The sequence below is a fragment of the Oncorhynchus mykiss genome, chromosome 10 (assembly GCF_057628025.1).
Source record: "Oncorhynchus mykiss isolate SJ-2025 chromosome 10, ASM5762802v1, whole genome shotgun sequence".
Classification (NCBI taxonomy): Eukaryota; Metazoa; Chordata; class Actinopteri; order Salmoniformes; family Salmonidae; genus Oncorhynchus; species Oncorhynchus mykiss.
In genome coordinates, this window is record NC_143031.1 from 64,748,252 (window position 1) to 64,865,157 (window position 116,906).

A 116,906-nucleotide genomic window follows, 5' to 3' on the forward strand; every position below is an offset into this window, starting at 1 on the left:
TTACAATAGATGTTTCAAAATATGCATTATTCTGAAGTAAAGATTTTATCCCACTATGTATAGCTTTTATAACAGTGTCATATTCCTTGCTTGAAACCTTGAAGTTGTATCTTCCCATAAATTCTCTCCACGTAAATAGACTGCCACTAATTCTTACTAATTGGCTGGACAAAGGACAGTTTTTCGAGAACCAGTTACTGTAAAATAACATTTTGTTTCTATGTAATATTGAACCATTATTCCATATATAACATTTATGAGGTGAAAAGTTGTGTTTATACAGCAAAGACCAGCACATTAAAACCTGCTTGTGAAAAGCCGGCAATTTCATTGGAAGTTTACCCACAATATAGGGACTTTGTAGTAAAAAATTAAGCCATCCGAGCTTCTGAAAAACAAAATGAGGTATAATATTCCAGAAACGATGAGGATTTTTGAAGTACCTTTTAACCCAGTTGACTTTTTATATATGATTAAAGAGAATGATGTCAAAGACATTTAGACCGCCATTACAAACCCAGTTGGCGCCTTTCCAAATCATGTCCAATCAATTGAATTTACTACAGGTGGACTCCAATCAAGTTATAGAAAACATCTCAAGGATGATGAATGGAAACAGGATGCACCTGAGCACAATTTCGAGTCTCATAGCAAAAGGTCTGAATACTTATTTAAATAAGGTATGTTTTTTTTGCAAACATTTCTAAAAACCTGTTTTCGCTTTGTCATTATGGGGTATTGCCTGTAGATTGATGAGGATTTTTTTTTTTTTAATCAATTTTAGTATAAGGTTGAAACGTAACAAAATGAGGAAAAAAGAATGGGGTCTGAATACTGCCCGAATGCACTGTAGATATTGCACCATACACAATTTCCTATGCATGGTGTCCGAGTAAAAGGGCGGTCCTTTCTACTCAGGAGCACTTGTACTTTTCAAATCCCCAGAGTTTATAGCCCCAGCAGCGTCACTGCTCATTTTTGCTGCCCTAAAACAGTGGCTAATCAGCTTAAATCCAATAGTTTTTTCATAATGGGCACATATATTGTGCATAAAATAATTTACTGTACATTGTGTTGCAGTAAAAGGGGGGGGGGGGGGGGGGGGGGGGGGGGGGGGTCCATTATACCCAGGAGCACTTCTAGTTTCTAAATCCTTTATTAGGATAACACAATAGCTTGACCTGTAACCAGGATCCATATAATTGTCACTGAGGCGGATGCAGGCTCATGCACAGATAGAGACGATAGCTTCAAATCATTCCAAGCAAACAGTTTGAATATTCAATCTTCCAGAATCTAAGTGATGCCAAGTCTTTCATTTCATTTTTGCGCCTTATAAAAAACGACTTTGATATCACAGGTAGAGAGAGGCTGCAGTAGCATAATGGTGGTGCTGTTGAGCAAATGTTCAATTATTAAACAAAGATGTGTTTACAGTCATGACAGAAAAACACAGTACACACACAGCTTCACAGCAAGATCTTAGTGAGTTTGATGTGTTTTTTCTATTTCATTAAAGAGAGATTATAAATAGTGTTTAACTAAATGTTCTTGCTCTATCCCCACATTTTTTTAAAGTAGTTATATTACAGTGAACTTTGATGACCCCTATGTAACAAAAAAAAATGAACCTGTAAAAATAGCTGGTAGATTTTTTTGGGGGGGATGTGTGTCATTAGTAGAGCAATAATCCATTGTTATTAACAAGGCAAAGCATAACATGCCCATACTGTGCCAGCTCCAAGATTGGAAAAACTCTTGTTTACTGTATATTAGGTAACCTAATACAATTTTAACAGTAAATATTGATTTTAAACATTTTGTCACATGTGCTAGATCAATAATAGATTGTCATTAACAATGCAAATCATAACATACCCATATAATGACAGCTACAAGGTCGGAAAAACACTATAGTTTATTGTATATTATAAACTGGGTGGTTCGAGCCCTAAATGCTTATTGGCTGACAGCCGTGCTATATCAGACCGTCACTATATCACGGGTATGACAAAACATTTATTTTGACTGCTCTAATTATGTTGGTAACCAGTTTATAATAGCAATAAGTCACATCTGGGGTTTGTGGTATATGGCTAATATACCACGGCTAAGGGCTGTATCCAGGCACTCCACATTGCGCCGTACATTAGAACAGCCCTTAACCTTGGTATATTGGCCATATACCGCCTTATTGCTTAATTACAGTAAACTTTGAGGGATTATAATTACATTTCAACACAATTTAAACATTTTGTCACATGACACCAGTAGATCAATAATAGAGTGATTAACATGACACACACCATTGCTTCCTTGTGTTATTGAGGAAGAAGATGAGAGGCCAACAAACAGAAGAGGAGCAGAAAAGACTGCAACCTGACTGCTGGAAGAGGGAACCAACTCAGTGAGGAAAGGACACACCAATTCTATGTAGCCTCTTGCATGGTGTTCATTTAAATTCTTGCCCCTTGGAACTGTCCCTCAGATTAGCCTCTCCTGTCTGTCCATTTCCCTCTCCCTTACAGGTTTCCCAGGGGAACTATGAGGTGCAGACACAGGAGAGGACCTGGGAGGTTTTCCAATGCCTCACAAAGAAGGGCAACTATTGGTAGATGGGAAGATAAAAAAAAAACAGACATTTAACATCCCTTTGAGCATGGTGAAGTTGTTACAATTTGGATGGTGTATCAATACACTCAGTATGCACACATCACTGAGTACTACTCTAAATATTTTCAAGCATGGTGGTGGCTGCATTATGTTATGGGTATGCTTGTCATTGGCAAGGGATCATTTTAGATTTTTTTTTTGGGGGGGGGGGGATAAAGCACAGACAAAAGCTAAGCACAGGCAAAACCTGGTTAAGTCTGCTTGTGAGGCATCTGTTTCTCAAACTAGACACTTTAATGTACTTGTCCACTTGCTCAGTTGTGCACCGGGGCCTCCCACTCCTCTTTCTATTCTGTTCTCTGAAGGGCGTAGTATACAGCGTTGTACGTGATCTTCAGTTTCTTGGCAATTTCTCGCATGGAATAGCCTTCATTTCTCAGAAGAAAGTTATTTGTTTCTGGCCATTTTGAGCCTGTAATCAAACCCACAAATGCTTATTCAATCGGCACAACAGTTTTCAGCTGTACTAACATAATTGCAAAAGGGTTTTCTAATGATCAATTCGTGCCATTGGAACACAGGACTGATGGCTGCTGATAATGGGCCTATGTAGATAATCCATTTTAAAAAATCAGCCATTTCCAGCAACAAAAGTAATTAACAACATTAACACTGTCTACACTGTATTTCTGATCAATGTAGTGTTAAATGGACAAAAAATGTGCTTTTCTTTCAAAAATAGACATTTCAAACTTTTGAACTGTTGTGTATGTACATTTTATATTTCTGTATTTCATTTTCAACACATTTGCAAAAAAAATCTAAAAACATGTTTTCCCTTTGTCATTATGGGATATTATGTGTAGATGGGTGAGAGTAAAAAAACGATTTAATCAATTTTGAATTCAGGCTGTAACACAATAAAATGTGGAACAAATCAAGGGGTATGAAAACTTTGTGAAGGCACTGTAAGTGTCGAGACGGTGCGTTAAATCCCCAATACAGTTTTAGCGTTCTTATAGGTTAAATGGAGAGCCAAAGTATCCCACTGAGCCCATTCCAGCCATTACCGGGGTGTGTTTGACAGGTAATAAAAAAAAAAAATCAGCAGTCGTAACGTTAACGGAAAAAACGACAGGCAAGAGTATGAAAGAGTCACAAGGGTAAAAGCAATCAATCCAGCGATATTTAAGTGACAAGTGGATTTTGCATTTCAAACACAGGAAATGGATGGCTGAAAAAGACAGATTCTCAGGTGGGCTGGGCATGCGCATTGCTTTGTTTTAGGCTGCAAAATAAGCAGCGACGCTCCTCTGGGTGTAAACTGTGGATTTTGAATCTAAAATTCTCCTGCATAGAATGGACCCCGCTTTTACTGCGACACAACGTAAAGCCAATTCTGCAATAAATGACAGGAGTATATACACACACAAAATGGTTGACCATTTAGGCTTGAAAAAATAACCAAATCACATCTTAAAGAAAGACTTTTAATGATTATTTGTATGATAAGTATAAAACATTAACAATTGTGCACATTTATAAAATGTACAAAACGGGACTCTTATTCTGAAGAATTCCAAAAATCTGTGCCCAGAAGTATTTAGTTATACTAGCCTGCTTGAAAGTGGTTTCTGTGTTTATAAATCGTCCTTTACAATGTTCTTGCTGTAAAATATTTGGACATGTAAGAAGTGTCTGTAGAGGTGAGAAGCCGAATGAGATTTCACATGTAAGGTAGAAGTGAATGGACAAGGAGCAAAGAACATTTCCCAGGACATAGACATATCTGATATTAGCAGAAAGCTTACACTCTTGTTAATCTAACTGCACTGTTCAATTCACAGTTGCTATTATAGTGAAAGAATACCATGCTATTGTTTAAGAAGAGTGCACAATTTTGAACATGAAAAGTTATTAATAAACAAATGAGGCACATTTGGGGAGTCATGATACTAAATTTTGAACAGAAATGCAATGATCAGTCTAAAACTTTTCACATACACTGCTGCCATCTAGTGGCCAAAATCTAAATTGAAACTGGGCTGGAATAATACATTATGGCCTTTCTCTTGTATTTCAAAGATGATGGTACAAAAAAATTGAAAAGGACGGTTGGTTTTTTCTTTGTATTATCTTTTTCCTTTCAAATGGTACTAAGAATATGCATATCCTTGCTTCAGGGCCTGAGTTACAGGCAGTTAGATTTGGGTATGTCATTTTTGGCGAAAATCGAAAAAAAGGGTTGGATCCTTATGTTTAAGAGTCTCCAATGCAGAGGCTGTCAGAAGGGGAGAAAGGTTGAGTATCTGTGAAGGTCCGATGGTGGTGAATACCGGTAGGCCTACACTGCAGCCTGAGAAGGCCCTATCACCAGCTGCAGAACCCAGGAATGATTAATGTGAAGAAAGTGGATTTTGTGTCTTTTATAGCGATGGGAGTAAACAGCACTGCACAAGTTGAAAAGAAGTTAAGAAAGATCAACATCATTTCTGCAACTGAACGCTTTCCGGGATTAAAATATTTTTGTGAGGATCTACATGTCTCATGCGGTCCCACCCTCTCAGGCCCCAGAGCCTTTATTTTTTCATGACTGAATAATAGGAATGTTGTTTTTGGAAATGTTTTACATAATGTTATTTTCTAAGCCAGCAGCATACCACCCTACATACCACTGCTGGCTTGCTTCTGAAGCTAAACAGGGTTGGTCCTGGTCGGTCCCTGGATGGGAGACCAGATGCTGCTGGAAGTGGTGTTGGAGGGCCAGTAGGAGGCACTCTTTCCTCTGGTTTAAAAAATATCCCAATACCCCAGGGCAGTGATTTGGGGACACTGTGTAGGCTGCCGTCTTTCGGATGGGACATAAAACGGGTGTCCTGACTCCCTGAGGTCGTTAAAGATCCCATGGCACTTATTGTACGAGTAGGAGTGTTAACCCCGGTGTCCTGGCCAAATTCCCAATCTGGCCCTCAAACCATCACGGTCGCCTAATAATCCCCAGTTTACAACTAGCTCATTCATCTCCACTCCTCTCCCCTGTAATTATTCCCCAGGTCGTTGCTGTAAATGAGAACGTGTTCTCAGTCAACTTACCTGGTAAAATAACAGATAAAAACATTTCCTTTCACCAAAATTGAATTCACATTTATTTGATTTTTTTCCCACCTCCGTCCAGTTGGTGGCGGCAACACACCATTTGCTCGTCGTTCGCCATAAAACCTCACGGAAGAAAAAGTAAACGGAAGTAAGCTTTGAACAAGAACAATCTTCACGTTAGCGTTTTTGTGAGATTCATTAACACAATGAAACTCAAACTGTGACTCATTTAACTGCACAGTATCACATACTTGTCCCAGGTAGTCTTTCATTTGCGTTGGAGACAGGACTTGGCTTATAGATGTTATCTAGGTAACGCAACCTAGCTTGTAACGTTAGCTGTTAACAATGGCTAACTGTATGGTTTTTCACACTCAAATAGCCTCCATCATGGAGGTACTAGCGAATGCAGCCGTGGCAGAGATCTGTAAACTCGTAGACGACGACTATGCAGTGTTTCGTTTAGAAATTTCTCAAAGCCAGAAAGAAAACAGGGGATTGCGGAGGAAACTACAGTTAATAGAACTGAAGGTGGCACGGGAGCGCGCAGAGAGGACAACGCGAGATCGCGTCCTCGCCAGTCGTCCCAGTAGTGTCAAGATCCTCGACCGATACAGAGGAATGGCAAAAGGTACATTTAGCAGAAGGCCGAGCTGCGCGACCTGTCTCCGCACTGCACATGTGTGACTTTAGATGTGATAACCAGAATTGGGTCTTGGTCAGTTTTTGAATAGTATGCAATAATTCCCCTGATTACTTGGCTATCTTGTACAAAAACACAGTTATATATTCTAACCAGCATCTCCTATTATTTACTCAATAAAAACAAGCAATATGGAACATAACAATCTATAAATAGTATATCAATACATTATGAAAATTGCTACCTGCGAGTACCTGCTACCTCCGTGCCAATAGTCTATAATATACCGTTGAGCATTGACAGTAGCTAACCTAACCACTTTAATTTTATTTTTATTTAACTTGGCAAGTCAGTTAAGAACAAATTCTTATTTTCAATGACAGCCTAGGAACTACCTGTTCAGGGGCAGAAAGACAGATTTGTCAGCTCGGGGATTTGAACTTGCAACCTTTCGGTTACTAGTCCAACACCCTAACCACTAGGCTACCCTAAGGTGATGTGGTAATATACCATGGCTCTAAGGGCTGTACTTATGCACAACGCAACACGGAGTGCCTGGATACAACCCTTAGCCGTGGTATATTGGCCATATACCACAAACCCCAGAGGTTCCATATTGCTATTATAAACTGGTTACCAATGTAATTAGAGCAGTAAAAATACATGTTTTGCCATACCTGTGGTATACGGTCTGATATGCCATGGCTGTCAGCCAATCAGCATTCAGGGCTCGAACCACCCAGTTTATAACCCCCAATAACTCTCTCAGGTGAAGGACATCTCACTGGAGGTCACAGGAACTTTGTGAAGCCAGCAGGACACAATACATGGAGAGATGACCAACCAATCATTGTTGATGAGGGGAGTGGAACCTCAACCCAGCATGTTATTGTGATAGAGGTTAGTGTAATAGTGTTGCATAAAAAATTACAGTTACTTACAGTTAGTAAATCAAGTGTGGTTTGTTTATTTCAGAAAGGCTCCCCTCAGCTCATTCACTTGCCATAGGGGAGCTTGTGAGATTTCTCTACGACATTGTTATCCAATTCAACTCATGTACTGGTAATTAACTACTTTCTCTTGTGTCAGTCTGCAGATGCAGAGGCTGTAGGTCCTGGAGTCAAGCAGGAGAGATCTGAAGGAGAAGAGGACCCACGGCACAGCAGAGACATTCAGACTGGAGCGGCTGAATCGCCCCCTGTAGCTACAGAGAACCCCACCACCGCCCCAGCGCAGCCCAGGAACCAACGCAGCATCACGGCGATCAGTGGAACGCCGGAGGTTAGTGGAACGCCGAACGTCGTCCTCAAGTCAGAAACAGACATCGAGACTTTAACGGGACTGGGTCGACTGGGCTGTCCTCCTGCTCCCCGCTCAGAGCATTTACTTTATGGTAACTCGAGCCCGAGGCCGGTTCTGTCCCATCAGGACCCAAGTGGCTCGTTATATACTGTCAATGATCCATCCTGTTCATACGCTACAGGGACAGAGATGATACCTAGTGACATGCCTGTGGGCTTAGAGTTACACACTGATCTGTCTAGAGGGGACTGGAACCGGTACAGTAGTAGTGTATACTCTGAAGGGTCCCTAGATAAGAAAGGGGAGGGTCTGGTTGTAGATGAGGTGACTGTGAAAGTGGAGGGCGACGTTCCTCTGACATGGAATGCAGACGAGACTCAGTTAGGAGAAGGACACTCGCAGGGCAACACTAGTGACTTCTTAGACTACAGGGAAAGCTTAGAGACCAATCTAAATTTCGCAACCCACTCCCCTTTACATGTGTTCAGGGATCGTGATCCAGTGTCTACGTCAATGGCACCCTCCGATTCACATGGCCGTGTCCTTTTCGATCAGGTATTGAACTCAAATGACAGGGCTAGAGCCCAGACTCAGGGAGGGGGAGCCACATCAGGCAATAGTAAAGAGAAACGGTTTCTCTGCATGTTCTGTAACAAAGGCTTCAGCTGCCTCCAGAAAGTGGAGGTTCACCAGAGGATCCACACAGGGGTAAAACCCTTCAGCTGTACCCAGTGTCACATGCGCTTCGCCCAAGCTGGCACACTGAAGAGGCACCAGAGGGTCCACACAGGGGAGAAACCCTTCAGCTGTACCCAGTGTCACATGCGCTTCGCCCAGGCTGGTGACCTGAAGAGGCATCAGAGGGTCCACACGGGAGAGAGGCCCTTCGCCTGTACGCACTGCAGGAAGAGGTTCTCAGAGAGGAGCTACCTCAGGATGCACCAGCAGAAAAAACATTCCACTCTATAACATAGGAAGTAAAAATTCCACTCGATAGCTTCTGATGTTTAGATCAAACCCTGCATTAAAGACAAAGATGAATTGTCATTGTTGTCAGCAGAAAAGATCCACAGATGAATTTGGAATAATGAGAGTAACAGATTTCAGTGTTGAATATTCCTGGGTAGAATATTTCATTCATACATTGTGTGATATATAAGCCTAAAAAGTTGGTTACATATTGTGTTTGTACTATGTGGGCAATATGATGTTCATAAATGCCTATTTCATTGCTTCCGTTCAATAATTCAATAACCCCCCCCAAGACACTTGAATGAATGCAGTTTATCAAGTTAATGCAGATTTTTTTGTTGATGTTTGTGTGGTTTTCATGTGGTGTATTTAACACTTGTTTCTGTTTATTAAACACAAAATGTGACTTTTCATTCTAAGACTGTCATTGAGACTATCTTTAGTTAGCTTAGTCTTTATATACACTTACTAAATATAGCTACACATACCCACACTAACAAACACCTACTGCACACATCAAAATAGTTTAGTCGGGTTTGTCTGACTTTTGACTTATCATAGCGGACTTGTTTTCTTTACCTACAACATCATATTTATGTGCACCATAATGGGTTTAACAACAATGAAATCATTATCCATGTTGAAAGTGTGTTTTATCGTGTGCGTATATGTACCTGAGGGAGTATATGTCTGTGTAATCTGCATCACCTCTCTCTTCCAGGAGGAGGGTCCAGATGTGGTGCTGGTGAAGGAGGAGGGATATGAGGAGGGTCTGGGGAACCCCGAGGGGACCATGGTCATGGAGGACAACCAGACTTCACCTCTTGAACCCACAGAGGAACCATCTGAGCAGCACAGGACCACACACAGTCTCACTGAGGTGAGCATACGGAAACTACTGTCTGAATGGTATTAGGTCAGGACCCATATCCACAAAATGTGTCAGAGTAGGTTTGCTGATCTAGGAGCAGTTTTGCCTTTTCTATTTGGAAAGGTCCTAGATTAGCACTCGTACTCTGAGACTCGGGGCACCAGGTCTTGATTAATTTTGTTGTAATTGTAGGACGATGCCTTTGAATTATTAGTTTAATTTGATTACTTCACACTCTTTAAAGTTACATGCTAGCTGTACCTGAAGACTTCCAGTCTTTGCGCTAAGCTGGTTTGCGCTGGCTCGCAAAATTGCCTCTAACTTCCTGCACACTGGACCCAGAGACGAAAAAATTGTATCCACAATTTAATCTGACTCTGGGGAAGTAGATAATTGCCCGTATCATTAACTATCCCTTTAAAGAGTGTCACGTAATCAAATTAATTAACATGTTTGCATAGTACTCATAGCAGTCCCTCATTGCCCAATCAGAAGATGCTCCATAGCAGGGTGCTCATATCAGATTTCTTGATCCAACATCCTCTCACTCTGTATCTCTTACAGTCAGTAGACATGGAGGATGGGAAGCCTGATCTGCTGCTGGTCAAAGAGGAGGCAATAGAAGATGGATCAGAGAGCATTGATTTGATGAGTGGACTAAAGATGGGGGAGCAAAGTAAGAGAGAAATACATATAGCCTACATACTGTAATAATCTTCAATGGGAATAGGGATGCACCTGGCTATTATTTTTGTAATTAACACATATGAAACAATATGAATACTTCATTTATTAAACAATATCAATACAATTTGTATAAAATACACACAAAAAAAGATGTACACTGACTGTACAAAACATTAGGAACACCTGTCTACCACCCACAGGACATCTAGCCAACTTAACACAACTGTGGAAAGCATTGGCGTCAACATGGGCCTGTGGAACGCTTTCAACACTTTGTAGAGTCCATTCCCCAACGAATTGTGGCTGATCTGAAGGGAAATGGGGGTGCCACTCAATATTAGGAAGGTGTTCCTAATGTTTTGTACGCTCAGTGTATATCAACATAAGTCAGACATCACCAGGCAAATAACACATTAAAAATCCATCCATGTGTCATGTTTGTTAAGTCTGGACAGTAACCTCTTCCTGCAGGTGGTTGGCTGGAAGCTAACAGAGGAGACTGGGAAGCCATCTTGGATTCCCAGACCCAGACGTGTGCAGGCAAGAGCCCGGGGGACAACATCACTGAGCAGGCCAGGACGAGAGGTGACATAATGGAGGTCAGTGGATGGGACTGTGTCCTCAACTCTGGGCTGGGGAACAACACTGTTAACCACAACCAGAAACAAAAATTTGAATACAAATCAACATTCAAACTTAGTCTCCATGACGACAGACTGGCTGAGACCAGGGCTAGGAATAGATTTTGTCTGCGAGGGTGGGGAGGTGTCCGTATGCAGCTGGAGAGAACAGACACAGACTCGGCTATCGATGCTCCGTCCTGCTACTATAGTTGTGATTCAGAGAGACTGATGACGCCTCAGGTTAACCACCTAACAGGTGCTGCCTTCAGCCTGCCTTCTATAGGATCTATCAACTGGAACATGGACCCTGTGACAACACACACACTCCCTGGCCTCCGTCCTCCTCACACTCTCCTTATGTTAATCCAGACCTCAGACAGTGCCAATGCCTCAACACTAAATGGCTACACAAGCCCATTGACAAATGACAGTAGTAGAGATGGAATAAGTAAAAGTGATGGCGCCAAAGAGAAGCGCTTCGCGTTTTCATTTTGTGGGAAAGCTTTCAGTTTCCCCAAACAGGTGGAGATCCACCAGAGGATGCACACGGGGGATTAATTGTTCAGCTGCCACCTGTGCCGGGCCAGTTTCTCTGACTATTCCAACCTGAAGAGGGTCCACCTAGGGGATAAATTAAATTGCCCCCAGTGTGAGAAGAGGTTCTCCCACCAGCACCAGCTGAAGGTGCACCTGAAGATCTACGCAGGAGAGAAGCCGTTTCCCTGTGTTCTCAGAGAGGAGCTACCTCAGGATACACCAGCAGAAAATGCACATGGCCCATGTATAGTGAAATGTAATGTAGTAGTAGTTATAGTAGTAGTTATACTGAACAAAAATATAAATGCATCATGCAACAATTGGGTGAGTTCCAGTTTATATAAGGAAATCAGTCAATCGAAATGAATTCATCAGGCCCTAATCTATGGATTTCACATGACTGGGCAGGGGTGCAGCCATGGGTGGGCCTGGGAGGGCATAGCCCCCCCCCCCCTACTGGTGAGCCAGGCCCAGCCAATCAGAATGAGTTTATCCCCTCAAAAGGGCTTTATTACAGACAGAAATACTCAGTTTCATCAGCTGTCCGGGTGGCTGGTCTCAGATGATCCTGCAGGTGAAGGGTTACACGTGGTCTGTGGTTAAGGCCAGTTGGATACAGCCAAATTCTGTAAAACAACATTGGAAGCGGATTATGGTAGAGAAATGAACATTCAGTTCTCTGGTAACAGCTCTGGTGTACATTCCTGCACTCAGCATGCCAATTGTACGCTCTTCCTCAAAACTTGAGATATCTGTGGCTTTGTGTTGAGACAAAACTGCACATTTTAGAGTGGCCTTTATTGTCCCCAGCAAAAGGTGCACCTGTGTAATGATCATGCTGTTTAATCAGCTTCTTGATATGCTACACCTGTCAGGTGGATTATGTTGGCAAATGAGGAATGCTCACTGACAGGGATTTAGACAAATTTGTGCACAACATTTAAGAAAAATAAGCTTTTTGTGCGTATGGAACATTTCCGGGATATTTTATTTCAGCACATGAAACACGGGACCAACACTTTACATTTTTTAAAAATATTTTTGGTCAGTATAGTTTGTTGGTAGTTAATTCTGTTGGTTTTGAATGTTGTAGGGAACTGGATGAGGTGAACTGAGGAAAGAATTAGAATGATAAGGTGATGGTTGGTGTGATTGTGTCTGTAAAAATGCTTCACTGATGAAGTGACAACTATGTCCCTTTAGGTTGATGCTGGTGCTTTATAGTGAGATAAAGATAGTGCCTTAGTTCATGTTTACTTGACATGAAGGTGTATGTAATGTTGAACTTTTCCAAAGTATTCTAAAAAATTATTTATGAAGTAGTGAAGCTGTGTGTAAGTCCCGTATGTAAGTGTATGACCGTTTTGTTGAAATTAAAGACTAAATCGACTGTGTGCTGACTGATTTGTATTTTTTTTTTAAATTTTAGTTTCTCTCATCTCAGTCGAACCAAAACATTATACTTCTTTCTTGAATCAACACATACAGTGCATTCAGAAAGTATTCAGACTTTTTCCACATTTTGTTACGTTACAGCCTTATTCTAAAATTGATTAAGTCTTTTTTTTCCTTTATCAATCTACACACAATACCCCTAGTCATATTTGCACATTTACAAAAAAATATATTCCAAAAATGACCTTATTTACATAAGTATTCAGACCCTTTGCTATTAGTCTCGAAATTGAGCTCAGGTGCATCCTGTTTCCATTGATCATCCTTGAGCTGTTTCTACAACTTGACTGGAGTCCACATGTGGTAAATTCAATTGACTGGACATGATTTGGAAAGGCACATGCCTGTCTATATAAGGTCCCACAGTTGACAGTGCATGTCAGTGCAAGAACCAAGCCATGAGGTCGAAGGAATTGTCCCCAAGAACACAGTGGCCTCTATCATTCTTAAATGGAAGAAGTTTGGAACCACCAAGACTCTTCCTAGAGCTAGCCGCCTGGCCAAACTGAGAAATCGGGGGAGAAGGGCCTTGGTCAGGGAGGTGACCAAGAACCCAATGGTCACTCAGAGAGTTCCAGAGTTCATCTGTGGAGATGGGAGAACCTTCCAGAAGGACAGCTATCTCTGCAGCACTCCACCAATCATAGTAGAGTGGCCAAACGGAAGCCGCTCCTCAGTAAAAGGCACATGACAGCCCGCTTGGCGTTTGCCAAAAGGCACCTAAAGGACTCTCAGACAATGAGAAACAAGATTCTCTGGTCTGATGAAACCAAGATTGAACTCTTTGGCCTGAATGCCAAGTGTCATGTCTTGCGGAAATCTGACACCATCCCTACGGTGAAGCATGGTGGTGGCAACATCATGCGGTGGGAATGTTTTTCAGTGGCAGGGAATGGGAGAGTAGTCAGGATCGAGGGAAAGATGAACGGAGCAAAGTACACAGAGATCCTTGATGAAATCCTGCTCCAGGGCGCTCAGGACCTTAGACTGGGGCGAAGGTTCACCTTCCAACATGACAATGACACTAAGCACACAGCCAAGACAACGCAGGAGTTGCTTCGTTCACATGTACGCCTGCCCCACCTGTCAGAAACGCTTTGCTGAAGCGTACTATGTGAAGAGGCACCAGGCCGTTCACACCAAGGAGATGCCCTTCAAGTGCAAATTATGTTACAAGAGCTTCTCCTTCCTGATTAGTCTCTGAATGTCCTTGAGTGACCCAGCCAGAGCCCGTACTTGATCCCGATTGAACATCTCTGGAGAGACCTGAGAATATCTGTGCAACGACGCTCCCCATCCAGTCTGACAGAGTGTGAGAGGATCTGCAGAGAAGAATGGGAGAAACTCCCAAATATAGGTGTGCCAAGCTTGAAGCATCATATCCAAGAAGACTCGAGGCTGTAATCACTGCCAAAGGTGCTTCAACTAAGTACTGAGTAAAGGGTGATATTTCAGTTATGTTTTTTTATAACTGTTTTTGCTTTGTCATTATGGGGTTTGAATTATGGGGTCTGAATACTTTCCAAATGCACTGTATAGAGCATTGTTTTTTATATAATAAATTGCAGTGCCGCCATATAGTTAGGTACTTGAATCACAATGTTATAGATTGGCTTGACTGTGGTTAACATTTTATAATATGTTTCTGTTTGTACAGCAAAGAGTTTCTTATATAAACCTTGATGTTTTCTGTACAATCTTTATTTGCAGTCTGCAGTCCATGAAGACCAACTGATACACGGTGTTGCTGGCGGGAGAGACTGGACCTCTGAAGCTGCTGGTCACAAATCCTGGTCCCGGATCAGGACCCTGGATCAAGAGCCGTCACTCTTCCTTTCCGAGTCGGAACCAGGACCCAACCGCGGGGGACAGAGACTCCACCACAACCACTACATAGAACACAACCAGTGGACAGGTGGACTGAACAACAACAGTCCTGGTGGTCATCAGAGAGACAGAGGCTCCAGTCAGGGATCCAGTCTGCAGCCCAGACCCTTCTCTTCACAGTCTCAGTGCAGGGATGAAGCAGGGCCTGGGGCTGATAGAGATAGACCCTCCTGTTCCTATGATACAAACACCACAGTATCCATGATGGACAGAGTAGGTCACCCAGGGCTTCAGCCTTCACAGAGAGTAGTGGGAGATGCCCCTGGTGGGAGTCTAACAGGAAGTCTGTCTTCCTCTTCAGGATCTCGCCTAATGCCTGGTGACTGGGTTCATAGGAAGCCTGGCTCTAGCCTTCCTCAGTTACCTCATGGTTACCCCACGAATATAGATAGGGTCAAGATGGGCGTTCACCACGAGCGGTACCTAGCCTGTAGCACAGCACACAATCCCAACAACACTCAAACAATGGCTAGAGGTCAAGGTGGGAGCTCAAAGACTAACCACCTGAGGGTGGTGTCTCCTGCTTCTACCTCTGGTGTCATTGGGTCACAACGTGTGAGGCCAAGCGTTAGGACAGACGCCGGCAAAACGTACGCCTGCCCCACCTGTCAGAAGCGCTTCGCTCATGCGAACTATGTGAAGAGGCACCAGGCCGTTCACACCAAGGACAAGCCCTTCAAGTGCAAACTATGTTACAAGAGCTTCTCCTTCCTGACTAGCCTGATCAGACATAGGAGTGTCCACAACGGGGAGAAATTGTAGCAGTGTGGCTTGAGATGTACGCAGGGGATGTCTGTGAACTATTCTTTAGTTTAATTATTATAGTTATCATGTCTAGTGTCATGGGGTAAGAGGGTAATTAACCACATACCCCTCATTAACCTTTTGTTAACTTGCTATTTGAAATTGGATTGTAAATACCTGTTTTTATGAGAGTTGCTAACACACTGCGCTTTCTAAACAAGTCTTCTCTCAGCTTTAAAGACAGTGATCATAGGAGATTTGAATTGTATTATAATAAGCAGTATCTTATTTCCAAGAACAGCGCGAGTACCTTTTTCATTGAACCACACCCATGGAAGTGAACAGTGACAAAGAACTATTTCCACGTTAGTGTTTTTATTGTTATTTAGACTTTTATTAACACCCTGGAACTCAAAATATGACTAATTTAACTGAACAACATCACACACTTCCCCCAGTTAGTGTTTAATGCGTTCTGGTAACTCCGAGCTCCCCAGGTCATCCACCTCTCGTGCATATCTTTTGTTCTGGCACCTCCCGATTTACAAATTAAGCGCTGATTACATGATTAAACAACCAAAGTTATTCTACAACATTGCCTGATTTTTTGCGTCTTGTTTTCGTTCTATTGTAAGGCCTACATGAAATGTACCAAACGTGTTTGTATGTAATAATTCTTGAAAACACATATTGCTGTTTTTTATAATAAACTCCAATGGCTTCATATTGTTAGGTACTTGAATCACACTGTCAGACATGGGCATGACTGTGATTAACATGTAATGTTTCTGTGTGTACAGCGAATAGTTTTTGTCAGGTATCCTAGTGGTTAAGAGCGTTGGGCCATTAACCGAAAGGTCGCTGGTTTGAATACCCGAGCATGACTAGGTGGAAAAACCTGTTGATGTGCCCATGAGCAAGGCACTTAACCCTAGTCGCTTCTGTATGTTGTTCTGAAGCAGAACATCTGCTAAATGACTAAAACGCAAATGTAATAAACCCTTATGCTTTTCTGCAAAATCTTTGTTTTCAGTCTGCAGTCCATGAAGACCTGCTGATATCCAGTGTTACTGGTGAGAGAGTGGACCTCCTGAGATCGCTGGTCAAAAAGACTTGCTCCGGATCACGACCATGGATCAGAAGCCATCACTCTTCCTTCCCGAGTCAGAACCGGGACCGAACCACACAGAGCACATCTGGCGGGGAGTGAGCCGGCAACCGGAGGGTTGCTGGTATCAATATCTCAAGTACCACCTACCACTGATGTTCCCTTGAACAAGGAACTTAACCCCCTAAACTGCTCATTGGACGGTGCACTGCAGCTGCTCTCTGCTCCAGCCTCTACAACCTAATGTGTGTTTGTATGTATGTGTGTAAATCAGGGGGTTGGATAAAAGCAGAAGAAAAATTCCCATCACACAATCCCAATAACAATGGCTAGAGTTCGAGGGAGCTCAAAGACTGGCTCCTGCTTCTACCACATCATAACGTGGGAGGCCAAGTATTAGGACAGACAAGCCATACGTGTGGGAAGCGCTTCTCTGAGGAGAAGTATGTGAAGAGGCCTTTCACACCAAGGAAAGGCCCTTCAAGTGCAAACTAAAAAAGAAACGTCCCTTTTTCAGGACCCTGTCTTTCAAAGATAATTCGTAAAAATCCAAATAACTTCACAGATATTCATTGTAAAAGGTTTAAACACTTTCCCATGCTTGTTCAATGAACCATAAATAATTAATGAACATCCAACTTTCCCATGCTTGTTCAATGAACCATAAATAATTAATGAACATCCATCTGTGGAACGGTCGTAAAGACAATAACAGCTTACAGACGGTAGGTAATTGAGGTCACAGTTATGAAAACGTAGGACACTAAAGAGGCCTTTCTACTGACTCTGAAAAACACCAAAAGAAAGATGCCCAGGGTCCCTGCTCATCTGCGTGAACGTGTCTTAGGCATGCTGCAAGGAGGCATGAGGACTGCAGATGCGGCCAGGGCAATACATTGCAATGTTCGTACTGTGAGATGCCCAAGACAGTGCTACAGGGAGACAGGACGGACAGTTGATCGTCCTCGCAGTTGCAGACCACTTGTAACACACCTGTACAGGATCGGTACATCCGAACATCACACCTGTGGGACAGGTACAGGATAGCAGTAACAACTGCCCGAGTTACACCAGGAATGCACAATCCCTCCATCAGTGCTCAGACTGACCGCAATAGGCTGAGAGAGGCTGGACTGAGGGCTTGTAGGCCTATTGTAAGGCAGGACCTCAACAGACATCACCGGCAACAACGTCGCCTATGGGCACAAACCCACCGTCGCTGGACCAGACAGGACTGGCAAAAAGTGCTCTTCACTGTCGAGTCGCGGTTTTGTCTCACCAGGGGGGTGGTCCCCCCGTGTGGTTCTGGGATTTTTGCTCACCGTTCTTGTGATCATTTTGACCCCACGGGGTGAGATATTGCGTGGAGCCCCAGATCGAGGGAGATTATCAGTGGTCTTGTATGTCTTCCATTTCCTAATATTTGCTCCCACAGTTGATTTATTCAAACCAAGCTGCTTACCTATTGCATATTCAGTCTTCCCAGCCTGGTGCAGGTCTACAATTTTGTTTCTGGTGTCCTTTGACAGCTCTTTGGTCTTGGCCATAGTGGAGTTTGGAGTGTGACTGTTTGAGGTTGTGGACAGGTGTCTTTTATACTGATAACAAGTCCAAACAGGTGCCATTAATACAGGTATCGAGTGGAGGACAGAGGAGCCTCTTAAAGAAGTTACAGGTCTGTGAGAGCCAGAAATCTTGCTTATTTGTAGGTGACCAAATACTTATTTTCCACCATAATTTGCTAATAAATTCATAAAAAATCCTACAATGTGATTTTCTGGATTTTTTAACTCATTTTGTCTGTCATAGTTGAAGTGTACCTATGAGGAAAATTACAGGCCTCATCTTTTTAAGTGGGAGAACTTGCACAATTGGTGGCTGACTAAATACTTTTTTGCCCCACTGTATATGTAACATCGGAGATTAAGTAATGTAAACCAAACCCCACAGAAATATGTTATTTGGTGTTTCCTTGAACATTCCTATCACTCATGATTTTTTTTTGCAAGAAAAACTGGGTCTGGGTATCTAAGGGTTAAGCTGTCCCAGTTTATATGATGTCCCAGTTTTTTTTCAAGTAACATTGTATGAATTTAATCGTGTGAGGGTGGGTTGATGAACACTGTCAGCATGGCCACTGCCAGCATGGCCACTGCCATTTCAATACCGTACCTCTCTTATTGCTTCAAGGCACACCTTGATACAACCACCAAACGGGAGCAAAAAAAAAGTGTGTTCAAGAACATACAATAAAGTTTTGGGGAAACGTGTTGTTCAGTACAAACCCTTCCGCAACGTAGAAAACGTGCAAGCGAACTGGTTTCATGAGCGTCACCAGCGCATACCCTTTGAACTATGACGCCGCCCATCCATGTAAACGGAAGTAAACGACCAAGAACAATTTCCACGTTCACGGTTTTATTTAGACGTTTATTAACACCATGGAACTCAAAATATGACTAATTTAACTGCACAGCATCACATACTTACCCCACGTAGTATTTAATTCGCGTTGGAGAGAGGACTTGGTTGATATATGTTTTCTAGGTAATGCTAGTTAGCTGCTAACAATGGCTAACTGTATGGTTTTTCACACTCAAATTGCCTCCATCATGGAGGTGCTAGCGAACGCCGCCGTGGCAGAGATCTGTAAACTCGTAGACGACGACTATGCAGTGTTTCGTTTGGAAATTTCTCAAGGCCAAAAAGAAAACAGGGGATTGCGAAGGAAACTACAACTACTGGAACTGAAGGTGGCACGAGAGCGCGTCCTCGCCAGTCGTCCCAGTAGTGTCAAGATCCTCGACCGTTACAGAGGATTGGCAAGAGGTACATTTTGCTTAAGGCCGAGGTGCGCGGCCTGTTGCCTTTCATATATAGCTCAGTGTCTGTCGCCCCGTTCCCATTCTACACATGTGGCTAACTAGAATTGGATCATGGTCAGTTTTTGGATAGTATGCAATAAATCCCCTGATTACTTAGCTATCTTGCACAAAGACACTATCATATTCTAACCAGATTCATGTTTAATGCATTTCCTATGATTTACTAATTGAATACAATATGAGGCATGGATTATAATAAATAAATCTATCAATAGTATATGAAGAAGATATGTTAAATGTTACTTTACATCCTTGCCAATTCTAGATGTGTCAATAGTGTACAGTATATAGTTGAGCATTGACAGTCCATAACCTAAACACCTCTTTTTCCCCCCTATTTACTCTCGCAGGTGAAGGACATCTCACTCGAGGCCACAAGAGCTTTGTGAAGCCAGCAGGACACACTACATGGAGTGATGACCAACCAATCACTGTTGATGAGGGGAGTGGAACCTCAACCCAGCACGTTATCGTGATAGAGGTTAGTGTAATAGTATTAGATCAAAATTACATCAAATGTGACCCGTTTATTTCAGAATGGCAACCCCTCAGCTATTCATGAACACCCTTATTTATATGCCACATGGGAGCTTGTGAGACTTCCCGACAACGTTGTTATCTAGTTAAACTCATGTACCAGTAATAACCTCCTCTCTTCTTGTGTCAGTCTGCAGATGCAGAGTCTGCAGGTCCTGGGGTTAAGCAGGAGAGGTCTGATGGAAAGGATGACCTATGGCGCAGCAGAGACATCCAGACCGGAGTGCCCCCTGTAATCACGGAGGTCCCCACCACTGCCCCAGCGCAGCCCAGAACCCAGCGCAGTATCACGGAGGTCAGTGGAACGCCGAACGTCGTCCTCAAGTCACAGACAGACACCAAGACATTAACTGTAACACACAGACTCTTACACACAGGATCTGACCCAGAGAGGCTGGGGAAACTGGGCTGTCCTGCTCCCGGTTCAGAGTACTTACCAGTATTTCTCCAGAGCCAGAGGACGGTTAATTCCTATGGTGATGGTGACGTGTTAGACACTGGCGGTGATGATCCGTCTTGTTCTTACGCTACAGAGATGGACTCTAGCAACATGCCCTTGGGTTTAGAGACACAGACTGATCTGTCTAGAGGGGACTGGAACCAGTACAGTAGTAGTGTATACTCTGAAGGGTGCCTAGATGAGAAAGGTGAGGTTATAGTGATAGATGAGGTGACTGTGAAAGTGGAGGGTGACGCTCCTCCCACATGGAATGCAGATAGTCACCTAGGAGATGGACACTCACAGGGCACATCTTTCTTAGATTACAGGGGAAGCTTAGAGACAAATCCAAATGTCCCTACCCTCTCCACTTTACACACGCTCAGGGATCGCGACCCAGTGTCCATGTCGATGGGGCCTTCCGATTCACACGGCCACGTCCTTTTCAATCAGGTATTGAACTCAAACGACACAGCTAGAGCCCAGGCTCAGGAAGGAGGAGCCACATCAGGCAATAGTAAAGAGAAACGGTTTCTCTGCATGTTCTGTAACAAAGGCTTCAGCTGCCCCAAAAAAGTGGAGATCCACCAGAGGGTCCACACAGGGGTGAAACCCTTTAATTGTACCCAGTGTCATATGCGCTTTGCCCAGGCTGGCGACCTGAAAAAGCACCAGAGGGTCCACACAGGGGAGAAACCCTACAGCTGTACGCAGTGTGAGAAGAGGTTCTCCCGCCAGGACCACCTGAAGATGCACCTGAAAGTCCACACGGGAGAGAGGCCATTCGCCTGTACACACTGCGGGAAGAGGTTCTCAGAGAGGAGATACCTCAGGATACACCAGCAGAAAAATCATTCCACTCTATAACATAGAAAGTAACTATTCCACTCGATAGATTCTGACGTTTAGATCAAACCCTGTATTAAAGACAGAGTTGAATTTTCATTGTCAGTAGAGAAGATCTGCAGATGCATTTGGAATAACGAGAGTAACAGATTTCAGTGTAGAAAATTCCTGGGTAGAATATTGCATCCAGACATTGTGTGATATATAAGCCTAAGAAGTCTGTCACATATTGTGTTTGTACTGTGTAGGCTATATGATGTTTTCATATGGTTTATTTAACACTTGTTTATGTTTAATAAACATAAAATGAGACTTTTCATTCTAAGACTGTATTTAACCAGTTTTCCATCCAACCTTTTTATGTGAGAAAAATACATATCGGATAGAAAATGTAATGACTGGCCTGATGGAAACAGAAACATTTCCGGTAAACATTCCAAATGTTGACGAAACGAAGTACACTAGACAAGGTGGGATATTTTTGTGTCTGCTAAAATGAGTTATGTGAGAAATGTTGGTGGAAACACTTTTATGTTTTGTGGTTCTCCCACTACGAAAAAACAGGAAAACAGTTTATTAGGCTAAATATGAAATGAATAATGATGAATTTCACAGGGTGGTAAAAGCGCATGGTGACGAGCTAGATGGTCCTTTCCGATAAATATCGAGGGTCTTATTCTGGTGACATGATGATCGATGCTTGGCTGCCGTTTGATAAATACAAACAATCTCGCTCTTATGTCCATAATAATAATCTCATAATGTAGGCTATACGTGCGCTCTAGCCAACAGTGTGCAGATAGCGCTATTGGCTAGAGCGCACTGCCAATACCAGAGTGGGGACACCCGCTACATTCTTTTTTTTGAGAAAAACATCAATAGAGTTAAAAATGTGATGGAAACCCATTTAACCCACATTTATTCGGTACATGGAATTTAACTGTAGAATGTATTATGTGCACTACGTCATCACACAGCCTTTCATCCACAAGTAAATTTGATGGAAACGCATCTCTGGTGGGAAAATGTGCATATTGTTTTTGATTTTAGAATATTCGCATTGAAAATGTGTCACCAATTGGATGGAAACATAGCTACAGAGACTCTTTTAATATCACATCTGATCTCACCCTATTCTGCATATACCCGACAAGGATTTATAACCAATATACACTTAATAAATATACCCACACACTAACAAACACCTACTGTACAAGTCAAAATATTGTAGTCTGATGACTTTTGACTTATCATAGCTAACTTGTTTTTACCACCAACATCATATTTATGTTCACCATGGTGGGTTTAACAAATGTGAATTCATTATGTGACTACAGTATAGGACTCAAACATAGTGGGGATGGGTAAACACTCCATGTTGAAAGTGTGTTTATTATCTGTTTGTACATACCTGATGGAGTGTCTCTTCCAGGAGGAGGGTCCAGAGGTGCTGCTGGGGAAGGAGGAGGGGTGTGAGGAGGGTCTGGGGAACCCTGAGGGGACCATGGTCATGGAGGAAAACCAGACTACACCTCCTCCACAACCCACAGAGGAACCAGCTGAGCAGCACAAGACCACACACAGTCTCACTGAGGTGAGCTGACAATGAACTACTGTCTGAATGGTATTAGGTCAGGGCCCGTATCCACAAAGTCTCTCAGAGTAGGATTGCTGATCTAGGATCAGTTTTCCCATTTAGATAATAATGAATAAGACTATATAGACAGGTGGGGATCTGAAACTCGATCAGCACTCTTACTATTTGACGCTTTGTAGATACGGGCCCAGGTCTTGACCATGCATTTTAATTATACAATTATTAAAGCGTGTAAGTAATCATATCAACTAACATGTTTGCATAGTACTCATAGCAATCCCTCATTACCCAATCAGAATATGCTCTATAGCAGGGTACTCAGATTTCTTTATCCAACATCCTCTCACCCTGTATCTCTTACAGTCAGTAGACATGGAGGATGGGAAGCCTGATCTGCTGCTGGTCAAAGAGGAGACAATAGAAGATGGACCAGAGAACATTGACCTGCTGAATGGACTAAAGATGGGGGAGCAAGGTAAGGGATACATACACATTTTTATAAATAATGGGGCCAATGTGTAATATTAGGATCAACATTTTTAAATGGTTTGAATCAAAATAAAACAAATATTTTAACGCAGTTCCACATGTGTACTTAGAGGAATATATGTAAATTGGCCCATAACTCCACTTATACAACAAAATAGGCCAAGGATTATACATAATTTAAGCAGGGTTCATACAGACATTGGGAAGTCAAATTCAAGGACGTTCAGGGATATTTTCAAGGACTTAATTGTAATTTTCAAGGACCTCAATGTTATACAATTGTCTAATTTATACAACTGTACATATAGGGCTTAATAATATTGCAGGCGTAACATGGAAACTACAATGTATTTGTCATTAGATCATATCATGTTGAAGCCCACTAGGCTATGTAATTTGTTGTCATTATATCCAGAATAATTCATTGGAATAGCTTGGGTGTTGCGCAATAGTCTATCAATTGCGCACAGTAGACTCGGTGTCGAATCCGAGGCACAAACACATATGAAAACATGAACTCATTACCTTGATGCTTTCTCTGTTAAATCTAACAAGAACCTTCTGTAAATCGAGCAGAAAATAACTTATGATCAACATCAATCTGGTAAGGATAGTGGATCCAAACTGGATCCAGGCACAACTGTCTTCACAGGTGTAAGAAATGAGACATTCTTCGCGAACACCTTTTTTACTGCACTTTACAACCGCTCTTCCTCACTTGACTGTCATTCATCTGATCCAGGAAGAAATGTTCTGATGATAATGTGTGAAAATATCACAGCGTAATTAAACTCGACACAATGCGCATCCAACAAGTATTATGTATTATTATTATTGAAGAATGACAGTATTGATTTAGGTTTTATGTATCAAGTTAAGGTGACTCATTTCGGTTGGAAGCATTCGATTTTGCGATCGCATATATTTTGTGGAATTTGTGTGCCCTTAAACGGTTTTCACCCCGTAACATACACTGAGTGTATAAAACTTTGTTCCTGGAGAGCTACTGTCCTGTAGGTTTTCATTCCAACCCCAGTTTTAACTAATCTGTTTATCAACCAGCTAATTATTAGAATCAGGTGTGGTAGATTGGATTGGAGTGAAAACCCACAGGACGGTAGCTCTCCAGGAACAGGGTTGGAGTGAAAACCCACAGGACGGTAGCTCTCCAGGAACAAGGTTGGAGTGAAAACCCACAGGACAGTAGCTCTCCAGGAACAGGGTTGGATAGCCCTGCTCTAATCACTCTGACATCAATGTAAATGCAATCAAAAATCAAGGGTTTTGATGGCCTCTTTGAAAAAGAGGATCTCATCAGCTTTCTAGGCCTACTACATTTATTTGTCAAACATGCTCTCGATGGTGCAGCTGTAGAACGTTTTGAGGATCTGGGGACCAATGCCAAATCTTTTGTCTCCTGAAGGTGAAAAGGGGTTGTCGTGCCCTCTTCACGACTGTCTTGGTGTGTTTGGACCATGATAGTTCGTTGGTGATGTGGACACCAAGGAACTTGAAACTCTCGACCCACTCCATTACAGCCCCGTCTATGTGAATGGGGGTGAGTTCGGCCCTCCTTTTCCTGTAGTCCACGATCAACTCCTTTGTCTTGCTCACGTTGAAGGAGAGGTTGTTGTCCTAGCACCATACTGCCAGGTCTCTGACCTCCTCCTTATAGGCTGTCTCATCGTTGTCGGTGATCAGGCCTACCACTGTTGTGTCATCAGCAAACTTAATGATGGTGTTGGAGTCGTGCTTGGCCACGCAGTCATGGGTGAACAGGGAGTACAGGACGGAACTAAGCATGCGCCGCTTAGGGGCCCCCGTGTTGAGGATCAGTGTGGCAGATGTGTTGTTGCCTACCTACCCTTACCACCTGGGGGCTGCCTGTCAAAGTCCAGGGAGGTGTTTAGTCCCAGGGTCCTGTGCTTTGTGGGCACTATGTTTTGAACTCTGAGCTGTAGTGAATGAACAGCATTCTCACATAGGTGTTCCTTTTTTCCAGGTGGGAAAGGGCAGTGTGGAGTGCAATTGAGATTGCGTCATCTGTTGGAGCGGTATGCGAATTAGAGTGGGTCTAGGGTTTCCCAGGATGATGTTGTTTATGTGAGCCATGACCAGCCTTTCAAAGCACTTCATGGCTACCGATGTGAGTCATTTAGGCAGGTTACCTTCACTTTCTTGGGCACAGGGACTATGGTGGTCTCTTTGAAACGTAGGTATTACAGACTCGGTCAGGGAGAGGTTGAAAATGTCAGTGAAGACACTTGCCAGTAGGTCCACGGATGCTTCGAGTACATGTCCTGGTAATCCGTCTGGCCTTGTGAATGTTGACCTGTTTAAAGGTCTTACTCACAACGGCTACAGAGAGAGCATGATTACACAGTCGTCCGGAACAGCTGGTGCTTTCATGCATGCTTCAGTGCTGCTAGCCTGGAAGCAAGCATAAAATGCATTAACCTCTAGCACTTAGCCATCCCGGATCCGGGATCGTGAATACAGCCTCAAGCTTATTACCATAACGCAAAATTAACTATTCATGAACATCGCAAATGAAATGAAATAAATATGCTAGCTCTCAAGCTTAGCCTTTTGTTAACAACACTGTCATCTCAGATTTTCAAAATATGCTTCTCAACCATAGGAAAACAATCATTTGTGTAACAGTAGCTAGCTAGCGTAGCATTTAGCGTTAGCATTCAGCAGGCAACATTTTCACAAAAACCAGAAAAGCATTCAAATCAAATAATTTACCTTTGAAGAACTTCAGATGTTTTCAATGAGGAGACTCTGTTAGATAGCAAATGTTCAGTTTTTCCTGAAAGATTATTTGTTTAGGAGAAATCGCTCCGTTTGGTGCGTCACGTTTGGCTACCAAAAAAAACAGAAAATCCAGTCATCAAAACGCTGAACTTTTTTCCAAATTAACTCCATAATATCGACTGAAACATGGCAAACGTTGTTTAGAACCAATCCTCAAGGTGTTTTTCACATATCTCTTCGATGATATATCGTCCGTGGAAGTGTGCTTTCTCTCCTGAATCACAGGAGAAAATGCCCGCACCTAAAGATTACGCACCAATTTAGACAAAGGACACCGGGCGGACCCCTGGAAAATGTAGTCTCTTAAGGCCAATCTTCCAATGATATGCCTACAAATACGTCACAATGCTGCAGACATCTTGAAGAAACGACAGAAAGGGCAGGCTCGTTCGTGGTGCATTCACAGCCATATAAGGAGACAATGGAAAACAGAGCTTCAGAAATTCTGCTAATTTCCTGTTTGAAGTTTCATCTTGGTTTCGCCTGTAGCATGAGTTCTGTGGCACTCACAGATAATATCTTTGCAGTTTTGGAAACGTCAGACTGTTTTCTTTCCAAAGCTGTCAATTATATGCATAGTCGAGCATCTTTTCATGACAAAATATTGCGCTTAAAACAGGCACGTTTTTTTTATCCAATAATGAAATAGCGCCCCCATAGACTCAACTGGTTAAGCCCGTCTGGTAGGCTTGCGTCACTGGGCAGCTGGCGGCTGGGTTTACCTTTGTTGCCCATAATAGTTTTTAAGCCCTTTAAGCCCTTACCATAACGCAAAATTAACTATTCATGAACATCGCAAATGAAATGAAATAAATATGCTAGCTCTCAAGCTTAGCCTTTTGTTAACAACACTGTCATCTCAGATTTTCAAAATATGCTTCTCAACCATAGGAAAACAATCATTTGTGTAACAGTAGCTAGCTAGCGTAGCATTTAGCGTTAGCATTCAGCAGGCAACATTTTCACAAAAACCAGAAAAGCATTCAAATCAAATAATTTACCTTTGAAGAACTTCAGATGTTTTCAATGAGGAGACTCTGTTAGATAGCAAATGTTCAGTTTTTCCTGAAAGATTATTTGTTTAGGAGAAATCGCTCCGTTTGGTGCGTCACGTTTGGCTACCAAAAAAAACAGAAAATCCAGTCATCAAAACGCTGAACTTTTTTCCAAATTAACTCCATAATATCGACTGAAACATGGCAAACGTTGTTTAGAACCAATCCTCAAGGTGTTTTTCACATATCTCTTCGATGATATATCGTCCGTGGAAGTGTGCTTTCTCTCCTGAATCACAGGAGAAAATGCCCGCACCTAAAGATTACGCACCAATTTAGACAAAGGACACCGGGCGGACCCCTGGAAAATGTAGTCTCTTAAGGCCAATCTTCCAATGATATGCCTACAAATACGTCACAATGCTGCAGACATCTTGAAGAAACGACAGAAAGGGCAGGCTCGTTCGTGGTGCATTCACAGCCATATAAGGAGACAATGGAAAACAGAGCTTCAGAAATTCTGCTAATTTCCTGTTTGAAGTTTCATCTTGGTTTCGCCTGTAGCATGAGTTCTGTGGCACTCACAGATAATATCTTTGCAGTTTTGGAAACGTCAGACTGTTTTCTTTCCAAAGCTGTCAATTATATGCATAGTCGAGCATCTTTTCATGACAAAATATTGCGCTTAAAACAGGCACGTTTTTTTTATCCAATAATGAAATAGCGCCCCCATAGACTCAACTGGTTAAGCCCGTCTGGTAGGCTTGCGTCACTGGGCAGCTGGCGGCTGGGTTTACCTTTGTTGCCCATAATAGTTTTTAAGCCCTGCCACATCCGACGAGCGTCAGAGCCGGTGTAGTAGGATTCAATCTTAGTCCTGTATTGACGCTTTGCCTGTTTGATGGTTCCTCTGAGGGCATAGCGGAATTTCTTCTAAGAAAATCATCCGTATTAGTGTCCAACTCTTTGAAAGCGGCAGCTCTAGCCTTTAGCTCAGTGTGGATGTTGCCTGTAATCCATGGCTTCTGGTTGGGATATGTACGTACAGTCACTGTGGGGGCGACGTCGTTGACGCACTTATTGATGAAGCGGGTGACTGAGGTGGTATACTCCTCAATGCCATTGGATAAATCCCGGAACATGTTCCAGTCCGTGCTAGCAAAACTGTCCTGTAGCGTCTTCTGCGTCATCTGACCACTTTCTTTTGAGCAAGTCACTGGTACTTAATGCTTTAGTTTTTGCTTGAGGATAGAATTATGGTAAAGTTTGTCAAATGGAGGGCGAGGGAGAGTTTTGTATGCATCTCTGTGTCCTCTGGTTGCACATGCTGGTTGAAATGAGGTAAATCGGATGTAAGTTTCCCTGCAATAAAGTCCCCGGCCACTAGGAGCGCCACTTCTGGATGAGCATTTTATTGTTTGCATTGAGAGTATGTCATAATCGGTTTGTGGTTGTAAATAGACGGCTACAAAAAATATAGATGAAAACTCTTGGTAGATAGTGTGGTCTACAGTTTATAATGAGGTACTCTACCTCAGGTGAGCAATACTTTGAGACTTCCTTAATATTAGACGTTGTGCACCAGATGTTATTGAAAAATAGACACACACCATCAACCCTCGTCTTACCGGGTGTAACTGTTCTGTCCTGCCGATGCACAGAAAACCCAGCCAACTGTATATTATCCGTGTCGTCATTCAGCCACGACTCAGTGAAACATATTACAGTTTTTAATGTCCCATTGGTAGGATAGTCTCAAACGGAGTTCATCGAGTTTATTCTCCAGTGATTGCACATTGGCCAATAGAGCGGATGGTAGAGGCGGTTAACCACTCCCGGCCGAATTCTCACAAGGCACCTGGATCTGCGCCCCCCTGTATCTCAGTCTTTTCTTCATGTGAATGACGTGGATTTGGTCCTGGTCCGGTAGGTCCAGTCATTGCGCAATCGCGTGTGAAAACAGAGTTTTGACTGTCCACTATTCAAAAGAGGATCCCAGCTTTCTTGTGCTGCTAGATTTATTGCTAAATTCTTAAAGTTAAGCACATTAATCCTCTTTACAACCAGTGTAGCCTACCTGGCATACATAGGCGGTGTGTGTGTCAAGTTTGGGGAATCAAATTTTCACCATAAAAATGCAATCCATGCATCATCGCATTTGCAGACTTATGTGAGAGAGCCTAGTCTTCGTTATGTGGTGAGTAGATTGGATAGTCATAATTTAGGCGAACAATATAACTCAATCACTGTTTGAAAAAAAAAGACTGCTCAATGCATGACTGAGCTGGTATAGTGTAGAGTAGGTCTAGACTATAGGCTATATCAGATACGTTTCTTTCTTTGCACAGGAAAGTGGCCTTTTATAAACATATTTTATGCAATTCTACTACACTTTATATGACTGGACATTAACATAATCTTTTTAATTCGACAAATTACAAGGTACGCTATTCTGCTGATACTGACAAACAGATCAAAAATTAAATAATTGTTCATATAATATGCCTACGGGAAGGGGAGACACAAAGGAGGAAGTTATTGTCCAAAAACAAACTTTTAAGTAGCACTGACCCAACAATGATGGTGAATATGCGCAGTGCTCACTCCCTGGGGATAATGCTAATGCTATCCGTTGGTGCCAATAAGATATACTGGCTATACTGTTGTTTGTTCAATTAAGTTGATAATTTTGATAACTAAAAGACAGATTTAGTATTTTCATTGTCTTCTCTTTACAGCAATAAGCATTTGCTTTCCAAACTATATTGTCCCGCAATTGTATTTTGAAATATTGAGATATGCCTCAACATTAATCTGCCCAAATTGCACTCGCTGCCTTTCCTTCCGACTGTAGGCAAACCGATTTTAAAACAATCCAAAAGTTAAGCAAATGATGCTCTGTGGCCAAATCATGCTTTAGTAGCCTATTTTGAATTATTTAATTTATTTCTGTATAGACAGGAGTAGGCTCATTAGGCATTCTAAATCCAAAATAATTCCACACATACAGTACCAGTCAAGTTTGGACACACCTACTCATTCCAGGGTTTTTCTTTATTTTTACTATTTTCTGCATTGTAGAATAATAGTGAAGACATCAAAACTTTGAAATAACACATATGGTATCATGTAGTAACCAAAAAAGTGTTAAACAAATCAAAATATATTTTATATTTGAGATTCTTCAAAGTAGCCACCCTTTGCCTTGATGACAGCTTTGCATTCTCTCAACCAGCTTCATGAGGTAGTCACCTGGAATACATTTCAATTAACAGGTGTTCCTTTTTAAAAGTTAATTTGTGTAATTTCTTTCCTTCTTAATGCATTTGTGCCAATCAGTTGTGTTGTGACAAGGTAAGGGTGGTATACAGAAGATAGCCCTATTTGTTAAAATTCCATATTATGGCAAGAACAGCTCAAATTAGCAAAGAGAAACGACAGTCCATCATTACTTTAAAACATGAAGGTCAGTCAATCCGGAAAATTTCAAGATCTTTTAAAGTTTCTTCTAGTGCAGTCACAAAAACCGTTAAGCGCTATAATGAAACTGGCTCTCATGAGGACCGTCACAGGAAAGGAAGATCCAGAATTACCTCTGCTGCAGATGATAAGTTCATTCGAGTTACCAGCACAAATAAATGCTTCACAGAGTTCAAGTAACAGACACATCTCAACATCAGCTGTTCAGAGGAGACTGCGTGAATCAGGCCTTCATGGTCGAATTGCTGCAAAGAAACCACTACTTAAGGACACCAATAATAAGAAGAGACTTGCTTGGGCCAAGAAACACGAGCAATGGACATTAGACCAGTGGAAATCTGTCCTTTGGTCTAATGTGTCCAAATTTACGGTTTTTGGTTCCAACCACCGTGTCTTTGTGAGATGCACAGTAGGTGAATGGATGATCTCTGCATGTGTAGTTCCCACCGTGGAGGATGTGTGGGGGTGCATTGCTGGTGACACTGTCTATGATTTATTTAGAATTCAAGGCACACTTAACCAGCATGGCTACCACAGCAAATTGCAAAGATACGCCGTCACATCTGGTTTGCGCTTAGTGGGACTATCAATTGTTTTTCAACAGGACAATGACTCAACACACCTCCAGGCTGTGTAAGGGCTATTTGACCAAGAAGGAGAGTGATGGAGTGCTGCATCAGATGACCTGGCCTCCACAATCACCCGACTTCAACCCAATTGAGATGGTTTGACATGGGTTGGACCGCAGTGTGAAGGAAAAGCAGCCAACAAGTGTTCAGCATATGCGGTAACTCCTTCAAGACTATTGGCAAAGCATTCCAGGTGAAGCTGGTTGAGAGAATGCCAAGAGTGTGCAAAGCTGTCATCAAGGCAAAGGGTGGCAACTTTGAAGAATCTAAAATATATTTAGATTTGTTTTGACACTTCTTTGGCTATTACATGATTTCATGTGTGTTATTTCATAGTTTTGATGCCTTCACTATTATTCTACAAAGGAAAAACCCTTGAATAAGTAGGTATGTCCAAACTTTTGACTGGTACTGTATATTAGTAGGCTATATGTAAACCATATTAAATTCAGAATAGTCTGATGGGTGATAATATTATCAAGTGCTTGTCAAATAGTGAATGAGAGACGATGAAGTGTGTGCAGCCTGCGCAAGAAACAGAGCAGAGTTTATGTCTTTCATGCAACTTTTTTAAAATTGTCATTAGTCACATCATGCAGCTAGAATGAATAAAACATGTAAACGTATAGCCTCATTTTTGTAAAGTTGCATAAATATCTCTTAACTTTAGCAGATAGGAGGACCTGTTTCTTTGTTAAGCGCTCAACACTGAATAGCCCCTCAAATCGTTTGGGGAAAATATCCTTTATTTTAGTCAGCTATGTTCAATTGTATTCTTCATACTATTAAATTATATGAAATAATGTCATGGAATTCTAAGCAAATCTTCTCTGCTAAATGAACGAGTGTAACCCACAGCCATATGGTATAGCCAGATCAGTGCCTAACGTATGGACAACTCAGAATAGGCTATTCTGTTCTTCTGAAATAGGCTACATTTTCTTAATATCATGTTTCTTTAGACCTGTGTAAAATAAATAATGGATGGATTGTGGTGTAGTCTATATTACATGGATCAGTGGAAGCCAGGAGATGCTAAAGGTGTTTGTTAATTAATGGTCAATTACCGTGACACCGGCAGTTATTTGCATGACAATCACCCGCTGACAATTTCATGACCGCCACAGCCCTACGCCTGGCACCTACTACTATACCCTGTTCAAAGACACTTCAATCTTTGGACTTGCCCATTCACCCTGTGAATGGCACACCAATTGTCTTGGTTTAAAACTAATTGTTTAACCTGTCTCCTCTCCTTCATCTATACTGATTTGAAGTGGATTTAGCAAGTGACATTAATAAGGGATCATAGCTCTTTCAACTGGATTCACCTGGTCAGTCTGTCATGGAAAGAGCAGTGTTCTTAATGTTTTGTATCCTCAGTGTAAGGAGACACGAAATGTTACGTAGTTGCACTGCATTTCCGAGATCTCGGTACAAAAAAACTGTCAGACAGCTAGATCAATGATTCTTACAGGGTTCAAGTTTAAAGTATTATTGAACTGATTAATGCTTAATATATGATACAACAACTTACACAGCCATAAATGCAAGGACAGAAAAGTTATGTTTTATGTCACCTGATTTTGGACAAATCCATTAAGACACCCACCATGAGAATGGTTAAACAAGTTTTAAAGGAAGATGTGAATTGTATTGAATATAGAGCTAAGTTCCCCCTTTTATATCTTAATGTAATGACATGAAAAAGAAATGGGACGATTATTATCAGTGACTTATCAACAGCTGTAACAACTTGTCCAGTGTAGGAAATCCTCACTAGTGGTTAGAAAAACCCACATATAGCCTACATACACTATTAGATCTTCCAACGGGAATAGTGGCTATTGATTTTTCTTCTTTAATGAAATCAATACAACTTATGTATGAATTTGACAGGTAATTTACAAAAAAAACTCCATATGTAGAGTCTTCCCTGCCATGTTTGTAAAGTCTATTTTCTAAACTCTTCATATAGGTGGATGGCTGGAGACTAACAGAGCAGACTGGGCGGCCATCTTGGATTCCCAGACCGGTGCAGCCAAGGGCCCAGCGAACAACATCACCGAGCAGGCCTGGACCAGAGGTGACATAGTGGAGGTCAGGGGATGGGACAGCATCCTCAACTCTGGGCTGGGGAACAACGCTGTTAACCACAACCAGAAACAGATAGTCGAACACACAACGACATCTGAACTTAGTCTCCATGACAACAGACTGGCTGAGACCAGGGCGAGGCATAGATTTGGTCTGCGGGGACAGGAAAGTGAACATATGCGGCGGGAGAGTACAGACTTCGCTTACGATGCTCCATCCTGCTCCTATAATTGTGATTCAGAAAGACTGATGGCGCCTCAGGTTAACCCTCTAACAGGTGCTGCCTTCAGCCTGTCTTCTATAGGATCTGTCAACTGTAACATGGACCCTGCGATAACACAGACACTCCCTGGCCTTCGTCCTCCTCACAGTCTCCTAATGTTAAACCAGACCTCAGACAATGTCAGTGCCTCAACACTAAATGACTACACAAGCCCATTGACAAATGACAGTAGTGAAGACGGAATCAGTAAAGGTGGCAGCGCCAAAGAGAAGCGCTTCCTGTGTTCATTCTGTGGGAAAGCCTTCAGTTTTCCCCAACAGGTGGAGATCCACCAGAGGGTGCACACGGGGGAGAAACAATTTGGCTGCCACCTGTGCCGGGCCAGTTTCTCTCACTCCTTCAGCCTGAAGAGGCACCTGAGAGTCCACACAGGGGTGAAACCCTTCAGCTGTACCCAGTGTCACATGCGCTTCGCCCAGGCTGGTCACCTGAAGAGGCACCAGAGGGTCCACACAGGGGAGAAACCCTACAGCTGCACGCAGTGTGAGAAGAGGTTCTCCCGCCAGGACCAGCTGAAGATGCACTTGAAGGTCCACACGGGAGCGAAGCCATTCGCCAGTACGCACTGCGGGAAGAGGTTATCAGAGAGGAGCTACCTCAGGATGCACCAGCAGAAAAAACATTCCACTCTTTAACATAAAAAGTAACCATTCCCCTGGATAGCTTCTGACATTTAGATCAAACCCGGCATTAAAGACAAATATACATTTTCATCGTTGTCAGCTGAAAAGACCCACAGATGCACAGATGACCCATAGATTTCAGTGTTGAATATTCCTGGATAGAATACACTACCTTTGAAAGGTTTGGGGTCACATAGAAATGTCCTTGTTTTTGATAGAAAAGCAACAAAAAAAGTCCATTAAAATAACATCATATTGGTCAGAAATACAGTGTAGACATTGTTAATGTTGTAAATGACTATTGTAGCTAGAATCGGCAGATTCTTACAGAGGCCCATTATCAGAAACCATCTCTCAGCAGTCTCAACGTCAACAGTGAAGAGGCGACTACGGGATGCTGGCCTTCTAGGCAGAGTTGCAAAGAAAAAGCCATTAAGATGGGCAAAAGAACACAGACGTTAGACAGAGGAACTTTGCATAGAAGGCCAGCATCCCGGAGTCGCCTCTTCACTGTTGACGCTGAGACTGGTGTTTTGCGGGTTCTATTTAATGAAGCTGCCAGTTGAGGACTTGTGAGGCTTCTGTTTCTCAAACTAGACATTAATGTACATGTCCTCTTGCTCAGTTGTGGACTGGGGCCTCCACTACTCTTTCTATTCTGGTTAGGGCCAGTTTGTGCTGTTCTGTGAAGGGAGTAGTACACAGCTTTTGGCAATTTCTTGCATTTCTTATTTCTCAGAACAAGAATAGACTGACGAGTTTCAGAGGAAAGTTCTTTGTTTTTGGCCGTTTTGAACCCACAAATGCTGATGCTCCAGATACTCAACAAGTCTAAAGAAGGCCAGTTGTATTGCTTCTTTAATCAGAACAACAGTTTTCAAAAGGGTTTTCTAATGATCAATTAGACTTTTTAAAAGGATAAACTTGGATTAGCTAACACAATGTGTCATTGGAACACAGGAGTGATGGTTGCTAATAATGGGCCTCTGTACACCTATGTAGATATTCCATTAAAAAGAAATCTGCCGTTTCCTGCTACTATAGTAATTTACAACATTAACAATGTCGACACTGTATTTCTGATCAATTTGATGTTATTTTAATGGACAAAGAATGTGCGATTCTTTCAAAAACAAGGACATTTCTAAGTGACCCCAAACTTTTGAACAGTAGTATAAGTTTAAAAAGTATGTTACATATCGAGATTTTATGACTCCAAGGTTCTATCTTCAAGAAGATGATTCTGAGATAATTGGCTTTACATTTCTGAACCCTCATTGGTTTGAATGGTGTCAGCCATTTTGATCTTGTATTCTTTTTAACTAAACAACATGAATTGGGTTATTTAGAGTACTATATATATGTAGAGAACATTGAACAGAACAAGGCTACATCAATAACACAATTTTGAAATCTGGTGTTCTTAGATGTAATGCAAACTATATTAGATCAAATCCAGACAGGAACCTTTTATTCAGGACAGGTGACCCAAATTACACGTTCGATAACATTGACAGAGGTAGTAATAAAAAAGGCAAATTTAGGGAGCCTCCAGAGGCTGAAATATGTCATCGCTACAAATCATTTACAGGACACCTAGAGACTACTATTCCCAACTACCAAAGACAATTACTTTTTTTTCTCAAAGTAAGAAAATCTATTCAAGAATTGACACATTATTCCTAAAAATGCACTAAACTATTTACTAGATTCAAAAATGAATGATAGTGATATCGGATCGTTGTCTGGTAATCATGCTTAATTACACAAACAGAAAATACACTTAGCGACAGAATCTGTAGAATGAACAGAGCGCATGTTCTGGACCCGAAATGTATTAAATACGTAAACAAAAGAATAAAAACCATTACAAATGTAGAAATGGAGGACAAAGAAAAGCCGACCCTCAATATAATTTGGGATGCCTTTTAAAGTGTATATTAGGGGACTGATACTCGGCAAAAATTAAATCTGATTTAGAAATGATAATTGTAAGAAAAATAAATCACTATCTTACAAAAAGCTGATAAAAGTCATTTACAAGGCAAACAAGAAAATGTATTATCTGAACTTGAGCAGGAATATGATCTTTTACTTTTGAAGAGAGCCTACAACTACAGGTTAAACTCAAATAAAGCATACTACTTAATGGCAAATAAATCTGGTAACTATCTCGCAGCTCTAACAAAACGCTACATTTATATTTTAAAAGATACAAATGTGGTAATTAGAAACAACGTGATTAATTACCATTTTAAAAGCTTATATGAAAATGTATATAAATCAGAATTAAACAACAATTGGATGGCTCCTATAGCCTTAGACTCAAGAACCCTGAAGCAATTATCAGCAGACAAAAAAACAATCACTAAAAACAGATCGCCCGAAAATAAATATTGGATACTGTTAAAACATGACTTTCCCATTACAATTATATTCAACATTTTGGGGCAAAGTAGTGCACCTCTTTACACAAATGACAACACTCGTCACTCAGTTCAGTACGACCTAGTTCCATGTATCAAACTGTTATTTCAGTTATATTAAAACCAGGAAAATCTGGAGAGTCCCATGCTGATTATAGACCCACAAGTTAAATAAATTGTGACAATACAATAATAGCAACGCTTATAAGCATTAGCATGGCAAAAGTCTTACCAGACTTGATACATATCAATCAACAGGGTTTAAAAAAAAATAGACACAAACAAATACAAGGACGTGTTTAATACAATACGCAAAAAAACGAGAAAGATTTATCAATAATGGCTGTTGACGCCGAAAAGGCTTTTGACCGTCTCAAATGGTCTTTTCTATTCAAAACTTTAGAAGCTTTCAAGTTTCCAGGAGAAATAATATATTTAAATAAGTGATATCAATATCATAAATCAAATAATACATTACCTGATGAGATTGCTTTAGAAAGGGGCACAAGACAGGGATGTCCTCTCTCACCCCCCTCCTGTTGACAGAATTAAAAAGCAATTTTGGACTGACCAATGAGGATATATTCAAATACTGTACATGCAACTAAAGTTACATATCAAAAAATGCTGATTTTAAATCTTTTGGACATCAGAGAGACATTGAAGTCAGTAAAGGATGTTCATATGATAGATAAGATATACAAAACCTTACAGAGAGCATATCCACCTGACAATCTCTTACTATTGGAGCCAACACTTAAAAAGAACTGATGTTGGCACATGATGGAGGGAATGTTGGCGCATAACTAATGAAATTACAGTTAACAAATGTACACTTAATCCGGTATAAACCAATGGATAGAATTCATTATACAAGACACAAAATTCACAAATAACTCAATAATCCATGCATTCTGGGAAAGCTATGAAGTCCAAAAGTTATGGGCTGAGTTAGAAAATTGGATGTCAGAAGTATTACAATGTTAATTTTAATCTGTCTATCTGCAAATGTCAAGACATGGAATATGGGGGTGTAGTGAGATACCCAATGGGCTGGACGATTCTCTTCTTATCTTGAAAAAATATACACTAAAATCCTGGAAATCAATCAATCTACCATCATTACACAATGGAACAATCAAATTATGTATTATTGAAATAGCATGGGCGACCTAGAAAAACAAAATAGCAAACAATAATGCAGGCACTAGGGATGGGGGTGTGAGCATGTGGATCTGGGCAGATGAGCTGTAGTTGTTTTTTGTGTGTGTCTGTAAATTGTTGTTCATATGTGTATGTTTGTATTTAGTGTGGGGGGAAAACACAAAACATACAGTGCCCTCACAGTATTCACACCCCTTGACTTTATCCACATTTTGTGGAAGCATGAATTTAAAATGGATTACATTGAGATGTTTTGTCACTGGCCTAGGCACAATACCCCATAATGTTATGTTTTTTAAAATGTTACAAACATTTTTTAAATTGAAAAGCTAAAATGTCGTCAATATGTATTCAACCCCTTCGTTATGGCAAGCCTAAATAAGTAAAGGAGTAAAAAATGTGCTTAACAAGTCACATAATATGTTGCATGGACTCACTCTGTGTGCAATAATACTGTTTAACATGTTTTCTTTCTGACTGCCTCATCTCTGTACCCCACACATGCAGTTATCTGTAAGTTCCCTCAATCGAGCAGTGAATTTCAAACACAGATTCAACCAAATAAAGACCGGGGAGGTTTTCCAATGCCTCGTAAAGGGCACGTATTTTACCCATCTATTGGTAGATAGGTAAAAATATTTTTGAAAGCTGACGTTAAATATCCCTTTGAGCATGATGAAGTTATTAATTATACTTTTGATGGTCTATCAATTCACCCAGTCATTACAAAGATACAGGCATCCTTCCTAACTCAGTTGCCAGAGAAGAAGGAAGCCGCTCAGGGATTTCACCATGTGGCCAATGGTGACTTTGAAACAGTCAAAGAGTTTAATGGCTGTGATAGAAAACTGAGGATGGATCAACACCATTTTTGTAGTTACTCAACAACACCTACCTAATTGACTGAGGAAGCCTGTACAGAATACAAATATTCCAAAACATTCATCTTGTTTGCACTAAAGTAATACTGCAAAAAATGTGGCAAAGCAATACACTTTTTGTCCTGAATACAAAGTGGCATGTTTGGGGCAAATACAATACATATTTTCAGTCATAGTGGTGCCTGCATCATGTTAAATGTATGCTTGTAATCGTCAAGGACGGGGGAGTTTTTCAAGACAAAAAATAAATGGAATGGAGCTAAAAAAATAAAAACCTGGTTCAGTCTGCTTTCCACTAGACACTGGGAGATTAATTCACCTTTCAGCAGGCAAATAACCTGGAACACAAAGCCAGATCTACACTGGAGTTGCTTACCAAGAAGACCGTGAATGTTCCTGAGTGGCCGAGTTACAGTTTTGACTTCATTTTGCTTGAAAATCTATGGCAAGACCTGAAAATGGTTTTCTAGCAATGATCAACAACCAATTTCACATAGTTTGAAGAATTTTGATTAGAATAATGGGCAAATGTTGACCAATCCAGGTGTGGAAAGCTCTTATAGACTTACCCAGAAACACACAGAGATTTAATCACTGCCAAAGGTGATTTGTAATGTTTTGACTCATGGGTTTGAATACTTGTATACAGTGCACTCAGAAAGTTTTCTGACACATTTACTTTTTCCACATTTTGTTACATTAAAGCCTTATTCTAAAATTAATGAAATCGTTTTTTTCCCCTCGTCAATTTACACACTGTCGTAACGTGCCTATCATTAAATGTGAAGACTATTATTATCAAGTCAATTATCTATGTGTATTTATTCATTACGTGATAAAAATAATGTTAACTTTAATTAACTAGGAGGTCGGGGCATCACGGGAAAATGTTTAAATAGTCTCTATTTCCCGAATGAACTCTACACCTAAATCAACCATTTATTGGATCATCAAGAACTTCAAGGAGAGCGGTTCAATTGTTGTGAAGAAGGGCTGTCTCCTAAAGTTGTTTCAGCTGCCGGATCGGGGCACCAGCAGTACAGCGCTTGCTCAGGAATGGCAGCAGGCAGGTGTGAGTGCATCTGCATGCACAGTGAGGCGAAGACTTTTGGAGGATGGCTTGGTGTCAAGAAGGGCAGCAAAGAAGCCACTTCTCTCCAGGAAAAACATCAGGGACAGACTGATAGTCTGCAAAAGGTACAGGGATTGAGGACTGGGGTAAAGTCCTTTTCTCTGATGAATCCCCTTTCCAATTGTTTGGGGCATCCGGAAAAAAATCTTGTTAGGAGAAGACAAGGTGAGCTCTACCATCAGTCCTGTGTCATCTCAACAGTAAAGCGTCCTGAGACCATTCATGTGTGGGGTTGCTTCTCAGCCAAGGGAGTGGGCTCACTCACAATTTTGTCTAAGAACACAGCCATGAATAAAGAATGGCACCAACACGTCCTCTGAGAGCAACTTCTCCCAACCATCCAGGAACAGTTTGGTGACGAACAATGCCTTTTCCAGCATGATGGAGCACCTTGCCATAAGGCAAAAGGAATAACTAAGTGGCTCGGGGAACAAAACATCAATATTTTGGGTCCATGGCCAGGAAACTCCCCAGACCTTAATCCCATTGAGAACTTGTGGTCAATCCTCAAGAGGCGGGTGGACAAACAAAACCCCACAAATTCTGACGAACTCCAAGCATTGATTATGCAAGAATGGCCCAGAAGTTAATTGACAGCATACCAGTGTGGATTGCAGATGTCTTGAAAATGAAGGGTCAACACTGCAAACATTGACTCTTTGCATCAACTTCATGTAATTGTCAATAAAAGCCTTTGACACGTATGAAACGTGTGTAATTATACTTCAGTATTCCATAGTAACATCTAACAAAAATATCTAAAGACACTGAGGCAGCAGATTTGAAAATTAATATTTGTGTCATTCTCAACTTTTGGCCCTGACTGTACACTCATGGAAATGCTAATATTTTGAACATGAACAACCGCTCATTCGAAAATAATTAGCAATTTACATATTTACGAGTGTATGCCTTTGTTGTCCTCTGTGATCGCCAGTGCGTATGCTGGATAGTCAGTTGACAGAAAGTCTCTGGTTTGTACACCAGAGATCAGTCTTTCGTAGTTGAAGCTTGTTTTAATGGATACGTCAGAGTACCATTCGGGAAACGTTCTTGAGAATAGATCTTTCAGAGTACCATTGTTCTTAGATTGGATGCGTTTACCGGACTAAAGTGTTTAAACAGCTGCAGACTGAATAATTGGTATTTTAGTTTGTAGATTTCTTAACCATTTCAGATTGGGGATGATCTCCACATTCTCTGGTCTTGTCCTTTGGTAGAGTTGTAGTTTAAACAATTTTGCACCATCCGGCTCACGCCTTAGTCTTCTTGGTCTAAAGAGTGGTAGCCCTTCCAACATGCGGAGCTCATCCTGCGTTCTTTTGTCAAAATGTAGTGACAGCTCCATGCTTTCTGGTCCAATGTAAATTTTGTCACGAGTCCTTTTATGGAAAGGGGCGTTCCATGACGTTTGGGTATAATGTCTGTGCTCACGGGGACATGGCCACTGACTGATCATAAGTTACTATGAAAAACAATTCTCATTTAGAAGAATAAAATCACATTGTTATCTTTCCAAAAGTATTCTTATGCTTAATCATTTATTTTATACAACATTCAGATGCAAACCCCATAATTGAGAAGTGTATACAAACAAAGGTACAGTGATGTTCTGTCCTTCATGAGGTCGCTAAATGAAACAAACTCGACATGACTGTTCCTTTAGTGTCCATGGACCGGTTGTACATTCTCCAAACTAGAAATATTGTTTAATTCTCCAATTTTGGGGATGTAGGAGTTTTGGCATGTCTCTCTTTGTCCCAAAGTCACACATTCCAATCCCAAAACTGCAGAGCCCAGAGGCGCAGAGTATTTTATGACCGCCATAACGTGGCCCCCGCCACCTCTCCCCTCTGCGGGAGAGAGAGGTCACTGTAGAGCAGACTCATTGTAACCTGATCCTTCAGATCTTCACAGGAGAGTTATGACAACCAAAAATGACAAGGCAAAAACAGGTTCTTTAGACATTTATGATATCACAATTACACAAGTATTCAGACCCTTTGCTCAGTACTTCGTTGAAGCACCTTTGGCAGCGAATACAGCCTCGAGTCTTCTTGGGTATGACGCTACAAGCTTGGCACATGGGAGTTTCTCCCATTCTTCTCTGCAGATCCTCTCAAGCTCTGTCAGGTTGGATGGGGAGCGTTGCTGCACAGCTGTTTTCAGGTCTCCCCATAGATGTTCGATCCGGTTCATGTCCGGGCTCTGGCTGGGCCACTCAAGGACATTTAGAGACTTGTGCCGAAGCCATTCCTGCGTTGTCTTGGCTGTGTGCTTAGGGTCGTTGTCCTGTTGGAAGGTGAACCTTCGCCCCAGTCTGAGGTCCTGAGAGCTCTGGAGAAGGCTTTCATTAAGGATCTCTCTGTACTCTCCCAAAAATATCTCTAAAGCATGATGCTTCCACCACCATGCTTCACCGTAGGGATGGTGCCAGGTTTCCTCCTGACGTGATGCTTGGTATTGTATTGTTTTTTTAATTAATTTGCGGAAATGTGTGTAGATTGCTGAGAAAAAATATATATTTAATCTATTTTAGAAAAAAATAAGGCTAACAAAATGTGGAAAAAGTCAAGGGTTCTGAATACTTCCGTGTTTTATTTTTCATATGTTTTTACAAATGTTTTTGTGCAAAGCTGTCAGCAAGGCAAAGGGTGGCTACTTTGAAGAATCTCAAATATAAAATATATTTTGATTTGTTTAACACTTTTTTTGGTTACTACATGATTCCATATGTGTTATTTCATAGTTTTGATGTCTTCACTATTATTCTACAATATAGAAAATAATACAAATAAAGAGTAGGTGTGTCCAAACTTTTGACTGGTACTGTATATACTATTCTATCCACATACTGCCCATAATGTCTACACATCCCATCACATTTATACTCCAGACTCCGCTCATCCTAATATTTATATATTTCTTATTTCCTATCTTTTACTTTTAGATCTGTGTGTATTGTTGTGAAGTGTTAGATATTACTGCACTGCTGGAGCTAGGGACACAAGCATTTTGCTACACCCGCAATAACATCTGCTAAATATGTGTATGCGACCAATAAAATTTGATTTGATTTGGATTTATACAGGTAAGTGCCAAAATAAAGGAAACACCAACATAAACTGTCTTAATAGGGCATTGAGACACCACGACCCACTAGAACAGCTTCAATGCACCTTGGCATAGATTCAACATGTGTCTGGAAGTCTATTGGAGGGATGCAACACCATTCTTCCACAAGAAATTTGGTGTTTTGTTGATGGTGGTGTATAACGCCTTCTCGGGTACCGCTCCAGAATTGGTTTGAGATATGGTGACTGAGACCCACACACCCTTTAAACCCCCTATGCTCCTTTGAGAGCCCTCTTTCAATGTCACTTTGATCTATTATTTTAGCATTGGTAGCCAATATGAAGGGAAACTTTTGCTCAAGTGTTTCCTTTATTTGGGCAGTTAGCTATACACTTGCTAAATATACCTACACACTAACAAACACTGTCGGGTTTGTCTGAAGATGACTTTTGACTTTTAATAGCTGACTTATTTTAACCCCAACATCATATTTATGTACACCATGAGAGGGGTTTAACACCAATGAAGTCATTCTGTAACTACAGTATAGGACTCAGACGTAGTGGGGATGGGTTAATACTCCATGTTGAAAGTGTGTTTATTGTGTGTGTGTGTACGTATCTGAAGGAGTGTCTGTATAATCTGTATGACCTGTCTCTTCCAGGAAGAGGAGGTGCTGCTGGGGAAAGAGGAGGGGTGTGAGGAGGGTCCGGGGAACCCTGAGGGGACCTTGGTCATGGAGGATAACCAGACTACACCACCTCCTGAACCCACCGTGGAACCAGCTGAGCAGCACAGGACCACATACAGTCTCACTGAGGTGAGCCCACTGTGAACTACTGTCTGAATGGTATTAGGTCAGGGCCCGTATCCACAAAGCCTCTCAGAGTAGGAGTGCTGATCTAGGGTCAGTTTAGCCTTTTAAATTATATTGAATAAGACTATGTAGACAGGTGGGAACCTGTGACTCTTTGTGGATACGGGCCCAGGTCTTGATTCATTTTGTCTTAAGTGTGAAAAAGATTACAGTGGGGTCCAAAATTACTGACACCCTTGATAAAAAATTAGCAAAAATGTCTGTATGAAATAAATCATTCAAATACCATATTGTATGCTCAAAAAAAATTGGGTCACTTTATATGGATAGTCCATATTTTCCATTTGTAGATGTTCTACAGGCTATCTACAACAGGGATCATCAACTAGATTCAGCCCTGGGCTGTTTTTTCTTGCGCGGATGGTCAGGGCCCAGAACATAATTACAAATCATTTGTAGACTGCATATTGACTGCAAGAAGCCCAAACAGATATAATATTTGACTACAACATAATAATTTCTAACCTTGCTTACATATCTCTCTATTAGGCGTGGAATACTGTGGAACAGATTTCCAAAAATTAAAACCACAGCGTTGATTTGCTGGTGTTTTTACAGTCTCTTATGTCCAACAATGTAGACTGTCCTCTTCAATCAATTCAAACCACAGTTACTCAGTGGGTTTCAAGTCCGGAGACAGAGTATGTAGATTTTGTGGGCAATTAACAATTTCTTTGTGGATTTTGATGCGTGCTTGGGGTTATTGTCTTGCTGGAAGATCCACTTGCGACCAGGTTTTTGGCTAAAATGTCCTGGTACTGGTTAAAGTGACCTTAACCAGTGGAAGCAAAATAGCCCCATAACATCAAAGATCCACCACCACATTTTACAGTAGGTATGGAGTCATTTTCTGCTTATGCATTATCATTTTGATGCCAAATGTGCGGGGAAAAGAGCTCTATTTTCATGTCATCTGACCAAAGCACCGGTTCTAATCCAAGTGCTTGTCAGATAAACTTGTGGATACCATTTTTATGTCTCTGTGTCCAGTATGAAGGAAGTTAGAGATATACATAAAAATGGTATCCAGGAGTTAATTTGACTCTGGGAAATAGATAAAGGGCCCCATTGCCAAAATCCCGAAGTATCCCTTTAAGCTATAGCCCTTGGTATCCCTTTAAACTATAGCCCTTGGTATCCCTTTAAGCTATAGCCCTTGGTATCCCTTTAAACTATAGCCCTTGGTATCCCTTTAAGCTATAGCCCTTGGTATCCCTTTAAACTATAGCCCTTGGTATCCCTTTAAACTATAGCCCTTGGTATCCCTTTAAGCTATAGCCCTTGGTATCCCTTTAAGCTATAGGCCTTGGTATCCCTTTAAGCTATAGCCCTTGGTATCCCTTTAAGCTATAGCCCTTGGTATCCCTTTAAGCTAAATAGCACACTGGCCATGACTGAAGGGTAGTACTGTAGATCATCCTACACTGGCAGTATTGGAAGACTGCTGGGAATATGAACAATATAAAAAAAGAGGAGTTCAGATGGGCCTTCCCTTTAAAGCAAACAAAGGAAAGGAGGGGTGCTCACTGTAATCCAATGTACAGGCTGAGAACAGCTGACTGACGTTTCGATGTAAAGCTGACTGATTTGGGTGTCTGTGAAACCGGAGACAATAACTAGGTTTCCAACCAATTGGCAACATATGGAAATCTTCAAAAATTTGTAAAATATGCACATTTTCCCACCAGTGGTGTTTCCACTAGTGTTGAACGGTATACCGGTACCATAACACCAACATTTTAGAATATCAGGAGTCTGTTATAAAATGTTTATAAAGTCAGTGTTCATTTTTTAAGCAACAGCTTAAAATAATAATGTCCACTTCACTTTCATATACCTTTATTTAACTAGGCAAGTCAGTTAAGAACAAATTATTATTTTCAATGACGGCCTAGGAACAGTGGGTTGACTGCCTTGTTCAGGGGAAGAACGCCAGATTTGTACCTTGTCAGCTCGGGGATTTGATCTTGCAACCTTTCGGTTACTAGTCCAACGCTCTAACCACTAGGCTACGCTGCCGCCCAACTTTCATGTGCATATCACATGTGGCAGCTGTGATCAGCCAGCCGCATCCCCTACCAGCCCTCACTCACCTGCTTCTCTCCGTCCTCTCTTCATGCACATCTATTCCTCCATCAGTTTTTAAAATATAATTTAGCCTAGATGGCGAGCGATGATGGAGAGAGACCCTGATCAGTCTTCTGTTGTTACATTTGTACATTTGAGCAAAGTTGATACATTGTATATAATGTATTGTATATATTTCAACCCTGACATAACCAAGAGCACAGGCCAGTCTGAGTATAGGCTTTGCAAGTTCGTGTGTGATTATGAGAGAGCGGGAGACAGAGAGTGTGTGTGAGGGAGGTAGAGATTCTTCAATAAAGTCCTTGTTGTCATTTAAATACTTTGTTGTCATCTAAATACACCTCTGCTGTCTTCAACCAGGATCTCAGCGATCACTGCCTCATTGCCTGTGTACGTAATGGGTCTGTGGTCAAATGACTACCCCTCATCACTGTCAAACGCTTCCTAAAACACTTCAGCGAGCAGGCCTTTCTAATCGACTTGGCCCGGGTATCCTGGTAGGATATTGACCTCGTCCCGTCAGTAGAGGATGCCTGGTTGCTCTTTAAAAGTGCTTTCCTCGCCATCTTAAATAAGCATGCCCCATTCAATAAATGTAGAACTAAGAACAGACATAGCCCTTGGTTCACCCCAGACTTGACTGCCCTTGACCAGCACAAAGACATCCTGTGGCGTTCTGCATTAGCATCGAATATTTCAATAAGCATTTTTCTATGGCTGGCCATGCTTTCCACCTGGCTACCCCTACCCCGGCCAACAGCTCAGCATCCCCTGCATCAACTTGTTCAAGCCCCCTCCCCCCTGCTTCTCCTTCACCCAAATCCAGAAGACTGATGTTCTGAAAGAGCTGCAAAATCTGGAACCCTACAAATCAGCTGGGCTAGACAATCTGGACCCTCTCTTTTTAAAATTATCCGCCAAAATTGTTGTAACCCCTATTACTAGTCTGTTCAACCTCTCTTTCGTATCGTCTGAGATCCCTAAAGATTGGAATGCTGCCGCAGTCATCCCCCTCTTCAAAGGGGGAGACAGTCTAGACCCAAACTGTTACAGACCTATATCTATCCTGCCCTGCCTTTCTAAAGTCTTTGAAAGTCAAGTTAACAAACAGATCACCGACCATTTCGAATCCCACCGTACCTTCTCCACTATGCAATCTGGTTTCCAAGCTGGTCATGGGAGCACCTCAGCCACGCTCAAGGTCCTAAACAATATCATAACCGCCATCGATAAAAGACAGTACTGTGCAGCCATTTTCATCGACCTGGCCAAGGCTTTCGACTCTGTCAATCACCGCATTCTTATCGGCAGACTCAATAGCCTTGGTTTCTCAAATTACTGCCTCACCTGGTTCACCAACTACTTATCAGATAGAGTTCAGTGTGTCAATTCGGAGGGCCTGTTGTCCAGACCTCTGGCAGTCTCTATGGGGGTGCCACAGGTTTCAATTCTCGGGCCGACTCTTTTCTCTGTGTATATCAATGATGTCACTCTTACTGCTGGTGATTCTCTGATCCACCTCTATGCAGATGACACCATTCTGTATACATCTGCCCCTTCTTTGGACACTGTGTTAACAAACCTCCAAACTAACTTCAAAGCTTTACAACACTCCTTCTGTGGCCTCGACTGCTTTTAAATGCTAGTAAATCTAAATGCATGCTCTTCAACCGATTGTTGCTTGCACCCGCCGGCCCGACTAGCATCACTACTCTGGACGGTTCTAACTTAGAATATGTGGACAACTACAAATACCTAGGTGTCTGGTTAGACTGTAAACTCTCCTTCCAGACTCACATTAAGCATCTCCAATCCAAAATTAAATCTAGAATCAGCTTTCTATTTCGCAACAAAGCCTCCTTCACTCATGCTGCCAAACATACCCTCGTAAAACTAACTATCCTACCGTTCTTCGACTTCGGTGATGTCATTTACAAAATAGCCTCCAACACTCAGCAAACGGGATATAGTCTTTTACAGTGCCATCCGTTTTGTCACCAAAGCCTCATACACTACCCAGCACTGTGACCTAAACACTCTCATTGGCTGGCCCTCGCTTCATACTCGTCGCCAAACCCACTGGCTCCAGGTCATCTACAAGTCTTTGCTAGGTAAAGCCCCGCCTTATCTCAGCTCGCTGGTCACCATAGCAACACCCACCCCGTAACACACGCTCCAGCAGGTATATATATCTCACTGGTCACCCCCAAAGCCAATTCTTCCTTTGGTCGCCTTTCCTTCCAGTTCAAATCAAATCTACTTTTTTATAAAGCCCTTCTTACATCAGCTGATATCTCAAAGTACTGTACAGAAACCCAGCCTAAAACCCCAAACAGCAAGCAATGCAGGTGTAGAAGCACGGTGGCTAGGAAAAACTCCCTAGAAAGGCCTGAACCTAGGAAGAAACCTAGAGAGGAAACAGGCTATGAGGGGTGGCCAGTCCTCTTCTGGCTGTGCCGGGTGGAGATTATAAGAGAACATGGCCAAGATATTCAAATGTTCATAGGTGACCAGCAGGGTCAAATAATAATAATCACATTGGATGTCGAGGGTGCAACAGGTCGGCACCTCAGGAGTAAATGTCAGTTTGCTTTTCATAGCCGATCATTCAGAGTATCTCTACCGCTCCTGCTGTCTCTAGAGAGTTGAAAACAGCAGGTCTTGGACAGGTAGCACGTCCGGTGAACAGCCGCAGGCAGAACAGTTGAAACTGGAGCAGCAGCACGGCCAGTTGGACTGGGGACAGCAAGGAGTCATCAGGACAGATAGGAGTGAGGCATGGCCTAGTGCTCAGGTCCTCTGAGAGAGAGAAAGAGAGAGAGAAAAAGAGAAAGAAAAGAGAGAATTAGAGAGCGCATACTTGAATTCACACAGGACACCGGATAAGACAGGAGAAATACTCCAGATATAACAAGCTGGCCCTAGCCCCCCGACACATAAACTACTGCAGCATAAATACTGGAGGCTGAGACAGGGGGGGTCAGGAGACACTGTGGCCCCATCCGACGATACCCCTTGACAATGCCAAACAGGCAGGATATAACCCCACCCACTTTGCCAAAGCACAGCCCCCACACCACTTGAGGGTTATCTTCAACCACCAACTTACCATCCTGAGACGAGGCCGAGTATAGCCCACAAAGATCTCCGCCATGGCACAACCCAAGGGGGGGCGCCAACCCAGACAGGAAGATCACGTCAATGACTCAACCCACTCAAGTGACGCACCCCTCCCAGGGACGGCATGGAAGAGCACCAGTAAGCCAGTGACTCAGCCCCTGTAACAGGGTTAGAGGCAGAGAATCCCAGTGGAGAAAGGGGAACTGGCCAGGCAGAAACAGCAAGGGTGGTTCGTTGCTCCAGTGCCTTTCCGGGCACCTTCACTCCCCTGGGCCAGACTACATTCAATCATAGGACCTACTGAAGAGATGAGTCTTCAATAAAGACTTAAAGGTTGAGACCGAGTATGCGTCTCTCACATGTGTAGGCAGACCATTCCATAAAAATTGAGCTCTATAGGAGAAAGCCCTGCCTCCAGCTGTTTGTTTAGAAATTCTAGGGACAGTAAAGAGACCTGCGTCTTGTGACCGTAGCGTACGTGTAGGTATGTACGGCAGGACCAAATCAGAGAGATAGGTAGGAGCAAGCCCATGTAATGCTTTGTAGGTTAACAGTAAGACCTTGAAATCAGCCCTTGCCCTAACAGGAAGCCAGTGTAGAGAGGCTAGCACTGGAGTAATATGATACATTTTTTGGTTTCTAGTCAAGATTCTAGCAGCTGTGTTTAGCACTAACTGAAGTTTATTTAGTGCTTTATCCGGGTAACCGGAAAGTAGAGCATTGCAGTAGTCTAACCTAGAAGTAACAAAAGCATGGAAACATTTTTCTGCATCATTTTTGGACAGAAAGTTTCTGATTTTTGCAATGTTACGTAGATAGGAAAAAAGCTGTCCTTGAAACAGTCTTGATATGTTCGTCAAAAGAGAGATCAGGGTCCAGAGTAACGCTGAGGTCCTTCACAGTTTTATTTGAGACGACTGTACAACCATCAAGATTAATTGTCAGATTCAACAGAAGTTATCTTTGTTTCTTGGGACCTAGAACAGGCATCTCTGTTTTGTTCGAGTTTAAAAGTAGAACATTTGCAGCCATCCACTTCCTTATGTCTTCCAGCGAGGGCAATTTTGGGGATTCACCATGTTTCATCGAAATGTACAGCTGTGTGTCATCCGCATATCAGTGGAAGTTAACATTATCTTTCCGAATGACATCACCAAGAGGTAAAATATATAGTGAAAACAATAGTGGTCCTAAAACGGAACCTTGAGGAACACCGACATTTACAGTTGATTTGTCAAACCATCCACCGAGACAAACTGATATCTTTCCGACAGATAAGATATAAACCAGGCGAGAACTTGTCCGCGTAGACCAATTTGGGTTTCCAATCTCTCCAAAAGAATGCTGCCAATGACTGGAATGAACTGTAAAAATCACTGAAGCTGGAGACTCATATCTCCCTCACTAGCTTTAAGAACCATCTATCAGAGCAGCTCACAGATCACTGCACCTGTACATAGCCTATCTGTAAATAGCCCATCCAACTACCTCATCCCCTTACTGTATTTATTTATTTATCTTGCTCCTTTGCACCCCAGTATCTCTACTTGCACATTCATCCTCTGCACATCAATCATTCCAATGTTTAATTGGAATATTGTAATTACTTCACCACCATGGCCTATTTATTGCCTTACCTCCCTTACCTCATTTGCACACACTGTATATAGACTTTTTCTACTGTATTATTGACCACATGTTTGTTTATTCCATGTGTAACTGTTGTTGTATGTGTCGAACTGCTGTGCTTTATCTTGGCCAGGTCACAGTTGTAAATGAGAACTTGTTCTCAACTAGCCTACCTGGTTAAATAAAGGTGAAATAAAAAATACAAAAATAAAAAATCAGCAGCACGTCTGGACCCTCCTCCTGGAAATGAGAGGTGATACAGATTACACAGACATACACTCCCTCAGGTATATACACACACAGATAAACACACTTTCAACATAGTGTTTACCCATCCTCACTACATTTGAGTCCTATACTGTCGTTACAGAATGACTTCCACTTGTTGAAATTGGCCTATAACAGAATAACAAAAATAAAACATATGCATTACCATGGTAGAAATTGAAAGAGAACACTTTGGAGATTATGGTAAATTATCAGACCTAAGGTGAGGACACAACAGTTCACCTGACACAAGACTGAATCCAAACGTTACATTGTTAATTTGATGTGCATTTTATATTTACTGTACATTTCTCAGCATTTTGCCATTGAGGAATTGAAGCAAGCACACCTCCATCACACAATTGCTGGTGTTGTTTACGCAATCATTATACATCGCAATCTGGGTGAGGTGGGCATAATTTGAAAGTGTATTCTATTGCCAACATGGCTAGCTAAGTGATACCATATGATCATACAGTGTTAGTTTTGGTGCACATAGAATGGAGTCATGAGTGCATTCAAGTGAGTGTTACGCGGCTAAGTTTCTTCACAATACGACAAACACGGGCTCATTGTGTTCAGGACAACCCAGGATATAACGCATGTCATCTGTGGATCAAACATAGCGATCATAAACGCTGATACTGTAAATTACATGAGTTTTCAGATATGGAAATGAGAAGTGCACATTTGGACTCACAGGTGTAGTTTGCTTGTATGACATCAGTGGTATTTATTATAATCCTCAACGTCTCATCTTTCTGAACACTTCGAGTCCTCAATTTATATTTGCCTCACTCAAACAAATGTGCAAAAGTAGCCCAATTAGCGGGAGGGGTGGGGGTATCTTGTCGCTCACGGTGCTCAAATTTATAACGGCTGTTCGTCAAAACCCATACAGTGATGGGAAGCGGAGAACCTGAACCCTGATGTCATGTACAGCCACTGCGTTCTAATTTAGGCGCTTCTCAATTAAAACATTTGCCATTTTCAATCAGTAGATGGGATGACAGGGCCTGTGAGTGGAAAGGGCTACACCTATCATCATTAAACCCATCCTGGTGGACATAAATATGATGTTGTGGGTAAATATGAGTCATCGATGATGTCAAAAGTCATCATCAGACAAACCTGATTAAACTATTTTGACATGTACAATAAGTGTTTGTTAGTGTGTGGGTATGTGTAGGTATATTTTGTAAGTGTATATTGGTTATAAAACACTGTCGGGTATGTATGCAGAATAGAGTGAGATCAGTGATGTATACTAAAGAGAGTCAATGAAAGTCTTAGAATGAAAAGTCCCATTTTGTGTTTATTAAACAAAAACAAGTGTTAAATACACCATATGAAAACCACACACCTCAACTAAAAATATGGATGAACTTGATAAACTGCATTATTTTTCTCATTCAAAAATGTGGAAGTAATGAAATAGGCATTTGTGAACATCATATATCCTACACAGTACAAACAATATGTAACAGACATTTTAGACTTAAATATGCTTTATTATTTCACACAATGTCTGGATGCAATATTCTACCCAGGAATATTCAACACTGAAATCTGTTACTCGATATTCCAAATGCATCTGTGGATCTTTTCTGCAGACAACAATGACAATGCACCTTTGTCTTTATTGCAGGGTTTGATCTAAACGTCAGAAGACCTTTCTCCCATATGGACCTTCAGGTGCATCTTCAGGTTGCAAGCCTGGGCGAAGCGCATTTGACACTGGGTACAGCTGTAAGGTTTCTCCCCTGTGTGGACCCTCTGGTGTCTCTTCAGGGTGCCGGCCTGAGCAAAGCGCATGTGACACTGGCTACAGCTGAAGGGTTTTTCCCCTGTGTGGATCCTCTGGTGGATCTCCACCTTCTGGGGGTAGCTGAAGCCTTTGTTACAGAACATGCAGAGGAACCGTTTCTCTTTACTACCGCCTGATGTTGCTCCCCCTCCCTGTGCCTGGGCTCTAGCCATGTCGTTTGAGTTCAATACCTGATCGAAAAGGACGTGTCCGTGTGAATCGGAAGGTGCCATCGACGTGGACACTGGGTCGCGATCCCTGAGCGGGTGTAAAGGGTAGTGGGTTGCAACATTTGGATTTGCCTGTAAGCTTTCCCTGTAGTCTAAGAAGTCACTAGTGTTAACCTGCGGCTGGCCTCCTAAGTGAGTCTTGTCTGCATTCCATGTCAGAGGAGCATCGCCCTCCACTTTCACAGTCATCTCATCTATGACCAGACCCTCTCCTTTCTTATCTAGGCGCCCTTCAGAGTATACACTACTACTGTACCGGTTCCAGTCCCCTCTCATTGGATTAGTCTGTGTATCTAAGCCCACAGGCATGTCACCAGGTATCATCTCTGTCTCTGTAACATATGAACAGGATGGATCATTGCCAGTCTGTAATGCGTCACCCGAGTCCTGATGGGACAGAACCGTCCTCGGGCTCAGGTTACCGTGAAGTAAATACTTTGAACGGGGAGCAGGAGGACAGCCCAGTCGCTCCAGCACTGTTAAAGTTTTTGTGTCTGTCTCTGACTTGAGGATGGCGTTTGGCATTCCATTGACCTCCGTTATGCTGCATTGGGTCCTAGGCTGCGCTGGGGTGATGGTGGGGTCCTCCGTAGCTACAGGGGGCACTCCAGCCAATCCAGTCTGGATGTCTCTGCTGTGTTTTGGGTCTTCCTCTCCTTCAGACCTCTCCAGCTTGACCCCAGGACCTGCAGCCTCTGCATCTGCAGACTAACACAAGAAGAGAGGAGGTGATTATCAGTACATGAGTTGAACTAGATAACAATGATGTAGGGAAGTCTTACTTCCGACTTCAAATGTACATGAACCTGTACATGTACGATAGTGAATAGCTGAGGGGAGCCAATCTGAAATAAACTGGCAACATTTGATGTGATGTAATACTATTGCACTAACCTCTATCACAATAACTTGCTGGGTTGAGGTTCCACTCCACTCATCAACAGTGATTGGTTGGTCATCTCTCCATGTATTGTGTCCCGCTGGCTTCACAAAGCTCTTGTAGCCTCCAGTGAGATGCCCTTCACCTGAGAGAGTGATTTGGGCAAAAGAGGTGATTCACGACATCGCAGACAAAAATTCCAAATAGTATCCGTAATGTTCGTAGAAATATTTCCAACGTTTTTTATAATCAATCCTCAGGTTGTTTTTACAATATATAATCGATAATATATCAACCGGGAATGTAGCTTCTTCAATAGGAGAGAGAGAGAGAAAATGGCTGCTCCAAGCTGTTGCGCATACAAAACGCTGCTGGCACCCAGCTATACAATGACGCGATGTGATCTTTCTCGCTCATTTTTCAAAATAATAGCCTGAAACTATGTCTAAAGACTGTTCACACCATGGGGAAGCCATAGGAAAAAGAATCTGGTTGATATCCCTTTAAATGGAGTGAAGGCAGGCTATGGAACATGGAGCTTTCAAAATAGAGGTCACTTCCTTGTTTGATTTTCCTCAGGTTTTCGCCTGCAATATCAGTTATGTTATACTCACAGACAATATTTTGACAGTTTTGGAAACTTTAGAGTGTTTTCTATCCCAATCTGATTATATGCATATTCTAGAGTCTGGGCCTGAGAAATAGGCAGTCTAATTTGGGTACGTTTTTTCATTCAAACATCAAAATACTGCCCCCTTACACTCAAGAGGTTAAGTTAGGTACTGTCATTGCTATATTGTACACTAGTGGCAGTTTTGACACTGACTAGAATTGGCACGGATGTAAACCGGCCAATCAGCCCGCGGCTGGTTTGAGTATTTTTTATTTTTTTACAAACTCAATATACTTTAAAATTACTAAAACCTGTGTAGAAATGTTAATGGTCCCACATTCATACAGTTTCATGATTGTGTCCAACTTACTAATAATAAATTAAATGAAAGATAGTCAGGTAGCATCCAAAAACGATGGATGGAGGGCAATTTTTGTTGTTAATTTTGACAGCAAGGAAACCTTTTAAATTCAGTGCAGTCCTCCAGACCTCAATGGACAACTTATTGATACTGTTTATATATATTTTCCAGTTTTTTAAACACCAAATACAAACATACACATGAACAACAACTTACAGACGCACACAAACAGACTACATCTCCTCTGCCCAGATCCGCATTCTCACACCTCCATCACTAGTGCTTGCCACATGGCCTTAAATAGTTTTTCCTCGGTCGCCTATGCTATTTCAATAATAATCATTCGATTTTTTCCATTTGGTTAATGATGGCGGTTTCAATGATTTCCACGATTTTAATATACAGTACGTTCTTTCAAGATGAATGATGAGAAGAAAAACGTCCAGCCCATTGGGTATCTCACTACACCCCCATTTGTCATGTTTTCATTTAGTAAGTAATACGAAATGCAGTAAATTATCCTCGGCCTTCTGCTAAATGTACCTCTTGCCATTCCTCTGCATCGGACGAGGGTCTTGACACTACAGGGACGACTGGCGAGGACGCGTTCTCGCGTTGTCCTCTCTGCGCGCTCCCGTGCCACCTTCGATTCCAGAAGTTTCCTCCGCAATGCCATGTTTTCTTTCTGGCTTCGAGTTATTTCCAAACGAAACACTGCATAGTCATCGTCTACGAGTTTACAGATCTCTGCCACGGCTGCATTAGCTAGAACCTCCATAATGGAGGCTATTTGAGTGTGAAAAACCATACAGTTAGCCATTGTTTGCTAACGTTAGCAGCTAGCGTTAACTAGATAATGTCCTGACTATAACGCGAATGAAAGACTACCTGTGGTACATATGTGATAGTGTGCTGTTAAATTTGTCATATTTTGAGTTCCATTGTGTGAATAAATGTCTAAATAAAAACCGATAACGTGGAAATGGTTGTTGGTCACTTCACTTGTTTCTTCTTCTTTGGTATAATGGCGTTTGCAACAATTATATGTGCATTCCGCCACCTACTGTACACGTGGATAATAAAGTCACCTCTCCAAAAATGCGGTGTAAAAAAATTATACATGTAAAAAAATTCCATACAAACTATCAAAAACGAAATGTTAAACTAAATCAGCCTGCTTTTCTGTTCTAATCAGGTCGCTACACAAGCTCAGAATGATCCTGTGAGGGCGGGACATTTCCTGGCAACAGTAGTTCTTGCAGTGCTTCTGCCGTTAAGTCTTGGAGGACCAAAATCTTCTTGGCTACAGATATAATGATGTCCAGCTTCTTGGACACTTGTGCAGTTAATAACTGTAGCTATAAATGCTACAAAATACACCTTATTCACAATATTTGTATCCAGATTGATGTATAACATTTGCAACTGGTTGAGGTGCATCCACTGCAATATCTTCTTCAGAACTTGGCCCTTCAACTTTCTTCACTGCCTCCACATAGGAGATTTGCTGTACAGCCCTGATCCTTGACACCTCAACCTCTTTCACCCTAACAGGTCACTCAGGAAATTCGGAAATATGATCCCCACCAGAAGGTGTTTAGCTTGTCTGGGAGCAAGATGTCGGTGACCGCGACGAGGCTGGTTTTCCCTTTGTAATCCGTGATTGTCTGTAGATCCTGCCACATACGTCTCGTACTGCAGACTGTAAACACAAATTGCACAGAAGAGAATATGAAGATTTATATAAGAAATTCTTTGCTGTACACACAGAAACATGATGTTATAACATTTTAACCACAGTCAAGCCAATCTACCACTGTGATTCAAGGGCGTAGGTCGAGAGCTGTGCGTCTTCCGAAACACAACCCAGCCAAGCCGCACTGCTTCTTGACACAATGCCCGCTTAACCCGGAAGTCAGCCGCACCAATGTGTCGGGGAAAACACTGTACACCTGGCGATCTGTCAGTGTGCATTGTGCCCGGCCCGCCACAGGAGTTGCTAGTGCGCGATGGGACAAGAACATCCCTGCCGGCCAAACCCTCCCCTAACCCGGATGACGCTGGGCCAGTTGTGCGCCACCCCATGGGTCTCCCGGTCACGGCCGCATGCGACAGAGCCTGGACTCGAACCAGGATCTCACAGCTAGCACTACACCACTCAGGAGGCCTATTTTTAAAGTTTTGATTCAAGAATTAAGTAAACGTTTTGGTTCGACAGTAATAAATAAAACTCAGTCCCTGTAATGACATAAACAAAAGACTAGTCAGTTAGTACAGAGTCAGTTTTGTATTTAATTTAAACTAAATGGTCATATAGTCAACTGTGAACTACATTACTTTTATTGCACAAAACGATAAATGATAACATTAATTTGAATACTTTGGAAAAGGTTCAACATTACATTACACACAGCTTCACTACTTCACGTCAAGTATACATTAATTAAGGCACTGTAATTATCTCACTATAAAGCAGTATCAACCTAAAGGGACAAAGCATTTTTACAGACACCATCACCATAATCATCTACTCTGCCTCATCATCCTCAGTTCACATCATCCACTTTCCTATACATCTAAATCCAACAGAATTCATTACAATCTAACTAGTTCTATATTTTCAGTGCATACAGGCAAACTGCCTCTCTCCCATGTGGACCTTCAGGTGCCTCTTCAAGTGGTGCTGGTGGGAGAACCTCTTCTCACACTGGGGGCAGCTGTATGGTTTCTCCCCTGTGTGGACCCTCTGGTGCCTTTTCAGCTTGGAGGAGTGGGAGAAACTCGCCCGACACAGGTGGCACCCGAAAGGTTTCTCCCCTGTGTGCATCCTCTGGTGGATTTCCACCTGTTTGGGGAAGCTGAAGGCTTTCCCACAGAATGAACATGGGAAGCGCTTCTCTTTGCCACCAGATCTGCTGATAGCGTTACTACTACTGTCATTTGTCAATAGGCTTGTGTAGCCATTTAGTGTTGAGGCACTGGCATTGTCTGAGGTCTGGTTTAACATAGGGAGAGTGTGTGGAGGATGAAAGCCAGGGAGTGTCTGTGTTGTGGCAGGGTCCATGTTCCAATTGATAGATCCTATAGAAGGCAGGCTGAAGGCAGCACCTGTTAAGGGGTTAACCTGAGGCGCAATCAGTCTTTTTGAATCACAACTATAGGAGCAGGATGGAGCATCGCTAGCAGAGTCTGTATCTGTTCTCTCCAGCTGCATACGGACACCTCCCCATCCCCGCAGACCAAATCTAAGTCTCGCCTTCATCTCAGCCAGTCTGTTGTCATGGAGAATGAGTTCGGATGTTGTTTTGTGTTCGACTGTCTGTTTCTGGTAGTGGTCAACAATGTTGTTCACCAGCCCAGAGTTGAGGACGCTGTCCCATCCACTGACCTCCACTATGTCACCTCTGGTTCTGGCTTGCTCAGTGATGTTGTCCCCTGGGTCCTTGCCTGCACCAGTCTGGGTCTGGGAATCCGAGATGCCTCCCCAGTCTCCTGTGTTAGCCTTCAGCCATCCACCTGCAGGAAGAGGTTAGAAAATATACTTTACAAACATGGCAGAGAAAACTCTACATATGAAGTATTTTGTCAATTACCTGGTGAAGTTAATACATTATAATGTTTGTGTTTTTTGTATGTAAAAATAAGTTGTTTAATTTTATGAATGAAGAGAAAAGTATAGACAGGTGCATCATTATTCCCATTGAAAATATATTACTGTATGTAGGCTATATGCATTTCTCCCTTACTTTTCTCCCCCATCTTTAGTCCACTCAGCAGATTAATGCTCTCTGGTCTGTCTTCTACTGTCTCCTCTTTGACCAACAACAGATCAGGCTTCCCATCCTCCATGTCTACTGACTGTAAGAGATACAGAGTGAGAGGATGTTGGATCAAGAAAGCTGATATGAGCACCTGCTATTGAGCATCTTCTGATTGGGCAATGAAGGGTTGCCATGAGTACTATGCAAATGTTAGTTGATTTGATTACTAGACACTCTTTAATGGTTTGATCATTCAAAGGCATGTTCCCACACTTAAGACAAAATCAATCAAGACCTTTGAATCTAATTTTATTGGTCACGTACACATATTTTGCAGATGGTATCGCAGGTGCAGCGAAATGCTTATGTTTTTAGCTTCAAGAGTACCTAACAATACAAAACAATTCACAGAATAACAATATTTAAGAAGAATCAGAACGCGTAATGTCAGAGTCCGGAAAACAGTGTGATGGTTTGGGGATGCTTTGCTGCCTCAGGACCTGGACGACTTGCCTTAATAGAAAGGAACCATGAGTTCTGCTCTGTATCAGATAATTCTACAGGAGAATGTCAGGCCATCCATCTTTGAGCTGACGCTGAAGCACAGCTTGGTCATGCAGCAAGACAATAATCCAAAACAAACAATCAAGTCTACATGAAAATGGTTAAAAAGCAACAAATGTGAAGTTTTCTAAAGGCCTAGTCAAAGACCAGACCTAATCCCAATTTGGATGTTGTGGCCAGACTTGAAACAAGCATTTAATGTTTGAAAACCAACAAATGTCGCTGAGTTAAAGCCGTTCTGCATGCAAAAGTGGGCGAAAATCCCTCCACAGCGACATGAGAGACTGATCAACAATTACAGGAACCATTTGGTTGCAGTCATTGCAGCTAAAGGTGGCACACCCAGTTATTGAGTATAAGGGGGCAATTACTTTTTAACACAGTGGAATTGGGTGTTGCATAACTTTGTTAATTAAATAAAATATATATTTTGGGGGATTATTTGTAAACTCAGGTTCCCATTATCTGATATTAGGTTTTGGTTGAAGATCTGATGACATTCAGTATCAAAAATATGTGGAAATAGAGAAAATCCTAAAGGAGGCACATACTTTTTCACTTTTTCTAATAAAATGACAACAGATTTTTTTTGTTAATTAAAAATATCACAACGTCCCTTGTTTCATGAGCCGTTATAAAAGTTCTCAGAAATGTTCCATACACACAAAATCCTGCTTCTTCACCTGCGGGATCGTCTGAGCCACCCAGACAGCTGATGAAACTGGGGGTTTGCACAACCGAAGAATTTCTACACAAACTGTCAGAAACCACAAACTGTCAGAAACTGTCTCGTTGCCCTCACCAGGGTCTTGACATGCCTGCAGTTCGTCGTTGTAACCGACTTCAGTGGGCAAATGTTCACCTTAGATGGCCACTGGCCCGCTGGGGAAGTGTGCTCTTCACGGATGAATTCCGGTTTCAACTGCACCGGGCAGGTGGCAGACAGTTTGGCGTCTTGCGGGCGAGCGATTTGCTGACGTCAACGTTGTGAACAGAACGCCCCGTGGTGGTGGAGTTATGGTATGGGGAGGCATAAGCTATAGATAACGAACACAATTGCATTTTGAATGCACAAAGATACTGTAACGACATCCTGAGTCCCATTGTTGTGCCACTCATCCGCCACCATCACCTCATGTTTCAGCATGATAATGCACAGCCCAATGTCACAAAGATCTGTACACAATTCCTGGAAGCTGAAAATGTCCCAGTTCTTCCATGACCTGCATACTCACCAGACACCATTGAGCATGTTTGGGATGCTCTGGATGACGAGTATGACCGCGTGTTCCAGTTCCCGCCGATATCAAGCAACTTTGCACAGCCATTGAAAAGGAGTGGGACATTCCACAGGCCACCATCAACAGCCTGATCAACTCTATGCGAAGGAGATGTGTCGCGCTGCATGAGGCAAATGGTAGTCACCAGATATTGGCTGGGTTTCTGATCCACTCCTCTACCTTTTTTTAAGGTGTCTGTGACCAACAGATGCATATCTGTATTCCTAGTCATGTGAAATCCATAGATTATGACCTAATTAATTAATTTAAATTGACTGATTTCCTTAATATGAACTGTAACTCAGTAAAATCGTTGAAATTGTTGCATTTTGCATTTATATTTTTGTTTAGTATATGATCCGTTATTGATGTCACTTGTTAAATACACTTCAAACAGTGTAGATGAAGGTGAGGAGACAGGCCTGTTCACCCTTCTACCATCCAGACGGTGGAGACAGTACTGGTGCATCAAAGCTGGAACAGAGAGAATGAACAACAGCTTCCATCTCCAGGCCATCAGACTATTAAATAGTCACCACTAGCTGGCTTCCGCCCAGTATCCTGCCCTGAACTTTAGTCACTGTTAATAGCCGGCCACCACCTCGTACTCTACCCTTCACCTTCGACTGCTGCCCTATGTACATAGCCACTGAACACGCGTCACTTTAATAATGTTTACATACTGTTTTACCCACTTCATATGTATATACTGTATTCTAGTCAAGGCTCATCCTATATAACTACTGCTGTACAGACTTTTTCTATTCATATGCTGTCCATAATGTCTATAGACATATTTATAGATGCACAAACACACTAAGTATAGAAAACATTAGGAACACCTTCCTAATATTGAGTTGCAACCCTCCATTTTGCCCTCAGAACAGCCTCAATTTGTCAGGGTATGGAATGTCAGGGTGTCGAAAGCGTTCCACAGGGATGCTAGCCCATGTTGACTACAAGGCTTCCCACAGTTGTGTCAAGTTGGCTGGATTCTTTTTAAGTCTTTATAAATCTATATTTTTTATTTATATATTTTTTTATTAACCCCGCCTACAGCTTACACACGATGTCACCAGTACTGGCATTTCATTGCAAGTTTATCCTTGGTGGGATGACGTATAGGCACTTCCTGTCTTGGGGTGCACCCAGGAAATTATGAAAGTGAAAAAAATGGACGATGATTTCAAGATTTGCTGCTATCGAATACAGATCGCCCCGTGATCAATTTGAACGATTATTAACGTTTATTAATACCTAAAGTTGGTTTACAAAAGTAGTTTCAAGTGATTTGTAAAAGTTTATAGGCAACTTTTTTAATTTTAAAAAGTGACGTTGCGTCTTGTAAAGGTGAATTTTCCTTGGATCAGACGGCCTTCATAAATTGACATTTTGGGTATACAATGACGGATTTAATCGGGAAAAAGACCCAATTGTGATGTTTATGGGACATATAGGAGTGCCAACAAAGAAGCTCGTCAAAGGTAATGAATGTTTTATATTTTATTTCTGCGTTTTGTGTAGCGCCGGCTACCGCTAAATCTTTTGTTTAGGTCTCGTTCAGGTATTTCGGGGGGTGCATGCTATCAGATAATAGCTTCTCATGCTTTCGCCGAAAAGCATTTTACAAATCTGACATGTTGGCTAGATTCACAACGAGTGTAGCTTTAATTTAGTACCTTGTATGTGTGTTTTAATGAAAGTTTGAGTTTTATCGAGTACTACAGGTGGCGCTCTGAAATTTCCGCAGATTTTGGATCCTGTACAGGAACAACAATACGTAAGAGGTTAATAATCTACTGCAGAACCATTTGGGGTTTAAGTATAATTTATGTATGAGTGATGCTTTTAGTGAGAGGTTTAAAGCTTTAATATTTAATAATTTTAGCCCCCCAAACTCATATTCATTATATAAATAGCCACATTTTATTTGGTCTGGCTTAGCCTTCCAAATCAAATGAAATATTTTTTGCTCATGTGATTTAAAAAATGAGTCATCTGGAGTAGGCAGTGCCATTAGTAAGTAAGTAAACTGTGATAGGACCAAAGAGTTAATCAATGTGATTTTTCCATAGAGTATTTACCTCTCCATGGTTGCAGAATCGTATCTATTTTTGCTAACTTTCTATTGAAATGAATTGTGGTAAATTCAACTATATTTTTTAGATGTGAAAACCAAGTATGTCTACTTCACCATCCGCCCATTTTATTGGTAAACTACATGGTAGTGTAAACACTATGTTTTTTTTTACGATCCAATACATAATATGTGCACTTGTCGTAATTAGGTTTTAATCCAGAGAGGCTAGAAAAGTGATCAAGACCTTCAATGAGACTGTGCAGGGATCCAGATTGTGTACTTAAGACAAAACTAGAATCATCGGCATACATTGACACTTTTGTTTTTATCCCCTGGATTTCTAACCCCCTGTTCTTGTTGGGTCTAATTTTAATAGCTAGCATTTCAATGGCCATAATAAATAGATATGGAGACAACGGACAGCCTTGTTTTTAAAAAGCTAAATATTTTCTGAGAAGTAACCATTATTTACTATTTTACATCTGGGGTTGCTGTACATAACTTTAACCCATTGTATAAGAGATTCACCAAAATTAAAGTAATCCAGGCATTTATATATAAATTGTAGTCGTACTTTATAAAACGTCTTTTCAAAATCTGCTATGAAGATCATACCTGGTATCTTCGATGTTTCATAATGTTCAAGTAATTGTCGTATATTATCTCCAATATATCGTCCATGTAAAAAACCTGTCTGATCAGGTTGAATAATATCTGGTAAAATCTTTTTTTTTAAACACAAGGCCAAATCTACACTGGAGTTGCTTACCAAGAAGACAGTGAGTTTTCTTGAGTGACCGAGTTACAGTTTTGACTTAAATCGACTTGAGAATCTATGGCAAGACCTACAAATGATGAACAAGCAATTTGATAGAACTTGATGAAGTTTGAAAATAATATGCAGGTTTAGAAAGCTCTTGGAGACGTACCCAGAAAGATTCACAGCTGTAATTGCCGCCAACAGTGTTTCTACAAAGTATTGACTCGGGTGTGAATACTTACATAAATTATACATTTCTGTACTTAATTTTCAATAAAATTTCAATAAACCTGTTTTCACTTTGTCATTATGGGGTTTTGTGTGTAGATGGGTGATAAAATGTTTTTAATCCATTTTTAATTCAGCTGTAACACAACACCATGTGGAATAAGTCAAGGGGTATGAATACTTTCTGAAGGCACTGTAATCTAATCCAATGAGAAGGGACTGGAACCGGTACAGTAGCAGTGTATACTCTGAAGGGTGCCTAGATAAGGAAAGGGAGGGTCTGGTCATAGATGAGGTGACTGTGAAAGTGGAGGGCGATGCTCTTCTGACATGGAATTCAGATGAGACTCTAGATAACCATTTTCAGGTCTTGCCATAGATTCTCAAGTAGATGTAAGTCAAAACTGTAACTCAGCCACTCAGGAAAATTCACTGTCTTCTTGGTAAGCAACTCCAGTGTATATTTGGCCTTGTGTTTTAGGTTACTGTCCTGCAAAGGTGAATCCTCCCAGTGTCTGGTCGAAAGCAGACTGAACCAGGTTTTCCTCTAGGATTTTGTTTAGCTCCATTCCGTTTCATTTTTATCCTGAAAAACACTGCAATAATTAATTAACGATTACAAGCATACCCATAACCACCTTTATGCTTGAAAATGTGGAGAGTTGTAATCAGTAATGTCTTGTATTGGATTTGCCCCAAACATAACACTTTGTATATAGGACAAAAAATGTATTGCGTTGCCACATTTCTTGCAGTATTACTTTAGTGTATTGATACACCATCCAAAGTGTAATTAATAACTTCACCATGCTCAAAGGGATATACAATGTCTGCTTTTTTCTTTTTACCCATCTACCAATAGATGCCCTTCTTTGCGAGGCATTGGAAAACCTCCTTGGTCTTTGTGGTTGAATCTAATCTGTGTTTGAAATTCATTTCTCGCCTGAAGGACCCTTGCAGATAATTGTAAAACACTGTTATTGCACACAGAGTGAGTCATTGCAACTTATTATGTAACTTGTTAAGCTCATTTTTACTCCTGAATGTATTTACGGGTGGAATACTTATTGACTAAAAATGTTTCAGCTTTTCATTTTTTTAAAATTAATTTGTCAACATTTCTAAAAACATTTTCACTTTGACATTATGGGGCATCGTGTGTAGGCCAGTGACAAACAAATAAAACATGTAAATTCAGGCTCGAACACAATAAAATGTGAAAAAAGTCAAGAGGTGTGGATACTTTCTGAAGGCATTGTATATGCCTTATATATCACAAAATGTCTGGACACAATGTAGACTACCCAGGAATATTCAACACATCTGTTACTCTAGTAATTCCAAATGCATCTGTGTAACACTCACCACTGCATCCTGTATCAAACGGTCGGCTGGTCCTCATTAAAGTCTCTTTTTGTTACAAAGCTTTTACTACACAAGTTTCCAACTTACCTAACTTCGTTGTTGAAGTATAAAAACATGAGATCCCAAACCCATTTACAGGGTTGGTTAACTCTTGAGGTTCCTCGGATCTCCATTTTTAGTTTTAAATGCACCTCATTCATGGAACCAACTACAAAATACATTACAATTGGATGTTCTGGTCCGTTCGGCAATTCTTACAGAGGAATGTAACTGTTTTTCTTGAACATTTGTGTTGTGCTGTATTTCTTTCTTTTACATTGTATCTGATTTGATTTTGTCCTATTCATTGTATATGCAGGGCTCCCTTGTGAAAGAGACTGGTCTGGTCTCAATGTTTACTCCCTGTTAAAATAAAGGTCAAATCAAAAATATATTTTCTGCTGACAATAATGACAATTGATGTTTGTTTTTAATGCATCGCAGTCTCGATTAAGAGGAATAGTTACTTTCTATGTTATAGAGTGGAATGGTTTTTCTGCAGGTGTATCCTGAGGTAACTCCTTTCTAAAAAACCTCCTCCTGCAGTGCGAACCACCTCTCTCCCGTGTGGATCTTCAGGTGCATCTTCAGCTGCTGCTAGCAGGAGAATCTCTTCTCACACTGGGGTCAGCTGTATTGTTTCTCCTCTGTGTGGACCCTCTGGTGTCTCTTCAGGTTGCCAGCATGGGCAAAGCGCATGTTACACTGGTTACAGCTGAAGGGTTTCTCCCCTGTGTGGACTCTTTGGTGCCTATTCAGACTGGACGATTGGGAGAAAGTGGCCCGGCACAGGTGGCAGCCATATGGTTTCTCCCCCGTGTGCATCCTCTGGTGGATCTCCACCTGTTGGGGGAAACTGAAGGCTTTCGCACAGAAGGAACACGTGAAGCGCTTCTCTATGGCGCTGCCACCTTTACTGATTCTGTCTCTACTACTGTCATTTGTCAATGGGCTTGTGTAGCCATTTAGTGTTGAGGAACTGGCATTGTCTGATGTTTGGTTTAACATAAGGAGAGTGTGAGGAGGATGAAGGCCAGGGAGTGTCTGTGTTGTCACAGGGTCCATGTTCCAGTTGATAGATCCTATAGGAGGCAGGCTGAAGGCAGCACCTGTTAGGGGGTTAACCTGAGGAGTCATCAGTCTCTCTGAATCACAACTATAGGAGCAGGACGGAGCATCGCTAGCTGAGTCTGTGTGTGTTCTCTCCCGCCCCATACCGACACCTTCCCGTCCCTGGAGACCAAAGCAATGCCTCGCCCTGGTCTCAGCCAGTCTGTTGTCATGGAGACTAAGTTCGGTTGTTGTTTTGTGTTCGACGGTCTGTTTCTGGTTAACAGTGTTGTTCCCCAGCCCAGAGTTCAAGACGCTGTCCCATCCACTGACCTCCACTATGTCGCCTCTGGTCCTGGCCTGCTCAGTGATGTTGTCCCTTAGGCCCTTGGCTGCACCGGTCTGGGTCTGGTAATCCAAGATGGTCGCCCAGTCTCCTCTGTTAGCCTCCAGCCAACCACCTGCAGGAAGAGTTTAGAAAATAGACTTTACAAACATGACAGAGAACTCTACATATTACATTTTTTTTGTCAATTACCTGGTAAAGTTCATACATTGTGTGTGTTTTTATATGCAAACATAAGTTGTATTGATTTCATTTGATGTATTGAATGAAGGAAAAAAAATTGGCGGATCACTATTCAATGTGCTATATGTATTTCTCCCTTACCTTGCTCCCCCATCTTTAGTCCACTCAGCAGATCAATGCTCTCTGGTCCGTCTTCTATTGTCTCCTCTTTGACCAGCAGCAGATCAGGCTTCCCATCCTCCATGTCTACTGACTGTAAGAGATACAGAGTGAGAGGATGTTGGATCAAGAAATCTGATATGAGCACCCTACTATGGGGATTGCTATGAGTACTATGCAAACATGATAGTTGATTTGATCACTTGATACTATTTAATGATTTGATCATTCAAAAGGCATGGTTCCACACAAAATGAATCAAGACCTGGGCCCGTATCCACAAAGAGTATCGGAGTAGAAGTGCTGATCGAAGATCAGGTCCCCACTTGTCTACATTGTCATTCATTATAATCTAAAAAGAAAAACTGATCCTAGATCAACACTCCTACTCTGAGAGGCTTTGTAGATACGGGCCCAGGTCTTGATTCATTTTGTGTGGAACCATGCCTTAGTAGTAGTTTACAGTGGACTCACCTCAGTGAGACTGTGTGTGGTCCTGTGCTGCTCAGCTGGTTCCTCTGTGGGTTGAGGACGAGGTGTAGTCTGGTTTTCCTCCATGACCATGGTCCCCTCAGGGTTCCTCAGACCCTCCTCACACCCCTCCTCTTTCACCAGCAGCATCTCTGGACCCTCCTCCTCCTGGAAGAGGCAGGTGATACAGACATACACTCCCTCAGGTATGTACACACAGATAATAAACACACTTTCAACATGGAGTGTTTACCCATCCCCACTACGTTTGAGTCCAATACTGTAGTTACAGAATGACTTAATTGTTGTTAAGCCCATCATGGTGGACATGAATATGATGTTGTTGGTAAATATTAGTCGCCTATGATAAGTCAAAAGAAGTCATCAGCCAAACCCAACTAAACTATACAAAAATATAAACGCAACACTCAACATTTTCAAAGATTTTGCCGTTCATATAAGGAAATCAATCAACTGAAATAAATTAACTAGGCCCCAATCTATTGATTTCAAATGACTGGGCAGGGGTGCAGCCATGGGTGGGCCTTGGAGGGCATAGGCCCACCCACTTGGCAGCCAGGCCCAGCCAATCATAATGAGTTTTTCCCAACAAAAGGGTTTTATTACAGACAGAAATACTCCTAGGCTGACGTGGTCTATAGCTGTGAGGCTGATTAGATGTACTACCAAATTCTCTAAAACGAAGTTGGAGGCAGTTTATGGTAGAGAAATTAACTTTAGATTCTCTGGCCTAAGCTCTGGTGGACATTCCTGCAGTCAGCATGCCATTTGCACACTCACTAAAAATTTGAGACATCTGTGGTATTATGTTGTGACAAAACTGCACATTTTAAAGTGGCCTTTTATTGCCCCCAGCACAAGTTGCACCTGTGTAATGATTACACTGTTTAATCAACTTCTTGATTTGCCACACCTGTCAGGTGGATGGATTATCTTGGCTAAATATAAATGCTCACTAATAGGGGTGTAAACAGATTTGTGCATATAGAAATGAAACATAGGACCAACACTTTACATGTAGAGTTTATATTTTTGTTCAGTGTGTTTTGACGTGTACAGTAGGTGTTTGTTCGTGTGTGGGTTTTTGTAGGTATATTTAGTAAGTCTATAATGGTTATAAAGCACTGTTGGGTGTATGCAGAATAGGGTGAGATCGGATGTGATGTGTACTAAAGAAAGTCTCAATGAAAGTCTTAAAATGGGACTTTTTATTCTGTTTTTATTAAACATAAACAAGTTTGAAAGCTGCAATATGTAACTTTTTGGGCAACCTGACAAAATGCACATAGAAATGTGAGTTATAGGTCTGTCTATAAGTCTAAGAAGTAGTAGATATGTTCTATATGAACTTTTTCTATGCTTCCCCTTTTTAAGTTTCATCTTTGCATCTTTTACACCAGCTTTAAAAAGCTGAAAATACAACATTTTTGGTTATGGAAAACATATTTCACAGCGGTTTAGATGGTACAATGATTCTCTACACAATGTCTACTTGCTTTGTCACAAACTATTAGAATTTTAGCAACCAGGAAATGGAAGAGTGATTTCTGCATTTTGCATCTTTAAATACACCATATGAAAACCATACATACAAAAAATCTGCATGAACTTGATCAACTGCATTAATTTTCTTATTAAAAGTGTCTTAGAAAATAATTAAGTAGTTGAATGGAAGTGATGAAAATAGGCACTTGTGAACATCATATAGCTTACACAGTACAAACACAATATGTAAGTGTATTTTCAGGCTTATATATGCCTTATAAAGTGCCTGGTGAAGTCTACCCACCTCTTGCATTGTATACATACAGTATTAAATTGAACGTTTTTCCTACTGATCTACACAATCTACTCCACATTTTCAAAGTGAAAGAAAGATTATAGAACATAGTGTGGCAGCATTATGTTATGGGTATGCTTGTCACCGGCAGGGACTGGAGACTTTGTCAGGATCAAAAGAAATATGAAAGGAGCAAAGCCCAGGTAAAAGGCTAGAGGAAATCCCCCATCAGTCTTCTGAAAACCTAACTCTGGGATAGTGTTTTATTGTTCAGCAGGACAATTATACACATTTAATGCCAAAGACACAGCAGAATAGCTTTCCAAGAGGTGTTGAGTATTCCTGAGTAGTCCAGTCTCAGTCCTGAACTAATTTGCTTGAAATTCAGAGACAAGGTTTGAATATTGCTCACCGTCAATGATTCCCAACCAAATTTACTGACCTTGAGCAATTTTGACCAAGAGTTGTGCAATTTTGGTTCCTAAGAGTTGTGCAAAGTTGGTAGAATCTTATTCAAAATGATTCACAGCTGTACTGGCTGCCAAAAGTGCTTCCACCAAGTATTAACTCTGGGTTGTGAAGACATACGCAATCAAGACATGGTCGTTTATCAATTTTTTATACATTTGGAAAATTATCTATAATTTTTATTTCACTTTGAAAATGTGGAGTAGGTTGTGTAGATGGGTAGGAAAGAAACTCATGTAATCCCTTTTTAGATTTAATTTGAAGACAGCAAAATGGGAAGACAAGGGATGTGCAAGGGATGTGTAGACTTTCACTAGCAACTGTATATCCCACAATGTCTGGATGCAATATTCCACCCAGGAATATTCAACACTGAAATCTGTTATACTCAGTTCAGATACATAAGATGAGACAGTCTTAAGGAGCTAGCTAGCTATTTTGCTACACATAGCTAGCCTATCTGACAAGTTATTATGGCCTCGATTCTGACCCAATTTAAGAGTGCGTAAATGGAACATAATTCACTTTTAATGCGCTTTTCTCTTTATGCGTATTCTGACCTTGAACCTAAACATTAGAACAGCATGCCATTCACCCACTATTTGTTTGAGGTGAAGCTCGAATAAATGAAGGTGTGAAGGAGCTGTATCTAGATACGCAGTATTCTGACCTTGACTTAATTCCCCCAACTTTACGCGCGAGGAAACCATGCACAAGGTCAAGCCAACCTGCCATATTCCAAGTGGAAAAAGTATCTACTTCATTTTTTCTGATAGAAATAACAATTTTCCATGCACTGTAATTTATAAGAGCTATTGGTAAGAGCTAGGTCAATGAGTAATCCGTTTGGAGAAGGGGATTGTAAATACACATGGCAATTGTTTTAGATTATTTTTCCTTATGATCCCCGGAGGAAAATGTGAAACCAGCCATATGGAAGCAAACCAAAAATCATATCAACATGACATGTATTGAGGGCCCTTTCCCACAGTGAAATAAGATGTAAATAGCACCGCCGTTATTCTTAATTTTAATTGTGTGCCCTCATAATTTGCGTTTCTGGTGCATGTATTTCATGACGCTCACTTGCTACAAGTGGCAACTTTGTTGCATCATGTCATTGTCGAGGCACCATTACCGTGGAAACGGTCTCAACTGCACATCTCGTCTTCTTGATTTGAATGCCTCCTCTTTAGTCAGCTGTTGTACAACATAACATTCGGAAACTAGCTAGTTTTATCTTGTCTCATGTCGGCTGTTGCATCTGAACTGGGCTTAACTCTCGTTATTCCAAATGCATCTGTAGATCGTTTGTACTGACAACAATAAAAATTAATCGTAGTCTTTAATGCAGGGTTTGATCTAAGCTATCCAGTGGAATGATTTTTCTGCTGGTGTATATTGAGGTATCTCCTCTCTGAGAACCTCTTCCCGCAGTGTGTACAGGCGAACGGCTTCTCTCCTGTGTGGACCTTCAGGTGCATCTTCAGATGGTCCTGGCGGGAGAACTTCTTCTCACACTGGGGGCAGCTGTAGGGTTTCACCCCTGTGTGGACCCTCTGATGCCTCTTCAGGCCACGAGCCTGGGCGAAGCGCATTTGACACTGGGTACAGCTGAAGGACTTCCCCCCTGTGTGGACCCTCTGGTGGATCTCCACCTTCTGGGGGCAGTTGAAGCCTTTGTTACAGAACATGCAGAAGAACCGTTTCTCTTTACTATTGCCTGATGTGGCTCCCCCTCCCTGAGACTGGGCTATAGCCCTGTGGTTTGAGTTCAATACCTGATCAAAAAGGATGCGGCCATGTGAATTGGAAGGTACCATCGATGTGGACACTGAGTCGCGATCCCTGAACGCGTGCAAGGGGGAGTGGGTCGCAACATTTATTTTTGTCTCCAAAAAGTCCCTGGTGTTGCCCTGAGAGTGTCCTTCTCCTAAGTGAGTCTTGTTTGCATTCCATGTCAGAGGAGCGTCGCCCTCCATTTTCACAGTCACCTCATCTAGGACTATAACCTCCCCTTTCTTATCTAGGCAGCCTTCAGAGTCTAGACTACTACTGTACTGGTTCCAGTCCCCTCTAGACAGATCAGTCTGTGTCTCTAAACCCAAAGGCATGTTGCCAGGGTCCATCTCTGTAGTGTAAGAACAAGATGGATCATCACCGCCAGTGTCTAACATGTGACCATAGCCATCCCCACGGGAATGAACCATCCTCTGGCTCTGGTGAAATACCGGTAAATACTCTGAGCCTGAAGCAGGAGGACAGCCCAGTGGCCCCTGCCCCAGTCTCTCTGTGTCTGATATGTGGTCAGATCCTCTGTGTAAGAGCCTTTGTGTTACAGTTAAAGGCTTGGTGTCTGTCTCTGATTTGAGGACGGCGTCGGGCCTTCCACTGACCTCCGTGATGCTGCGTTGGGTCCTGGGCTGGGGCGCAGAGGTGGTGGGGTCCTCCATGACTTCATAGGGCGCACCAGCCACTCCAGTCTGGATGTCTCCACTTTGCATTGGGCCCTCTCCTTCAGACATGTGCTGCTTGACCCCAGGACCTGCATCCTCTGCATCTGCAGACTGACACAAGCATTGGATAACATTGTTGTAGGGAAGTCTCACAACATCTCCTATGGCAGAACAATTAGGATGTAAGCAAATTAATAGCTGAGGGGAGCCTTTCTGAAATAAACTGGTCACATTTGATATAACACTATTACACTAACCTCTATCACGATAATGTGCTGGGTTGAGGTTCCACTCTCCTCATCAACAGTATCTGGTTGGTCATCTATCCATGTATTGTGTCCTGCTGGCTTCACAAAGCTCCTGTGGCCTCCAGGGAGCTGTCCTTCACCCGAGAGAGTGATTGGGGTAGAAGAGCTGGTTAGGTTAGCTACTGTCAATGCTATACTGTACACTATTGACAGTTGACAAATGTCTAGAATTGACAAGGATATAAGTTAACAATTTGCATAATTTATTGATAAACTATTTATAAACTGATTATGTTCCATGCATCCTATTGTTTTCATTGAGTAAATAATAGGAATGCAGTAAATCAATTATCTGGTTTTAATATGATATTGTGTCTTCGTGCAATATAGTTAAGTAATGAGGGGAATTACTGCATATTATCCAAAAACGGATCATGACCCAATTCTGGGTAACACATCTGAACACATGTACAGAGGGGAAACGGGCGACAGGCCGCTAAGCCTTGGCCTTCTGCTAAATGTACCTCTTGCCATTCCTCTGTATCGGTCGAGGATCTTGACACTACTGGGACGACTGGCGAGGACGCGCTCCCGTGCCACCTTCAGTTCGAGTAGCTGTAGTTTCCTCCGCAATGCCCGGTTTTCTTTTTGGCTTTGAGACATTTCCAAACGAAACACTGCATAGTCGTCGTCTACGAGTTTACAGATGTCAGCCACGGCTGCATTCGCTAGAACCTCCATAATGGAGGCTATTTCAGTGTGAAAAACCATACAGTCAGCCATTGTTAGCAGCTAGGTAGCTAACGTTACCTAGATAACATCTATCAACCAAGTCCTCAACGCGAATTAAACACTACCTAAGTATGTGATGCTGTGCAGTTAAATGAGTCATAGTTTGAGTTCCAGGGTTTTAATAAACGTCTAAATAACAACAATAAAAACGCTAACGTGATAATTGTTCTTGGTCACTTTACATTTCCGTTTACACTGAAGAGAAATTATGTTATTGGGTGGAGTCATCGCTCATAGGGTGTGGCTAAATGAAAAACGGTACTATCGTTATCTTTTGATCTGAGAGCAGACCTGTTTAGAAATAAGTGTGTTAGCAAGAACAGAGTAGAATAAAATACAATACAATATAATTACTTCATTCAATTTACATCACCTCAGTAAGGTAAATAGTCAACTGTCTTAGAAATGTTTGGGGGCATCTGAAGCTAATTTCCTGTATTTCTACACAATCTAATAAGAATATCATATTTTTCTAAATTTATACATGAATGTGGATGCTACCATCATTACAGATAATTCTGAATGAATTATGATGAATGAGAAAGCTATAGAAATTTCATACACCTCTCCTGTTATTGTAATGGTGAGAGGTTAGTATGTCTTGGGGTATGATATTTGTGCGTCTAACTTTCTCACTAATCATTATTCACGATTCATTCACGATTATCCGTAATCAGTGTAGCATCCACATTAACTTAGAAGGGTTTATAAACATTATATTATTATTTACAATAAAAGTGACTCCAAAATGACACAATATATTATGTACAATTAATTTATATTGACAAAAACATTTCTGTACACAACCAAAACAAACAGCAAATTAATCCAAAAAAATGTGTATAGTCATAAACTTGATTTAGTCATTGCGTGCTATGAATGTGGGACCAAATACTTAACTTTAATACACATAAGTACTTTTGCTCCTCTAAAATGGGGGGACTGTGTAAAAGAAAATGGCTGTAATTTCTAAATGGTTCACCCAATATGGATGAAAATACCCTCAAATTAAAGCTGACATTCTGCACTTTGACTTCATCAAGCCTTGTTTGAGTTCAAGTCCACAATTTGAGTATAGAGCCAAAATAATAAAAAATGCTTTACTGTCCAAAGAATTATGGAGGACACTGGAATTCATATCATAGGCATAATAGTACTGTAGAGCTCTTTTTACTTGCACACAATATATCTGGATCTCCCCGTCCTGCCTCTAGGGGTGCACAACCCATAGGATCTTTGTGAAACATTCATTATTGGTTACAAGTGTGTTAGGCCAAGGCCAGAGTGACAACCAACAGTAAGGCAGACCCCCAGAACTGAGCAGCCCAGCATCTAGGGATAGCCTAAATAGGCAGAGGCATCCCCCCTGATTTGGGCATGTTTTCAATACAGACTCCTTTTGTCGTACAGTATTCCATAAAAGGCATCCATAATTTACAAATGTTGCACAGTATGTCTTTAAACTTGTAATAAATCAAGTGATACATAACTTGACATTTCTGCCATTATTGTGACATTGTGGGAGGATTACCAACCTTCCAATTAAGGGCAATGGATGTCTTAGCCGCTATAAATTCTAGGTTACACAGTTTCTTCTGTTAAGTCTCCAGTGTCAATATTTCCAAACAACAACAAAAAAAGAAAGGAGAAAGGAGAATCTGTAGAAATGCCAGCCTTCACAAGAGCATAACATATGCAAATATGTCCCCTTTTGTGTTTTACATCTCCAGCAGTGGAATTACATTTCTCAGTGCATGATATTCAGTTTAACTGGCATATAGGATGTTCTATGGATGGTCTTAAACTGCAGTAGTTTATGTCTGAAATGATATGAACATGACTGGGCATTCAAATATATCTGAATCCATTCATTATCCTCAATAGTCTCCCAGGTCTTCCTCACATTTCTGTTTTACATGTTTTGCGTCATCGGGAAAAGCCTATATCAACCCTTGAAACAGATTGGAAATCAACTAAGCTTTGACAGCCTTCCTTAAAATATAGTGAACAAAAATAAACACAACATGCAACAATTTCAACGGTTTTAAAGAGTTACGGTTCATAAGGAAATCAGTCCATGAAATTCATTAATTAGGCCATAATCTATGGATTTTACATGACTGAGCAGGGGAGCAAGGGAGGGCATAGACACACCCACTTTCTAGTCAGGCCCAACCACTGGGGAGCCAGGCCCAGCCAATCAGAATTTGTTTTTCCCAGACAAAAGGGCTTTATTACTGACAGAATTACTCCTCAGTTTCATCAGCTGTCCGGGTGGCTGGTCTCAGACGATCCCGCAGGAGAAGAAGCCAAATGTGGAGGTCCTGGGCTGGTGTGGTTACACAGGGTCTGCGGTTGTGAGGCCAGTTGGACATACTGCCAAATTCTCTAAAACAATGTTGAGGCGGCTTATGGTAGAGAAATGAACATTAGATTCTCTGGCAATATTGATAGAATAGCGCCGGAGGGGATGGTTGCCGTTTTATGGGCTCCTAACCAACTGTGCTATTTTGTGTTTTTTTGCGTTGTTTGTAACTTATTTTGTCCATAATATTGCTGCTACCGTCGCTTATGACTGAAAAGAGCTTCTGGATATCAGAACAATGATTACTCACCTCCAACTGGACTCAGATTTTTTTCTTTAATGTGTCCGACGCAAAGGATATACTGCTTCTCTGAGACCAATCCTAAATCCCCGTCATTCATGTGAATAAAATACGGAAATACAGGGGCCGGAGATCGGAGTGCCTTGTGAGAATTAGTTGGCGAGTGGGTAACCTGCCTCTACCATCCATTCTATTGGCCAACGTGCAATCACTGGAAAATAAACTGGATGATCTCCGCTCAAGACTATCCTACCAACTGGACATTAAACTGTAATATCTTATGTTTTACAGAGTTGTGTCTGAACGACGACACAGATAATATACAGTTGACTGGGTTTTCCTTTCCTCTGGCGACGCCATCCCACAGTGACCGTATGTACATATCCCAAACAGAAGCCATGGATTACAGGCAACATCCGCACTGACCTAAAGGCTAGAGCTGCCGCTTTCAAGGAGCGGGACACTAATCCGGACGCTTATAAGAAATCCCGCTATGCCCTCAGACGAACCATCAAACAGGCCATGCGTCAATACAGGACTAAGATTGAATCCTACTACACCGGCTCTGACGCTGGTCAGATGTGACAGGGCTTGCAAACTATTACGGATTACAAAGTGAAACCCAGTCGCGAGCTGCCAAGTGACGCGAGCATACCAGACGAGCTCAACGCCTTTTATGCTCGCTTCGAGGCAAGCAACACTAAAGCATGCATGAGAGCACCAGCTGTTCCAGACGACTGTGTGATCACGCTCTCTCCATAGCCAATGTGAGGAAGACCTTTTAAACGGGTCAACATTCAAAAAGCCGCAGGGTCAGACCTGGCAAGTGTATTCATTGACATTTTCAACCTCTCCCTGACTGAGTCTGTAATACCTACATGTTTCAAGCAGACCACCATAGTCCCTGTGCCCAAGAAAGCTAAGGTAACCTGCCCAAATGATTACCGCCCCATTGCACTCACGTCATTAGCCAATAAGTGCTTTGAGAGGCTGGTCATGGCTCACATCAACACCATCCTCCAGGAAACTCTAGACCCACTCCAATTCGCATACCGCCTCAACAGATCCACAGATGACGCAATCGCACTCCATACTGCTTTTTACCACCTGGACAAAAGGAACACCAATGTAAGAATGTTGTTCATTGACCAAAAGGTTAGCGTTCAACACCAGAGCGCCCACAAAGCTCAGCACCTTGGGACTAAACACCTCCCTCTGCAACTGGATCCTGGACTTCCTGACGGGCAGCACCCAGGTGGCAAGGGTAGGCAACAACACATCTGCAATGCTGATCCTCAACACTGGGGCCCCTCAGGGGTGCGTGCTTAGTCCCCCCCCCCCCCCCTGTACTCCCTGTTCACCCATGACTGCGTGGCCAAGCACAACTCCAACACCCTCATTAAGTTTGCTGACGACACAACAGTGGTAGGCCTGATCACCGACAACGATGAGACAGCCAATAGGGAGGAGGTCAGAGACCTGGCATAGTGCCGGTACCGGTATCCCCTGTATATAGCCTCAGTTGCTACTGTTTGTTGACTTGGCTTTCAAAGACCTTAGAAACGCAGGGTAGGATAGATATAGGTCTGTAGCAATTTGGGTCTAGAGTGTCTCCCCCTTTGAAGAGAGGGATGACCGACGCAGCTTTCCAATCTATGGGAATCTCAGACGTTATGAAAGAGAGGTTGAACAGGCTAGTAATAGGGGTCCAAACCGTTTAGGCTACAAACTGATATGACCCAACTGTAGAAAGGGGAGATAAGTTTTGTTCTACGACCCCCACAAGTTTCACTGGACTTGTCTGAAGGTAACCCGGTACCGGTTAAAAACATTTATGGAAGTAGTTTTGTGCCTGCAAAAAAGGGTTAAATATGTGTACAAAAAAATCATATCTCCTAGATTTAGGACAGACACTTTAAACCTTAAGATGAAAGAGAAGGGATCTTGGTTGCCGTCACAGCTCAAAAGGGTATGTTAAATTAAATAGGGATGCGTGGTGTAAAGTACTTAAGGAAAAATACTTTAAAGTACTACTCAAGTAGTTTTTCTGGGCATCTGTACTTTTTATTTAACTAATTTTACTTCACTACATTCCTTAAGAAAATATTGTACTTTTTACTCCATACATTTTCCTTGACATCCAAAAGTACTCGTTACATTTTGAATGCTTAGCATGACAGGAAAATAGTCAAATTTCTGCACTTATCAAGAGAACATACCTGGTCATCCCTACTGTCTCTAATCTGGCGGACTCACTAAACACACTGTGCCCGCGGCTTTCAGTAAATAAATAAAACAAGAAAATCTTGCCATCTGGTTTGCTTAATATAAGGAATTTGAAATTATTTATACTTGTACTTTTGATACTTAATATATTTTAAACAAAATACTTGTATACTTTTACTTAAGTATCATTTTACTGGGTGACGTTTACTTGAGTCATTTTCTATTAAGGTATCTTTACTTTTACTCAAGTAGAATTGTTGGGTACTTTTTCCACCACTGATTACACATCATATCTCCTATGAGTATCTTTCAAACTGAGAACAGACTTGTTTAGAAAGAACAGTGTGATAGTAAGTAGAGGTCGACCGATTAATCGGAATGACCGAATAATTAGGGCCGATTTCAATTTTTCATAATAATCGGAAATCTGTATTTTTGGACACCGATTTGGCCGATTTTTATTTTTTTAACTAGGCAAGTCAGTTAAGAACACATTCTTATTTTCAATGACGGCCTAGGAACGGTGGGTTAACTGCCTTGTTCAGGGGCAGATTGACAGATTTTTACCTTGTCAGCTCGGGGATTCAATCTTGCAACCTTACAGTTAACTTGTCCAACGCTCTAACCACCTGATTACATTGCACTCCACGAGGAGACTGCCTGTTACGCAAATGCAGTAAGAAGCCAAGGTAAGTTGCTAGCTAGCATTAAACTTATCTTATAAAAAAACAATCAATCAATCATAATCACTAGTTAACTACAGATGGTTGATGATATTACTAGTTTATCTAGCATGTCCAGCGTTGCATATAACCGATGCGGTACGAATTTGCAAAAAATGACTGTCTTGCTCCAATGTGTACCTAACCATAAACATCAATGCCTTTCTTAGAATCAATACACAGAAGCATATATTTTTAAACCTGCATATTTAGCTAAAAGAAATCCAGGTTAGCAGGCAATATTAACCAGGTGAAATTGTGTCACTTCTCTTGCGTTCATTGCACGCAGAGTCAGTGTATATGCAAAAGTTTGGGCCGCCTAATTTGCCAGAATTTTACTTAATTATGACATAACATTGAAGGTTGTGCAATGTAACAGGAATATTTAGATTTATGGATGCCACCAGTTAGATAAAATACAGAGCGTTTTGCCAGCAGCTCGTCGCTGTGCTTCAAGCATTGAGCTGTTTATGACTTCAAGCCTATCAACTCCCGAGATTAGGCTGGTGTAACCAATGTGAAATGGCTAGCTAGTTATCGGGGTGCGCGCTAATAGCGTTTCAAACGTCACTCGCTCTGAGACTTGAAGTGGTTGTTCCCCTTGTTGTTGTTCCCCTCTGCAAGGGCCACGGCTTTTGTGGAGCGATGGGTAACGCTGCTTCGAGGGTGGCTGTTGTCGATGTGTTCCTGGTTCGAGACCAGGTAGGGGCGAGGAGAGGGACGGAAGCTATACTGTTACACTGGCAATACTAAAGTGCCTATAAAAACATTCAATAGTCAAAGGTATTTGAAATACAAATCGTATAGATAGAAATTGTCCTATAATTCCTATAATAACTACAACCTAAAACTTCTTACCTGGGAATATTGAAGACTCGTGTTAAAAGGAACCACCAGCTTTCATATGTTCTCATGTTCTGAGCAAGGAACTTAAACGTTAGCTTTCTTACATGGCACATATTGCACTTTTACTTTCTTCTCCAACACTTTGTTTTTGCATTATTTAAACCAAATTGAACATGCTTAATTTTACTTGAGGCAAAATTGATTTTGATGTATTATATTATGTTAAAATAAGTGTTCATTCAGTATTGTTGTAATTGTCATTATTACAAATAAAAAAACTTTTTTTTAAATTTTTTTTTTAAAAATTGTCCGATTAATCGGCATCGGCTTTTTTGGTCCTCCAATAATCGGTATCGGTATCAGCGTTGAAAAATCATAATCGGTCGACCTTTAATAGTAAGAATAGAGTAGAAAATAATAGAATGACTTTATTCCATCTACATCACCTCAGTAAGGTAAATATTAAACTGTCCTTGTTTTAGCCTAGGTTTACTGTCTCTCTGAAAACAGGTATTTACACAAGCCTGTTTCAAATGACAAGTTACCAAAGGGTTAATGAGGGGTATGTGGTTAATTACCCTCTTATCCCAAGACACTTCACACGATAACTATAATATATACAACCAGAATATAACCATTCTAAAGAATGGTTCCCAGAAATCCCCTATGTACATCTCAAGCCACACTGCTACGAATTCTTCCCGTTGTGGACACTCTTATGTCTGGTAAGGTTAGTCAGGAAAGAGAAGCTCTTGTAACAGTTTGCACTTGAAGGGCCTCTCTTTGGTGTGAAATGTCTGATGCGCCTTCAAATAGTTTGCCCTAGTGAAGCACTTCCCACACGTGGGAAAGCAGTAGGACTTGTCGGCGTCTGTCCTAACACTCATGCTGTGACCCAATGACACCAGATGAGGTAGAAGCAGGACCCACCACCCTCAGGTGGTGAGTCTTTGAGATCCATCCTTGATCTCTAGCCATTGTTTGGGTGTTGTTGGGATTGTTATAGGTTAGGTACCTCTTGTGATGAATGCCCATCCTGACCCTGTCTGTATTCGTGGGGTAACCATGATCAGGTAAGCTAGACCCAGGTCCAGGCTGTCTACGAACCCAGTCACCAGGCTTTAGACGAGACCCTGAAGGAGAAGACAGACTTGCTGATATACTACCACCAGGGGCGTCTCCCACCGCTCTCTGTGAAGGCTAAAGCCCAGGGTGACCTGCTCTGTTCATCATGGATAGTGTGGTGTTTGTATCATAGGAACAGGAGGATCTATCTCTATCAGCCCCAGGCCCTGCTTCATCCCTGCACTGAGACTGTGAAGAGAAGGGTCTGGGCTGCGGACTGGATCCCTGACTGGAGCCTCTGTCTCTCTGATGACCACCAGGACTGAGGTTGTTCAGTCCACCTGTCCACTGGTTGTCTTCTGTGTGGTGGTGGAGCCTCTGTCCCTCGGGGTTGGGTCCTGGTTCCGACTCAAGAAGGAACCATGATGGCTCCAGTGTTCTGATCTGGGGCAAGGTTTGGTGACCAGTCACCTCAGAGATCCAGTCTCTCCTACCAGCAACACCGGATATCAGCAGGTTCTCATGGACTGCAGACTGTAAAAACAAATTGAACAGAAGAGCATTTAAAAGTTTATATATATTAAAATAAAACAAACTCTTTGCTGTACACACAGAAACATGACATTATATTATATAATGTGTACCACAGTCAAGCTCATCCCTAACACTGTGATTCAAGTACCTAACAATATTTTCTATTTTTGTTGTTGTAGTTTTACCCCTTTTTCTCCCCAATTTCGTGGTATCCAATTGGTAGTTACAGGGGCGGCAGGGTAGCCTAGTGGTTAGAGCGTTGGACTAGTAACCGAAAGGTTGCAAGTTCGAATCCCCGAGCTGACAAGGTACAAATCTGTCGTTCTGCCCCTGAACAGGCAGCACTGTTCCTAGGCCGTCATTGAAAATAAGAATTTGTTCTTAATTGACTTGCCTAGTAAAATAAAGGTAAAAAAACAGTCTTGTCTCATCGCTGCAAGTCCCGTACGGACTCGGGGGAGACGAAGGTCGAGAGCGTCCTCCGAAAGACAACCCAACCAAGCCGCACTGCTTCTCGACACAATGCCCGCTTAACCCGGAAACTAGCCACACCAATGTGTCGGAGGAAACACTGTACACCTGGCGACTGTGTCATCGTCCATGCGCCCGGCCCGCCACAGGAGTCGCTAGAGAGCGATGGGACAAGGACAATATGGCCGGCCACACCCTCCCCTAACCGGAACTACGCGAGGCCAAATGTCTCGGCCGGCTGCAACACAGCCTGCGCCACTCTGGAGCCCCCCCCAGCCCAGCATTGAGGACACTTTCCCATCCCAAGTCGTTGTGACCTGCTCAGTGATGTTGTCCCCTGGGCCCTTGGCTGCATCCGTTTGAGTCTGGGAATCCAAGATGGTCGCCCAGTCTCCTCTATTAGCCTGCAGGAAGAGGTTACAAAATAGACTTTACAAACATGGTCAAGAGAAAACTCTACATATGGAGTTGTTTCAGTCAATTACCTGGTGAATTGTGTGTTTTGTATTGATTTCATTTTATGACTGAAGACAAAACAACAGTATCACTACTCCCATTGAAGATCTATTACTGTATGTAGGCTATATGTATTTCTCCCTTACCTTGTTCCCCCATCTTTAGTCCACTCAGCAGATCAATGCTCTCTGGTCTGTCTTCTATTGTCTCCTTTGACCAGCAGCAGATCAGGCTTTCCATCCTCCATGTCTACTGACTGTAAGAGATACAGAGTGAGAGGATGTTAGATCAAGAAATCTGATATGAGCACCCTGCTATGGAGCACATTCTGATTGGCTAATGAGGGATTGCTGAGTACTATTCAAACATGTTAGTTGATCTGATTGACACTTGACACTCTTTAATGGTTTGATAATTTAAAAGCATGGTCCCACACTGAAGACAAATTGTATCAAGACCTGGGCCCGTATCCACAAAGAGTCTCAGAGTAAAAGTGCTGATTGAGGTTCAGGTCCTCACCTGTCTATATAGTCTTATTCATTATGATCTAAAATGAAAAACTAATCCAAGATCAGCACTCCTTCTCAGAGAGGCTTTATGGATACGGTCCCTAATACCACAGTAGTTTACATTGGGCTCACCTCAGTGAGACTGTGTGTGGTCCTGTGCTGCTCAGCTGGTTCCTCTGTGGGTTCAGGGGCAGGTGTAGACTGGTTGTCCTCCATGACCATGGTCCCCTCAGGGTTACCCACACCCTCCTGCTTCACCAGCAGCAACTCTGGACCCTCCTCCTCTTGGAAGAGACAGGTGATACAGATCACACAGACATACACTCCCTCAGTGTTTACCCATCCCCACTACATTTGATTCCTATACTGTAGTTACTGATTGACTTAATCGTTGTTAAAGCCATCATGGTGGACATGATTGATTGATTTTATTTACCAGTAATTAAAAAATAATTATATAAACTCAGCAAAAAAAGAAACATCCTCTCACTGTCAACTGTGTTTATTTTCAGGACTTAAAATGGGTAAATATTTGTATGAACATAAAATTCAACAAAATCAAAAGTAACAGTCAATATCTGGTGTGGCCACCAGCTGCATTAAGTACTTGTTAGTTGGATTTATCTGTTAATTGAATGACTAGAATATTCCACCCTGAAACATATAATTGTATGGAATTGATTAGAATGTATAAAATTATAATCAATAAATGTGTGGTTCTAGTCAGAATTAGGGTAAAACAATATAGCTAATGTTTATGTCTTAATGGTATTTTAAACACAGACTATCTGAGCAAAATCCGGCGCCGACCTGACTAGAGATTTGGGAGAGAACGGGGAGTACGTCTCAAGGTCAAGGTCTCCCTAATCTCTGTCGGCTGGGTAGTGAGACAGTATGTGCGTAGGATACCTTCTGTTTGTATGTATGTGCATAGGATATCTACTGTTTGTGTGGAAGTATGTTGTCAGCTATAAAATGGATGTCTTTGTATTCTTGACTTTAGAACGTTCCCGTGAATAAACCTTTTTGACTATTTTAGCTGGGCCTCCGTCTGTTTCATTCGACCTGTACCTTACAAATTCCAGGTCGCAGACTGAGTAGTATAATTGAATTGGGTTATGAATGAACATTGAGAACATAATTATCTTGACAGTACTGCAGTGCATCTCCTCCTCATGGACTGAACCAGATTTGTCCGTTCTTGCTGAGATGTTACCCCACTCTTCCACCAAGGCACTTGCAAGCTCCCGGACATTTCTGGTGGGAATGGCCTTAGCCCTCACCCTCCGATCCAACAGGTCCCAGATGTTCATTAATTGTTTATGGTTCATTGAACAAGCATGGGAAACAGTGTTTAAACCCTTTGCAATGAAGATCTGTGAAGTTATTTGGATTTTTACGCATTATCTTTAAAAGACAGGGTCCTGAAAAGGGGACATTTCTTTTTTTGTTGAGTTTATATATACATACACGCAGTACAAATATGTTTTTTTTACGGAAATATCACATTTACATACAGTAAGTATTCAGTCTTTACTCAGTACTTAGTTGAAGCACCTTTGGCAGCGATTACAGCCTTGAGTCTTCTTGGGTATGACGCTACAAGCTTGGCACACCTGTATTTGGGGAGTTTCTCCCATTCTTCTTTGCAGATCCTCTCAAGCTCTGTCAGGTTGGATGGAGAGTGTCGCTGCACAGCTATTTTTAGGTCTCTCCAGAGATGTTTGTCCGGGCTCTGGCTGGGCCACTCAAGGACATTTAGAGACTTGTCCCGAAGCCACTCCTGCGTTATCTTGGCTGTGTGCTTAGTTGTCCTGTTGGAAGGTGAACCTTCGCCCCAGTCTGAGGCCCTGAGCACTCTGGAACAGGTTTTCATCAAGGATCTATCTGTACTTTGCTCCGTTCATCTTTCCCTCGATCCTGACTAGTCTCCCAGTCCCTGCCGCTGAAAAACATCCCCACAGCATGATGGTGCTACCACCATGCTTCACCGTTGGGATGGTGCCAGGTTTCCTCCAGACGTGACGCTTGGCATTCAGGCCAAAGAGTTAAATCTTGGTTTCATCAGACCAGAGAATCTTGTTTCTCATGGTCTGAGAGTCCTTAGGTGGCTTTTGGCAAACTCCAAGCGGGCTATCATGTGCCTGTTTTACTGAGGAGCGGCTTCCGTCTGGCCACTCTACCATAAAGGTCTGATTGGCAGAGATGGTTGTCCTTCTGAAAGAATCTCATCTCCACAGAGGAACTCTGGAGCTCTGTTAGAGTGACCATCGGGTTCTTGGTCACCTCCCTGACCAAGGCCCTTCTTCCCTGATTGCTCAGTTTGGCCGGGCGGCCAGCTCTAGGGAGAGTCTTGGTGGTTCCAAACTTTATCTATGAAAGAATGATGGAGGCCACTGTGTTTTTGGGGAACTTCAATTGTTGGTTTCCATGGCCCAGTAGCCGCACACAAGCCTAAGATCCCCATTGGCAATGTCAAGTGTCGGCTGGAGTGGTGTAAAGCTTGCCACCATTGGAATCTGGAGCAGCGGGACCATGTTCTCTGGAGTGATGAATCACGCTTCACCATCTGGTAGTCCGAATCTGGGTTTGGTGGATGCCAGGAGAACACTACCTGCCCCAATGTATAGTGCCAACTGTAAAGTTTGGTGGAGGAGGAATAATGATCGGGGGCTGTTTTTCATGGTTTGGCCTAGGCCCCTTAGGTCCAGTGAAGGGAAATATTAATGCTACAGCATTCAATGACATTCTAGACGATTCTGTGCTTCCACCTTTTGTGGCAATTGTTTGGATAGGGCCCTTTCCTGTTTCAGCATGACAATGCCCCAGTGCACAAAGCGAGGCCCATACAGAAATGGTTTGTTGAAATCGGTGTGGAAGAACTTAACTGGCCTGCTCAGAGCCCTGACCTCAACCCCATTGAACACCTGTGGGATGAATTGGAATGCCGACTGCAAGCCAGGCCTAATCGCCCAAAATCGGTGCACGACCTCACTAATGCTCGTGGCTGAATGGAAGCAAGTCCCCGCAGCAATGTTCCAACATCTAGTGGAAAGCCTTCTCAGAATAGGGGAAGCTGTTATAGCTGCAAAGGGAAGACCAACTCCATATTAATGCCCATGATTGTGGAATGAGATGTTTGACGAGCAGGTGTCCACATACCTTTGGTCATGCAGTGTAAGTCTCAACTAAAAATCTGCATGATGAACTACACTGTACAAAAATATAAAAGCAATATATAAAGTGTTGGTCCTCTGTCATGAGCTGAAATTAAGCATCACAGAAATGTTCTATATGTTGTTGTTTATTGTTTACATCCCTGTTAGTGAGCATTTCTCCTTTGACAAGATAATCCATCCACCTGACAGGTATGGCATTTCAAGAAGCTGATTAAACGGCATGCTCATTACATAGGTGCACCTTGTGCTGGTGACAAAAGGATACTAAAATGTGCAGTTGTCACACAACACAATGCCACAGAGGCTGCACATTTTGTAGGAGCATACAATTGGCATGCTGACTGCAGGAATGCTCACCAGAGCTGTTGCCAGATAAATTAATGTTCCTTTCTCTACCATAAGCCGCAGCCAACATTGCTTTAGAGAATTTGGCAGTTCGTCCAACTGTCCTCACAACCGCAGACCACGTGCCCAGGACCTCCAAATCTGGTTTATTCACCTGCGGCATCGTCCAGCCAATGAAACTTTGGGTTTGCACAACCGAAGAATTTCTGCACAAACTGTCTCAGTGAAGCTCATCTGTGTGCTCGTCATCCTCACCAGGGTCTTGACTGCAGTTCGACGTTGTAACCAACTTCAGTGGGCAAATGCTCACCTTCGATGGCCACTGGCACGCTGGAGGTGTGCTCTTCATGGATGAATCCCGGTTTCAACTGTAATGGGCAGATGGCAGACAGCGTGTATGGCATAGTGTGGGTGAGCGGTTTGCTGATGTCAACGTTATGAACAGAGTGCCCCATGGCGGCGGTGGGGTTATGGTATGGGCAGGCAAAGCTACAGACAACAAACACAATTGCATTTTATCAATGGCAATTTGAATGCACAAAGATACCGTGACGAGATCCTGAGGCCCATTGTCATGCCATTCATCCACCGCCATCACCTCATGTTTCATGTCGCAAGGATCTGTACACGATTCCTGGAAGCTGAAAATGTCACAGTTCTTCCATGGCCAGCATACTCACCAGATGTGTCACCCATTGGGCATATATGTTTGGGATGCTCTGGACCGACGTGTACGACAGCGTATTTCAATTCCCGCCAATACCCAGCAACTTCGCACAGCCATTGAAGAGGAGTGGGTCCACAGGCCAGAATCAACAGCCTGATCAACTCTGCGAAGGAGATGTATCGCGCTGCGTGAGGCAAATGGTGGTCACACCCGATACTGGCGGGTTCTGATCCACGCAGCTAACCTTTTTTTTTTTTAAAGGTATCTGATGCATATCTGTATTCCCAGTCATGTGAAATCCATATTTTATCGCCTCATTTATTTATTTAAATTGACAATATTAACTGTAACACGGTAAAAATTTAGAAATTGTTGCACGTTGCATTTATATTTTTATTCAATTGCTATTCTCATTAAAAGTGTCTTGGGGAACAACATTAAGTAGTTAAATGGAAGTAATAAAATAGGCATTTCTGAACATCGTATAGCCTACACAGTACAAACACAATATGTCACAGTCGTTTTATGTCTGGATGCAAAAATATGCATTTACATCGATTTCACCTGCTTTATAACTAAACAAACTGGCATTTAATACATGGGTCCACTCAGTCATCGTGTCTAGAATGCAGGAAAATACAGGTCAGTTCAAGAGGATGCTATGTTAAAATGTAGTTCTCTTTATCTTATGTCATTATAAATCATACAATTATTATATTATCTGAACAATAGTATAGCCTTAATTAATATGCTTGAACTGGACAGTGGTGATGAAATACGAACGCAATAATAGGTGTGTTGGATAAATGACCAGCTCTTGACACGCATCATTAATTCATTCTGAATCAAATTTATTTGACTTAATTCTTCATTAGTGTAACCACAATCTTTCGTTGAAATGACAGATGCACTCACAATTGGACACACCAACAGTAGGGACATCTTATTGATCAAATATATGAAATGTGGATTTGGGCTAATTTACCATCTGATGAAAAGGAAACTCCAAATGCATTAGCTAGAATGCTAATACAATATGCTGCTGGTTAATGTAACAGTTAACCCCTGTAAGTCTATACCGTTGTTGGGGGAGGGTTCAAAGCTGACATGGAATTGTTTTAAGATGGTCATACTATGAATAATTTAGCTATTTGATCCTGAATTTTGACGCTCCTTTAAGTATCAAAAACATATACTCCTACTCTTACGGGTAAAAATAAAAGCTATGCATGAAGCCTCTTTAGTAATAAAATCCCACATACTCAACAGATACTTAGGAGACCTCATGTGCTGTCCTAACCAGTTAACCCCTAGTCAATGTCCACGCCCCCGCGGAAATTTAATTAGCATAATAAAATGGATGAAACATTTCAGATAAAAGCAGAGTCTATTTAAATATAAAAATGTGGAACTTGAAATTGAATGTCATGGTCAATACACCTGCGTTTTCAGGATGCAACACGTTTTTTTGCTGCTATTGTGAACTCCATGGTTTAATTTGAATAATCTGCAAAATCTTTGATGCGATTTTTGATAGCTTTTATGTCAAAGTGATTAGAGGGACACTAGAGCGCTGAGTACCAGGCCATTAGCAACTTGACAGCCATAAGCAAGTTTGATAACCTACTAACACTCATCAGCACCGTTCATTTACAGAGCACAGTTTTGGAGTAGCCTAGATACCGTGACTCAACGGTCATGTGGAATTTGACTGCAATCCGCCAGTGTGGCGTTAATAAGAACACAGTAACAGCCCAATGTACAGGCGTTACAACCTCTCTCCCGTGTGGACATTCAGGTGCATATTCAGATGATGCTGGTGGGAGAACCTCTTCTCACACTGGGGGCAGCTGTAGAATTTCTCTCTTTTTGTGGACCCTCTGGTGCCTCTTCAGGTTGCAAGCCTGGGCGAAGCGCATTTGACACTGGGTACAGCTGTAGGGTTTCTCCCCTGTGTGGACCCTCTGGTGAATCTCAACCTTCTGGGGGCTGCTGAAGCCTTTGTTACAGAACATGCAGAGGAACCGTTTCTCTTTACTATTGCCTGATGTGGCTCTCCCTCTTCGAGACTGGGATCTAGCACTGTCGTTTGAGTTCAATACCTGATCAAAAAGGACATGGACGTGTGAATCAGAAGGTGCCATAGTCGTAGACACTGAGTCGCGATCCCTAAGCGTGTGTAAAGGGGAGTGGGTTGCAAAGTTTGTATTTGTCTCTAAACTTTCCCTGTAATCCCAGAAGTCACTGGTGTTGACCTGCGAGTGTCCTTCTCCTAAATTAGACTCTGCATTCCATGTCAGAGGAACTTCACCCTCCACTTTCACCTCATCTACGACCAGACCCTCCCCTTTCTTATCTAGGCACCCTTCAGAGTATACCCTACTACTGTACTGGTTCCAGTCTCCTCTCATTGGATTAGTCTGTGCATCTAAACCCACAGGCATGACACCAGGTATCATCTCTGTCTCCGTAGCGTATGAACAGGACGGATCATTGCCAGTCAGTAACGAGTCACCTAAATCCCGATGGGACAGAACCGTCCTCGGGCTCGGGTTACTATAAAGTAAATACTCTGAGCGGGGAGCAGGAGGATAGCCCAGTTGCCTCAGCCCCGTTATAGTCTCTGTCTTGAGGATGGCGTTCGGCGTTCCACTGACCTCCATGATGCTTTGTCTGGTCCTGGGCAGTGTTGGGGTGATGGTGGGGTCTTCTGTGGCTACAGGGTGCGCTCCAGCTGCTCCAGTCTGGATGTCTCTGCTGTGCCGTGGGTCCTCTCCTTCAGACCTCTCCTGCTTCACCCCAAGACCTGCAGCCTCTGCATCTGTAGACTGACACAAGAAGAGATGAGGTTATTACCGGCACAAGAGTTGAATTGGACAACAATGTTGTTGGGAAGTCTAACAAGTTCCACTATGGCAGATACAGTGGGGCAAAAAAGTATTTAGTCAGCCACCAATTGTGCAAGTTCTCCCACTTAAAAAGATGAGGCCTGTAATTTTCATCATAGGTACACTTCAACTATGACAGACAAAATGATAAAAAAAATCCAGAAAATCACATTGTAGGATTTTTAATGAATTTATTTGCAAATTATGGTGGAAAATAAGTATTTGGTCACCTACAAACGAGCAAGATTTCTGGCTCTCACAGACCTGTAACTTCTTCTTTAAGAGACTCCTCTGTCCTTCACTCGTTACCTGTATTAATGGCACCTGTTTGAACTTGTTATTAGTATAAAAGACACCTGTCCACAACCTCAAACAGTCACACTCCAAACTCCACTATGGCCAAGACCAAAGAGCTGTCAAAGGACACCAGAAACAAAATTGTAGACCTGCACCAGGCTGGGAAGACTGAATCTGCAATAGGTAAGCAGCTTGGTTTGAAGAAATCAACTGTGGGAGCAATTATTAGGACATGGAAGACATACAAGACCACTGATAATCTCCCTCGATCTGGGGCTCCATGCAAGATCTCACCCCGTGGGGTCAAAATGATCACAAGAACGGTGAGCAAAAATCCCAGAACCACACGGGGGGACCTAGTGAATGACCTGCAGAGAGCTGGGACCAAAGTAACAAAGCCTACCATCAGTAACACACTACGCCGCCAGAGACTCAAATCCTGCAATGCCAGACGTGTCCCCCTGCTTAAGCCAGTACATGTCCAGGCCCGTCTGAAGTTTGCTAGAGAGCATTTGGATGATCCAGAAGAAGATTGGGAGAATGTCATATGGTCAGATGAAACCAAAATATAACTTTTTGGTAAAAACTCAACTCGTCGTGTTTGGAGGACAAAGAATGCTGAGTTGCATCCAAAGACCACCATACCTACTGTGAAGCATGGGGGTGGAAACATCATGCTTTGGGGCTGTTTTTCTGCAAAGGGACCAGGACGACTGATCCGTGTAAAGGAAAGAATGAACGGGGCCATGTATCGTGAGATTTTGAGTGAAAACCTCCTTCCATCAGCAAGGGCATTGAAGATGAAACGTGGCTGGGTCTTTCAGCATGACAATGATCCCAAACACACCGCCCGGGCAACAAAGGAGTTGCTTCGTAAGAAGCATTTCAAGGTCCTGGAGTGGCCTAGCCAGTCTCCAGATCTCAACCCCATAGAAAATCTTTGGAGGGAGTTGAAAGTCCGTGTTGCCCAGCAACAGCCCCAAAACATCACTGCTGTAGAGGAGATCTGCATGGAGGAATGGGCCAAAATACCAGCAACAGTGTGTGAAAACCTTGTTTGACCTCTGTCTGTCATTGCCAACAAAGGGTATATAACAAAGTTATTGAGATAAGTATTTGGTCAATAACAAACGTTTATTTTCCACCATAATTTGCAAATAAATTCATAAAAAATACTACAATGTGATTTTCTGGATTTTTTTCTCTCATTTCGTCTGTCATAGTTGAAGTGTACCTATGATGAAAATTACAGGCCTCTCATCTTTTTAAGTGGGAGAACTTGCACAATTGGTGGCTGACTAAATACTTTTTTGCCCCACTGTACATGAAGATGTACAAGTAAGCAAATAAATAGCTGAGGGGAGACTTCCTGAAATAAAACGGGCCACATTAGATGTACTGTAATTTATATGTTACACTATGACACTAACCTCTATCACCATAACGTGCTGGGTTGAGGTTCCACTCCCCTCATCAACAGTGATTGGTTGGTCATCTCTCCATGTATTGTCTCTCGCTGGCTTCACAAAGCTCCTGTGGCCTCCAGTGAGATGTCCTTCACCTGAGAGAGTGATTGGGGGAAAATATCAATGCTCAACACTATATTGTAAAGTATTTGACACGGTCTACAATTGGCAAGTATATAAGGTAACACGTCACATAACAAGTCACATGTAAGGTAACAAGTCACAAAACTATTCATAGATCGACTGATTATGTTCCATTCATCATTTTGTTTTTAATGAGTAAGTGATCGGAAATGCACTAAGTCAAAAATATGATATTGTGTCTTTGTGCAAGATTGTGAAGTAATCAGTGGAATTATTGAATACAATCCATGTATGGATTGAAGGTAGAAGCAGAAGTGTTTATTAGTTTACTCCAATTGGGGGATCGGCGGAAGGGTTTAATAATAAAGGTATATTCTTTAAAAAAGTATGTATGTCTATATAGGTATGTGTATGTATATATGTGTATATGTATGCATGCATGTATGGATATATATTTACCCAAAAAATATGGGGGATTGGAAATTATGCAGACAATTACAATGGAAGCAACATTCTATCCGCAATATTAAGCTGATCCACCCTAAAAAAATAAATAAATACAAAAATACAATCCAAAAACTGACCAAGACCCAACTCTGCTTAACACATGCGCAGAAGGGAACGGGCCTTCTGCAAAATGTACCTCTTGCCATTCCTCTGTATCGGTCGAGGATCTTGACATTACTGGGACGACTGGCGAGGACGCGCTCTCGTATTGTCCTCTCTGCGCGCTCCCGTGCCACCTTCAGTTCCAGTAGCTGTAGTTTCCTCCGCAATACCCTGTTTTCTTTCTGGCTTTGAGTTATTTCCAAACGAAACACTGCATAGTCGTCGTCTATGAGTTTACAGATCTCTGCCACGGCTGCATTCGCTAGCACCTCCATAACGGAGGCTATTTGAGTGTGAAAAACCATTACGTTACAGTTAGCCATTCTTAGCGGCTAGATAGTTAGCATTACCTAGATAACATCTATCAACCAAGTCCTGTCTTCAACGCGAATTAAACACTACCCTGGGGTAAGTGTATGATATTTTCAGTTCCAGGGTGTTAATAAACGTCTAAATAACAACAAAACGTTAACGTCGAAACTGTTCCTGGGCACGATTCACTTCCGTTTACTACTTCTTTGTGTGAATTTCCGGCAGACAAGACGATGTGTTGCCCATTGCTGCCTTTCACAGGTCGGGAATGCGGATTGCGCATTTTGGTCACAAAAAAGTTCAATAGTAATGGACCAACCCTGTACCTATACACTATCCCCGAAAACCACCACCCATCCCACTACTTTGGCCCCAAGAGATCCTACATCAGTCCTGGGAAGATGGAACTCCTCCTCTCAAAACTCCCTGTAGATCTTCTGCACTAAAATCTCTCACCCTAATATTTCTCTGCTGCTGCAACTATCACGTCTATCTTCTATTATTTCTGCTCCATCAGTGCAGTTGATTACCATGGCTATAAACGCAAGAAATCCATCCTTAGTAAAACTCCTCTCTGGATTTCTCTCTTCAGGCCTATTCACTGGGTGGCTCCCAGTCGAATCCCTCACCCTTGCGCTATTGAAGTGTTATGGGTTCTAGGTGAGCAACGATTAGCAGCCAGAAAGTAGGCAGAGTGCCCATTAAGCTTGAATAACTTGGCCTGCTTGGAGCATATGTGGTCACATTATTATAGGATGACTTGGGAGAATGATGATCCACAATAGAGGCTGGCATTGCAGAGGTGGCACGTTTCAACATCTCTGCTCTCCACATCACTCAAGTGTTGGCAGTCTGCGCTGGCCAAGTGATGGCTGCATTGGTCATGATGCAGACCCACCTCTGGCTCTCCATGACTTCCATCCAGGAGACAGAAAAGACCCCTTTGCTCAATGCACCCATCTCTGAAAAGGGCCTCTTCGGAGAAACCATGAGAAAGACAACGGGGCGTCTCGTGAAGTTAGGGTAGGAAAAGAAGCAGCTGCCTCTTTCCTGTGGTGCGTCGGCTCCCAAACAGCCGACCTCCGCCTTCTTCATGCCCGGGAGCAGCAGCTCGTGGCCAAAAGCTTGGCGAGCGGCTCCAAGAAACTCCTAGCCCCCCTGTGGAAGCCCCAGTTGCCCCAAAAGCGCTGCCGGACCCCCAGCAGCCTTTCTTGAAGCCTAGATGAGTGCCTGCACCAACCTGTCAGAACGCTTTCGGAAGCGCCACCGAACCCGATTGGCGGAAAAGTGACCTGAATAAAAACCTTTTAACAAAAGAGAGAAACAGACAACTTGTCTATTTCCCCGTTGTGGACACTCCCATGTCTGATAAGGCTACTCAGGAAGAAAAAGCTTGGTCAAATAGTTTGCGCAAGCGAATCGGTTCCCACATGTAGGGCAAGAGTACGACTTGTCGCCATGACCGTGGAGGAGGTAGTAGCACGTGCCACCACCCTCAGGTGATTAGTTTTTGAGCTCCCTCAAGCCATTGTTTGGGTGTTGTTGGGATTGTGTGCTGTTTTATAGGCTTGGTAACTCTCGTGGTGAATGCCCATCCTGGCCCATCTGTATGCTAGACCCAGGACACGGCTTTCTATGAATCCAGTCACCAGGCATTAGATGATATCGAGAGGGAGAAGACAGACTTCCTGTTAGACTCCCACCAGGGGGGTCTCCCACCTCACTCTGTGAAGGCTGAAGACCAGGGTGACCTGCTCTCTATCTGCCCCAGGACCGGTTCATCCCTGCACTGAGACTGTGAAGATTAGGGTCTGGGCTGGTGACTCTGTCTGACCACCAGGATTGAGGTTGTTCAGTCCACAGGTTGTGGTGGTGTCTCTGTCCCGCGCAATTGCTACTGATCCATGGTTCTGATCCGGGGCCAGGGTTTGTGACCAGCCAACTCAGAGGTCCTGTCTCTCCCTAGTAACCTAGTAATCTAGTAACACTAGATACCAGCAGGTCTTCATGAACTGCAGACTTCAAACAAATATTGTACAGAAAAGCATACAGGTTTATAGAGGTGACTCCTTGCTGTACACACAGAAACATTACTTTATAAAATGTTAACCAGTCAAGCCCATCTCTAACACTGTGATTCAGGTACCTAACAATGTGGAGCCATTGGAGTTTATTATTTAAAAATATCCATGTGTGTTGATTCAATAAATAAGTCTAATGTTTTGGTTAGACTGAGATAAAGGAAACTCAGTCCCTGCAATGATACAAAAATAACCAAGTCAGTTAGCACAGAGTCAATTTTGTATTTAATTTAATTAAAATGGTCATACATAGTGAAGTACAGAATGTTTACTGCACAAAACGATACGTGACAAGTAGGATAACTTTTCTCACTATGGTAACACACTACCTTTTCTGTAAATCTGCCACCCTTGCTTTGATTTAAAAAAATATTTTAGAATACTTTGGAAAAGGTTCATAACATTAAAAAGGCTTCACTATTTTATGTCAAGTAAACATGAATTAAGGCACTATCTTATCTTACTATAAAACACCAGCATCAACCTAAAGGGAATTAGTCCACTCTTCATCAGTGAAGCATTTTTACAGATACCATCACACCAACCATCACCATATCATCTACTCTGCCTCATCATACTCATTCTTTTCTCAGTTCCCTAAACATTCAAAACCAACATAATTAATTACAAACAAACTAACTAGCACAATGTTACATGTATACTCTATACATGGACCATGTGCATTTTCTGCTGATGTATCCTGAGATAGCTCCTTTCTGAGAACCTCTTCCCACAGTGTGTACAGGCGAACGGCCTCTCTCCCGTGTGCATCTTCAGTTGGTGCTTGTGAGAGAACCTCTTCTCACACTGGGGGCAGTTGTAGGGTTTCTCCCCTGTGTGGACCCTCTGGTGCCTCTTCAGCTTGGACGAGTGGGAGAAACTGGCCCAGCACAGGTGGCAGCCGAACGGTTTCTCCTTCGTGTGCATCCTCTGGTGGATCTCCACCTGTTTGGGGAAACTGAAGGCTTTCCCACAGAATTAACATGGGAAGTGCTACTCTTTGCCACCAGATATACTGATAGCGTTACTACTACTGTCATTTGTCAATGGGCTTGTGTAGCCATTTACTGTTAAGGCACTGGCATTGTCTGAGGTCTGGTTTAACAGGAGACTGTGAGGAGGATGAAGGCCAGTTGATAGATCCTAAAGAAGGCAGGCTGAAGGCAGCACATGTTGGGGGGTTAACATGAGACGTCATCAGTCTCTCTGAATCACAACTATAGGAGCAGGACGGAGCATCGCTAGCCGAGTCTTTCTCTGTTCGTTCCTGCTGCATACGAACCTGGCCTCCCCGTCCCCGCAGACCAAATCTACACCTCGCACTGGTCTCATCCATTCTCTTGTCATGGAGACTAAATTTGGTTGTTGTTTTGTGTTCCACTGTCTGTTTCTGGTTAACAGTGTTCTTCCCCAGGCCAGAGTTGAAGACGCTGTCCCATACACTGACCTCCACTATTTTATCTCTGGTCCAGGCCTGCTCATTGATGTTGTCCCATGGGCCCTTGGCTGCACCGGTCTGGGTTTGGGTATCCAAGATGGCCACCCAGTCTCCTCTGTTAGCCTCCAGCCATCCCCTGCAGGAAGACTTTAGACTTTAAAAGTATTGCAGAGAAAATTCAATTAACTGCTCAAGTCCATACATTGTGTTTTTGTAAGCAAACATAAATTGCTGTATGCTATATGTATTTCTCCCATAACTTTCTCCCTTAACTTGCTCTCCCATCTTTAGTCCACTCAGTAGATCAATACTCTCTTGTCAGGGCCCGTGTCCACAAAGTCTCTCCAAAGTAGGAGTGCTGATCTAGGATCAGTTTTCCCTTTCAGATAACAATAAATAAGACCATGTAAACAGGTGGGGACTTGAGACTCTGTGTGGATATGAGCCCAGGTCTTGGATTAATTTTGTCTTAAGTGTGGGACAATGCCTTTGAATTATCAAACAATTAAATGGTGTATAGTACTCATAGCGATCCCTCATTGCCCAATCAGAAGATGCTCCATAGCAGGGTGCTCATATCAGATTTCGTGATCCAACATCCTCTCACTCTGTATCTCTTACAGTCAGTAGCCATGGAGGATGGGAAGTCTGATCTGTTGCTGGTCAAAGAGGAGACAATAGAAGACGGACAAGAGAGCATTGATCTACTGAGTGGACTAAATATGGGGGAGCAAGTTAAGGGAGAAATACATATAGCCTACAGCAACTTACACTGAGGGGACCATGGTCATGGAGGACAACCAGACTACACCTCCTCCTGAACCCACAGAGAAACCAGCTGAGCAGCACAGGACCACACACAGTCCCACTGAGGTGAGCCCACTGAACTACTGTCTGAATACCATTCAGGAGGTGTAGTCTGGTTGTCCTCCATGACGATGGTCCCCTCAGTGTAAGTTGCTGTAGGCTATATGTATTTCTCCCTTAACTTGCTCCCCCATCTTTAGTCCACTCAGTAGATCAATGCTCTCTTGTCCGTCTTCTATTGTCTCCTCTTTGACAACAGATCAGACTTCCCACAAACCTGACTAACTATTTTGACATGTACAGTAGGTGTTTGTTAGTGTGGGTATGTGTAGTTATATTTATTAGGTGTATATTGGTTATAAAGCGTGAGATCAGATGTGATGTATATTAAAGAGTCAATGAAAGTCTTAAAATTAAAAGTTCAATTGTGTTTATTAAACATGAACAAGTTTTAAATACACCATATGAAAACTACACAAACTAAAAATCTGCATAAACTGCATACATCTTTGTCATTAAAAGTGTCTTGGCAAAAATTCAGTAGTGGAATGAAAGTAATGAAATAAGCATTTGTGAACATCATATAGCCTACACAGTACAAACAAAATATGTAACAGATTTTTTAAGCCTTATAAATCACAGAATGTCTGGATGCAAAATTTTATTCAGGAATATTCAACACTGAAATCTGCTACTCATTATTCCAAATGCATCTGTGGATCTTTTCAACTAACAACCAATGAAAATGAATCTTTGTTTTTAATGCAGGGTTTGTCTAAACGTCAAAAGCGATTGAGTGGAATGTTTACTTTCTATGTTATAGTAGAATGATTTTTCTGCTGGTGTATCCTCAGGTAGCTCCTTTCTGAGAACCTCTTCCTGCAGTGTGTACAGGCGAATGGCCTCTCTCCCGTGTGGACCTTCAGGTGCATCTTCAGGTTTCCAGACTGAGCGAAACGCATGTGACACTGGGGGCAGCTGTAGGGTTTCTCCCCTGTGTGGACCCTCTGATGCCGCTTCAAGTTGCCAGCCTCAGCGAATCGCATGTGACACTGGGTACAGCTGAATGGTTTCTCCCCTGTGTGGACCCTCTGGTGGATCTCCACCTTCTGGAGGCAGCTGAAGCCTTTGTTACAGAACATGCAGAGGAAGCGTTTCACTTTACTACCACCTGATGTTGGTCCCCCTCCCTGAGCCTTGGCCTTTTGTACCTTTGAGTTCAATACCTGATCGGAAGGCCCCATAGACGTGGACACTGGTTCATGATCCCTGAGTACGTGTAAAGGGGAGTGGGTCGTGACATCTGGATTTGTCTCTAAGCTTTCCCTGTAATCTAAGAAATCTCTGCCTTGTGAATGTCCTTCTCCTAAGTGAGTCTCATTCCATATCAGAGGAACATCGCCCTCCACTTTCACAGTCACCTCATCTACGGCAATAACCTCCTCTTTCTTATCTAGGCTCCCTTCAGAGTATAGCCTACTACTGTACTGGTTCCAGTCCCCTCTAGACAGATCAGTCTGTGTCTCTAAACCCAAGGTCATTTTGCCAGGGTCCATCTCTGTAGTGTAAGAACAAGACGGATAATTGACAGTCTCTAACGTGTCAACTGAGTCCTGATGGGTATGAACCGTCCTTGGGCTACCATAAAGAAAATACTCTGAGCCGGGAGCAGGAGGACAGCCCAGTCTCTCTGGGTCTGATCCTGTGTGTAAGAGCCTTCGTGATACAGTTAAAGTCTCGGTGTCTGTCTCTGACTTGAGGACAGCCTTCGGTGTTCCACTGACCTCCGTAATGCTACGTCGGGTCCTGTGCTGGGGGGTGGTGGCGAGGTCGTCCGTAGCTACAGGGGGTGCCACTCCAGCCGCTGCTCCAGTCTGGATGTCTCTGCTGTGTTGTGGGTCGTCTCCTTCAGGCCTCTCCTGCTTGACCAGAGACGATCCTCCAGGACCTGCAGCCTCTGCAGACTGACAAAAGAAGAGATTAGGTTATTATCGGTACATGAGTTCAGGGAAGTTAATAACAATGTTGTCAGGAAGTCACACGAGTTCCCATATGGCAGATAAATAAGGATGACCATGTAAGCAAATTAATGGCTAAGGGGAGCCTTTCTGAAATAAATTAGCCACATTTGATGTACTTTCATTTTGAATGTTACACTATGACACTGACCTCTATCACAATAACATGTTGGGTTGAGGTTTCAGTCCCCTCATCTATAGCTATGGCTTGGTCATCTCTCCACGCATTGTGTCCCGCTGGCTTCACAACGCTCTTGTGGCCTACAGTGAGATGTCCTTCAACTAAGAAAGTGATTAGGGGAAAAGTGGTAGTTAAGTTAGGTACTGTCAATGCTCAATGTATATTTTACAATATTGGCACTCTACAATTGGCAAGGATGTAAGGTAACACTTATTGATCAATGTATTGTGTTCCATGCATCACATTATTTTAATTTAGTAAATAATAGGAAATTCAGTAAATCAATAATCTGGTTAGAATATGATAGTGTCTTTGCACAAGTGCTTGCTATCCAAAAACGGACCAAGACCCAATTTTTGTTAACACATCTGCAGAAGGTAACGGAGCTATTAAATGAACGGCGACAGGTCGTGCAGACTCAGCCTTCTGGAAAATGTACCTCTTGCCATTCCTCTGTATCGGTCGAGGATCTTGACACTACTGGGACGACTGGCGGGGACGCGCTCCCGTGCCACCTTCCAGTCCATTAGTTGTAGTTTCCTCCGCAACCCCCTTTTTTCTTTCTGGCTTTGAGACATTTCCAAACGAAACACTTTATAGTCGTCGTCTACGAGTTTACAGATCTCTGCCACGGCTGCATTCGCTAGCACCTCCATGATGGAGGCTATTTGAGTGTGAAAAACCATACAGTTAGCCATTGTTAGCAGCTAGCTAGCGTTACGTAGCTCTATCAACCAAGTCCTGTTTCCAGCGCGAATTAAAGACCACCTGCGATAATTATGTGATGCTGTGCAGTTAAAATAGTCATATTTTGAGTTCCATGATGTTAATAAACGTCTAAATAACAACAAAAACGCTAACGTGGAAATTGGAAAAAATGCCAAATTACTGTTCACTTCCGTTTTCCACTTCTTTGGTATCATGGTGTTTTTGCATGCCGCCACCTACCGTGTGATCGATCACGTTACATTTTGTGATACAAAAATAAAATCGGGGGAAAAAACACCAACTAACCCTACACCTATATACCACTATTTCATTAAACAAATAAAAATCACCTCACAATTCCCCAACTTTAATGGTTTGGGAGAATGGGACTCTTTTGTTCAACGGACCTTGTAACTCTTCTCCAGTAAAACCTGGTAAATCCAAGTACTTAGCAGCTGCCACCACAACTTCTATATTCTGTGATTTATGTTCCATTTCAGCGGTACAGTTGATAAACATGGCAATGAATGCTAGAAAGCCAACCTTACTGAAGCACAAATTCGTATCACTCTGTATTGGCCAAGGCCCTTGACCCATCATCCTCTGCTCTCCCTGGCAACCTCAGCCTGTCTCTTGCACTGGGCACTTCTGATCCCCAGCAACATGGGCACCCCCACTTTTCAACCTACACTACACATTCCTTTGTCCCTTGCCCTCCTGCACACTTTTCACATTTTGGAATCTCACCCCTAAACACTGCTGCAACATGACCATAAGCTTGGCATCTGAAACACCTTAGTAGGTTCGGCGCAAAAGCTCTCACGGGATAACTGACATATCCCATCATGACTATCAGGAAAAGACTGCTTCAAAACTCGAAAAGGACAGACAGTTTCTTCTCAGTTTCACAACGCTCGCCAGAGGGAATCTTCAATTTTAGTTGCACCACCCCAGTAATCACTCCTTTCAAAGGCAAGTCACATGTCTTGTCCCTAGGCACGTAACACAAAGAAACACAGACAGAACACAGAAAACCATCACAAGTCCATTTCGACTAACATCACCAATTTAACAGTTCCCAACTTATTTTTACCCAGCCTGGGTCAGCCAAAAGGCAGGGATCCACTTTCTCCAAAAATGTCACTCCCACTGGGACAGAACCATCCTTTACATGACCATCGGGGCGAGGCTTGGACTCGGAGGTCTTCACCACACCTGCCACCGCAGGTAATTCCATCCTCACTCTCATCAGGTAAAATTCCTGAGCCATCAGACAGCAGAATACAGTTTGTACTTGGCACAACTCTTCTTCAACACACATCTTCCCATTGCACTTCCTTCTTCTACTTATTCCTTGCGGTCCATAACTACGTCTGTACGTTTACCACGCTCATGCCGCGCCATCATCCGCTGAATTGCTTGCAGCACACACACTGATGGCCTTTGTTCAATACCCACCTTCTGCTCCTTAGACCAATCTATATCTGGCCTCTCCATGCACCCAAAACTTGCCACAGTTGTCAGGTTTCCTCCTCGTCATCCATCTTAACTTCTTCTTCTGTGGTTTTAATGGTGGATTACATCCCAAAAAGGTGTATTGACACCAACAACTGGATGGGGTTAAAAAAAAATATATGTAAATAGTAAATTCATACGTGGTGTAGACAAACTTAATCCACACAACTCAAAATATTATATTTACAATACTCCCAATTATTCTGTCCTTCAAAGCTCCAAATCTCCCTTCTTAGGCTCTGGGGCCTGAGCGGGTGGAACGGTTCGTGACAATACTCCATGCAACTCCTCCGCTGAGAGGTCTTCCAGACCCAGGAACCAAAAAACAAGTCTGTGTCATGTGAGAATACCGCATACCTAGATGCTCAACTGAGGGACTTAGAAATACATTTAAAAAACTCTTATCCCAGGACACTTCAGAGGATGATAAAATAATCAGCTAAAGAATCGTTCCCCTGCATAGATCTCAAGTCACAATTTCTCCCTGTTGTGGACACTCCTATGTCTGATAAGGTAACTCAAAAAGGAGAAGCTCTTGTAACACAGCCTACACTTGAAGGGCCTCTACTTGATGTGAACGGTCTGGTGCTTTGTCACAGTTCACCTTGGAAAAGGGCTTCCCACACGTGGCGCAGGTGTATGGCTTGTCTGCGTCCATCCTAACCAGAGGAGGTAGAAACAGGAGCCACCAGACTAAGGTGGTTAGTCTTTTAGCTCCCTCTTGCCATTGTTTGGGTGTTGTTGGGATTGTGTTCTGTGTTATAGGCTAGGTACCTCTCGTGGTGAACACCCATCCTGACCCACCTGTATTGGTGGGGTAACCCTGAGGTAACTGAGGAAGGCTAGATCCAGGCCCAGGCTTTTTATGAACCCAGTCACCAGGCATTAGACGAGACCCTGAAGGAGAAGACAGACTTGTTGAAAGACTCCCACCAGGGGGGGTCTCCCATCACTCTGTGTGAAGTCTGAAGCCCAGGGTGACCTGCTCTGTTCATCATGGATACTGTGGTGATTGTTTGTTCGTATCATAGGAACAGGAGGGTCTATTTCTAGCAAACTGTTACTGTAGGACCTAAGCCTTCAGAGGGACCAAAAATCTTCCAATAGCCTACATTGTATCTCCTGTAGTCGGACCATTCAAGTTATAGCGAAGGAAGAGCAATGCATTTTGGTGACATTATGAATGAATCAGACAGCCCTGGCCAAGCTTCGGGCTGCGCTTACACAGAGACAGAACCAGCAGACAGAAATGTAACACACAGCAGAAAATAATGCGACCAGCAAAACAAAAACCACTGTTTACACAACCTACGGTAGCCCAACACCACTATCACACCATCACCAACAGCGACAACAATAGTGACACATCAAAGGTGACAGGCTCGTGGTGCTGAAAGGACAGTGACCATAATACATGCACACTCCATGGCTAAAACAGAGCGTCGTTTTGGTCAAACACATAGATATGGCAGATAGACAGCATCAAATAGTGTTAAAGAATAAGCATCCATTCACAAAAACATTAAAATCAATCTATATATTCTCTCTGAAGGCTCCCAAGGTTCCCAGGATGACATGCTGAAATCAAATTGTATTTGTCCCATACACCTGGTTAGCAGATGTTAATGTGAATGTAGCGAAATGCTTGTGCTTCTAGTTCCGACCATACAGTAATATCTAACAAGTAGTCTAACAATTTTCCAACAACTACCTTATACACACAAGTGTAAAGGAATGAATACGAATATGTACATAAAAATATATGAATGAGTGATGGCCGAACGGCATAGGCAAGATGCAGTAGATGGTATAGAGTATATACATATGAGATGAGTAATGTATGGCATGAAAACATTATATAAAGTGAGGGTGGAAAACATTATATAAAGTGGCATTGTTTAAAGTGGCTAGTGATACATTTAATTACATCAAGATGGCAAGATGCAGTAGATGGTATAGCATACAGTATATACATATGAGATGAGTAATGTAGGGTATGTAAACATTATATAAAGTGACATTGTTTAAAGTGGCTAGTGATACATTTATTACATAAATGTATTTATTTATTTATTATTAAAGTGAGCTGGAGTTGAGTCAGTGTGTTGGCAGCAGCCACTCAATGTTAGTGATGGCTGTTTAACAGTCTGATGGCCTTGAGATAGAAGCTGTTTTTCAGTCTCTCGGTCCCCGCTTTGATGCACCTTTACTGACCTAGCCTTCTGGATGGTAGCGGGGTGAACAGGCAGTGGCTCGGGTGGTTGTTGTTCTTGATGAGCTTTTTGGCCTTCCTGTGACATCGGGTGGTGTAGGTGTCCTGGAGGGCAGGTAGTTTGCACCCGGTGATGCGTTGTGCAGACCTCACTACCCTTTGGAGAGCCTTACGGTTATGGGCAGAGCAGCTGCCGTACCAGGCGGTGATACAGCCCGACAAGATGCTCTCGATTGTGCATCTGTAAAAGTTTGTGAGTGTTTTTGGTGACAATTTGAATTTCTTCAGCCTCCTGAGGTTGAAGAGGAGCTGCTGCCCCTTCTTCACCACGCTGTCTGTGTGGGTGGACCATTTCAGTTTGTCTGTGATGTGTACGCCGAGGAATTTAAAACTTTCCACCCTCTCCACTACTGTCCCGTCAATGTAGATAGGGGGCTGCTCCCTCTGCTGTTTCCTGAAGTCCACGATCATCTCCTTTGTTTTGTTGACATTGAGTGTGAGGTTATTTTCCTGACTCCACACTCCGAGGGCCCTCACCTCCTCCCTGTAGGCCGCCTCGTCGTTGTTGGTAATCAAGACTACCACTGTAATGTCGTCTGCAAACTTGATGATTGAGTTGGAGGCGTGCATGGCCACGCAGTCTTGGGTGAACAGGGATTACAGGAGGGGGCTGAGAACGCACCCTTGTGGGGACCCAGTGTTGAAGATCAGCTGGGTGGAGATGTTGTTTCCTACCCTCTCCACCTGGGGGCGGCCCGTCAGGAAGTCCAGGACCCAGTTGCTCAGGGCGAGGTCGAGACCCTGGGTCTCGAGCTTAATGACGAGTTTGGTGGGTACTATGTTGTTAAATGCTGAGCTGTAATCGATGAACAGCATTCTTACATAGGTATTCCTCTTGTCCAGATGGGTTAGGGCAGTGTGCAGTGTGATGGCGATTGCGTCGTCAGTGGACCTATCGGGGCGGCAAGTAAATTAGAGTGGGTCTAGGTTGTCAGGTAGGGTGGAGGTGATATGGACCTTGACTAGTCTCTCAAAGCACTTCATGATGACGGAAGTGAGTGCTACAGGGCGGTAGTCATTTAGCTCAGTTACCTTAGCTTTCTTGAGAACAGGAACAGTGGTGGCCCTCTTGAAGCATGTGGGAACAGCAGACTGGGATAAGCCAGCTGGTCTGCCCATGCTCTGAGTACGCGGCCCCGGATGCTGTCTGGGCAGCCTTGCAAGGGTTAACACGTTTAAATGTTTTACTCACGTTGGCTGCAGTGAAGGAGAGCCCGCAGGTTTTGGTAGCGTTTTGTGTCTGTTGCACTGTATTGTCCTCAAAGCAAGCAAAGAAGTTGTTTAGTTTGTCTGGGAGCAAGACATCGTGGTCTGCGACGGGGCTGGTCTTTCTTTTGTAGTCCGTGATTGACTGTAGACCCTGCCACATACCTCTCGTGTCTGAGCCATTGAATTGCGACTCCACTTTGTCTCTATACTGACGCTTAGCTTGTTTGATTGCCTTGCGGAGGGAATAGCTACACTGTTTGTATTCTGTGAAGTTTCCGGTCACCTTGCCCTGATTAAAAGCTCTGCGCATCATGGATACTGTGGTGTTTGTATCATAGGAACAGCAGGGTCTATCTCTTTCAGCCCCAGGCCCTGCTTCATCCCTGCACTGAGACTGTGAAGAGAAGGGTCTGGGCTGCAGACTGGATCCCTGACTGACTGGATCCCATCTCTGATGACCACCAGGACTGAGTATGTTCAGTGCTCTGTGTGGTGGGGGAGTCTCTGTATTTCGTAGTTCGGTCCTGGTTCCGACACGGGAAGGAACAGCGATGACTCCTGATCCAGGGTTCTGATCCGGGGCCATGTTTTGTGATCAGCCGCTTCAGAGATCCTTTCACTGCCCTAAAAACAAATTGTACAGAAGAGCATATAAAGGTTTTATATGTCTTTTCTGAACATGACATATATAAAATGTTAACCACAGTAAGGCCCATCTCTAACAATGTGATTCAAGTACCTAACAATATGGAGCCATTGGAGTTTATTATAAAAATTGTCCATGTGTGTTGATTCAAGAATTCAGTATGTTTTGGTTTGACTGAGATAAGGGACACTTAGTCCCTGCAATGACACAAAAATAACCAAGTCAGGCAGCACAGTCAATTTTGTATTTAATTTGAACAAAATGGTCACACATTCACGTAACCTGGTGTACAGTACTTTTATTGTACAAAACTTTTCTCAGTATGGTAACACTTGACCTTTTCTGTAAATCTCGCTTTGATCAAAACTTCACTACTTTATGTCAAGTAAACATGAATTAAGGCACAATCATTTCCTCATTATAAAACACCAGCATCAAACAACAGGACAAGGATGTCACTTTCATCAGTGAAGCATTTTTAGACACCATCACACCAACCATCACCATATCATCTACTCTGCCAGGTTTTCTGGGATTTTGCCTGTGCTTAGCTTCATTCCCTTTCTTTTTTATCCTGAAAAACTTCCAGTTCCTTAACAAAGTTCAAGCATACCCATAACATGATGGAGCCAGAACTCTGCTTGAAAATAGTGGTACTCAGTAATGTGTTTTATTGGATTTGCCCCAAACATAACTTTTTTTTCCAGGAAAATTAAGTGTTAATTGCTTTGTCAAGTTTTTTGCAAACAGGATGTATGTTTTGGAATGTTTAGGCTTCCTTCTTTTCACTCTGTCAATTAGGTTAGTATTGTGGAGTAACTACAATGTTTTTGATCCATCCTCAGTTTTATTATATCACATCCATTAAACTCTATAACTATTTTAAAGTCACCATTGGCCCCATGGTGAAATCCCTGAGTGGTTTCCTTCCTATTTGGCAACTAAGTTAGGAAGGACGCCTGTATCTTTGTAGTGACTGGATGTATTGATACATCATCCAAAGTGTAATTAATAACTTAATGCTCAAAGAGATATTCAATGTCTGCTTTATTTATTTATTTGTACCCATTAACCAATAGGTGCCATTCTTTGTGATGCATTTGAAATCCTCCCTGGTCTTTGTGGTTGAATCTGTGTTTGAAATTCATTGCTCGATTGAAGGACCTTAAATATAATTGTATGTGTGGGGTACAGAGATGAGGTACTCATTTAAAAATAACTTTAAACACAATCATTGCACACAGAGTGAGTCCATGCAACTTATTATGAGACTTGTTAAGCACATTTGTACTCTTTCGACTCTGTCAATCAACACATCCTCATCGGCAGACTCGATAGCCTTGGTTTCTCAAATGATTGCCTCGCCTGTTTCACCAACTACTTCTCTGATAGAGTTCAGTGTGTCAAATCCGAGGGCCTGTTGTCCGGGCCTCTTGCAGTCTCTATGGGGGTGCCACAGTGTTCAATTCTTGGGCCGACTCTCTTCTCTGTATACATCAATGATGTCGCTCTTGCTGCTGGTGATTCTCTGATCCACCTCTACGCAGTCGACACCATTCTGTATACTTCTGGCACCTCTTTGGACACTGTGTTAACTAACCTCCAGACGAGCTTCAATGCCATACAACTCTCCTTCCGTGGCCTCCAACTGCTCTTAAATGCAAGTAAAACTAAATGCATGCTATTCAATCAATCACTGCCTGCACCTGCTCGCCCGTCCAGCATCACTACTCTGGACGGCTCTGACTAAGAATATGTGGACAACTACAAATACCTGGGTGTCAGGTTAGACTGTAAACTCTCCTCCCAGACTCACATCAAACATCTCCAATCCAAAATTAAATCTAGAATTGGCTTCCTATTTCGCAACAAAGCATCCTTCACTCATGCTGCCAAACATACCCTCGTAAAACTGACCATCCTACCGATCCTCGACTTCGGCGATGTCATCTACAAAATAGCCTCCAATACCCTACTCAATAAATTGGATGCAGTCTATCACAGTGCCATCCCTTTAGTCACCAAAGCCCCATATACTACCCACCACTGCGACCTGTACACTCTCGTTGGCTGGCCCTCGCTTCATACTCGTCGACAAACCCACTGGCTCCAGGTCATCTACAAGACCCTGCTAGGTAAAGTCCCCCCTTATCTCAGCTCGCTGGTCACCATAGCATCACCCACCTGTAGCACTGCTCCAGAATGTATATCTCTCTGGTCACCCCCAAAACCAATTCCTCCTTTGGCAGCCTCTCCTTTCAGTTTTCTGCTGCCAATGACTGAAACGAACTACAAAAATCTCTGAAACTGGAAACACTTATCTCCCTCACTAGCTTTAAGCACCAGCTGTCAGAGCAGCTCACAGATTACTGCACCTGTACATAGCCCATCTTTAATTTAGCCCAAACGTCTACCCTACTGTATTTATTTATTTTGCTCCTTTGCACCCCGTTATTTCTATTTCTACTTTGCACATTCTTCCACTGCAAAACTACCATTCCAGTGTTTTACTTTCTATATTGTATTTACTTCGCCACCATGGCCTTTTTTTTCCCTTTACCTCCCTTATCTCACCTCATTTGCTCACATTGTATATAGACTTATTTTTCTACTGTATTATTGACTGTGTTTGTTTTACTCCATGTGTAACTCTGTGTTGTATGTGTCGAACTGCTTTGCTTTATCTTGGCCAGGTCGCAATTGTAAATGAGAACTTGTTCTCAACTTGCCTACCTGGTTAAATAAAGGTGAAATAAATAAATAAAATAAAAATGTAGGCTTGCCATAAAGGGGTTGAATGCTTACTCAAGACATTTCAGCTTTTCATGTTTTATTAATTTGTAAACATTTCTAAAAACATAATTATACTTGAAATGATGGGATATTGTCTGTAGGCCAGTGACCAAAACATCAACATTTAATAAATGATAAATTCAGGCTGTAACACAACAAAATTTGGAAATATCAAGGGGTGTGAAAACCTTCTGAAGGCAGTGTACATATGACTATACATGCGCTGTGTACATTTTATGTTGGTATATCCTCAGGTTGCTCCTCTCTGAGAATATCTTATCCTGTGTGGACCTTCAGGTGCATTTTCAGGTTGGAAGAGTCTGAAAAACTGGCCCGGCACAGGTGGCAGCCGAAAGATTTCTCCCCTGTGTGCATCCTCTGGTGGATCTCCACCTGTTCAGGGAAACTGAAGGCTTTCCCACAGATTGAACACGGGAAGCACTTCCCTTAGGCGCGGACACCTTTACAGATTCCATCTCTATTACCATAATTTGTAAATGGGCTTGCGTAGCCATTTAGTGTTTCGGCATTGTCTGAGCTATGGTTTAACATTAGGAGAGTGTGAGAAGGACGAAGGCCAGGGAGGGTCTGTGTTTTCGCAGGGTCCATGTTCCAGTTGATCCTCTATTGTCTCCTCTTTGACTAGCAGCAGATCAGGCTTCCCATCCTCCATGTCTACTGACTGTAAGAGATACAGAGTGAGAGGATGTTGGATCAAGAAATCTGATATGAGCACCCTGCTATGTGGCATCTTCTGATTTTTTAAAAAGCTTTCGGTTACTGGCCCAACGTGCTAACCACTAGGCTACCTGCCGCCCCAATTGGGCAATGAGGGATTGATATGAGTACTATACAAACATGCTAGTTGATATGACACTATGCAAACATGTTAGTTGATTTGATACTATACAAAAATAAACGCAACATGGAACAATTTCAAAGATTTTACGGAGTTACAGTTATAAGGAAATCAGTCAATTGAAATACATTCAGTAGGCCCTAATCTATGGATTTCACATGACTGGGAATACAGATATGCATATGTTGGTCACAGATCATTTAAAAAAAGGTAGGGGCATGGATCAGAAAACCAGTCAGTATCTGGTGTGACCATTTTCCTTGTGCAGCGCGACATCTTCGCATAGACTTGATCAGGCTGTTTACTGTGGCCTGTAGAATGTTGTCCCACTCTTCTTCAATGGCTGTGCAAAGTTGCTGGATATTGGTGGAACTGGAACACTCTGTCAATCCAGAGCATCCCAAACATGCTCAATGTTTGGAATTGTGTACAGATCCTTGCGACATGGGGCCGTGCATTATCATTCTGAAACATGAGGTGATGGAGGCGGATAAATGGCACGACAATGGGCCTCAGGATCTCTTCACGGCATTCTGTGCATTCAAATTGCCATTGATAAAATGCAATTGTGTTTGTTGCTTATGCTTACCCTTAGCATAACCCCATCGCCATCATGAGGCACTCCGTTCAGAACGTTGACATCAGCAAACTGCTCACCCACACATCACCAGACGCTGTCTGCCATCTGCCCAGTACAGTTTAAACCGGGATTCATGCATGAAGGGCACTCTTCTTCAGCATGCCAGTGTCCATCTAAGGTGAGCATTTTCCCACTGAAGTTGGTTCTGACACCGAACTGCAGTCAGGTCAAGACCCTGGTGAGGACGATGAGCATGCAGATAAGCTTCCCGGAGACTGTTTCTGACTGGGTTTGCATCAGTGTTTCTGCAAAAACTCTGTTTTATCAGCTGTCCAGGTGGCTGGTCTCAGATGATCCTTCAGGTGAAGAAGCTGGATGTGGAAGTCCTGGGCTGGCATGGTTACACATGGTCTGCAGTTGTGAGGCCGGTTGGACGTAGTACCAAATTTTCTAAAATGAGCCTGATAGTAGAGAAATTAACATTCAATTCTCTGGCAACAGCTTTGATGGCATTCCTGCAATCACATTTTACAGTGACCTTTTATTGTCCCCGGCACAAGGTGCTCCTGTGTAATCATCATGGCGTTTAATCATCTTCTTGGTATGCCACACCTGTCAGGTGGATTATCTTGGCAACGGAGAAATGCCCCCTAACAGGGATGTACAAAAATGTATGCACCACATTTGAGAGAATACATTTTTTTGTGCATATGGAAAATTATTTCAGCTCATGAAACCAACACGAAGTTTACCTAGTTCCCCAGTTGAGAGTTTGTTTGTAAATAGCACAACAGGCGGGAGCAGGTAAGTCCAGCTGTGTTTTGACAGGGGTCGCGTTTTATTTTGAAAGTCAACCGTGCGTTTTTTGCTTAAATAGAGTGATCAGGGACGTGCAACTAGAGTTTTCCTTCACAGACAATATATTAGTGCAACACATTCAGCAGAAAATAGCTTAATTTTAATCGGATGACAACAGAAGTGCAACGCTATTTGGCTGGCAGCCACACAAGTAATTGAGTTTACGTCTTTTTTTCAAAAACGGATAGCCATTTTTCTAATGTTTAGGACTATCATAGAAATAATGTAGGCAGCTACATTTCCTAATGTTTTGCTTAAAGTTAATATTGCATTTTACCAGAGAAACATAGGCTGGCTAAACCAAGAAATGTGTAGCTTTTCTTCTCAGGTACATCAGTCGGAGTACTGTCTGCTGAATGCCTGTTCGTGAATTCTCATTCGAGAGGTGCAACTGAAGTACAAAATTGCTCTGATGCCGAGCAGAAATTACAATAAGAAGCATTTACAAAACGCAGCAAGATATTTGCGTTTTTCCTGAATTATGCGTTAGCACGACCCCTAGTTTAACTTGCTAAGTGTCTGCATTAACACAATATGATGCCCCATCACCTTATCTTTCTGCCATGTTTGAGAGGCCAACGCCATTTCGATTAGTTATTTGTACAGCTGCCACGTATCTTGATTTCCTTGCATTTCTCTTCTCAGAGCAGGCAGGCAGGCCCATTGCCCTAGCGACTCCAGTTGTAGACATGCTGCTTGAGAGCCAGTTCTGCATCAAAACTTTGTTGTTTACAACATTTCCCCATGGGGACAATAAAGTCAGTAAGTAATGTATCTCATTCGCTTGTAATTGTCCAAACTGAACCAAATTACATTCGGAAGCTCCTACCTATATATGTTTAATTTTATTAACGGGATTGCTCGTCTTTGCAATTAGTTTTTTTGTTTGTTTATTTGCGCTTGTTGGCATATTTAGCTAGCAGCCTCCATGGAAATTCGCTATTTAATTGTGACAATTTTGTTAGCATTCTAGTAAGAGAGGACGATATGAAAATCTGGATACCGCCCAACCCTATTTAAGTGTAGAGTACCATCTAAACCGCTGTGAAATATCTGGTTAATGACCAGAAAGTATTTTCAGCTGGTGTACAAAACCGAAAGAACGCTACGCATGGAAATAGCGAACATATAACATATCTACCGCTTCTTAGACTTGCTTTCAATGAGAATGATAGATCTATAACTGACATTTAAGTGAATTTGATGTGGTCGCCCAAAAAATGTACATAATGCACCATTGATGGTTTGATAATGATGGACTTTCAACATGGTGTGTTTACCTATCCCCACTGTAGTTACAGAATGACTTCATTGTTGTTAAACCCATCATGGTGGACATAAATATGACCTGGGTAGAAACAAGTCAGCTATGATAAATCAAAAAATCTTCATCAGACAAACCTGACTAAACAACTTGTGTACAGTAGGTGTTTGTGTGTAGGTATATTTAGTAAGTGTATATAGGTTATAAAGTGCTGTCTGGTGTATGCAGAATATGGTGAGGTCAGATGTGATGTATACTAAAGCGAGTTTCACTGAAAGTCTTAGAATGAAAAGTCCCATTTTGTGTTTATTAACCCTTTCCCCTCAGCCCATCATTCCGTATACGGGTTGAAAATACAAGATTGTCACAGTAACATGCTATACATGACGTCAGAGCTCCGCTTCCCATCACTGTACGGGATTTGACTGACATCCGTTATAAACTTGAGCACTGCGCAACAAGATATCCCTCCTGTTAATTGGGTTACTTTAGCACATTTGTTGTTGTCTGAGTGAGGAGAATGCTGGAAATTGAATTCACGTGTTCAGAAAGACGAGACGTTGAGGATTATAATAAATACCACTGATGTCATCATACAAGCAAACCACACCTGTGAGTCCAAATGTGCACTTCACATTTCCATATTTGAAAACTCATGTAATTTACAGTGTCAATGTTTATCGCTATGTTTGTTACAAAGATGACATGCGTTATACCCTGGGTTGTCCTGAACACAATGAGCCTGCGTTTGTCGTATTGTGAAGAAACTTAGCCGCATAACACTCACTTACTTGAATGCACTCATGAATTCTATGTGCACCAAAATTACAATCCGTTTGTCTGAAGTGCCTTTTGAAAGCCTAACACTTTATTAGCTAGTCATGTCGGCAATAGACTAAGCTGTCAAATGAGGCCTGACCCAGATTGCGATTTAGAATGGAAACATTTTAGTTTACATAAACAGCAACAGTACTTCGTGTCCTTGGGAGTATAAAGTTCTATCTGCGCAACTTATAGTTGAGAGACAGTGAGCATCAAAGTTCACATCCCAGAACTGAGAACTGTTTTGTAATGAATTCTTCTTTCATAAACCAATAAAGGTCCTCACTTTAAAAGTACATGAAGTGCAGAGTATAAAAATCTTGAGACATTTCCAAAAAAAACACATTTTTGGGGGTGGTGCATTCACAGATATGGCTGAACCCAGATTGACATTTCAGAGCCTAAGATTCTCAGGCATAGAATGTTACTATTATTTAAATTGAAAAGTACAGACACTTAATGAGTAAAGTAAGAGAATATTTTTCCTTTCTAATCACATCAAATATACTAATTCATGTTCATCACACATTTGTTAAAGCGGTAGTTTACTAAAGTGACAAATACAACATATCCCATGGAGAACGAGCAACAGCTAAAGATTAGCTCTGAATGAGTAAACTTAAGTTATTTGGTCTCTGACACCCCCAGTCAATAAAATACTTGCTAGTTATCAATAGCATTTAGTAAGTTTGTCATTTTTGTGAAATACCCCTTCCATGGAGGTTTTTGTATTGAAAAACAGCAATGCCTCTCTAATGGGCCTTAAACATGCTCTAAGGCACCTGTATTTATTTGTAAAGAGCTTCAATTATGGCCGTTCTTCTGAAAAAGCCTAAGTAAGTAATTCCAAAAGAGGATCAGAACCTATGATATGACTAATCAAGGACTTGGCCCTAAGAGTATTTTTCAAGTACCAGATCTCAGAACTGTGTTGTGGTGTCATTCATCATACATACAATCATTTTTTATTGACGACACATTGTTGTGTGATTGGATTGCAGATAGAACCTTATAGCACCAAGTTCAAAGGTGTTTGCGCAGATATAATTTTTCAAAGAAATCACATCACACGTGAAAGAGCACCTATGTGAATAATACATTTGACCAAAATGTGTGAACCTTATAAAGTTAAAGTCAGAAGTTTACATACACTTAAATTGAAGTCATTAAAACTTGTTTTTCAACCACTCCACAAATTTCTTAACAAACTATAGTTTTGGCAAGTCGGTTAGGACATCTACTTTGTGCATGACACAAGTAATTTTTCCAACAATTGTTTACAGACAGATTCATTCTAGTGGGTCAGAAGTTCACATACACTAAGTTGACTGTCTTTAAACAGCTTGGAAAAAAAAGTGTAGACTTCCACAAGTCTGGTTCATCCTTGGGAGCAATTTCCAAACGACTGAAGGTACCATATTCATCTGTACAAACAATAGTACGCAAGTATAAACACCATGGGACCACACAGCCGTCATACCGGTACAAAAGTATCTATATCCACAGTAAAACGAGTCCTATATCGACATAACCTGAAAGGCCGCTCAGCAAGGAAGAAGCCACTGCTCCAAAGCCGCCATAAAAAAGCCTGACTACGGTTTGCAACTGCACATGGGGACAAAGTTCATACTTTTTGGAGAAATGTCCTCTGGTCTGATGACCATAATGACCATCGTTATGTTTGGAGGAAAAATGGGGAGGCTTGCAAGCCGAAGAGCACCATCCCAAATGTGAAGCACAGGGGTGGCAGCATCATGTTGTGGGAGTGCTTTGCTGCAGGAGGGACTGGTGCACTTCACAAAATAGATGACATCATGAGGGAAATTATGTGGATGTATTGAAGCAACAGAAGTTAAAGCTTGGTCAAAAATGGTTCTTCCAAATGGACAATGACCCCAAGCATACTTCCAAAGTTGTGGCAAAATGGCTTAAGGACAACAAAGTCAAGGTATTGGAGTGGCCATCACAAAGCCTTGACCTCAATCCTACAGAAAATGTGTGGGCGGAACTGAAAAAGCGTGTGCGAACAAGAAGGCCTACAAACCTGACTCAGTTACACCAGCTCTGTCAGGAGGAATGGGCCAAAATTCACCCAACTTATTGTGGGAAGCTTGTGGAAGGCTACCCAAAACATTTGACCTAAGTTAAACAATTTAAAAGGCAATGCTACCAATATTAATTGAATGTATGCAAACTTCTGACCTACTGGGAATGTGATGAAATAACTAAAAGCTTAAATAAATCACTCTACTATTATTCTGACATTTCACATTCTTAAAATAAAGTGGTGATCCTAACAGACCTAAGACAGGGAATTTTTACTCGGATTAAATGTCAGGAATTGTGAAAAACTGAGTTGAAATGTGTTTGGCTAAGGTGTATGTAAACTTCTGACTTCAAATGTAGTCCCATGGTCTTGATTTTGTGTGATGGTGGGGACGCAGGGCTGTGTTCCAAACAAAAAACTGCAAGTGTGCTTGCTTCAGTTCCTCAATGGCATGGCTAGCAGAGCTAAAAATAAAAAAAAACAGCTCTTTCCTTGAGTCATAAGTGCATTGAAATGACTTAGGAACAGTGCACACTTTGGACAGGTGTGTGGCCACTTAGACACCAGTCAGACCTCACTCAAACCATTTTTACTTATCTTGCCCCTACTCCAAAATGTAAATGAATATTCATATGATGTTTACAGAGATTCAGATTAATTGACAAATGCCATGAAAAGTACAGTAAATGCCAAATGCACATAATCAACAGTGTAATGTTTGGATTCAGTCGTCAGGTGAGCTGTTGTGTTTTCACCTTTGGTCAAAACATTTCCCCATCAACTCTAAAGTGTTCTCTTTCAATTTCTACCATTGTAATGCTGCATATGCTTTTTATAATTTCTGTTAAATGTCAATTTGGCCCTATCCATGTTGACCAATTTCCACAAGTTGAAGTGGTTAAACATAAACAAGTTAAATATACCATATGAAAACTACACATCAACAAAAAAATCTGCAAGAACTTGATCAACTGCATTCATTTTCTCATTAAAAGTGTTTTGGGAAATTTTGTGATCATATCCTACACAGTATAAACACAATATGAAACAGACTTTTTAGGTTTATATATGCCTTGTACATTGAGTGTACAAAATATAAGGAACACCTTCCTAATATCGAGTTGCACCACTTTTGCCCTCAGAACAGCCTCAATTTGTCAGGACATGGACTCTACACCTTCACTTCCAGTAGCTGTAGTTTCCTCCGCAATCCGGCTTTCTTTCTGGCTTTCAGTTATTTCCAAACGAAACACTGCATAGTCGTCGTCTACGAGTTTACAGATCTCTGACAGGGCTGCATTTGCCAGCACCTCCAGGACAGAGGCTATTTGAGTGTGAAAAACCATACAATTAGCCATTGTTAGCTAAGCAGCTAGCTAGCGTTACCTAGATAACATAAATCAACCAAGTACCGTCTCCAACGCAAATTAAACACTACCTGAGGCATGTATGTAATGCGGTGTAGTTCAATTAGTCATATTGAGTTATATGGTGTTAAACGTCTAAACAATAAAAAACACTAACGTGAAATTTGTTTTTGACCACTGTTGACTTCCGTTTACTTCTTCTTCTATAATATTATGGCGGTCCTCAAACGTTAGTTACATTCCGCCACATACTGTACTGGAGTGTGTAGTGAATCACAGCTAAATGAATAGACTAAATAAATAAAGAAACAAACATAAAAATAAACCCTGCTATCTAATCCTGTATTACTGAGAAAATTAAAAGAGCCCTGTACTTACATCAACACATGCATCACTGTTTCTTCAACCATACACTCTGTATACCAACCATTTGCATGCTTGCCAATCAAATATAAGGACGAGTTCAATGTACAATGTCCTAAACGCAAACACCACCTCTTCCTTCCTAATTTCAATCTTGGTCCACCGACCTTTCTATGGCCAGCATTTATATGCCAGGTTCTGAGTCCCACCTCTTCTACCACACATCTATCATAATTGCTCTAATCTTACCTTTGGCCTCACCTCGTGGAGCATGAATATAACTTGCATCTTGTTTTTAAAGTCCTTTTGACTACCTGGGACCCAGCCACTTCCGTTTACACTGAAAATAAAGGATCTTATTGGTTGGCGTCATAGCTCAAAATTAAATGTGGTTAAATTTGTTAAAGTATGCAAGCTGTTTTTTGAAATATGGTACTGCTTATCACATTACACATCACATTTCCTATGATCAGTATCTTTTAAGCAGAGAGCAGACTTGTTTAGAAAGAACAGCATGTTAGCAAGAATAGATTAGAGCATAATAAAATGACTTTATTCCATCTAGTCAGTCAGGTAAATATTCAATGTCCTTGTTCTAGGCTAGGTTTACTGTCTCTAAAAACATATTTACACAAGCCTCTTTCAAATGACAAGTTACCAAATGGTTAATGAGGGGTATGTGGTTAATTACCCTTTTTACCCCAAGACACTTCACATGATAACTATACTATGTCAGCTAAAGAATGGTTCCCAGATCTCCCCTGTGCACATCTCAAGCCCCACTGTTACGTTTCTCCCCGTTGTGGACACTCCTATGTCTGATAAGGTTATTCTAGAAGGAGAAGCTCTTGTAACATAGTTTGCACTTGAGATTGTTTTAGTTGGACCACAGAGTGAAGGAAAAGCAGTGCTCAGCATATATGGGAACTCCTTCAAG

The 116,906-nt window shown here is 42.1% G+C and overlaps 6 protein-coding genes across 15 annotated transcripts; 2 read left to right on the top strand and 4 right to left on the bottom strand.

Moving 5' to 3' along the window:
* Positions 1-5,818: 5,818 nt before the first annotated feature.
* Positions 5,819-16,023, top strand: LOC110534721 (uncharacterized). 2 transcript variants are annotated; one of them, XM_090187428.1, is made up of 7 exons: positions 5,819-6,340; positions 7,122-7,252; positions 7,442-7,633; positions 9,348-9,506; positions 10,062-10,173; positions 10,656-10,783; positions 14,510-16,023. In XM_090187428.1, exons 1-7 carry the CDS (start codon positions 6,058-6,060, stop codon positions 15,446-15,448), a joined length of 1,944 nt encoding a protein of 647 aa, XP_090043554.1. In that variant the 5' UTR covers positions 5,819-6,057; the 3' UTR covers positions 15,449-16,023. The 2 variants fall into 2 exon arrangements, with proteins under 2 accessions (XP_090043554.1, XP_021475330.3); XM_021619655.3 differs by lacking the exons at positions 9,348-9,506; positions 10,062-10,173; positions 10,656-10,783; positions 14,510-16,023 and having other exon boundaries at positions 5,828-6,340; positions 7,442-9,039.
* Positions 16,024-18,874: 2,851 nt separating this feature from the next.
* LOC149980164 (uncharacterized) lies at positions 18,875-36,122 on the top strand. Of its 2 annotated transcripts, none has more exons than XM_090187453.1 (6): positions 18,875-19,367; positions 19,774-19,904; positions 20,091-20,255; positions 22,678-22,839; positions 23,206-23,317; positions 33,234-36,122. In XM_090187453.1, the coding sequence occupies exons 1-6, from the start codon at positions 19,109-19,111 to the stop codon at positions 34,268-34,270; spliced, it is 1,866 nt and encodes a 621-aa protein (XP_090043579.1). In that variant the 5' UTR covers positions 18,875-19,108; the 3' UTR covers positions 34,271-36,122. The 2 variants fall into 2 exon arrangements, with proteins under 2 accessions (XP_090043579.1, XP_090043580.1); XM_090187454.1 differs by having other exon boundaries at positions 18,889-19,367; positions 20,091-21,715.
* A 16,092-nt stretch (positions 36,123-52,214) lies between these two features.
* LOC110534665 (uncharacterized) lies at positions 52,215-56,510 on the bottom strand. Its single transcript, XM_021619591.3, has 3 exons — positions 55,352-56,510; positions 53,849-53,979; positions 52,215-53,662 (listed from the first exon to the last, which is right to left on the bottom strand). Exons 1-3 carry the CDS (start codon positions 55,626-55,628, stop codon positions 52,574-52,576), a joined length of 1,497 nt encoding a protein of 498 aa, XP_021475266.3. The 5' UTR covers positions 55,629-56,510; the 3' UTR covers positions 52,215-52,573.
* Positions 56,511-57,080: 570 nt separating this feature from the next.
* LOC110534649 (uncharacterized) lies at positions 57,081-73,101 on the bottom strand. Of its 2 annotated transcripts, none has more exons than XM_090187425.1 (8): positions 72,592-73,101; positions 72,077-72,201; positions 71,760-71,930; positions 67,098-67,262; positions 66,606-66,717; positions 66,269-66,396; positions 58,555-58,666; positions 57,081-58,324 (listed from the first exon to the last, which is right to left on the bottom strand). In XM_090187425.1, exons 1-8 carry the CDS (start codon positions 72,848-72,850, stop codon positions 57,429-57,431), a joined length of 1,968 nt encoding a protein of 655 aa, XP_090043551.1. In that variant the 5' UTR covers positions 72,851-73,101; the 3' UTR covers positions 57,081-57,428. The 2 variants fall into 2 exon arrangements, with proteins under 2 accessions (XP_090043551.1, XP_090043552.1); XM_090187426.1 differs by having other exon boundaries at positions 72,077-72,196; positions 72,592-73,056.
* A 6,573-nt stretch (positions 73,102-79,674) lies between these two features.
* Positions 79,675-94,442, bottom strand: LOC149980165 (uncharacterized). Of its 5 annotated transcripts, XR_016483872.1 has the most exons (7): positions 91,864-94,442; positions 91,101-91,231; positions 89,143-89,313; positions 82,427-82,576; positions 81,932-82,041; positions 81,647-81,733; positions 79,675-80,858 (listed from the first exon to the last, which is right to left on the bottom strand). XR_016483872.1 is itself a non-coding variant. In XM_090187542.1 (6 exons), the coding sequence occupies exons 1-5, from the start codon at positions 92,150-92,152 to the stop codon at positions 81,964-81,966; spliced, it is 819 nt and encodes a 272-aa protein (XP_090043668.1). In that variant the 5' UTR covers positions 92,153-94,442; the 3' UTR covers positions 79,675-81,733; positions 81,932-81,963. The 5 variants fall into 5 exon arrangements, 4 of the variants coding, with proteins under 4 accessions (XP_090043668.1, XP_090043669.1, XP_090043670.1 ...); XM_090187542.1 differs by having other exon boundaries at positions 79,675-81,733; XM_090187543.1 differs by lacking the exon at positions 89,143-89,313 and having other exon boundaries at positions 79,675-81,733.
* On the bottom strand, positions 94,436-100,934 carry LOC110534659 (uncharacterized). 3 transcript variants are annotated; one of them, XM_021619586.3, is made up of 4 exons: positions 99,106-99,602; positions 98,637-98,767; positions 98,252-98,431; positions 94,436-95,796 (listed from the first exon to the last, which is right to left on the bottom strand). In XM_021619586.3, exons 1-4 carry the CDS (start codon positions 99,362-99,364, stop codon positions 95,779-95,781), a joined length of 588 nt encoding a protein of 195 aa, XP_021475261.3. In that variant the 5' UTR covers positions 99,365-99,602; the 3' UTR covers positions 94,436-95,778. The 3 variants fall into 3 exon arrangements, with proteins under 3 accessions (XP_021475261.3, XP_021475260.3, XP_021475259.3); XM_021619585.3 differs by lacking the exon at positions 94,436-95,796 and adding an exon at positions 96,881-97,593 and having other exon boundaries at positions 99,106-100,934; XM_021619584.3 differs by lacking the exon at positions 94,436-95,796 and having other exon boundaries at positions 96,881-98,431; positions 99,106-99,619.
* Between the last annotated feature and the right edge of the window lie 15,972 nt (positions 100,935-116,906).

Bases quoted from the DNA above. Each gene is read 5' to 3' on its own strand.
- LOC110534721 (XM_090187428.1), top strand. From the start codon at position 6,058: ATGGCTAACTGTATGGTTTTTCACACTCAAATAGCCTCCATCATGGAG. The intron at 7,634-9,347 runs GTTAGTGGAACG...TCTCTCTTCCAG, and splicing joins CGATCAGTGGAACGCCGGAG to GAGGAGGGTCCAGATGTGGT. The intron at 10,174-10,655 runs GTAAGAGAGAAA...CTCTTCCTGCAG, and splicing joins ACTAAAGATGGGGGAGCAAA to GTGGTTGGCTGGAAGCTAAC.
- LOC110534665 (XM_021619591.3), bottom strand. From the start codon at position 55,628: ATGGCTAACTGTATGGTTTTTCACACTCAAATAGCCTCCATTATGGAG. The intron at 53,980-55,351 runs GTACATTTAGCA...TCACTCTCTCAG, and splicing joins ATGCAGAGGAATGGCAAGAG to GTGAAGGGCATCTCACTGGA. The intron at 53,663-53,848 runs GTTAGTGCAATA...TTCTTGTGTTAG, and splicing joins AGCAAGTTATTGTGATAGAG to TCTGCAGATGCAGAGGCTGC.
- LOC110534659 (XM_021619584.3), bottom strand. From the start codon at position 99,364: ATGGCTAACTGTATGGTTTTTCACACTCAAATAGCCTCCATCATGGAG. The intron at 98,768-99,105 runs GTACATTTTCCA...TCACTTTCTTAG, and splicing joins ATACAGAGGAATGGCAAGAG to TTGAAGGACATCTCACTGTA. The intron at 98,432-98,636 runs GTCAGTGTCATA...TTCTTTTGTCAG, and splicing joins AACATGTTATTGTGATAGAG to TCTGCAGAGGCTGCAGGTCC.
- LOC149980165 (XM_090187541.1), bottom strand. From the start codon at position 92,152: ATGGCTAACTGTAACGTAATGGTTTTTCACACTCAAATAGCCTCCGTT. The intron at 91,232-91,863 runs GTACATTTTGCA...TCACTCTCTCAG, and splicing joins ATACAGAGGAATGGCAAGAG to GTGAAGGACATCTCACTGGA. The intron at 89,314-91,100 runs GTTAGTGTCATA...TTCTTGTGTCAG, and splicing joins AGCACGTTATGGTGATAGAG to TCTACAGATGCAGAGGCTGC.
- LOC110534649 (XM_090187425.1), bottom strand. From the start codon at position 72,850: ATGGCTGACTGTATGGTTTTTCACACTGAAATAGCCTCCATTATGGAG. The intron at 72,202-72,591 runs GTACATTTAGCA...TCTCGGGTGAAG, and splicing joins ATACAGAGGAATGGCAAGAG to GACAGCTCCCTGGAGGCCAC. The intron at 71,931-72,076 runs GTTAGTGTAATA...TGCTTGTGTCAG, and splicing joins AGCACATTATCGTGATAGAG to TCTGCAGATGCAGAGGATGC.
- LOC149980164 (XM_090187453.1), top strand. From the start codon at position 19,109: ATGGCTAACTGTATGGTTTTTCACACTCAAATTGCCTCCATCATGGAG. The intron at 19,368-19,773 runs GTACATTTTGCT...TTACTCTCGCAG, and splicing joins TTACAGAGGATTGGCAAGAG to GTGAAGGACATCTCACTCGA. The intron at 23,318-33,233 runs GTAAGGGATACA...CTCTTCATATAG, and splicing joins ACTAAAGATGGGGGAGCAAG to GTGGATGGCTGGAGACTAAC.